Raw genomic sequence first — 144,179 nt, 5'->3', positions numbered from 1 at the left:
AAATCCTACAATGTGATTTTCTGGAATTTTTGTTCTCATTTTGTCTGTCATAGTTGACGTGTACCTATGATGAAAATTACAGGCCTCTCTCATCTTTTTAAGTGGGAGAACTTGCACAATTGGTGGCTGACTAAATACTTTTTTCCCCCACTGTAACCGCGGGGACTGCGGGTTGAGTCAACCCGCACATCATTAGTGTGTGTGTGTGCGCTTGCAAGCATGTATGTACAGTATGTGTGTGGGAGAGAGATATGGACTCAGTGCTTTCCTCTATAGCAGGGGTTCCAAACATTTTCACTCAGGCCCCCTTCCAGCATTGGGGAATATGCCGCCCCCCCCCTTCGCAAGCATGCGTGCCACATCTATTTCTATGGTCACAAGCACTGTTCATGACACAAACTGTTCACACCCCTCTTGTTGGGGGAGAGAACATTTTGCCGGTTTTAAAGCTTATTTCCTGCAATTCTACACATTTTGTCATGGGGTGCAGAGAAAATCTTGCATTTTTAAAGTAAATTTTCTTGCATTTCTATACATTTTGCCATGTCTAATGTTTATTCATGTGATATTTGAGTGACTCAAACATTACAACTAAATCTATGGGCTAAAAAACATAGCTAAAAACCCTTAGCTGACATGGGCTAGTTCATCTGGACATCTCTGACAAGTTATAAAAAGCTCTCTAAGGTATGAAATGACTGACATGACAAGAGGAAAACTGATGATGCACAAACCAATTTTGAAATTGCACCTTGTGCATTTTACTATTACAACTTTCAAGAGTAAGTTGAAAGCCGGACTGAGTTCCACATTTTTTTAACACACATATACAGTTGAAGTCAGAAGTTTACACACACCTTATCCAAATACATTTAAACTCAGTTTTTCACAATTTCTGACATTTAATCCTAGTAAAAAGTCCCTGTCTTAGGTCAGTTAGGATCACCACTTTATTTTAAGCATGTGAAATGTTAGAATAATAGTAGAGATAATTATTTATTTCAGCTTTTATTTCTTTCATCACATTCCCAGTGGGTCAGAAGTTTACATACACTCAATTAGTATTTGGTAGCATTGCCTTTAAATTGTTTAACTTGGGTCAAACGTTTCGGGTAGCCTTCCACAAGCTTCCCACAACAAGTTGGGTGAATTTTGGCCCATTCCTCCTGACAGAGCTGATGTAACTGTGTCAGGTTTGTAGGCCTCCTTGCTCGCACACGCTTTTTCAGTTCTGCCCACAAATGTTCTATAGGATTGAGGTCAGGGCTTTGTGATGGCCACTTCAATACCTTGACTTTGTTGTCCTTAAGCCATTTTGCCACAACTTTGGAAGTATGCTTGGGGTCATTGTCCATTTGGAAGACCCATTTGCGACCAAGCTTTAACTTCCTGACTGATGTCTTGAGATGTTGCTTCAATATATCCACATAATTTTCCTTCCTCATGATGCCATCTATTTTGTGAAGTGCACCAGTCCCTCCTGCAGCAAAGCACCCCCACAGCATGATGCTGCCACACCCGTGCTTCACGGTTGGGAGGTGTTATTCGGCTTGCAAGCTACCCCCTTTTTCCTCCAAACATAACGATGGTCATTATTTTACGTTTACATTTTAGTCATTTAGCAGACGCTCTTATCCAGAGCGACTTACAGTTAGTGAGTGCATACATTTTTTTTTCATACTATTATGTCCAAACAGTTCTATTTTTGTTTCATCAGATCAGAGGACATTTCTCTAAAAAGTACGATCTTTGTCCCCATGTGCAGTTGCAAACCGTAGTCTGGCTTTTTTATGGCAGTTTTGGAGCAGTGGCTTCTTCCTTGCTGAGCGGCCTTTCAGGTTACTGTGGATATAGATACTTTTGTACCTGTTTCCTCCAGCATCTTCACAAGGTCCTTTGCTGTTGTTCTGGGATTGATTTGCACTTTTCGCATCTCTAGGAGACAGAATGCGTCTCCTTCCTGAGCGGTATGACGGCTGCGTGGTCCCATGGTGTTTATACTTGCGTACTATTGTTTGTATAGATGAACGTGGTACCTTCAGGCGTTTGGAAATTGCTCCAAAGGATGAACCAGACTTGTGGAGGTCTACAATTTTTTTTCTGAGGTCTTGGCTGATTTCTTTTGATTTTCCCATGATGTCAAGCAAAGAGGCACTGAGTTTGAAGGTAGGCCTTGAAATACATCCACAGTTACACCTCCAATTGACTCAAATGATGTCAATTAGCCTATCAGAAGCTCCTAAAGCCATGACATAATTTTCTGGAATTTTCAAATTTGTTTAAAGGCACAGTCAACTTAGTGTATGTAAACTTCTGACCCACTGGTATTGTGATACAGTGAATTATAAGTGAAATAATCTGTCTGTAAACAGTTGTTGGAAAAATTACTTGTGTCATGCACAAAGTAGATGTCATAACCGACTTGCCAAAACTATAGTTTGTTAACAAGAAATGTGTGGATTGGTTGAAAAAAATAGTTTTAATGACTCCAACCTAAGTGTATGTAAACTTCTGACTTCAACTGTATATATACAATACCAGTCAAAAGTTTGGACACACCTACTCATTCAAAGGTTTTTCAATTGAGATGGTTTGGTATGAGTCAGACGGCAGAGTGAAGGAAAAGCGGCCAACAAGTGCTTAGCATATGTGGGAACTCCTTCAAGACTGTTGGAAAAGCATTCCAGGTGAAGCTGTCATCAAGCTACACGGTCAGGGTTGTGGGTTCAATTCCCACGGGGGGCCAGTATGAAAAAAAAGAAAAAATGTATGCACTCACTAACTGTAAGTTGCTCTGGATAAGAGCGTCTGCTAAATTACTAAAATGTAAGTGTGTGCAAAGCTGTCATCAAGGCAAAGGGTGGCTATGAATATATTTGGATTTGTTTAACACTTTTTTGGTTACTACATGTTTTTTCATGTGTTATTTAATAGTTTTGATGTCTTCACTATTATTCTACAATGTAAAAAACAACTCTACCCTAAGATTCACTTCCGAGCAGTTTATCAAGTTGCGACAAACAATAACAATAACAAACAGAAAAAGATAAAAAGCTTTCCCCCCAACATGCGAGATAAAGAGAGGGGGGGAGAGAGATTGAAAGGGAGTCCGTTCCGCTGCAGGCCAAGCTGGGTCACCATCATCCCAGGGCCTGTGAAGTGACATCATAGGAGACACAAACCCACGCTAGAGGGGACCTCATGTCACACACACACCAAACAATGTGAGGATGGGAGCTTGCTGTGTGTGTGTGTTTGTGTGTGTGCGTGCTTGAGTGTGTGTGTGTTAGAGTGAGTGAAAGTAGGAGTGCATGTATGTATGTATGTATGTGCATGTGTGTGTGTGCATGTTTGTAAGTATGAGAAAGAGAGAAAGAGTGCAAGCTTGTTAGAGCTTGGTAAACGACAGCTCCCTGCCTCTGTCTGTGTTTAGCAAGGCCTGTGCATCGTCTCCTGCAGAGCAGACGGATAACCTCTGACCTCTACTTCCTGCTAACAGAGAAACACAACCTCCACTGACCTTGACAATGGGACAAGAGGGTGACTGGGGCTGGGGGGGACAGCTGCCTCGGCCCGGGCTGGGGAGAGGGGCACTTGGACAGGGAGAGACAGGGAGAGACACTGGGAGAGAAAAATATGTTTTATTGTCACATATAGGTGCAGTGAAATGTGTTGTTTTACAGGGTCAGCCATAGTAGTACCACGCCCCTGGAGCAAATTAGGGTTAAGTGCCTTGCTCAAGGCCACATCGACAGATTTTTCACCTTGTCGGCTCGGGTATTCGAACCAACAACCTTTCGGTTACTGGCCCAAACACACACACACACACACACACACACACACCAAGAGACACCCCAGGGATGGGAGGACCAGTGGGGAAGCGTTCCCATGCTGCTCTGACTCAAACATCTTGGCTGATCCCAGGCAGGGACACACCACAGTCAGCCTTCATACAGGAAGGAGAGAGCTACTTGCTGACAGTGAAGCAGACATACACCAGCATGTCTGCACAAACACACACCCACACATGGTGTCTATCACACGCTATCCCTTACTACTCCTGTTCTCCTCTCCCACACACACTACACACACATACAGTGTCTACTGACTAATATTTGCAACCGCTTTATGCTTTGTTTATTTTGTTGTATCACGGCTTAGTCTTTGAGATAACACAGCAACTTGGGAGTAGATCAACTTTTGCAGCTAAGTGCCCCCTCCCCACCCAAGTGGAAGCCGAACATAGTGAAGCACCCCGGACCCTGGACTCCCACCCCCTTCCCAGAGTGCACTTCTCTGTCCAGGTCGTTGGGTTTATCCTCCGTTGGTCTCGTCACACTGATGGACAGGGACAGTTGGGTTTCCTGGCTCCGAATCAAGGCCGGCACTCGGCCTGGGAGACAACTCTCTATTCAATAAGGGGGACCATTCCACAAGGGAGAACGCAGCGCTGGGTTATTCAATACACTGCTGTCTCACATGCCCTACCCAAACAACTCTGTCGAAAGAGAGGGAGGAAGGGGGGAGGTGAGAGAGAGACACACGCACATAGACACACACACAGACACACACACATGCAGGTTGACATTCCCCTTAGATAAGCCAGCTGCAAAGTCAAAATTGTCTATATTGTAAAAATGCATGAAAACAAAAATGTGCTTTTTGGTCTTAATTTAAGGTTAGGGTTAGGCATTAGGGTGGGCAGTGTGGTAGGTTTAGGGTTAAGGGTTAGGTATAAAATCAGATTTTATGACTTTGTGGCTGTGCCAGCTAGTTACCTCTCCAGAACAAGATTCATGACGAAAAACGCTAACCTGCCACACACACACACACACACACACACACACACACACACACACACACACACTACACACACAAACTCTGGATTACAGAACTGAGGACTTCATGGACAAAAACATTGTCAATCATCTGTGTTTCTGCAAACTAAAAAGACCATTATGAACAAGAGCTGAAGCTTAGTTTTGATTTATGCGATCAAGATATAGTACCGTGACCCTGATGCTTCAAACAGCAAACATCAGCTTTAGAAGGACTAAAACTGTAATTGGGTTCTCAGAGAGAAAAAGGGGACTCTCAGAATGACAAACTATGCCAGATCCTCCATTTGCTTTTGTAAGCCATAGTTTATCCACATAATGATGTTATCAGATCCTCTGGGGGGAAAGGGGAGAGCTAGCTGGCTATGTTGCCTGAGACACTGTCCTCAGTGTGCTGTGACCTGCAACACAACCTCTGTGACTGTCATCGGCCTGCTAAGCCAGTCAACCAACCAGGATTTGAAAGATAATGAAGACAGACGAAAAGGTCAATGTCCAAACCTATTCAATACGTAATATTTCTATATATTCAGGATAATAAAAATAATATAACTTCTATGCCACAAATCCCCATGAAATAAACTGCCTCTGAGATTCAATGTGCAGCTTGACTACAGCCATTTATTTAGCTTGAGACTAGTAATTTCCTATGCCAGGTTTCACAATATAAACATGTACAATACCGGTCAAAAGTTTTAGAACACCTACTCATTCAAGGGTTTTTCTTTATTTTTACTATTTTCTACATTGTAGAATAATAGTGAAGACATCAAAACTATGAAATAATACATATGGAATCATGTAGTAACCAAAAAAGTCTTAGTGTATATATTTTTATTTAATCCTTTATTGAAGCAGGGAGTCATATGAGCCCTGCACGAACACATCAATAAACAACAATTACAGTATACATACTGTATCTATACAAGGACTTTTGGAGATCATTCCACATGAGAAGCGCAAAAAAACGAAAAGCACATTTACCTATCTCACCTGAGTCCGGGTCTGGTAACTTAAATGTCTGAAGGTTAACAATGAGGTAAGGTATGGCGGAAGTTTATGCAAGAGGGCTTTATAGACCAAAATACCGCAATGCATACTGTTGCTACAGTATGGACCCCACTCTATCAAATGCTGGGTTATGCCCCTAGTCCCAGTTGTAATATATTAGCTTCAGACACACACTGTCACATGAAAGGGTAGTGTCTCCCTGAGAGATGTGGAGCAGACCACTGGGGTGGGGGTGGGGGGATTTCCTCAGACATCAAGCCGCCGTATAGACTCTCACAGATGCGACAGGCCTGACCATGTCTTTGACCCCCCCACCCCCCTTAGTCCATGTCTAGTGGTAGAGGGGTCAGACATTAACCCTCCCTCCCCCCTATAAGCTCCATAGAAAGTTCAGGCCTGACCATGTATTTGACCCTCCCTTATACTCCATAGATAGGACTTACCATGTCTAGTGGGAGAGGGGGCCCCGGGGACATGAGACCGACTGGGAGCCCCGAGGGAACGGCGAGGCGTGAGAAATGATGTAAGGTCCTGCTATTCCTCAAGCAGGGCCAGTGACAGCTCGATTACGGGTGGCATTACAAACCATTAAGTGCTATTAATCTTACAGGCTGGCGACGAGTCATTACGGGCCATTCATCTCGCTGGGCCGGGGTGTGAGTCATTATGTGTCATTACTCTCCTACCCGCTGGGCGCAGGGTAAGGGGGGCAGGCAGGACGGGGGCAGGACGGGTGAGGGCTCCGCCTGTTGGACCCCAAGATGAGCGGGCAGGTCTACCAGATCAGACGGTTGGCACTGGTGCTGAAATATGTATGGAGCTAATCAACAATAGCCAAGCCAAAGAAGCCCTATTTGTGGGTAATTGTTTCCTTACACGGTCAACGTGTCACAGAGGTTAATCGGACCACTGTGGCTCCCCGTTCAGTCTTAGTCTCAGTCTCTCTAGACTCTCTTTCTGCTCTCTCTCTTGCTCTCTGTTTTTATTTCCTTGACTCTCGCTCACTATCTCTTTCTGCTTTCTCTCTCGCTGTCTCTCTCTACCAGTGTGCTATAACTTTCAATCACCCATTTTTTCCCCAATGCGCACTCAGAGAAAGGTTTAGGGCCATGTCAATGTACATAAAGCCAGGACATTAAACTGACTATGTGGCAAAGTGGGGTGGTGACCTCAATGAAACCCTAATGCTTTTTCGTGGTTGTGGGGTGGGAGTTGAAGGAACTCACTCGACCCCACACCTGGAGAAGAACCCTCTATATAAGGCCTTATGGTGGAAATATAGTGGACCTCTCCACCCCTTGCCTCCCACTAAGCGTGTGCCCCCCCAGCCCATAAAAGTATGGGAAAGTCCCAGTCTGTGTAAAACATAATACTGTCTGCAGGACTGTGCCTGAGTCCTGATTGAGTCCTCCGCCACTACAGCGACAGATGTTTTATTTAGAATCCAAAAACACTGGCTAGGTAATTTGCTTAAAGGAGGGGAAACAGAGCAGAGAGTGCTGTTGCGGTGTGATGACCATGCCAGAGCACGTGAGGGAGAGAGAGAGCGAGAGACCAGCCTTGTAGAGTTTCCACTCCTCAGCCCTGTCATGATATTTCCTCTTTCAGCTCTTTCTCACACTCTTGTTTTTCACCGTCTCTCTTTCTCTCTCTCACAAACACTGTTAATCTCTGTCCCAATCTCCTTACTCTAACTAGCCTTCTCTCTGTCAAGCACTCTAATTCTCTCTCTTTCTCCCTTTCTTTCCCTCTTTCATTGTCTGACTGACTGTTGGCTATAGGACCAGGTGGTGTTCCCTTCTCCCTTCTCCTCCCAGCCTCATTCCCCCCTCTCTCTTTTTCTCCCCTCCTCCATCCATCTCAACAGGGGGTGCAGGTTGACCCTGCTCGTTTAGCGCAGGTTGACCCTGCTAGTTTATGTGTGCCTTATGGGGGGGAAGGAGATGGGTCTAGGAAAATGGTAAAGTCACTCACACACAATCAAATCAAATGTTATTTGCCACATGCGCCGAATACAACATTTACATTTTAGTCATTTAGCAGACGCTCTTATCCAGAGCGACTTACAGTTAGTGAATACATTTTCTTTATTTTTTATACTGGCCCCCCATGGGAATCGAACCCACAACCCTGGCGTTGCAAACGCCATGCTCTATCAACTGAGCTACATCCCTGCCGGCCATTCCCTCCCCTACCCTGGGCCAATTGTGCGCCGCCCATGAGTCTCCCGGTCGCGGCCGGCTGCGACAGAGCCTGGATTTGAACCAGGATCTCTAGTGGCACAGTTAGCACTGCGATGCAGTGCCTTAGACCACTGCGCCACTCAGGAGAACATACAACATACAACAGGTGTAGACCTAACAGTGAAATGCTTACTTACATGCCCATTTCCAACTATGCAGTTAAAAAATAAATAAATATGAAAAGTAAAAAAGAGATAAGTATAAAATAGAAAATAGCAAATAATTAAAGAGCAGCAGTAAAATAAAATAACAGTAGGGAGGCTATATACAGGGGGTACCGGTACAGAGTCAATGTGCGGGGACACCGGTTAGTCGAGGCAATTGAGGTAATATGTACATGTGGGTAGAGTTAAAGTGACTATGCGGCAGGTGGCTTAGTGGGTAAGAGCGTTGTGCCAGTAACCGAAAGGTCGCTGGTTCTAATCCCCGAGCCGACTAGGTGAAAAATCTGTCGGTGTGCCCTTAAGCAAGGCACTTAACCCTAATTGCTCTGGATAAGAGCGTCTGCTAAATGACGTAAATGTATGCATTGATAATATACAGAGTTGCAGCAGCGTAAAAGAGGGTGTTGGGGTGGGGTGGTGTGGATTGGAGTGGAGTAGGGTTGGGGGGGCAATGCAAATAGTCTGGGTAGCCATGATTAGCTGTTCAGGAGTCTTATGGCTTGGGGGTAGAAGCTGTTAAGAAGCCTTTTGGTTCTAGACTTGGCGCTCCGGTACCGCTTGCCGTGCGGTAGCAGAGAGAACAGTCTATGACTAGGGTGGCTGGAGTCTTTGATAATATTTAGGGCCTTCCTCTGACACCGCCTGGTATAGAGGTCCTGGATGGCAGGAAGCTTGGCCCCAGTGATGTACTGGGCCGTACGCACTACCCTCTGTAGTGCCCTGTGGTAGGAGGCAGAGCAGTTGCCATACCAGGCGGTGATGCAACCAGTCAGGATGCTCTCGATGGTGCAGCTGTATAACTTTTTGAGGATCTGAGGACCCAAGCCAAATCTTTTCAGTCTCCTGAGGGCTTTGTCGTGCCCTCTTCACGGCAGTCTTGGTGTGTTTGGACCATGATAGTTTGTTGGTGATGTGGACACCAAGGAACTTGAAGCTCTCAACCTGTTCCGCTACAGCCCCGTCGATGAGAATGGGGGCGTGCACAGTCCTTTTTTTTTCCTGTAGTCCACAATCATCTCCTTTGTCTTGATTACGTTGAGGGAGAGGTTGTTATCCTGGCACCACACGGCCAGGTCTCTGACCTCCTCCCTATAGGCTGTCTCTTCGTTGTCGGTGATCAGGCCTACCATTGGTGTGTCGTCTGCAAACTTAATGATGGTGTTGGAGTCGTGCCTGGCCATGCAGTCATGGGTGAACAGGGAGTACAGGAGGGGACTGAGCACGTACCCCTGAGGGGCCCCCGTGTTGAGGATCAGCGTGGCAGATGTGTTGTTACCTACCCTTACCATCTGGGGGCGGCCCGTCGGAAAGTCCAGGATCCAGTTGCAGAGGGAGGTGTTTAGTTCCAGGGTCCTTAGCTTAGTGATGAGCTTTGAGGGCAATATGGTGTTGAACGCTGAGCTGTAGTCAATGAATAGCATTCTCACGTAGGTGTTCCTCTTCTCCAGGTGGGAAAGGGCAGTGTGGAGTGCAATAGAGATTGCATCATCTGTGGATATGTTGGGGCAGTATGCAAATTGGAGTGGGTCTAGGGTTTCTGGGATAATGCTGTTGATGTGAGCCATGACCAGCCTTTCAAAGCACTTCATGGCTAGAGACGTGAGTGCTATGGGTCGGTAGTCATTTAGGCAGGTTATCTTAGTGTTCTTGGGCAAAGGGACTATGGTGGTCTGCTTGAAACATGTTGGTATTACAGACTCAGTCAGGGACATGTTGAAAATGTCAGTGAAAACACTTGCCAGTTGGTCAGCGCATGCTCGGAGTACACGTGCTGGTAATCCGTCTGGCCCTGCGGCCTTGTGAATGTTGACCTGTTTAAAAGTCTTACTCACATCGGCTACGGAGAGCGTGATCACATAGTCATCCGGAACGGCTGATGGTCTCATGCATGCTTCAGTGTTGCTTGCCTCGAAGCGAGCATAGAAGTGATTTAGCTCATCTGGTAGGCTTGTGTCACTGGGCAGCTCGCAGCTGTGCTTCCCTGTGTAGTCTGTAATAGTTTTCAAGCCCTGCCACATCCGACGAGCGTCGGAGCCGGTGTAGTACGATTAAATCTTAGTCCTGTATTGACTCTTTGCCTGTTTGATGGTTCGTAAGAGGCTATAGCTGGATTTCTTATAAGCGTCCGGGTTAGAGTCCCGCTCCTTGAAAGCGGCAGCTCTACCCTTTAGCTCAGTGCTGATGTTGCCTGTAATCCATGGCTTCTGGTTGGGGTATGTACGTAGGTCACTGTGGGGACGACGTCGTCGATGCACTTATTGATGAAGCCAGTGACTGATGTGGTGTACTCCTCAATGCTATCGGAAGAATCCCAGAACATATTCCAGTCTGTGCTAGCAAAACAGTCCTGTAGCTTGGCATCTGCGTCATCTGACCACTTCCTTATTAACCGAGTCACTGGTGCTTCCTGCTTTAGTTTTTGCTTACAAGCAGGAATCAGGAGGATAGAGTTGTGGTCAGATTTGCCAAATGGAGGGCGAGGGAGAGCTTTATACGCGTGTCTGTGTGTGGAGTAAAGGTGGTTTAGAGTTTTTTTCTTCTCTGTTTGCACATTTAACATGCTGGTAGAAATGATGTAGAACGGATTTAAGTTTCCCTGCATTAAAGTCCCCGGCCACTAGGAGCGCTGCCTCTGGATGAGCGTTTTCCTGTTTACTTATGGCCGTATACAGCTCATTGAGTGCAATCTTAGTGCCAGCATCGGTTTGTGGTGGTAAATAGACAGCTACAAAAAATATAGATGAAAACTCTCTTGGTAAATAGTGTGGTCTACAGCTTATCACGAGATACTCTACCTCAGGCGAGCAAAACCTCGAGACTTCCTTAGTATTAGATTTTATGCACCAGCTGTTGAATACAAATATACACAGACCGCCACCCCTTGTCTTACCAGAGTCAGCCATTCTATCCTGCCGATGTAGCGTATATCCTGCCAGCTGTATGTTATCCATGTTGTCGTTCAGCCACAACTCGGTGAAACATAAGATATTACAGTTTTTAATGTCCCGTTGGTAGGATAACCTTAATCTTAGGTTGTCCAATTTATTTTCAAATGATTGAACATTGGCTAATAGGATATATGGAAGAGGCAGTTTACTCGCTCGCCGTCGGATCCTTACAAGGGATTTGGGCCTTGTCGGGTGTCTGTAGAATATCCTTCGCTTCCGACATGTTGAAGAAAAAATCTTCGCCCAATACGAGGTGAGTAATCGCTGTCCTGATATCTAGAAGCTCTTTTTGGTCATAAGAGATGGTGGCAGAAACATTATGTACAGAATAAATTACAAATAACGCGAAAAAACACACATAATAGTACAATTGGATAGAGGGCTGTAAAACGGCAGACATCTTCTCTGGCGCCATTCTTCAATGGGAAAACACATATACTGTAACTCACCAACACACATACCTGCACTATGTGCTATTGAGACGTTTCAAAGGGAAAAACATGGTAATTACTCATTTACTAGTGAGTAATACCACAGTGAGTGTCATATACTGTAACTGTGTGTGTGTGTGTGTGTGTGTGTGTGTGTGTGTGTGTGTGTGTGTGTGTGTGTGTGTGTGTGTGTGTGTGTGTGTGTGTGTGTGTGTGTGTGCGTGTGTGTGTGTGTGTGCGTGTGTGTGTGTGTGTGTGCGTGCGTGCGTGCGTGCGTGCGGCATGCTCGCGTGTGTGTGTCATGTTGTACTAAGCAGAGCTGTGGTCTAGTGCGCTGTGCTAGGGAAGAGTTAAACCCCACACTGGTTGCTGTGGACGTCTTGGCAGCCTCCCCATAATGACAATACCAGATCGCTATTATCAGAGGTAATATGGATGCCCAGTGCAGCCCCCTCCTCTACACCCCACTCCTCCCCGTACACCTCTCCCTTCTCTATTGCCAATGGGAATCCAGCTCACTTTCAACAGCTATCCACTTTTAATTATTATTGGTTATTATGGTAAGTGGGATTTTACACGCACAGCTCTAATATTCCATGGGGGTCACTCAACCAATATGGAATAGCTGTTACTCAATCCGCATGTTCTCATCCCGACCTCCACAAACACAGACGTGCACACAGAGACGTACACACACATATACAAACACACATACGCGCATGCACAAACACCCACACATACACACACATCACACATAGCCCTGGGCTAAGCTTCTCTGCGTGGCCCACCCACGCCACACACCAGGAGTTTCCCTTACACGCTCACCCTGGGAGAGAACGTGGAGCTAAACTCTCCAGCAGACCCAGGTTCACCGGCCAGAGTACACTCAACTCAACCCAACTCAACTCAACAACAGGCTGGAAGCCACAACAGCCATCAGGGTCTACTCTGAGAACATTTGGATGTGGGTGTTATGTAAAAGTGTGTGTGTCCATTTCAAACAGGTATAAATGTAAATGTTCAACAAACTAATGAAGATGGTGAGTGAGTGAGTGAGTGATTGAGTGAGTGATTGAGTGACTGAATGACTGACTGACTGACTGACTGACTAAATGTGTGACTGTGTTTTTTCATACTGTATAATGTGTGTGTGGATGGGGGGGGGGTTCGGTAGCTTGGTTTGGAGCTGTGTCTGGCCTTGTCAGCAGAGAGAAAGGCAGGCAGTGTGTGTGTGTGTTTGTGTGTGCGTGTGTGTGCATGTGTGCGTGTGTGCGTGTGCATGTGTGTGTGTGTGCATGCATGCAGGCAGGCCGGCGCTGGAGGGATTGAATGTCCGGGGCTCCAGGGCTCCCTTCCTGCCTCTCTCTATCGTGATATCTCCAAGACGCTTGTCAAACTCAAGGGGAAGGGAGACGGAGGGGGAAAAAACACTTTGTACTTGGATTCTGTGTGATACTTCAATCTGCCTGCTTTTGTGCCTCCTTTCTGTCCGCTCACAAAGAGAGTTGCTAATCCGGAGCTCAAAGGAGAGCTGGCTTTTCCTGTGTAATTACAGACGCAACACAACACTCTGTCTGCCAGGCAATTACAGCTGCCACACGGGAGAGATGGAGGGAGAGAGGGAGAGAGAGAAAGTAAGGGGTAAAGGGGAAAAAGAGGTTGAAACTGAATGATATTGAGTTCAGTCAAATTGCTATCAAAGGAATGTCTTGGCCACACACACACAAACACACACTCACTCACGCACGCACACACACACACGCACACACACACACACACAAACAGTCTTGCGCAGCTAACCTTGTGGTGACATACAATTCAGTCCCATTCAAAATCCTATTTTCCCTAACCCATAACCCTAAACCTAACCCTAACCTTAACCCTAACAATAACCTTAACCCAAAAACCTAACCTTAACCCTAACCCTAGCTCCTAACCCTAAAACTAATTCTAACCCTAACACTAATTCCAACCTTAAACCCCCTAGAAATAGCATTTGACCTTGTGGGGACCAACAAAATGTCCCCAGATGGTCAAATTTGTCTAGGTTTACTATTCTTGTGTGGACTTCTGGTCCCCAGAAGTATAGTTAAACACATCCACACACACACACACACACACACAGAGCATATGTTTTACTATCCTTGTGGGGACTTAAAATTGATTGCCATTCAAAATCCTATTTTCGGTAACCTCTAAACCTCACCTTAACCCTAACCCCAACCTTAACCATAACCCCAACCTTAAAGGGAAATTTCACCGATGCTCTTTCACTGTATATGACCATTAATATCCTATTAACATATACAGTTGTGGTCATAAGTTTTGAGAATGACACAAATATTGGTCTTCACAAAGTTTGCTGCTTCAGTGTTTTTAGATATTTTTGTCAGATGTTACTATGGAATACTGAAGTATAATTACAAGCATTCCATAAGTGTCAAAGGCTTTTATTGACAATTACATTAAGTAATGCAAAGAGTCAATATTTGCAGTGTTGACCCTTCTTTTTCAAGACCTCTGCAATCCTCCCTGGCATGCTGTCAATTAACTTCTGGGCCTGAGTGATGGCAGCCCATTCTTGCATAATCAATGCTTGGAGTTTGTCAGAATTTGTTGGTTTTTGTTTGTCCATCCGCCTCTTGAGGATTGACCACAAGTTCTCAATGGGATTAAGGTCTGGGAGGTTTCCTGGCCATGGACCCAAAATGTCGATGTTTTGTTCCCCGAGCCACTTAGTTATCACTTTTGCCTTATGGCAAGGAGCTCCATCATGCTGGAAAAGGCATTGTTCGTCACCAAACTGTTCTTGGATGGTTGGGAGAAGTTGCTCTCAGAGGATGTGTTGGTACCATTCTTTATTCATGGCTGTGTTCTTAGGCAAAATTGTGATTGAGCCCACTCCCTTCGCTGAGAAGCAACCCCACACATGAATGGTCTCAGTATGCTTTACTGTTGGCATGACACAGGACTGATGGTGGCGCTCACCTTGTCTTCTCCGGACAAGCTTTTTTCCGGATGCCCCAAACAATCGGAAAGGGGATTCATCAGAGAAAATGACTTTACCCCAGTCCTCAGCAGTCCAATCCCTGTACCTTTTTCAGAATATCAGTCTGTCCCTGATGTTTTTCCTGGAGAGAAGTGGCTTCCTCACTGCCCTTCTTGACACCAGGCCATACTGCCTGCTGCCATTCCTGAGCAAGCTCTGCACTGGTGGTGCCCCGATCCCGCAGCTGAATCAACTTTAGGAGACGGTCCTGGCGCTTGCTGGACTTTCTTGGGCGCCCTGAAGCCTTCACAACAACAATTGAACCTCTCTCCTTGAAGTTCTTGATGATCCGATAAATGGTTGATTTAGGTGCAATCTTACTAACAGCAATATCCTTGCCTGTGAAGCCCTTTTTGTGCAAAGCAATGATGACGGCACATGTTTCCTTGCAGGTAACCATGGTTAACAGAGGAAGAACAATGATTTCAAGCACCACCCTCATTTTAAAGCTTCCAGTCTGTTATTCTAACTCAATCAGCATGACAGAGTGATCTCCAGCCTTGTCCTCGTCAACACTCTCACCTGTGTTAACGAGAGAATCACTGACATGATGTCAGCTGGTCCTTTTGTGGCAAGGCTGAAATGCAGTGGAAATGTTTTTTGGGGATTAAGTTCATTTTCATGGCAAAGAGGGACTTTGCAATTAATTACAATTCATCTGATCACCCTTCATAACATTCTGGAGTATATGTGTATTCTGGAGTATAAGAAAATTAACTTTGTGTCATTCTCAAGACTTTTGACCATGACTGTACACTACCAGTGAAAAGTTTGGGCACACCTACTCATTCAAGGGTTTTTCTATATTTTTACATTGTAGAATAATAGTGAAGACATCAAAACTATGAAATAACACATATGGAATCATGTAGTAACCAAAAAAGTGTTAAACAAATCAAAATATATTTTATATTTGAGATTCTTCAAATAGCCACCCTTTGCCTTGATTACAGCTTTGCACACTCTTGGCATTCTCTCAACCATCTTCATGAGGTAGTCACCTTGAATGCATTTAAATTAACAGGTGTGCCTTCTTAAAAGTTCATTTGTGGAATTTATTTTCTTCTTAATGCGTTTGAGCCAATCAGTTGTGTTGTGACAACGTAGGGGGAGTATACGGAAGATAGCTCTATTTGGTAAAAGACCAAGTCCATATTATGGCAAGAACAGCTTAAATAAGCAAAGAGAAATGACAGTCCATCATTACTTTAAGACATGAAGGTCAGTCAATACGGAACATTTCAAGAACTTTGAAAGTTTCTTTGTGCAGTTGCAAAAACCATCAAGTACTATGATGAAACTGGCTCTCATGAGGACTGACACAGGAATAACCCAGAGTTCCCTCTGCTGCAGAGGATAACTTCATTAGAGTTACCAGCCTCAGAAATTGCAAGGCAAATAAATGCTTCACAGAGTTCAAGTCACAGACACATCTCAACATCAACTGTTCAGAGGGGACTGTGTGAATCAGGCCTTCATGGTCGAATTGCTGCAAAGAAACCACAACTAAAGGACATCAATAAGAAGAAGAGACCTGCTTGGGCCAAGAAACACAAGCAATGGACATTAGACCGGTGAAAATGTGTCCTTTGGTCTGGCGTCCAAATTAGAGAGTTTTGGTTCCAACTGCTGTGTCCTTGCGAGACGCGGTGTGGGTGAACGATGATCTCCACATATGTAGTTCCCACTGTAAAGCATGGAGGAGGAGGTGTTATGATGTGGGGGTGCTTTGATGGTGACACTGTCTGTGATTAATTTAGAATTCAAATCAAATCGAATCAAATGATTAGCTGTTCAGGAGTCTCATGGCTTGGGGGTAGAAGCTGTTAAGAAGCCTTTTGGACCTAGACTTGGCACTCCGGTACCACTTGCCGTACGGTAGCAGAGACAACAGTGATGTCCTGGGCCGTACACACTACCCTCTGTAGTGCCCTGCGGTCGGAGGCAGAGCAGTTGCCATACCAGGCAGTGATGCAACCAGTCAGGATGCTCTTGATGGTGCAGCTGTAGAACATTTTGAGGATCTGAGGACCCATGCCAAATCTTTTCAGTCTCCTAAGGGGGAATAGGCTTTGTCGTGCCCTCTTCACGACTGTCTTGGTGTGTTTGGACCATGATAGTTTGTTGGTGATGTGGACACCAAGGAACATGAAGCTCTCAACCTGTTCTGCTACAGCCTCGTCGATGAGAATGGGGGCGTGCTCAGTCCTCTTTTTTTCCTGTAGTCCACAATCATCACCTTTGTCTTGATCACGTTGAGGGGGAGGTTGTTATCCTGGCACCACACAGCCAGGTCTCTGACCTCCTACCTATAGGCTGTCTCATCGTTGTCGGTGATCAGGCCTACCACTGTTGTGTCGTCGGCAAACTTAATGATGGTGTTGGAGTTGTGTCTGGCAACGCAGTCATGGGTGAACAGGGAGTACAGGAGGGTACTGAGCACGCACCCCTGAGGTGCCCCCGTGTTGAGGATCAGCGTGGCAGATGCGTTGTTGCCTACCCTTACTACCTGGGGGCGGCCCGTCAGGAAGTCCAGGATCCAGTTGCAGAGGGAGGTGTTTAGTCCCAGGGTCATTAGCTTAGTGATGAGCTTTGAGGGCACTATGGTGTTGAACGCTGAGCTGTAGTCAATGAACAGCATTCTCACGTAGGTGTTCCTCTTGTCCAGGTGGGAAAGGGCAGTGTGGAGTGCAATAGAGACTGCATCATCTGTGGTTATGTTGGGGCAGTATGCAAATTGGGGTGGGTCTAGGGTTTCTGGGGTAATTGTGTTGATGTGAGCCATGACCAGCCTTTCAAAGCACTTCATGGCTACAGACGTGAGTGCTACGGGTCAGTAGTCATTTAGGCAGGTTTCTTAGTGTTCTTGGGCACAGGGACTATGGTGGTCTGCTTGAAACATGTTGGTATTACAGACTCAGTCAGGGACATGTTGAAAATGTCAGTGAAGACACTTGCCAGTTGGTCAGCGCATGCTCGGAGTACACGTCCTGGTAATCCATCAGGCCCTGCGGCCTTGTGAATGTTGACCTGCTTAAAAGTCTTACTAACATCGGCTACGGAGAGTGTGATCACATAGTCATCTGGAACAGCTGATGCTCTCATGCATGCTTCAGTGTTGCTTGCCTCGAAGCGAGCATAGAAGTGATTTAGCTTGTCTGGTAGGCTTGTGTCACTGTGCAGCTCGCGGCTTTGCTTCCCTTTTTTATTCTGTAATAGTTTGCAAGCCCTGCCACATCCGACGAGCATCAGAGCCGGTGTAGTACGATTCAATCTTAGTCCTGTATTGACTCCTTGCCTGTTTCATGGTTTGTCGGCGGGCATAGCGGGATTTCTTATAAGCCTCCTTGAAAGCTGCAGCTCTACCCTTTAGCTCTGTGCGGATGTTGCCTGTAATCCATGGCTTCTGGTTGGGGAATGTACGTAGGTCACTGTGGGGACGACGTAATCAATGCACTTGTTGATGAAGCCAGTGACTGATGTGGTGTACTCCTCAATGCTATCGGAAGAATCCCGGAACATATTCCAGTCTGTGCTAGTAAAACAGTCCTGTAGCTTAGCATCTGCGTCAACTAGCCGGTGCCCCCGCACATTGACTCTGCACCGGTACCCCCCTGTATATATAGCCTCCCTACTGTTATTTTATTTTACTTCTGCTCTTTTTTTGTTGTTTTATTTTTACTTTTTTTGTTAAAAATAAATGCACTGTTGGTTAAGGGCTGTAAGTAAGCATTTCACTGTAATGTCTGCACCTGTTTTATTCGGCGCATGTGACCAATAAAATTTGATTTGATTTGATTTGATCTGATCTGACCACTGCCTTATTAACCGAGTCACTGGTGCTTCCTGCTTTAGTTTTTGCTTACAAGCAGGAATCAGGAGGATAGCGTTATGGTCAGATTTGCCAAATGGAGGGCGAGGAAGAGCTGTGTGTGGAGTAAATGTGGTCTAGAGTTTTTTTCCCTCTGGTTGCACATTTAACATGCTGGTAGAAATTAGGTAGAACAGATTTAAGTTTCCCTGCATTAAAGTCCCAGGCCACTAGGAGCGCTGCCTCTGGATGAGCGTTTTCCTGTTTTCCGATGCTGTTTACTTATGGCCTTATACAGCTCATTGAGTGCAATATTAGTGCCAGCATCGGTTTGTGGTGGTAAATAGACAGCTACAAAAAATATTGATGAAAACTCTCTTGGTAAATAGTGTGATCTACAGCTTATCATGAGATACTCTACCTCAGGCGAGCAAAACCTTGAGACCTCCTTAGTATTAGATTTTATGCACCAGCTGTTGTTTACAAATATACACAGACCGCCAACTCTTGTCTTACCAGAGTCAGCCGTTCTATCCTGCCGATGTAGCGTATATCCCGCCAGCTGTATGTTGTCCATTTTGTCGTTCAGCCACGACTCGGTGAAACATAAGATATTACAATTTTAAATGCCCCGTTGTTAGGATAACCTTAATCTTAGGTCGTCCAATTTATTTTCAAATGATTTAACATTGGCTAATAGGATATATGGAAGAGGCAGTTTACTCGCTCGCCGTTGGATCCTTACAAGGCACCCCGACCTACGTCCACAATATCTCTGTCTCTTTCTCATGCGAATGACGGGGATTTGGGCCTTGTCGGGTGTCTGTCGGATATCCTTCGCGTCCGACTCTATGAAGAAAAATCTTTGTCCAATACGAGGTGAGTAATCGCTGTCCTGATATCCAGAAGATCTTTTTGGTCATAAGAGACGGTAGCAGAAACATTGTGTACAGAATAAGATCTCAGAAAATAAGTTGCAGACCTCCACAAGTCTGGTTCATCCTTGGGAGCAATTTCCAAATGCCTGAAGGTACCACGTTCATCTGTACAAACAATAGTACGCAAGTATAAACACCATGGGACCACGCAGCCGTCATACCGCTCAGGAAGGAGACGCGTTCTGTCTCCTAGTGATGAACGTACTTTGGTGCGAAAAGTGCAAATCAATCCCAGAACAACAGCAAAGGACCTTGTGAAGATGCTGGAGGAAACAGGTACAAAAGTATCTATATCCACAGTAAAATGAGTCCTATATCGACATAACCTGAAAGGCCGCTCAGCAAGGAAGAAGCCACTGCTCCAAAACCGCCATAAAACATCCAGACTACGGTTTGCAACTGCACATGGGGACAAAGATCGTACTTTTTAGAGAAATGTCCTCTGGTCTGATGAAACAAAAATAGAACTGTTTGGCCATAATGACCATCGTTATGTTTGGAGGAAAAAGGGGGTTGCTTGCAAGCCGAAGAACACCATCCCAACAGTGAAGCACGGGGGTGTCAGCATCATGCTGTGGGGGTGCTTTGCTGCAGGAGGGACTGGTGCACTTCACATAATAGATGGCATCACGAGGAAGGAAAATGATGTGGATATATTGAAGCAACATCTCAAGACATCAGTCAGGAAGTTAATGCTTGGTCGCAAATGGGTCTTCCAAATGGAAAATGACCCCAAGCATACTTCCAAAGTTGTGGCAAAATGGCTTAAGGACAACAAAGTCAAGGTATTGGAGTAGCCATCACAAAACCCAGACCTCAATCCTATAGAAAATGTGTGGGCAGAACTGAAAAAGTGTGTGTGAGCAAGGAGGCCTACAAACCTGACTCAGTTACATCAGCTCTGTCAGGAGGAATAGGCCAAAATTCACCCAACTTATTGTGGGAAGCTTGTGGAAGGCTACCCGAAACGTTTGACCCAAGTTAAACAATTTAAAGTCAATGCTACCAAATAATAATTGAGTGTATGTAAACGTCTGACCCACTGGGAATGTGATGAAATAAATAAAATCTGAAATAAGTCATTCTCTCTACTATTATTCTGACATTTCACATTTTTAAAATAAAGGGATGATCCTAACTGACCTAAGACAGGGAATTTTTACTATGATTAAATGTTAGGAATTGTGAAAATCTGAGTTTAAATGTATTTGGCTAAGGTGTATGTAAACTTCTGACTTCAACTGTAGGCATAAATATGGTCTGTGTCTTGCTGTCATAGGGGGTGTTTTTTTTTTTTTAGTAGGCTACAACTTCTACTGTAGTTTTTATGTATTATGGAGGCTTAGTTGATTGTTTATGCAAAGCTTGAAGTCTAAATTTGGGAAAATCTGAGCTATTAGTAAGGAATGGATGGTTTGGGTGACTGACTGGTGTCTGTTGGGGGTGGGTTTTATTTGTGAAGGTTAGTCAGCATGATCTATTGACAGGAGGGGTATGGGGGGAAGTACCTTGTTTGAGTGTGTATTAATGGGGACAAAGTAGTAAAATGTTGGCTAATCACTGACTAGTGTATGTCCTACAGACTAATCCTGCTGCTGCTCTTATGAAAAATGATTGTAGTCAGAGTGCAGTATAACTGCAGTACACTGCAGTATAACTGCAGTTAAAGTGCAGTATAATTGCAGTTTAACTGCAGTACACCGCAGTTATTTTGCAATTACTGCGTCCAAAATAGCACAGTGGACTGCAGTTACTACACTTTTACTGCAGGTTCAAAAGTAAAAAAAAGATTTTGTAAGGGTGATGATGACCTTGACACCAGCTTTAGTAGTACAGATCCTGTAGAACCATTGGATGAAAGCTTTCAGCCGTGAACACGTTCAAGCTCAACATCATCTGACTCGGATGAGTAAAAGACTGCACATGGCTGGCATGAGCCAAAGTGTATAGTCTATGTGTCCAAGGTCATGGAACTCATGAAGTTCTGCCAGACCAGCTGCCATTGCCCAACACAAAATGAGGTTCACGCTGCCTGGAACATTCAGCCAACACAACATCCATATTCAGTTAGACTGATGTTGTAGTATAATATAGAATGCCTAGTACGCTCACAACTGCATTGTGGTATAGATATTGCTAGCTATTGCACATATGTATATAATGGAGTTGGATAAAATGTTTTATATAATCTTTTTTTACAAGTGTACTGACAAGTGACTAAATGATTCCAGCTGCATCAAAAAATCTAATCAAATCAAATCACATGCGCCAAATACAACTGGTGTAGACTTTACAGTGAAATGTTTGCTTACGAACCTTTCCCAACGATGCAGAGTTTAAAGAATAATAATAAAAAATGAAATAGTAACTAACACAAGGGGAATAAAATAAAATACACAACAATGGAGCTATATACAGGGAGTACCAGTACCAGATCAATGTGCAGAGTTACTTGAGGTAGATATGTACATGAAGGCAGGGTAAAGTGACTAGGCATCTGGATAGATAATAATAAGAGTAAATAAGAGTAAAATAAAGAACAGAGTAGCTGCAGCAAATGATGAGTGTAAAAGCGTGTGTGTGTGAGTGTGATATTGTGTATGTACAGTGAGGGAAAAAAGTATTTGATCCCCTGCTGATTTTGTACGTTTGCCCACTGACAAAGACATGATCAGTCTATAATGTTAATGGTAGGTTTAGTTGAACAGTGAGAGATAGAATAACAACAAAAAAATCCAGAAAAAAAAAATGCATGTCAAAAATGTTATAAATTGATTTGCATTTTAATGAGGGAAATAAGTATTTGACCCCTCTGCAAAACATGACTTAGTACTTGGTGGCAAAACCCTTGTTGGCAATCACAGAGGTCAGATGTTTCTTGTAGTTGGCCACCAGATTTGCACACATCTCAGGAGGGATTTTGTCCCACTCCTCTTTGCAAATCTTCTCCAAGTCATTAAGGTTTCGAGGCTGACGTTTGGCAACTCGAACCTTCAGCTCCCTCCACAGATGTTCTATTGTATTAAGGTCTGGAGACTGGCTAGGCCACTCCAGGACCTTAATGTGCTTCTTCTTGAGGCACTCCTTTGTTGCCTTGGCCGTGTGTTTTGGGTCATTGTCATGCTGGAATACCCATCCACAACCCATTTTCAATGCCCTGGCTGAGGGAAGGAGGTTCTCACCCAAGATTTTAACGGTACATGGTGCCGTCCATCGTCCCTTTGATGCGGTGAAGTTGTCCTGTCCCCTCAGCAGAAAAACACCCCCAAAGCATAATGTTTCCACCTCCATGTTTGACGGTGGGGATGGTGTTCTTGGGGTCATAGGCAGCATTCCTCCTCCTCCAAACACGGCGAGTTGAGTTGATGCCAAAGAGCTCGATTTTGGTTTCATCTGACCACAACACTTTCACCCAGTTCTCCTCTGAAACATTCAGATGTTCATTGGCAAACTTCAGATGGGCCTGTATATGTGCTTTCTTGAGCAGGGGGACCTTGCGGGTGCTGCAGGATTTCAGTCCTTCACGGCGTAGTGTGTTACCAATTGTTTTCTTGGTGACTATGGTCCCAGCTGCCTTGAGATCATTGACAAGATCCTCCCGTGTAGTTCTGGGCTGATTCCTCACCGTTCTCATGATCATTGCAACTCCACGAGGTGAGATCTTGCATGGAGCCCCAGGCCGAGGGAGATTGACATTTTTTTTGTGTTTCTTCCATTTGCGAATAATCGCACCAACTGTTGTCACCTTCTCACCAAGCTGCTTGGCGATGGTCTTGTAGCCCATTCCAGCCTTGTGTAGGTCTACAATCTTGTCCCTGACATCCTTTTGAGAGCTCTTTGGTCTTGGCCATGGTGGAGAGTTTGGAATCTGATTGATTGATTGCTTCTGTGGACAGATGTCTTTTATACAGGTAACAAACTGAGATTAGGAGCACTCCCTTTAAGAGTGTTCTCCTAATCTCAGATCGTTACCTATATAAAAGACACCTGGGAGCCAGAAATCTTTCTGATTGAGAGGGGGTCAAATACTCATTGCCCTCGTTAAAATGCAAATAAATTTATAACAGTTTTGACATGCGTTTTTCTGAATTTTTTTGTTGTTATTCTGTCTCTCACTGTTCAAATAAACCTACCATTAAAATGATAGACTGATAATTTCTTTGTCAGTGGGAAAACGTACAAAATCAGTGAGTGAGTGAATGTGTATATGGTGTGATTATAAAGTCTAATGAGCGTGCGTAGGGTCAGTGCAAGATAGAGTCAGTGTAGATAGTTTGGGTACCATTAATTGACTATCTAGCAGTCTGGCTATTTAGCAGTCTTATGGCTTGGGGGTAGAAGTTGTCTCTGAGCTGTTGGTCCGAGATAACACTTTGTATTCAGGACAAAAAGTTAATTGCTTTGCCACATTTTTTGCAGTATTACTTTAGTGTGTTGTTGCAAACAGGATGCATGTTTTGGAATATTTTTTATCTGTACAGGCTTCCTTCTTTTCACTGTCAATTAGGTTAGTATTGTGGAGTAACTGCAATGTTGTTGATCCAGCCTCAGTTTTCTCCTATCATAGCCATTAAGCTCTGTAACTGTTTTAAAGTCACCATTGTCCTCATGGTGAAATCCCTGAGCGGTTTCCTTCCTCTCCGGCAACTGAGTTAGGAAGGACGGCTGTATCTTTGTAGTGACTGGGTGTATTGATACACAATCCAAAGTGTAATTCATAACTTCACCATGCTCAAAGGGATATTCAATGTCTGCTTTTTTTTACCCATCTACCAATAGGTGCCCTTTGCGAGGCATTGGAAAACCTCCCTGGTCTTTGTGGTTGAATCTATGTTTGAAATTCACTGCTCGACATAGGTACCGATAATTGTATGTGTGGGGTACAGAGTTGAGGTAGTCATTCAAAAATCATGTTAAACACTATTAGTCCATGCAACTTACTTTGTGACTAAGCAATTTTGCACTCCTGAACTTATTTAGGCTCACCATAACAAAGGGGTTTAATACTTATCGACTCAATATATTTCAGCTTTTCATTTTTTATTAATTTGTAAACATTTCAAAAAACATAATTATACTTTGACGTTATGGGGTATTCTGTGTAGGCCAGTGAAAAAAGATCTACATTTATTCCATTTTAAATTCAGGCTGTAACACAACAAAATGTGGAAAAAGTCAAGGTGTGTGAATACTTTCTGAAGGCACTGTAGCTACCTTCTTACTGCTAAAACAAATTATGCAGGGAGTTGGTGTATCATTTCAACTTTTATTTCTTGGCAAGTAAACATGTTTCAATAAAACAGTAGTTGAGTCTGTCATTGTAGCAAATAAATAGACATGGATTGTATTCAAGATAAAGTTTATTTGCTCAGGAGACCGAGTTGAGTTTACACAGCAGTATGCAGGAACAGTTATGGCAATTTATGACCAAATATACTACTAACGCCTATAATAAATACTACAGTTCTACAAAGGGAATACTTGCATATGGTGTGTTTGGTGGGTGCAGTGAGGTGTTCGGAGTCACTTTGATACAACGGGAGATTTCACATCTCCTCTTGAGTCATCAACTTATTTGTATCCAACATACTGTCCATTGTGTGAGGGATGAATGGCCCCAACAACACAGGCAAGGGGATTCGGTGTCCTGTGCCTAACTTCTCCCCACATAGAACTAACTCCAAAAAGAATCCGTAGGCCACCAAACGGTATTGCCTGTACGAGAATGACAATTAAACGCTATTAGACTTTCATGAGCAATCGTTGTGTACTGTCTGTATTCTTACTATAGCAGCACAATGTATAATATTACACATCTCACAGACACACGTTAGCAATCTAGCTACAACACAAAGGTATAGTTACTCAAAGACTAATATGTGTCATAAAACCAAAGTCATTCCATTACTCTTCGTCATCATCAAAACATTTATCCAGTTTTGCTAATAAGAATTCCTAATAAGATGCACTGAGGCTAGCTAACGTTAGCTAGCTAGCTATCCAGCTATAACATTAGGCTACAGTACATTTTGGGTGTAGCAAACAAAGCTACCTAGCTCAACTTGGCTAGCTTGGCTTGTAGTAGTACTAGCAAGCCCTGTTACGGCCAACTCGATCACGAAATTATACTGCACTGAACAACAATGCCTCGTGTGAAAAGAGAGCGTATATTGCTAGCTACTGACAGCAAAACAACTTACTTGTTTGTCTAGGCTGCCTCCGCCAGTTGATCTGGGAGGTTCTGAAGAACATCTCCAGCACACCTCTATCCATATCTGCATTGAAACTTCGATGGTCTGTCACAGACACACGATCCATGGGGTCTGCTGTGACCCTCTCTAGTAAGAACTGTCCGCGATCGAATTCGTTACAGTGCAAACATTCCTCTTCTGTCGTAATGGCTGGGCAGCAACCGCATAGGCGCCACCAGTCGGAGTCTGACTGCAGCTCCCCACTCGCTCTCTAACCCCCCAAAGTACCCCTGGTCCGGTCTGGCCCTGCTGACCGGAGCTGGACTGCACACTGGTGGAGCGGATTGCTCTAGCTCCGGCGTGAAGCAGCTGACCCGTGCTGAACCAGGCACCAGTGGAACAGGCACGGGCTGTGCCGGACTGACGACGCACACCACTGGCTTGGTGTGGGGAGCAGGAACGGCCCGAGCCGGGCTGACGAAACGCACCCCTGACTTGGTGCGGGGAGCAGGAGCGGGCCGAACCGGGCTGACGAAACGCACCACTGACTTGGTGCGGGGAGCAGAACGGGCCGAGCCGGGCTGACGGCGCACCACTGACTTGGTGCGGGGAGCAGGAACGGGCCGAGCCGGGCTGACGAGCGCACCACTGACTTGGTGCGGGGAGCAGGAACGGGCCGAGCCGGGCTGACGGCGCACCACTGACTTGGTGCGGGGAGCAGGAACGGGCCGAGCCGGGCTGACGAGCGCACCACTGACTTGGTGCGGGGAGCAGGAACGGGCCGAGCCGGGCTGACGAAGCGCACCACTGACTTGGTGCGGGGAGCAGGAACGGGCCGAGCCAGGCTGACGAAGCGCACCACTGACTTGGTGCGGGGAGCAGGAACGGGCCGAGCCGGGCTGACGAAGCGCACCACTGACTTGGTGCGGGGAGCAGGAACAGGCAGGACCGTACTGGGGACACACACCACTGGCTCTACCCCGGGATCTGGAACGGGCCGGACCGGACTGGTAACACATCCCAGTACCTCTCGCCGTGCCTCTACACCTTCCATCCCCTCTTCGACCAGTGGCCCCCGTAACCTGGCGGCCTCCTCTGCCAACCCGCTGGGCCGCTCTGCCGCGGTCTCCTGCTGGCCCGTCGTCCACGGCGTTAGCCCCCCCCTAAAAAATTTCTGGGCGTCTCTCCTACCCGTGGACCAGGTCTCCATGTCCCTCGCCAGCCTTTCGCCCTTCTGCTTCCATGTCAAGCCCTTCTCTTCCTCACCCGGCTTGACCCAGTCGAGGAGGCGAAGGAGATCTGCTAGAGATCTCCCTGGCGATGGCTCCTGGACACGCTGCTTGGTCCAGTCTTGGTGGTTTCTTCTGTCACGCTCGTCGGGAACAGAGGAGGACCAAGGCGCAGCGTTGAATGCGAACATATTTATTTAATTAATGATCACACGATCAAAAACAACAAAACGATGACGTGACAGTCAATGGTTACATACAAACCAACACGAACAAGAAACCACAATGAATGAATGCCTAACGGCTACCTAAGTATGACTCCCAATCAGAGACAACGAGCTACAGCCGTCTCTGATTGGGAGCCACCCTGGCCAACATAGATATACACCAACTAGAACCAACACACATGAAAACTCACACCCTGGCTCAACATACTAGAGTCCCCAGAGCCAGGGCGTGACAGTAACATAGCTCCCGTGAACCTGTAGCAACTAGTACCACCCCGTTTTGAAAAGCCTGCCTTTTTACAGCCGTCAGGCTGCAGTCTGCATGTTGTGGCAGATAGGAACATCATTGAGACAAGTCCAATGGCTCTATTGAACAAGGACAACCATATTTATGCGCTGCTAGTGGGATCGTGCAATCGGCAAAACACAAAGGCCACCATAATTGCTACAAAACATGACTCCATTCATTTTTAGATCAGACAGCAGGCTCAATCAACCAATGACGTCATTGGCTGAACTCTCCCAGCCCAAAATTCTAAAATACCGCTATGGTGCATAATTATGTCTGAAACACCTCTCATCACTCATAATTATGTAGGGAGACTGAAAAAACACCCCAAATAGTAGTGTTTAGCGGTGAAGTTTCCCTTTAACCCCTAACCCACAAGGGAGAATTTTCCTTGTTTTACTATCCTTGTGGGGACTTTCCAGTATCCATTAGGGTAGCAATACAAGCACACACACATGCACGCGTGTCACAGGTGTAGAGAGGAGTAGGCAGGAGGCAGTCGCAGGTTTAGAACTACTGAATTTATTTAAGCACCATAGATCAAAGTGGGACGAAACCGAAATGCTGTTGTGCTCAAAATATATCTTCATAAACAAAAGGCACAGGGCGAACCCAAAATGCAAAATATAAAGTACTCAGGAAATAGTAGGAGAGATTCCTCTCAGGAAAACAAGTAACATATACAATGACGACAAAGACAAATGGCAGAGGGAGTATATATACAGTGATAGAGTGGGGATTGGAACCAGGTGTGTGTAATAATGACGAGACAAGTCCGGGGTTGATGAGTGAAGGGCGTTTGCCAGCAGTAGGTTCGGCAGCAGCTAGAAGACCGGCGACGCCGAACGCCTGAGCTGGACAGGAGGGGGAGCCAAAGCGAAGGCTGGTGTGACAGCGTGCACGAACGCGTGCATGCACACACAAACACACAAACGCACAAACGCACAAACGCACACACACACACACAAAGGCTCATCAGACATGAATTATCTGACAAGTAGCCTTAGATTTTCTCTGTGATAATCGGGGCCTGTGCATTGCTCCGTGCTGATGTCACCTTTCAGAGTGCCTCGCTCTGATTTCATATTATTGTGTGCTGCCAGCTGCGGCTGAATCACCAAATCGCTTTACTCCCTAGGGACGAGGAGCCCTTTCACCCCAAACCCCTCGTTCTCATCTGCTGGATACTCTCAGGCTTTCACTGTGTGTTTGTGCATGAATGCCAATGAGGGAAAGCACTTCTGAGGTATTGTGGACATCTAAAAGTGTGTGGTGTGTGCAGTATGGGTGTGTGCAGTATGGGTGTTTGCAGAATGGGTGTTTGCAGTGTGGGTGTGTGCAGTATGGGTGTGTATGTGTACAAGAGAGAAAAATAATGCATGTGTCCATGCATGTGTGTATACGCGTGTGTTAGAAAGATTGAATGTGTACGTGCATATGTATGTGTGTTAGAGCAGACAAGTGTGCATGTGTGTATACGTTTGTGTATGTGTGTGTCAGCGGGGAGGAAGCTGAGAAGCAAATAAGACATGAATCTGTGTTTCAGAAGTGCATGTGAAATCTTCAGTGTTCCCCCTAGGTTACAGACCCTGAGAGAGAGAGAGAGAGAGAGAGAGACAGGCCACACCTGGACACAGTAAGACGCATGTGAAGAATCACAACAAAGAGGAAACGACAACCCAATTAGACTCTGCTGTTCACTGCTCGTCCTGCCGCCACAGCTGGTCTTTGTCTAAAGCCCAACAGCACTATACTCCCTGAGCTGTATGTTAGTGTTTCTCAGTTGAATCCAATAGCACTGCACCTATCAACCATTGGTAATCTTGTGCCATTGTTTATAATGTTTATGACTGCCTATGACAGATGTTATGTCTAGCTTTTGCAATGATCAAAATGCTATCTAATACTTTCTTAGCATAATAATTATTTCTAATGGTTTAAACGGTTAGTCACTCTGTTGTCCTCCATTTGACAATAATTCCTATGAGTAATTATGATGCCATCTTGATGCTTAGGAATGATTGGGGTGGGCAGGGAGGGACTGCTGGAAGAAACTTGATACTGTTCAGTGATTTTCGCACTGCTGTGAACTGTGATATCATCAGTTAGTGGAGCATTTATCTTTCCAAGCACAAATCTGTCTCAATCACAGGAAGTGCCCGTTTAGCTTCAAAACATGTTATTTTCAACAGCCTATATTCTCCATAAAGGACCAGAATGCTGCTATGGATGGTATCCTATAGACGTGCCTAAGAATTGGTTTGCAAATCTCTGACTATGAGTGAGAAGGTTGTTGCGTACTGCAGTTGGTGATATATTGTTGCATATTGCATATAAATAGTTTCATGTAAATAGTTAATTGCATAACCCATATTGCAATGTATTAGTTTCAAGTTTTAATGTCAAATGCACAAGTGCAGTGAAATGCCTTTCTTGCAATCTCAAAACCCAACAATGCAATAATCAATAACAATGTATTACTAGAAAAAAAGAAATAAGAATAAGAAATTTGAAATACACAATAAAGTAAAAGTAAGTAAGCATACCATATGCAGGAAATATTTAAATAGTCAGTTCCAATACCATATTTACATGCGCAGGGATACTGGAGTGATGGAGGTAGATATGTATAGGGGTAAGGGGACTAGGCAACAGGATATAAGATAAACAGAGTAGAAGCAGCTTGCATGTGAGTGGGTGTGTGGGTGTGTACAGTCAGTATAAATGTATGTGCATATTATGTGTGAGTGAGAAAATGATGGAGTGAATGTTTGTGTGTGTTTTGGAGTGACAGTGTGTGTGAGTGTGTAGGGCCCTGTGAGTGTGCATAGAGACAGTGCAAATATTGAAATAAAAGGTCAATAAAGATACAAGGTAAACTCGGTGATAGAAGGTGTTCAAGAGCCTGTTGGTGTCAGACTTGATGCACCAGTACCTCTTGCCATGCGGCAGCAGAGAAAATAGTCTATAGCTTGGGTGGTTGGGGTCTTTGACGATTTTCCGGGCCTTTTTTTCACACCGCCTGATATGGATGGCAGGGAGCTCGGCCCCAGTGATGTACTGGGCTGTCTGCACAACCCTCTGTAGCGCCATGCAATTGAGGGCGGTGCTATTGCCATACAAAGCAGTGATGCAGCCAGTCAATATGCTCTCAATGGTACAGCTGTAGAACCTTTTCAGGATTTGAGGGCCCATGCCAAACTTTTTCAACCTCCTGAGGGGGAAGAGGCACTATCGTGCCTTCTTCACGACTGTGCATGTGTGTCTGGACTATTTTAAGTCTTTAGTGATTTGGACACCGAGGAACTTGAAGCTGTCTACCTGCTCCACTGCCACCCCGTCGATGTGGATGGGGGCGTGCTCGCCCCCCCATTTCTTGTAGTCCACGATCAGCTCCTTGGTCTTGCTGATGTTGAGGGAGAGGTTGTTGCTCCGGCACCACACTGCCAGATCACTGACCTCCTCCCTGTAGGCTGACTCATTGTTGCCGGTGATCAGGCCTAGCACGTCTTGTCGTCAGCGAACTTGATAATGGGGTTGGATTCGTGCGTGGCCATACAGTCGTGGGTGAACAGGGAGTACAGGAGGGGACTAAGCACACACCCCTGTGGGGCCCCTGTGTTAAGGGTCATGTGGTGGAGGTGATGTTGCCTACCCTCACCACCTGGGGTCAGCCCATCAGGAAGTCCAGGATCCAGTTGCAGAGGGAGGTGTTCAGACCCAGAGTCCTAAGCTTGGTGACGAGCTTGGAGGGGATAATGGTGTTGAAAGCTGAGCTGTAGTCAATGAACAGCATTCTTACATAGGTATTCCTCTTATCTAGGTGGGTGAAGGCAGTGTGGAGAGCAATTGAGATTGTGTCACCTATGGATCTGTTGGGGCGGTATGCAAATTGGAGTGGGTCTAGGGTGGCTGGGATGGTGGTGTTAATGTGTGCCATAACCAGCCTCTTAAAGCACTTCATGATTACAGAAGTGAGTGCTACAGGGCGGTAATCACTGTGGCATGAAGCCTTAGAGTTCTTAGGAACAGGGATGACTGTGGTCATCTTAAAACATGTGGGGATTACAGACTGGGACAAGGAGAGGTTGAAAATTACTGTGAATATATATGCCTCCCAGCTGTTCTGCGCATGCACTGAGAACACACCCTGGAATACCGTCGGGGCCCGCGGCCTTGCGGGTGTTGACCTGATTAAAGACCTTTCCCACGTCGTCCTCGGAGAGCGAGATCACCCAGTCCTCTGGGTCGGTGATGGCCCTCACACCCGCCTCGATGCTGTTGTTTTGAAAGCGTGCATAAAATGCATTGAGAACGATGTGTTGTACATTGCAGTCGTATCCAACGTGATCATTTGAGAATAGAACTGACCCCCCATTGGTTCAGGCTCAGATGATGCCAGAGTCTCGTTGGGTCCAGCAGAGATGTTGAGACATGTTTTATGAGGGGCCAGATGTCTTTAGAGTGGAGCCAGGCACTAGGTTGGCCTAGAGGGTGTGTGCGTGTGTCTTCCTTAGTTACCACACAGAAAGCCCAGCTCTGCCTGGGACCACACTGTCTTTATTTATCTCAGCGGTTACTTAGATGTCTGCCATGTCATATTTCTCCCTGGGCAGCCTGCCTGTCTCCCTCTCACTCTCAAGGTGAGAAGCATCATACCAGAACAAACTGACTCAAACCTCCCACATCCTTTTAATACTGTTCATACTCCTTCCATCTCTCTTTCCTTTCCAGCACCCTATCTGTGCACACACTCCCTCTTTTTTCTTCCTCATCCGCAGACTCCTTTTCGTTCCCTTCTCAGTCAATCTCTAGCAGTTACTCTTCTGGACAGTTATTAAAAATGTATATTCATGGAGTACTAACAACGTGCCATTCTAGCTTATCTCCATAGCTTTTCACAGTAAGAAATAGAGAGAAATGCATTCAGTGCTTTTGTTGGAGAATAAAATGACAGCACACTCATGCAGCATAAGAAAATCATTCTGTTATTGTTTTTCTCAATGGGAGTGGCAAATAAATCTGTTTTGGAAACTTCTCTCTCAACATCTCTCTCAAGGTTTGATAACTTTTACGTAATATCACGCTTCGATTAACACAGATTAACAGCAAAAAGAAAAGGCGAATTGCGTTATTCCCTTGTAATTTAAATAATTTATTTACCACTAGAGTACCACAACAATAATGTGTTACAATACATCATAGTGGGTCAACAACAACAAAAACATGATCATCATAAACAACAACAACGAAAAATAAAAGCTCTATCATGACAATATTGGTGCCTCGCTCCTCTTCCTGGTTTTCCAGGAAGTCCACTGCCGCGGGTGCCCAAAGTGGGGTGGGGTTAGGGGCGGGGTACTGTCACCTACACTTCCTGATCTAAGTCACATCATCAACACTCCTCATTTAATAAGGGGGAAGTAACGACTAATAAAAAAGGTTAAAAAAAGGTAGAATCAAAATAGCGTCAGTGCAATTCTTTGTATCCAACAATTTTTATTCCTACAAATGACATAAACCTATGACTGAATAATGGCTTTACACTTTGAGGGAGGCGGACGAGACAAAGCTTTTCGAATGCGAATGAGCAGATACAACGCTGGTGTCCATAGAAACTACTGCACACCTGTAAATATGACCTTTTGACCTAAAGTAACCTCAGACCTAATGGAATGGTCTCATAGGTCCATGGAGAATCTCTGAACCAGGTCACATCTACTGTCCATTCTCACCAATTGTATCCCTTCTCTCTAATAATCACTACAACACCACTACAGCTCCCTAACTACTATACCTCCCCATTCCCATACAACTGCATCATATAGACAACGACAACTCTACCTTTAATTCTACTCAGAACAATCCAAAATATCCACAGAAATCTCTGTTAAATGTGTGTTCATGATGACATCACTTCCCTTGTGTAGTTGATGGAATCACATATTTTCCTGTACCTTTTATCACTGTTGAGCTTCCGAAAGCATTCAAGATTCAGTGCACAAGGTAAACAGAACTCAACACTACTTTGGGACACTTTTGTAGTTTAGTTTTTTTGTTATCGAAATGTCAGGACTGTTCGTTCCAACAGTCTGAATATGTTGCCTGCTGCAAGGTTTGGGATGTGTGTGTGTGTTTTTATGAGTATGCCTGTGTGAGGATGAGTCTCTGTTGAAAAGGTAGACATACTAGGTGTGCCTATTTTCTTTCTTTCTTTCTCTCTCTCTCTCTCTCTTAAAGTCTCCTAGCCTCTTTCTGCCTTACGTGGCTGTTACAGCACATATAAACAGCATATGGGATGTGATTATAACGTTACTATGTTATAACATATTAGTAAACTGACATTGGGAAGTGGATTCATCCACCACTTCTCGAGAGAGTTGAAAACGAGTTGGGTGCTAACCATAAAACACTGGATTTTAAATAGGCAATACAATTATCAGAAATCAAAACAAAATAGAAAATTACAATCGTTTCAAAAGGATGCAAAACGAGACAAACAAAAACAAGGAGATGGCTTTGAATGTTGAAAACGGGGGGTCATCTTTGTTTCTCAGACGTATTATTTCACATATAGACACTTATACTTTTTTCCAGTGTTTGCCATACTCTTGCGTCTTTGTGTGACAAGTGTGTGAGGTGAGGCATGTTGACAGGGCCTTTCTAAACACAAAAACACAGGCACGCCTGTACAAAAGCCACAGCTGTGTGTGTGTGTGTGTGTGTGTGTGTGTGTGTATGGTTGTTTCGGGAGACATGTTTTCTGTACCTAGACCTGCTCAGCACCTTTTCAACTTGCTTGTAGGAGATCAAATATGTCTGTACAATAGTGCAGGTGAGTGATAGTGTGACTGACTGTGTGAATGTACAGTATGTGTTTGTCGAAGAATGTGTGTATGTGTGTGTGTGTGTGTGTGTGTGTACGTGTGGGTGGCTAGGTGCACACACATGTGCATATGTGTATGCATGTGTGTGTGACTGAATGTGTGTGTATGCAAGTGGGTATGTGTGTGACTGAATATGCACGTGTGTATGAATGTGTATGACTGAATGTGTGTTGCCTTGTAACAGTTCCTAGCTGCACTTGCAGGACTTGACGATCATGTTGGAGAGCTGCTCTATCTTGGGGGTCTTGCCGATGTAGTAGAGGATGGTGAGAGGCTCCAGATCCTGAGACACACAGCAGGGCGATGCTGACGCCTCCGGGTTGATGGTGTTGTACAGGCCTAGCACCTGAAGTGAAGAATCACACACAGAGGTAAAGTATGAGGCTTGATGTTGACAAAGGCAATGGTCTTTGACCAGTGCTGCTTGAAACTATTAAATAAAATAAAAATGATCTCTTTATCGCAATGAAACACAGAGCCAATGAAACCAGGGCTAGAGGTGACCCTGAATGAAACAGTACAGGGCCAATACTTTTCTTATTTCAGACTCTACAGAGGAATGAGACGATCTACAGAAGAACTCTACTCCACACTGCTACTCTCACCACTGCTCTACACCACCACTCAGACCTCTGCTGGCTCTAAACCAATCCCTTTGGATTATTTAACCTTTGACCCTTGAATTCTCACCTTGGAATGCTGTGTGTCAGCGCTCCATAGATAGGGACAGGCCCCGGCGCAGAAGTTAGCATTGTAGCCCTTGGGCTCGTGGATCCACCTCCAGCCCAGATCCTTCTTGAAGTCGATGTAGAGCGACCGCAAGCAGCAGTTATCCTGGACATTTCTGTGTGTAGGAAGACAGAGAGAGTTAGGAGTGAGGGATGGATACGGTTCTGTGGGAGCCACACGTGTGTGTGTGTGTTTGTATGTGTGTGTGAGGGTGTGTTTGTAAGAGAGAGTGAATACATGCATAGCTGTGAGCGGAGAGAGTTCTGCAATAAGAACAATTGCCAAGTGTGTATGTGTGTCACTGAGAGGATGAGCTGCTGACAGAGAAGGTAACTATTTACTAGGTACAGTGAGGGAAAAAAGTATTTGATCCCCTGCTGATTTTGTACGTTTGCCCACTGACAAAGACATGATCAGTCTATAATTTTAATGGTAGGTTTATTTGAACAGTGAGAGACAGAATAACAACAAAAAAATCCAGAAAAACGCATGTCAAAAATGTTATAAATTGATATGCAATTTAATGAGGGAAATAAGTATTTGACCCCTCTGCAAAACATGACTTAGTACTTGGTGGCAAAACCCTTGTTGGCAATCACAGAGGTCAGACGTTTCTTGTAGTTGGCCACCAGGTTTGCACACATATCAGGAGGGATTTTGTTCCACTCCTCTTTGCAGATCTTCTCCAAGTCATTAAGGTTTCGAGGCTGACGTTTGGCAACTCGAACCTTCAGCTCCCTCCACAGATTTTCTATGGGATTAAGGTCTGGAGACTGGCTAGGCCACTCCAGGACCTTAATGTGCTTTTTCTTGAGCCACTCCTTTGTTGCCTTGGCCGTGTGTTTTGAGTCATTGTCATGCTGGAATACCCATCCACGACCCATTTTCAATGCCCTGGCTGAGGGAAGGAGGTTCTCACCCAAGATTTGACGGTACATGGCCCCGTCCATCGTCCCTTTGATGCGGTGAAGTTGTCCTGTCCCCTTAGCAGAAAAACACCCCCAAAGCATAATGTTTCCACCTCCATGTTTGACGGTGGGGATGGTGTTCTCGGGGTCATAGGTAGCATTCCTCCTCCTCCAAACACGGCGAGTTGAGTTGATGCCAAAGAGCTCGATTTTGGTCTCATCTGACCACAACACTTTCACCCAGTTCTCCTCTGAATCATTCAGATGTTCATTGGCAAACTTCAGGCGGCCCTGTATATGTGCTTTCTTGAGCAGGGGGACCTTGCGGGCACTGCAGGATTTCAGTCCTTCACGGCGTAGTGTGTTACCAATTGTTTTCTTGGTGACTATGGTCCCAGCTGCCTTGAGATCATTGACAAGATCCTCCCGTGTAGTTCTGGGCTGATTCCTCACCGTTCTCATGATCATTGCAACTCCACGAGGTGAGATCTTGCATGGAGCCCCAGGCCGAGGGAGATTGACAGTTATTTTGTGTTTCTTCCATTTGCGAATAATCGCACCAACTGTTGTCACCATCTCACCAAGCTGCTTGGCGATGGTCTTGTAGCCCATTCCAGCCTTGTGTAGGTCTACAATCTTGTCCCTGACATCCTTGGAGAGCTCTTTGGTCTTGGCCATGGTGGAGAGTTTGGAATCTGATTGATTGATTGCTTCTGTGGACAGGTGTCTTTTATGCAGGTAACAAACTGAGATTAGGAGCACTCCCTTTAAGAGTGTGCTCCTAATCTCAGCTCGTTACCTGTGTAAAAGACACCTGGGAGCCAGAAATCTTTCTGATTGAGAGGGTGTCAAATACTTATTTCCCTCATTAAAATGCAAATCAATTTATAACATTTTTGACATGTGTTTTTCTGGATTATTTTGTTGTTATTCTGTCTCTCACTGTTCAAATAAATCTACCATAAAAATTATAGACTGATCATTTCTTTGTCAGTGGGCAAACGTACAAAATCAGCAGGGGATCAAATACTTTTTTCCCTCACTGTATGTATAGTATCTATTAGGTGTGTGTGTGTGTGCATGTGCACATGCTTGTGTGTGTGTTGAGTTCCCGCCAGCAGAGTGGTGTCGGGGTCATGTGAGGATCAGTGGAGTCAGTAGGGGTCAGTACCTGGAGCAGAAGGCAGCGTCCAGGGCTCGTTTGGAGCGGTGGCTCTTGTGCTGGGACTCCAGGCGGTAGGAGGGCAGCAGCATCATGAGCAGGTGGGGAGCCTGGGCGCTGTGGCGCCGCTTCCTATACACCTTCAGGTCTCCGCTGTGGTGGAAGCTGTCATCTATACCTGTCAATCATACACATACATATCATCAATATCCATCATGTTCATACAATGTCAAATCAAGTGTGACATTTTAAAGTGGAAATTACATATTTTTGAAGCCTTTTAAAACCTTGAATACACTAAAATTTGCATTTACTGCTGCACAGGACAATTCTCTGCGACAACAGAGTGATCAAATTAAGATAGAACATTTGTGTAGGACCCATAGGGCTCTGGTCAAAAGTAGTGCACAATATAGTAACTAGTGTGCCATTTGGGACACAACCAATATCATCTGTACCAGTGAATCACACAAACTGCATATCTGCTACTTACTGCACTTCTTGCCAAACACATTGTTGCATAACTATTAATGTCAGTTAGCTACATATGAATACAAGTAAAATACAATGTACTGCCTTTACCTCTCAATTTACAGATATTCTACCTTAATTTGACCACTCTGTTGTCGCAGAGAATTTTCCTGCGCACCAGGAAATGCAAACTGTAGTGTTCAAGGTTTAAAAAGGCTTCTAAAGTTTGTAATTTTCACGTTAAAATTTCAGACTTGATTTGCCCGAACAAAAAATGTATCAACCCCTTCAAAAATGTCCATAATAATTCAAATGTCCTGTTGCTGCAGGATTATTTTCCTGCTGTGAGAAACTGGTCAAATTAAGATAGCATCTGTATACCTGTAGAGTAACACACATATCCTGTCCAATACATACCTGCAAAGCGGGTTTCCAGCTCCTCACTCTTATTGGGGATGATGTAGTTGTTTGAGGGCACAAATGTGCAGCACGGACAGTGCAAGCTGATCTTGAATCCACTGTTTCTGTCTGGGGGGAAAAATAGACAGGATTGTTCATCCACAACAGGCCAATGAGATTTCAGCATCACATATGATCAGTGATTCAGCTGTAGTATAGGAGGTCAAAACCTCCACGTCCTACCTCTGTGAAGCAACCATTCACTGACTGCCTCTGTCACGTCAAAAGACAGCCACTCCCCCTCCGTGCGCGTGCGCACCACCTTGCTGTCGATGTAGCGCTGCGTCGGGGACGCCAAGTCCTTGTGACTCAAAATCTGTGGAAACACATCAAGCGCACGTGTGAGTCCACATGCACAACACAAGTCCTATGTACGAGAACAACCTGGAGGGAAACTCTGGTAAGTGTCCCAGAAGTCGCTCCTGGTTCAGTTACTTGGGTCTGGTAGTGGTCCCCCCTGTCCCCCCAGTCTCCCCTCTCCCTGATTGATTGAGCAGGTCTAGGAGGAGCCAAGCTGGGCCGGAAACAGATGCCGGACAGAGCGATGTTATTCTGCTGTCCTTCATAACCATGTATTTATGTTGGCCATGCTCTCCTTAATGTGAAAAACACTGCTCCTCTACTCCACCACTGTCTGCTACACCACTGAGATCTACTGCTACTACAGGGAAGCCTAACGAGAGAAGCGAGAGAGGGAGGGAGAAGAGGTAGGGGAAAGGCGAGAGAGAGGCAGAGAGAGAGAGAGAGAGAGAGAGAGAGAGAGAGAGAGAGAGAGAGAGAGAGAGGAGAGGAGAGAGAGAGAGAGAGAGAGAGAGAGAGAGAGAGAGAGAGAGAGAGAGAGAGAGAGAGAGAGAGAGAGAGAGAGAGAGAGAGAGAGAGAGAGAGAGAGAGAGAGGAAAGAGAGGTTGAGACCAGTCAAAACCTCTGAAAAGTAAGCCTACAGAGACTGGGGCCAATTGCTTATAAACTCTTGAGATGAGAGACAGAGATGGGGGCCGATCTACCTGGATGGCTACTTACTTCAACATATCTAGGCCCTAGCTATCTTTCCTCTAGGCCCTGGCTAGTCTTCACTAGGCCCTGGTGAGTGAACCATCTCAGGGCCCGATCACTCCTCAACAGTCATGGCAAAGAGAAAACCTTTCCACTCGATAATGTATAGTATCACTGTATCTCTGAAAAATACATAATTATGATAGGCTAAATTCCACTCTGTATCTGCATGTGTGTGGAACTACACAAGTCAGCGTAAGGTTTTGGGTGTCCAGTTCATGTACAACACGACTTGAATGTATTACTGAAGGTTATCAGTTGATCTCCTTGGAGAAACTCTCTCTGGTTGCACCGGCTCTATTCATCCTCCCTCACACGCTTTCAATCGCCTGTGTTTGCGTGAGAAAATCCTCCATGTTGAGCTGTGTTTAGGCCACCTGTCATTCCCCTGGCTGGACATAAACACTACCACGCCCTGGGAATGGGCTGGTGCCGAAGGCCCTACACTGTGTGGAGGCAGTAGACGCTGGGCTGGCTGGGCTGGAGCGCAGCCCCCGGAGACTCAGCACCGGGTCTAAATCACCGCTCTGCATTCCACACTCCTCTCTCCACTCACAAATAACGCTGGACTGATCCATGAGCCGCCCGGCTCCCGACACTACCGACTCACACATTACTAACAGGCCCATGCTGAGCTTCATAATGTGTGTGTGTGTGTGTGTGTGTGTGCACGCATGTACGCTCAAGTATGGCATATAGTAATTTAGTGGTAAGCATTTAGTCATCTATTTCACACTGGTCTGAAGTGGTAAAATATAGGGGATTAAAACAAAAAGTGGTATCTTTGTGGAATACCACCATAGTATTATTCATGCTGTGTCAGGTGTGCCAATGGAGACACAGTATGTATATAGTATGGAGTGGTTGAGTAAAGACTAAAGGAAAATACACACCATAATGTACATCAGCCGTGCATAGTAAATCACCTGCTGGGTGTCGATGAACGGTGGCGATTGCACATGTAGAATCGTCGGGAAATTAACAGAAAATGACAGCAGTTGTTCTGTGGTTAGAGGTGATACGATGGCCACTCACTGCTTTTAACCAATCGCTGGCATGGTCTGTTTTGACCTTAAGTGGAAATGACACTAGATCCAGCTCAGAGTGGTTAATCAACTAGGTTTTCCTCCAACTGGCTACAGATTTTCATGCGAATATTCTAAAATCCACATAAAAACAATATGCACATTTTCCCACCAGAGATGTGTATCCATCAAATTGACTTGTTGTAGATAAAAAGCTGTGCGTGATGACATAGTGCACATAAAAATACCTTTTGCGGTTAAATTCCCATGTACCAAATAAAAAATACAAGTTCAATGGGTTTCCATTGCATTTTCAACTCTACTGATGGTTTTCTCACAAACAATGTTGCTTTATATAGCGAGTGTGCCAACTCTGGTATTGGCATGTGCGCTCTAGCCAACAGCTCACAGATACAGTGCGGTTAGGCCTATAGCCTACATGATGAGATTATTATTTATTTGTCAAATGGCAGCCAAGCATCGATGATCATGTCACCAAAATAAGACCCTCGATATTTATTGGAAAGGAGCATCAAGCTCATCACCTTGCACTTTCTCCAACCTGTGAAGTTCATCATAATTTATTTAATCTGTAGCCTAATAAACTGCATGCTTTCCGTACAAGTCGTAGTGGGAGTACCACACAACATGTCATCGCGTGACTCCAAGTTTACTTCGATATGATGGTTATTATATCAATATTTGTGAATAATAGCATTTCCACCAACATTTCTCGCATAATTAATTATACTGACACAAAAAGATGCCACCTTGTCTAGCGTACTTTGTTTAGTCTACATTTGGAAAGTTTACCGACAAATGTTCTGTTTCCATCAGGCTGGTCGTAAAATGTTTTATCCAACATGTACTTTACTCACATAAAAAGGTTGAATTGGCCTCCCGAGTGGCACAGCGGTCTAAGGCACTGCATCGCAGTGCTAGAGGCGTTACTACAGACCTGGTTCGATCCCAGGCTGTATCACAACCGGCCGTGATCGGGAGTCCCATAGGGCGGTGCACAATTGGCCCAGCGTCGTCCGGGTTAGGGGAGGGTTTGGCCGGGGGGGGCTTTACTTGGCTCATCGCGCTCTAGCGACTCCTTGTGGCGGCCGGACGCCTGCAGGCTGACTCGGTCGTCAGTTGAACAATGTTTCCTCCGACACATTGGTGCGGCTGGCTTCCGGGTTAAGTGGGTGGGTGTTAAGAAGCATGGTTTGGCGGGTCATGTTTCGGAGGACGCATGACTGGACCTTCGCCTCCCGAGCCCATTGTGGAGTTGCAGTGATGACACATGATCAATATTGGGGAGAAAAAGGGGGTAAAATACCAATAATAATACCAAATAAAAATAAAATATTGGATGGAAACCTGGTTAGAGATGAGGACAGAAGGGAGGTTTACCTGGTACAGCTCGATCCTCTGTTCAGACACGCGGGCCTTGGGGTTCTGGAGGCGAAAGACGCGTAGCTCAGCCTTGACCAGGTTAGAGGCATTCTTCTCCATGGAGGTCACGTCGAAGGTGAGCCGTCTGTAGTACGGGTTGTAGTGCGTGGGAGAGATGACATCTGAAACACAGGAAGGAGGACGGAGTTTAGCAACACGACTGACGATTGTGTTTGTGTGTGTATGTAAAGACAAGCCCAATCCAAATGTAATGGCTGACAGGGTGAAAATACTTTTACTCTTCCCCAGTTTATTTACTCACTGTATTCAGTTGAGAGGTCATAAAAGGCTAAATGACGTTCAGGCTCATCTTCTCAAATTCTCATAGGTTCTCTATCAGAAACCACAGCAGTTTTCAAATAGCTCACACCCCAGATTAGAATTGATGCCATTCGCTCTCTTGCAATGTTCAGACACACACGTCTCCCTGTCTCTCGTGAGGGTCACTTGGGGTAATGCTGCAGTACATATGGTTCCTATAGGAACCCGGTACTATGGTAACGCTCACTGAATACTCCCGAACATGTGTGTAGCTCTGTGTAAGTATCTGATACGGGACCTGCACAGTAGTACTGTAACACTCACACACTACTCAAAACCATGTGTGGTGGAAGCGTGTGTTTGACAGAAGCTTACACAGTAGAACCGGGTGACGCACTTAGCACTGACAACCCTGTGTGTAGTGGTGCGCCTGACAGCCAGGCTCGGGCGCAGAAAGTAATGCAACAACCGTAATGCTGGGATCCATGTGTGCGGCGGTGTGTGTTTGACAGTTCCCTACACCACTGTGTATTAGGAGACCCAGAGCCTTAAATTGATGGCTGCAACTTTAGGCAGAAGCCCAGGATTAGCCAGCCACCGTGGTTTGTTTAAAGAGAGTATACAACCGCAACGACCATCAAGACAGGAGGGAGGGGGAGGAGAGAAGGGGGAGAGAAACTGCTAAGCAGTTGTACTTGGACCAGACCTAAAAGGACAACTACAGCCAAAATACCATTTACTTTACTAAACACTGAAATAAATTAGTTATCTCAAATATTACTTGATATATATTACTGCACTGTCGGAGCTAGAAGCACAAGCATTTCACTACACCCGCAATAACGTCTGCTAAACACGTGTATGTGACCAATAAAATTGGATTTGATTTGAATTATAATAGCTTGTGTGTGTGTGTGTGCGGTTTGTGTGTGTGTTAAACAAAAAGCTGTGACAATGCTCTTGTGCCAGAGGGAGCATGTGTGAGGTGACTGTGTCTAATGTGACCTGATCTTCTTAGTGAGATTCACACTCAGGTCTCTCACAGGCACCTACCAAATACCCGTCCCAGCATCATGTTTCAGAGCAGTTGCAGTCTATCAATCTTTTTTCTCTCTCTCATTTTCTCTCTCTCTGTATTTCTCTCTCTCTGTGTGTTGCGCCAGTGACCAATGGTCTGGGCGCGCCAACACTAACCCTTCTCTGTGTGACCAGAGAGTCAGATGAGCCAAGACTAACTACGCTCTTGCTCGCTTCCTTCCCATCCGTCAACAGAGAAAGTCACACTTCCAAGTCCCAATGGGCCAGCTTAAGGCTGTGTGTAACTTCTACACAGCGGTGCTGCCTCATGAATGAGGCCGCTGTGCTTAACACAACACTGGCTGCATTGACCGAGGGCACAGGGAATAGTGCAGCTGGACTAACCACAATGAACACACACTCACCTACTGTACAGGTCTGGATAGCCATTCGCACACATACAATCTATTTGGATACACTTCAAACAGACATACAGTGAGGGAAAAAATAATTTGATCCCCTGCTGATTTTATACGTTTGCCCACTGACAAAGACATGATCAGTCTATAATTTTAATGGTAGGTTTATTTGAACAGTGAGAGACAGAATAACAACAAAAAAATCCAGAGAAACGCATGTAAAAAATTGTATATATTGATTTGCATTTTAATGAGGGAAATAAGTATTTGACCCCTCCGCAAAACATGACTTAGTACTTGGTGGCAAAATCCTTGTTGGCAATCACAGAGGTCAGACGTTTCTTGTAGTTGGCCACCAGGTTTGCAGTTGGCCACCAGGTTTGCACACATCTCAGGAGGGATGTTGTCCCACTCCTCTTTGTAGATCTTCTCCAACTCATTAAGGTTTCGAGGCTGACGTTTGGCAACTCGAACCTTCAGCTCCCTCCACAGATTTTCTATGGGATTAAGATCTGGAGACTGGCTAGGCCACTCCAGGACCTTAATGTGCTTCTTCTTGAGCCACTCCTTTGTTGCCTTGGCCGTGTGTTTTAGGTCATTGTCATGCTGGAATACCCATCCATGACCCATTTTCAATGCCCTGGCTGAGGGAAGGAGGTTCTCACCCAAGATTTGATGGTACATGGCCCTGTCCATCGTCCCTTTGATGCGGTGAAGTTGTCCTGTCCCCTTAGCAGAAAAACACCCCCAAAGCATAATGTTTCCACCTCCATGTTTGACGGTGGGGATGGTGTTCTTGGGGTCATAGGCAACATTCCTCCTCCTCCAAACACGGCGAGTTGAGTTGATGCCAAAGAGCTCCATTTTGGTCTCATCTGACCACAACACTTTCACCCAGTTCTCCTCTGAATCATTCAGATGTTCATTGGCAAAATTCAGACGGGCCTTTATATGTGCTTTCTTGAGCAGGGGGACCTTGCGGGCGCTGCAGGATTTCAGTCCTTCACGGCATAGTGTGTTACCAATTGTTTTCTTGTTGACTATGGTCCCAGCTGCCTTGAGATCATTGACAAGATCCTCCCGTGTAGTTCTGGGCTGATTCCTCACCGTTCTCATGATCATTGCAACTCCACGAGGTGAGATCTTGCATGGAGCCCCAGGCCGAGTGAGATTGACAGGTCTTTTGTGTTTCTTCCATTTGCGAATAATCGCACCAACTGTTGTCACCTTTTCATCAAGCTGCTTGGCGATGGTCTTGTAGCCCATTCCAGCCTTGTGTAGGTCTACAATCTTGTCCCTGACATCCTTGGAGAGCTCTTTGGTCTTGGCCATGGTGGAGAGTTTGGAATCTGATTGATTGATTGCTTCTGTGGACAGGTGTCTTTTATACAGGTAACAAACTGAGATTAGGAGCACTCCCTTTAAGAGTGTGCTCCTAATCTCAGCTCGTTACCTGTATAAAAGACACCTGGGAGCCAGAAATCTTTCTGATTGAGAGGGGGTCAAATACTTATTTCCCTCATTAAAATGCTAATCAATTTATAACATTTTTGACATGCGTTTTTCTGTATTTTTTTGTTGTTATTCTGTCTCTCACTGTTCAAATAAACCTACCATTAAAATTATAGACTGATCATTTCTTTGTCAGTGGGCAAACGTACAAAATCAGCAGGGGATCAAATACTTTTTTCCCCTCACTGTACATACCCCACCAGACACGCCACAACGGGTTTCTTCACGGTACTCTGCCACCAGAGATTACTCAAGCAAAGTTTAGCTTTAAAAAACAGATAAAAAATACATTGTGTATCACAGTGCCTCTTCTTTCTAAAGACCTAATCTAACTGTACTGTATATAAGAATATGAATATATGAAGTGTGTAAATAGTATTTTTTGTTGTCTCCTTGTGTCTTTCCTAACTCTTTTTTAATTTAAAAATATTTATTTTCAATTTAATGTGATATCTTATGTTGTTCTTGTCTATAACTGTTCTTTATTTCATTATGTACAGTGGGGAAAAAAAGTATTTAGTCAGCCACCAATTGTGCAAGTTCTCCCACTTAAAAAGATGAGAGGCCTGTAATTTTCATCATAGGTACACGTCAACTATGACAGATAAAATCAGATTTTTTTTCTCCAGAAAATCACATTGTAGGATTTTTTATGAATTTATTTGCAAATTATGGTGGAAAATAAGTATTTGGTCAATAACAAACAAGCAAGATTTCTGGCTCTCACAGACCTGTAACTTCTTCTTTAAGAGGCTCCTCTGTCCTCCACTCGTTACCTGTATTAATGGCACCTGTTTGAACTTGTTATCAGTATAAAAGACACCTGTCCACAACCTCAAACAGTCACACTCCAAACTCCACTATGGCCAAGACCAAAGAGCTGTCAAAGGACACCAGAAACAAAATTGTAGACCTGCACCAGGTTGGGAAGACTGAATCTGCAATAGGTAAGCAGCTTGGTTTGAAGAAATCAACTGTGGGAGCAATTATTAGGAAATGGAAGACATACAAGACCACTGATAATCTCCCTCGATCTGGGGCTCCACGCAAGATCTCACCCCGTGGGGTCAAAATGATCACAAGAACGGTGAGCAAAAATCCCAGAACCACACGGGAGGACCTAGTGAATGACCTGCAGAGAGCTGGGACCAAAGTAACAAAGCCTACCATCAGTAACACACTACGCCGCCAGGGACTCAAATCCTGCAGTGCCAGACGTGTCCCCCTGCTTAAGCCAGTACATGTCCAGGCCCGTCTGAAGTTTGCTAGAGTGCATTTGGATGATCCAGAAGAGGATTGGGAGAATGTCATATGGTCAGATGAAACCAAAATAGAACTTTTTGGTAAAAACTCAACTCGTCGTGTTTGGAGGACAAAGAATGCTGAGTTGCATCCAAAGAACACCATACCTACTGTGAAGCATGGGGGTGGAAACATCATGCTTTGGGGCTGTTTTTCTGCAAAGGGACCTGGACGACTGATCCGTGTAAAGGAAAGAATGAATGGGGCCATGTATCGTGAGATTTTGAGTGAAAACCTCCTTCCATCAGCAAGGGCATTGAAGATGAAACGTGGCTGGGTCTTTCAGCATGACAATGATCCCAAACACACCGCCCGGGCAACGAAGGAGTGGCTTCGTAAGAAGCATTTCAAGGTCCTGGAGTGGCCTAGCCAGTCTCCAGATCTCAACCCCATAGAAAATATTTTTAGGGAGTGGGCCAAAATACCAGCAACAGTGTGTGAAAACCTTGTGAAGACTTACAGAAAACGTTTGACCTGTGTCATTGCCAACAAAGGGTATATAACAAAGTATTGAGAAACTTTTGTTATTGACCAAATACTTATTTTCCACCATAATTTGCAAATAAATTCATAAAAAATTCTACAATGTGATTTTCTGGAATTTTTTTTCTCATTTTGTCTGTCATAGTTGACGTGTACCTATGATGAAAATTACAGGCCTCTCTCATCTTTTTAAGTGGGAGAACTTGCACAATTGGTGGCTGACTAAATACTTTTTTCCCCCACTGTATTTGTATGTTTTATGTGGACCCCAGTAAGAGTAGCTGCTGCATGTACAGTAGCTAATGGGGATCGTAATAAACTAAACTAAACAAACAAATGCAAGCACGCAAACACACACACACAAAGCTACTGTATATCCGTTAAATACATATGGAATGCTCTCTCACACACAACTACTACACAATAGGTCATTTTACTCAACAAAACATAAACAGTCAAGCAGACACACACACACACACACACACACAATACAGTAATACATCCTCCCTCAGATGGTAATAAATCCTGATCTATTCATGTCATGGTCAAGTCAACTGGGGAATTCTGGGTGACTCAATAAGCCAACCACTGGTTGACATGAGGTTCAGTGGCAGAGAGAGAGAGAGAGAGAGAGAGAGAGAGAGAGAGAGAGAGAGAGAGAGAGAGAGAGAGAGAGAGAGAGAGAGAGAGAGAGAGAGAGAGAGAGAGAGAGAGAGAGAGAGAGTGTGTCAGTCAGACCACGTTAACACTAATTTATATGAACGTGACACCAAAATGATCCACCACAACTGGCGCCGCTGTGGTCTTTCTGTGGCACTGTCCCCAGGCTCATTCAGGGAATTGAGAAGCGAGGAGGCAGTGGTGATGTCACACACAGAAAGGGGTTGCACTATACTTTCATTAACCAGACCAAGGCCTCCCTTCTTCTCTCTTTCCTCACAGAGGGGAGCCTGATGTCACATGAGAGCTGTCTCACACAGCGAATAGACAGACCCCTGATCCCTCTAATCATTCCCTTCATTACTCATCACTTCCATGACATCATAGGCCAATGGCAAAATAGTCAGGCATGTGCAGCTGGGTGAAAAATACTATAATGCCCCCATGTACAGTACCAGTCAAAAGTTTGGACACAAGTAACTCTGGTGGTCCTCTGTAGCTCCATTGGTAGATCATGGCGCTTGTAACGCCAGGGTAGTGGGTTCGATCCCCGGGACCACCCATACGTAAAAATGTATGCGCAATTGACTGTAAGTCGCTTTGGATAAAAGCGTCTGCTAAATTGCATATTATTATTATTATATTAACTACTCATTCCAGGGTTTTTCTTTATGTTTACTATTTTCTACATTGCAGAATAATAGCGAAAACATCAGAACTATGAAATAACATATATGGAATCATGTCAAAAAAGTATTTAGTCAGCCACCAATTGTGCAAGTTCTCCCACTTAAAAAGATGAGAGAGGCCTGTAATTTTCATCATAGGTACACGTCAACTATGACAGACAAAATGAGATTTTTTTTCTCCAGAAAATCACATTGTAGGATTTTTTATGAATTTATTTGCAAATTATGGTGGAAAATAAGTATTTGGTCAATATCAAAAGTTTCTCAATACTTTGTTATATACCCTTTGTTGGCAATGACACAGGTCAAACGTTTTCTGTAAGTCTTCACAAGGTTTTTACACACTGTTGCTGGTATTTTGGCCCATTCCTCCATGCAGATCTTCTCTAGAGCAGTGATGTTTTGGGGCTGTCGCTGGGCAACACGGACTTTCAACTCCCTCCAAAGATTTTCTATGGGGTTGAGATCTGGAGACTGGCTAGGCCACTCCAGGACCTTGAAATGCTTCTTACGAAGCCACTCCTTCATTGCCCGGGCGGTGTGTTTGGGATCATTGTCATGCTGAAAGACCCAGCCATGTTTAATCTTCAATGCCCTTGCTGATGGAAGGAGGTTTTCACTCAAAATCTCACGATACATGGCCCCATTCATTCTTTCCTGTACACGGATCAGTCGTCCTGGTCCCTTTGCAGAAAAACAGCCCCAAAGCATGATGTTTTCACCCCCATGCTTCACAGTAGGTATGGTGTTCTTTGGATGCAACTCAGCATTCTTTGTCCTCCAAACACGACGAGTTGAGTTTTTACTATTTTTGTTTTGTTTCATCTGACCATAAAACATTCTCCCAATCCTCTTCTGGATCATCCAAATGCACTCTAGCAAACTTCAGACGGGCCTGGACATGTACTGGCTTAAGCAGGGGAACACGTCTGGCACTGCAGGATTTGAGTCCCTGGCGGCGTAGTGTGTTACTGATGGTAGGCCTTGTTACTTTGGTCCCAGCTCTCTGCAGGTCATTCACTAGGTCCTCCCGTGTGGTTCTGGGATTTTTGCTCACCGTTCTTGTGATCATTTTGACCCCACGGGGTGAGATCTTGCGTGGAGCCCCAGATCGAGGGAGATTATCAGTGGTCTTGTATGTCTTCCATTTCCTAATAATTGCTCCCACAGTTGATTTCTTCAAACCAAGCTGCTTACCTATTGCAGATTCAGTCTTCCCAGCCTGGTGCAGGTCTACAATTTTGTTTCTGGTGTCCTTTGACAGCTCTTTGGTCTTGGCCATAGTGGAGTTTGGAGTGTGACTGTTTGAGGTTGTGGACAGGTGTCTTTTGTACTGATAAGTTCAAACAGGTGCCATTAATACAGGTAACGAGTGGAGGACAGAGGAGCCTCTTAAAGAAGAAGTTACAGGTCTGTGAGAGCCAGAAATCTTGCTTGTTTGTAGGTGACCAAATACTTATTTTCCACCATAATTTGCAAATAAATTCATTAAAAATCCTACAATGTGATTTTCTGGAGAGAAAAAAATCTCAATTTGTCTGTCATAGTTGACGTGTACCTATGATGAAAATTACAGGCCTCTCTCATCTTTTTAAGTGGGAGAACTTGCACAATTGGTGGCTGACTAAATACTTTTTTTCCCCACTGTAAGCCAGTTGAGAACAAGTTCTCATTTACAACTGCGACCTGGCCAAGATAAAGCAAAGCAGTGCGATAAAAACAACAACACAGAGTTACATATGGTTACATATGGGGTAAACAAAACATAAAGTCAAAAATACAACAGAAAATATATATACAGTGTGTGCGAATGTAGTAAGTTATGGAGGTAAGGCAATAAATAGGCCATAGTGCAAAATAGTTACAATTTCGTATTAACACTGGAATGATAGATGTGCAAAAGATTATGTGCAAATAGAGATACTGGGGTGCAAAATTAGCAAAATAACTAACAATATGGGGATGAGGTAGGTGGGTGGGCTAATTTCAGAATGGCTGTGTACAGGTGCAGTGATCGGTAAGCTGCTCTGACAATTGACGCTTAAAGTTAGTGAGGGAGATAAGAGTCTCCAGCTTCAGAGATTTTTGCAGTTCGTTCCAGTCATTGGCAGCAGAGAACTGGAAGGAATGGCGGCCAAAGGTGGTGTTGGCTTTGGGGATGACCAGTGAGATATACCTGCTGGAGCGCAGACTACAGGTGGGTGTTGCTCTGGTGACCAGTGAGCTAAGATAAGACAGGGATTTGCCTAGCAGTGATTTATAGATGACCTGGAGCCAGTGGGTTTGGCGACTAATATGTAGTGAGGGCCAGCCAACAAGAGCGTACAGGTCACAATGGTGGGTAGTATATGGGATTTTGGTGACAAAACGGATGGCACTGTGATAGACTTCATCCAATTTGCTGAGTAGAGTGTTGGAGGCTATTTTGTAAATGACATCGCCGAAGTCAAGGATCGGTAGGATAGTCAATTTTACGAGGGCATGTTTGGCAGCATGAGTGAAGGAGGCTTTGTTGCGAAATAGGAAGCCGATTCTAGATCTAACTTTTGTTGGAGATGCTTAATGTGAGTCTGGAAGGAGAGTTTACAGTCTAACCAGACACCTAGGTATTTGTAGTTGTCCACATACTCTAGGTCAGACCCGCCGAGAGTAGTGATTCTAGTCGGGTGGGCGGGTACAAGCAGCGTTCGGTTGAAGAGCATGCATTTAGTTTTAATAGTGTTTAAGAGCAGTTGGAGGCTATGGAAGGAGTGTTGTATGGCATTGAAGCTCGTTTGGAGGTTTGTTTACACAGAGTCCAATGAAGGCCCAGATGTATACAAAATGGTGTCCGCATAGAGGTAGATCGAGGTAGATCCGAGCGTCACCAGTAGCAAGAGCGACATCATTGATATACACAGAGAATATAGTCGGCTCGAGAATTGAACCCTGTGGCACCCCCATAGAGACGGCCAGAGGTCTAGTCAACAGGCCCTCGGATTTGACACATTGAACTCTATCTGAGAAGTAGTTGGTGAACCAGGCGAGGCAGTCATTAGAGAAACCAAGGCTATTTAGTCTGCCAATAAGAATACGGTGGTTGACAGAGTCGAAAGCCTTGGCCAGGTCGATGAAGACGGCTGCGCAGTACTGTATTTTATCGATCGCGGTTATAATATCGTTTAGGACCTTGAGTGTGGCTGATGTGCACCCATGACCAGCTCGGAAACCGGATTGCATAGCGGAAAAGGTACGGTGGGATTCGAATTGGTCGGTGATCTGACCCTTTGGGGGGATGACCGCGGCAGCTTTCCAATCTCTGGGGATCTCAGACGTTACGAAAGAGAGGTTGAACAGGCTAGTAATAGGGGTTGCGACAATTTTGGTGGCTAATTTTAGAAAGAAAGGGTCCAGATTGTCTAGCCCAGTTGATTTGTAGGGGTCCAGATTTTTCAGCTCTTTCAGAACATCAGTTGTCTGAATTTGTGTGAAGGAGAAGCGGGGGGCGGGGCATGGGCAAGTTGCAGCGGAGGGTGCAGAGCTGGTGGCCGGGGTAGTGGTAGCCAGGTGGAAAGCATGGCCAGCCGTAGCAAAATGCTTGTTGAAATTCTCTGAGGTGTGTTTTGGGTCAATGTCCTGTTGAAAAACAAATTACAGTCCCACTAAGCGCAAACCAGATGGGATGGCGTATCGCTGCAGAATGCTGTGGTAGCCATGCTGGTTAAGTGTGCCTTGAATTCTAAATAAATCACAGACAGTGTCACCAGCAAAGCCCCCCCACACCATGCTTCACAGTGGGAACCACACATCCGGAGATTATCCGTTTCCCTACTCTGTGTCTCACAAAGATACAGCGGTTGGAACCAAAAATCTCAAATTTGGACTCATCAGACTAAAGGACAGATTTCCACCGGTCTAATGTCCATTGCTTGTGTTTCTTGGCCCAAGCAACTCCCTTCTTCTTATTGGTGTCCTTTAGTAGTGGTTTCTTCACAGTCTCCTCTGAACAGTTGATGTTGAGATGTGTCTGTTACTTGAACTCTGTGAAGCATTTATTTGTGCTGCAATCTGAGGTGCAGTTAACTCTAGTGAACTTATCCTCTGCAGCAGAGGTAACTCTGGGTCTTCCTTTCCTGTGGCGGTCCTCATGAGAGCCAGTTTCATCATAGCGCTTGATGGTTTTTGCGACTGCACATGAAGAAACTTTCAAAGTTTTTGAAATTTTCCGGATTGACTGACCTTCATGTCTTAAAGTAATGATGGAATGTTGTTTATCTTTGCTTATTTGAGCTGTTCTTGCCATAATATGAACTCGGTATTTTAACAAACAGGGCTATCTTCTGTATACCACCCCTACCTTGTCACAACACAACTGATTGGCTCAAACGCATTAAGGAAAGATTGAAATTCCACAAATGTACTTTTAACAAGGCACACCTGTTAATTGAAATGCATTCCAGGTGACTACCTCATGAAGATGGTTGAGAGAATGTCAAGAGTGTGCAAAGCTGTCATCAAGGCAAAGGGTGGCTACTTTGAAGAATCTCAAATATAAAATATATTTTGATTTGTTTAACACCTTTGTGGTTACTACATGATTCCATATGTGTAGAATATAGAATACAATGTAGAAAATAGTAAAAATAAAGAAAAACCCTGGAATGAGTAGGTGTGTCCAAACTTTTGACTGGTACTGTATATTCAGAAGCCAAGTAAGTATGATTGTCATGGACTTTCAATAATAAAAAACAAGAACATACTTTTTATATATTTATTTATTATCACATTTTTCAACCAGGCAAGTCAGTTATGACGGCCTGGCAAGGGGCAAGTCACATACAAGCAAGGGAGAGAGGAAAAAAACTGGGCCCATCTTTTGGGGATCACACTGTTTCATAAGAATACACCATGAATTTCTTCCTGCGCGGGGAGATGAAAACCTGTCCTGGGATACTTCAAACATCAACTTCCTTCCTGAGAGGAAAGAGAGGGCAATGTGCTAGGCTTGGCTGGACTCTCTCTCCACCCTGTGCTGCTGACACAGAGTACTGCCATGGCAGGTTAAAGCAACACTAGCGGCTGGTGTGGTTACAATGGCTGAGTTTGCTGGAAGAGGGTGCCTGTGACACCAGGGATGTGGGGTTGGTTCTTGTATATTAGGCCACATTCAAAATGTATACAATCTAATGTGCCCTATTATGAGTATTCAGACCCCTTGACTTTTTCACATTTTGTTACGTTACAGCCTCATTCTAAAATGGATTAAATAAATCCAAAATCTTCAGCAATCTACACACAATACCCCATAATGACAAAGCAAAAACAGGTTTTAGAAATGTTTGTAAATGTATTACATAAGTATTCAGATCCTTTGCTATGAGACTCAAATCAAATCAAATTTTATTTGAAATGTTCTCGAAATTGAGCTCAGGTGCATCCTGTTTCCATTGATCATCCTTGAGATGTTTCTACAACTTGATTGGAGTCCACCTGTGGTAAATGAAATTGATTGGACATGATTTGGAAAGGCACACAGCTGTCTATATAAGCCATGAGGTCGAAGGAATTGTCCGTAGAGTTCCGAGACTTGTGTCGAGGCACAGATCAGGGGAAGGGTACAAAAAATTCTGCAGCATTGAAGGTCCCCAAGAACACAGTGGCCTCCATCATTCTGAAATGGAAGAAGTTGGGAACCACCAAGACTCTTCCTAGAGCTGGCTGCCCGGCCAAAATGAGCAATCGGGGGAGAAGGGCCTTGCTCAGGGAGGTGACCAAGAACCCAATGGTCACTCTAACAGAGCTCTAGAGTTCCTCTGTGGAGATGGGAGAACCTTCCAGAAGAGTGGCCAGATGGAAGCCACTCCTCAGTAAAAGGCACAACAGCTCGATTGGAGTTTGCCAAAAGGCACCAAAAGACTCTCAGACCATTAAAAACAAGATTATCTGGTCTGATGAAACCCAGATTGAACTCTTTGGCCTGAATGCCAAGCGTCACGTCTGGTCACTACGGTGAAGCAAGGTGGTGGCAGCATCATGCTGTGGGGGTGTTTTTTAGCGGACATCAGGGATACAATTGTGGACCTGCAGAAGGCTGGGATGGGCTACAGGACAATAGGCAAGCAGCTTGGTGAGAAGGCAACAACTGTTGGCACAATTATTAGAAAATGGAAGAAGTTCAAGATGACGGTCAATCACCCTCGGTCTGGGGCTCCATGCAAGATCTCACCTCGTGGGGCATCAATGATCATTAGTTAGGTGAGGGATCAGCCCAGAACTACACGGCAGGACCTGGTCAATGACCTGAAGAGAGCTGGGACCACAGTCTCAAAGAAAACCATTAGTAACACACTACGCCATCATGGATTAAAATCCTGCAGCGCACGCAAGGTCCCCCTGCTCAAGCCAGCGCATTTCCAGGCCCGTCTGAAGTTTGGAAATGACCATCTGGATGATCCAGAGGAGGAATGGGAGAAGGTCATGTGGTCTGATGAGACTAAAATAGAGCTTTTTGGTCTAAACTCCACTCGCCGTGTTTGGAGGAAGAAGAAGGATGAGTACAACCCCAAGAACACCATCCCAACCGTGAAGCATGGAGGTGGAAACATCATTCTTTGGGGATGCTTTTCTGCAAAGGGGACAGGATGACTGCACCGTATTGAGGGGAGGATGGATGGGGCCATGTATCGTGAGATCTTGGCCAACAACATCCTTCCCTCAGTTAGAGCATTGAAGATGGGTCGTGGCTGGGTCTTCCACCATGACAACGACCCAAAACACACAGCCAGGGCAACTAAGGAGAGGCTCCGTACGAAGCATCTCAAGGTCCTGGAGTGGCCTAGCCAGTCTCCAGACCTGAACCCAATAGAACATCTTTGGAGGGAGCTGAAAGTCCGTATTGCCCAGCGACAGCCCCGAAACCTGAAGGATCTGGAGAAGGTCTGTATGGAGGAGTGGGCCAAAATCCCTGCTGCAGTGTGTGCAAACCTGGTCAAGACCTACAGGAAACGTATGATCTCTGTAATTGCAAACAAAGGTTTCTGTACCAAATATTAAGTTCTTCTTTTCTGATGTATCAAATACTTATGTCATGCAATAAAATGGAAATTAATTACTTAAATATCATACAATGTGATTTTCTGGATTTTTGTTTTAGATGCTGTCTCTCACAGTTGAAGTGTACCTATGATAAAAATTACAGACCTCTACATGCTTTGTAAGTAGGAAAACCTGCAAAATCGGCAGTGTATCAAATACTTGTTCTCCCCACTGTATATTCACAGTAAAACGAGTCCTATTTCGACATAACCTGAAAGGCCGCTCAGCAAGGAAGAAGCCCCTGCTCCAAAACAGCCATAAAAAAGCAAGACTACGGTATGCAACTGCAAATGGGGACAAAGATCGCACTTTTTGGAGAAATGTCCTCTGGTCTGATGAAACAAAAATAGAACTGTTTGGCCATAATGACCATTGTTATGTTTGGAGGAAAAAGGGGGTTCTTGCAAGCCGAAGAACATCATCCCACCCGTGAAGCACGGGGTGTTAGCATCATGCTGTGGGGGTGCTTTGCTGCAGGAGGGACTGGTGCACTTCACAAAATAGATGGCATCATGAGGAAGGAAAATTATGTGGATATATTGAAGCAACATCTCAAGACATCAGTAAGGAAGTTAAAGCTTGGTCGCAATTAATCTTCCAAATTGACAATAACCCCAAGCATACTTCCAAAGTTGTGGCAAAATGGCTTAAGGACAATAAAGTCAAGGTATTGGAGTGGCCATCACAAAGCCCTGACCTCAATCCTATAGAAAATGTGTGGACAGAACTGAAAAAGCGTGTGCGAGCAAGGAGGCCTACAAACCTGACTCAGTCACAGCAGCTCTGTCAGGAGGAATGGGCCAAAATTCACCCAACTTATTGTGGGAAGCTTGTGGAAGGCTACCTGAAACATTTGACCCAAGTTAAACAATTTAAAGGCAATGCTACCAAATACTAATTGAGTGTATGTAAACTTCTGACCCACTGGGAATGTGACAAAATAAATAAAAGACATCAGTCAGGAAGGTGTACCTGTGGATGCATTTATATATATATATATACAGTTGAAGTCGGAAGTTTACATACACCTTAGCCAAATACATTTAAACTCAGTTTTCACAATTCCTGACATTTAACCCTAGTAAAAATTCCCTGTTTTAGGTCAGTTAGGATCACAACTTTATTTTAAGAATGTGAAATGTCAGAATAATAGTAGAGAGAATTATTTATTTCAGCTTTTATTTATTTCATCACATTCCCAGTGGGTCAGAAGTTTACATACACTCAATTAGTATTTGGTAGCATTGCCTTTAAATTGTTTAACTTGGGTCAAACGTTTCGGGTAGCCTTCCACAAGCTTCCCACAATAAGTTGGGTGAATTTTGGCCCATTCCTCCTGACAGAGCTGGTGTGACTGAGTCAGGTTTGTAGGCCTCCTTGCTCGCACACACTTTTTCAGTTCTGCCCACAAATGTTCTATAGGATTGAGGTCAGGGCTTGTGATGGCCACTCCAATACCTTGACTTTGTTGTCCTTAAGCCATTTTGCCACAACTTTGGAAGTATGCTTGGGGTCATTGTCCATTTGGAAGACCCATTTGCGACCAAGCTTTAACTTCCTGACTGATGTCTTGAGATGTTGTTTCAATATATCCACATAGTTTTCCTTCCTCGTGATGCCATCTATTTTGTGAAGTGCACCAGTCCCTCCTGCAGCAAAGCACCCCCACAGCATGATGCTGCCACCCCCGTGCTTCACCGTTGGGATGGTGTTCTTCGGCTTGCAAGCTTTCCCCTTTTTCCTCCAAACATAACGATGGTCATTATAGCCAAACAGTTCTATTTTTGTTTCATCAGACCAGAGGACCTTTCTCCAAAAAGTACGATCTTTGTCCCCATGTGCAGTTGCAAACCGTAGTCTGGCTTTTTCATGGCGGTTTTGGAGCAGTGGCTTCTTCCTTGCTGAGCAGCCTTTCAAGTTATGTTGATATAGGACTCGTTTTACTGTGGATATACAGTGGGGAAAAAAAGTATTTAGTCAGCCACCAATTGTGCAAGTTCTCCCACTTAAAAAGATGAGAGAGGCCTGTAATTTTCATCATAGGTACACGTCAACTATGACAGACAAAATGAGGAAAAAAAATCCAGAAAATCACATTGTAGGATTTTTAATGAATTTATTTGCAAATTATGGTGGAAAATAAGTATTTGGTCACCTACAAACAAGCAAGATTTCTGGCTCTCACAGACCTGTAACTTCTTCTTTAAGAGGCTCCTCTGTCCTCCACTCGTTACCTGTATTAATGGCACCTGTTTGAACTTGTTATCAGTATAAAAGACACCTGTCCACAACCTCAAACAGTCACACTCCAAACTCCACTATGGCCAAGACCAAAGAGCTGTCAAAGGACACCAGAAACAAAATTGTAGACCTGCACCAGGCTGGGAAGACTGAATCTGCAATAGGTAAGCAGCTTGGTTTGAAGAAATCAACTGTGGGAGCAATTATTAGGAAATGGAAGACATACAAGACCACTGATAATCTCCCTCGATCTGGGGCTCCACGGAAGATCTCACCCTGTGGGGTCAAAATGATCACAAGAACGGTGAGCAAAAATCCCAGAACCACACGGGGGGGACCTAGTGAATGACCTGCAGAGAGCTGGGACCAAAGTAACAAAGCCTACCATCAGTAACACACTACGCTGCCAGGGACTCAAATCCTGCAGTACAGACGTGTCCCCCTGCTTAAGCCAGTACATGTCCAGGCCCGTCTGAAGTTTGCTAGAGTGCATTTGGATGATCCAGAAGAGGATTGGGAGAATGTCAGATGAAACCAAAATATAACTTTTTGGTAAAAACTCAACTCGTCGTGTTTGGAGGACAAAGAATGCTGAATTGCATCCAAAGAACACCATACCTACTGTGAAGCATGGGGGTGGAAACATCATGCTTTGGGGCTGTTTTTCTGCAAAGGGACCAGGACGACTGATCCGTGTAAAGGAAAGAATGAATGGGGCCATGTATCATGAGATTTTGAGTGAAAACCTCCTTCCATCAGCAAGGGCATTGAAGATGAAACGTGGCTGGGTCTTTCAGCATGACAATGATCCCAAACACACCGCCCGGGCAACGAAGGAGTGGCTTCGTAAGAAGCATTTCAAGGTCCTGGAGTGGCCTAGCCAGTCTCCAGATCTCAACCCCATAGAAAATCTTTGGCGGGAGTTGAAAGTCCGTATTGCCCAGCGACAGCCCCAAAACATCACTGCTCTAGAGGAGATCTGCATGGAGGAATGGGCCAAAATACCAGCAACAGTGTGTGAAAACCTTGTGAAGACTTACAGAAAACGTTTGACCTGTGCCATTGCCAACAAAGGGTATATAACAAAGTATTAAGAAACTTTTGTTATTGACCAAATACTTATTTTCCACCATAATTTGCAAATAAATTCATTAAAAATCCTACAATGTGATTTTCTGGATTTTTTTTCCTCATTTTCTCTGTCATAGTTGACGTGTACCTATGATGAAAATTACAGGCCTCTCTCATATTTTTAAGTGGGAGAACTTGCACAATTGGTGGCTGACTAAATACTTTTTTTCCCCACTGTAGATACTTTTGTACCTGTTTCCTCCAGCATATTTACAAGGTATTTTGCTGTTGTTCTGGGATTGATTTGCACTTTTCGCCAAAGTACGTTCATCTCTAGGAGACAGAACGCGTCTCATTCCTGAGCGGTATGACGGCTGCGTGGTCCCATGGTGTTTATACTTGGGTACTATTGTTTGTACAGATGAATGTGGTACATTCAGGCGTTTGGAAATTGCTCCCAAGGATGAACCAGACTTGTGGAGGTCTACAATTATTTTTCTGAGGTCTTGGCTGATTTCTTTTGATTTTCCCATGATGTCAAGAAAAGAGGCACAGAGTTTGAAGGTAGGCCTTGAAATACATCCACAGGTACACCTCTAATTGACTCAAATGATGTCAATTAGCCTATCAGAAGCTTCGAAAGCCATGACTTCATTTTCTGGAATTTTCCAAGCTGTTTAAAGGCACAGTCAACTTAGTGTATGTAAACTTCTGATCCACTGGAATTGTGAGACAGTGAATTATAAGTGAAATAATCTGTCTGTAAACAATTGTTGAAAAAATGACTTGTGTCATGCACAAAGTAGATGTCCTAACCGACTTGCCAAAACTATAGTTTGTTAACAAGAAATGTGTGGAGTGGTGGAAAAACTAGTTTTAATGACTACAACCTAAGTGTATGTAAACTTCCGACTTCAACTGTGTGTATATATATATATATATATATATATATATATATATATATATATATATATATATATATATATATATATACACACACACACACACACACATATATACATACATATACATTTATATACATACATATACATATACAATTAAACGGCTCAGACACGAGACATATGTGGCAGGGTCTACAGACAATTAAGGACTACAAAAGGAAAACCAGCCACGTCGCCGACACCGACGTCTCGCTTCCAGACAAGCTAAACACCTTCTTCGCCCGCTTTGAGGATATCACAGTGCCACTGATGAGGCCCACTCCCAAGGATTGTGGCCTCTCCTTCTCCATGGCTGACGTGATTAAGACATTTAAGCATGTTAACCCCTGCAAGGCTGCCGGCCCAGGCATGCGCAGACCAGCTGGCTGGAGTGTTTATGGACATATTCAATACTCCCTTTCTCAGTCTGCTGTTCCCACATGCTTCAAGATGGCCACCACTGTTCCTGTACCCAAGAAAGCAAAGGTAAATGAACTAAATGACTATCACCCTGTAGCACTCACCTCTGTCATCATGAAGTGCTTTGAGAGACTAGTCAAGGATCATATCACCTCTACCTTACCTGTCACCCTAGACCCACTTCAATTTGCCTACTGCCCCAATAGATCTACAGACGACGCAATCGCCATCACACTGCACACTGCCCTATCCCATCTGGACAAGAGGAATACCTATGTAAGAATGCTGTTCATTGACTATAGCTCAGCATTCAACACCATAGTACCCTCCAAGCTCATCATTGAGCTCGAGGCCCTGGGTCTGAACCCCGCCCTGTGCAACTGGGTCCTGGACTTCCTGACGGGCCGCCCCCAGGTGGTGAAGGTAGGAAACAACATCTCCACTTCGCTGATCCTCAACACTGGGGCCCCACAAGGGTGGGTGCTCAGCCCCCTCCTGTACTCCCTGTTCACCCATGACTGCGTGGCCAAGCACGCCTCCAACTCAATCATCAAGTTCACAGACGACACAACAGTAGTAGGCTTGATTACCAAAAACGACGAGACCGCCTACAGGGAGGAGGTGAGGGCTCTGGGAGTGTGGTGCCAGGAAAATAACCTCTCACTCAACATCAACTAAACAAAGGAGATGATCGTGGACTTCAGGAAACAGCAGAGGGTGCAACCCCCTATCCACATCGACGGGACCGCAGTCGAGAAGGTGGAAAGCTTCAAGTTCCTTGGCGTACACATCACCGACAAACTGAAATGGTCCACACACGCAGACAGTGTGGTGAAGAAGGCGAGGTCAGTACAGGAATCAAAGCTGGGACCGAGAGAATGAAAAACAGCTTCTATCTCAAGGCCATCAGACTGTTAAAAAGCCATCACTAGCACATTAGAGTCTGCTGCTGCCTATTGAAATCACTGGCCACTTTAAGAAATGGAACACTAGCCACTTTAATAATGTTTAAATATCTTGCACTACTCATCTCACATGTATATACTACATTATATTCTATAATATTCTACTGTATCTTAGTGCATGCTGCTCTGTCAATGCTTGTCCATATGTATATATTTTTATTAAATCCCATTCCTTACTAGTTTTGTGTGTATTGGGTATATGTTGTGAAATTGTTAGATATTAATTGTTAGATATTACTGCACTGTCAGAGCTAGAAGCACAAGCATTTCGCTACACCTGCTATAACATCTGCTAAACACGTGTATGTAACAAATACATTTCGATTTGATATACATATATACATACTTATATATACATATACAGTGAGGGAAAAAAGTATTTGATCCCCTGCTGATTTTGTACGTTTGCCCACTGACAAAGAAATGATCAGTCTATAATTTTAATGGTAGGTTTATTTGAACAGTGAGAGACATTGTGCTTTGGGGGTGCTTTGGGGGTGTTTTTCTGCTAAGGGGACAGGACAACTTCACCGCATCAAAGGGACGATGGACGGGGCCATGTACCGTCAAATCTTGGGTGATTTGGGTGATCCTTCCCTCAGCCAGGGCATTGAAAATGGGTCGTGGATGGGTACTCCAGCATGACAATGACCCAAAACACACGGCCAAGGCAACAAAGGAGTGGCTCAAGAAGAAGCACATTAAGGTCCTGGAGTGGCCTAGCCAGTCTCCAGACCTTAATCCCATAGAAAATCTGTGGAGCGAGCTGAAGGTTCGAGTTGCCAAACGTCAGCCTCGAAACCTTAATGACTTCGAGAAGATCTGCAAAGAGGAGTGGGACAAAATCCTTCCTGAGATGTGTGCAAACCTGGTGGCCAACTACAAGAAACGTCTGACCTCTGTGATTGCCAACAAGGGTTTTGCCACCAAGTACTCAGTCATGTTTTGCAGAGGGGTTAAATACTTATTTCCCTCATTAAAATGCAAATCAATTTATAACATTTTTGACATGCGTTTTTCAGGATTTTTTTGTTGTTATTCTGTCTCTCACTGTTCAAATAAACCTACCATTAAAATAATAGACTGATCATCTCTTTGTCAGTGGGCAAACGTACAAAATCAGCAGGGGATCAAATACTTTTTTCCCTCACTGTATATATATATATATATATATATATATATATATATATACACATACTTATATACACATATATATATATACATACTTATATACACATATATATACACATATACATATATATATATATACATACACAGTGCCTTGCAAAAGTATTCATCCCCCTTGGTGTTTTTCCTATTTTGTTGCATTACAACCTGTAATTTAAATTGATTTTTATTTGGATTTCATGTAATGGACATACACAAAATAGTCCAAATTGGTGAAGTGAACTGAAAAGAAAAAAATAACTTATTTCAAAAAATTCAAAAAAATAAATTACGGAAAAGTGGTGTGTGCATTTGTATTCACCCCCTTTGCTATGAAGCCCCTAAATAAGATATTGTGCAACCAATTACCTTCAGAAGTCACATAATTAGTAAAATAAAGTCCACCTATGTGCAATTTAAGTGTCACATGATCTGTCACATGATCTCAGTATATATACACCTGTTCTGAAAGGCCCCAGAGTCTGCAACACAACTAAGCAATTGGGTACCACCAAGCAAGCGGAACCATGAAGACCAAGGAGCTCTCCAAACAGGTCAGGGACAAAGTTGTGGAGAAGTACAGATCAGGGTTGGGTTATAAAACAATATTTGAAACTTTGAACATCCCATGGAGCACTATTAAATCCATTATTAAAAAATTTAAAGAATATAGCACCACAACAAACCTGCCAAGAGAGGGCCGCCCACCAAAACTCATGGACCAGGCAAGGAGGGCATTAATCACTTTTATTTATTTTATTTTATTTTTCACCTTTATTTAACCAGGTAAGCCAGTTGAGAACAAGTTCTCATTTACAACTGCGACCTGGCCAAGATAAAGCAAAGCAGTGTGATAAAAACACAGAGTTACATATGGGGTAAACAAAACATAAAGTCAAAAATAACCCTGAAGGAGCTGCAAAGCTCCACAGCGGAGATTGGAGTATCTGTCCATAGGACCACATTAAGCCGTACACTCCACAGATCTGGGCTTTATGGAAGAGTGGCCAGAAAAAAGCTATTACTTAAAGAAAAAAATAAGCTACCACGTTTGGTGTTCGCCAAACGCCATGTGGGAGACTCCCCAAACATATGGAAGAAGGTACCCTGGTCAGATGAGACTAAAGTTGAACTTTTTGGCCATCAAGGAAAACGCTATGTCTGGTGCAAACACAACACCTCTCATTACCCCGAGAACACCATTCGCACAGTGTCCCCAAGGCAAAGGGTGGCTATTTGAAGAATCTCAAATATAAAATATATTTTTTTGGTTACTACATGATTCCATATGTGTTATTTCATAGTTTTGATGTCTACACTATTATTCTACAATGTAAAAAATAGTAAAAATAAAGAAAAACTCTTGAATGAGTAGGTGAGTCCAAACTTTTGACTGGTAGTGTATATACACTGCTCAAAAAATAAAGGGAACACTTAAACAACACAATGTAACCCCAAGTCAATCACACTTCTGTGAAATCAAACTGTCCACTTAGGAAGCAACACTGATTAACAATACATTTCACATGCTGTTGTGCAAATGGAATAGACAACAGGTGGAAATTATAGGCAATTAGCAAGACACCCCCAATAAAGAAGTGGTTCTGCAGGTGGAGACCACAGACCACTTGTCAGTTCCTATGCTTCCTGGCTGATGTTTTGGTCACTTTTGAATGCTGGCGGTGCTTTCACTCTAGTGGTAGCATGAGACGGAGTCTACAACCCACACAAGTGGCTCAGGTAGTGCAGCTCATCCAGGATGGCACATCAATGCGAGCTGTGGCAAGAAGGTTTGCTGTGTCTGTCAGCGTAGTGTCCAGAGCATGGAGGCGCTACCAGGAGACAGGCCAGTACATCAGGAGACGTGGAGGAGGCCGTAGGAGGGCAACAACCCAGCAGCAGGACCGCTACCTCCGCCTTTGTACAAGGAGGAGCAGGAGGAGCACTGCCAGAGCCCTGCAAAATGACCTCCAGCAGGCCACAAATGTGCATGTGTCTGCTCAAACGGTCAGAAACAGACTCCATGAGGGTGGTATGAGGGCCCGACGTCCACAGGTGGGGGTTGTGCTTACAGCCCAACACCGTGCATGACGTTTGGCATTTGCCAGAGAACACCAAGATTGGCAAATTCGCCACTGGCGCCCTGTGCTCTTCACAGATGAAAGCAGGTTCACACTGAGCACATGTGACAGACGTGACAGAGTCTGGAGACGCCGTGGAGAACGTTCTGCTTCCTGCAACATCCTCCAGCATGAGCGGTTTGGCGGTGGGTCAGTCATGGTGTGGGGTGGCATTTCTTTGGGGGGCCGCACAGCCCTCCATGTGCTCGCCAGAGGTAGCCTGACTGCCATTAGGTACCGAGATGAGATCCTCAGACCCCTTGTGAGACCATATGCTGGTGCGGTTGGCCCTGGGTTCCTCCTAATGCAAGACAATGCTAGACCTCATGTGGCTGGAGTGTGTCAGCAGTTCCTGCAAGAGGAAGGCATTGATGCTATGGACTGGCCCGCCCGTTCCCCAGACCTGAATCCAATTGAGCACATCTGGGACATCATGTCTCGCTCCATCCACCAACGCCACGTTGCACCACAGACTGTCCAGGAGTTGGCGGATGCTTTAGTCCAGGTCTGGGAGGAGATCCCTCAGGAGACCATCCGCCACCTCATCAGGAGCATGCCCAGGCGTTGTAGGGAGGTCATACAGGCACGTGGAGGCCACACACACTACTGAGCCTCATTTTGACTTGTTTTAAGGACATTACATCAAAGTTGGATCAGCCTGTAGTGTGGTTTTCCACTTTAATTTTGAGGGTGACTCCAAATCCAGACCTCCATGGGTTGATACATTTGATTTCCATTGATAATTTTTGTGTGATTTTGTTGTCAGCACATTCAACTATGTAAAGAAAAAAGTATTTAATAAGATTATTATCCAAAAGTATGTGGACACCTGCTCGTCGAACATCTCATTCCAAAATCATGGGCATTAATATGGAGTTGGTCCCCCCTTTGCTGCTATAACAGCCTCCACTCTTCTGGGAAGGCTTTCCACTAGATGTTGGAACATTGCTGTGGGGACTTGCTTCCATTTAGCCACAAGAGCATTAGTGAGGTCGGGCACTGATGTTGGGCAATTAGGCCTGGTTCGCAGTCGGCGTTGAGGTCAGGTCTCTGTGCAGGCCAGTCAAGTTCTTCCACACTGATCTTGACAAACCATTTCTGTATGGACCTCGCTTTGTGAAACAGGAAAGGGCCTTCCCAAACTGTTGCCACAAAGTTGGAAGCACAGAATCATCTAGAACGTCATTGTATGCTGTAGCGTTAAGATTTCCCTTCACTCGAACTAAGGGGTCTAGCCGAACCATGAAAAACAGCCCCAGACCATTATTCCTCCTCCACCAAACTTTACAGTTGGCACTATGCATTCGGGCAGGTAACGTTCTCCTGGCATCTGCCAAACCCAGATTCGTCCGTCGGACTGCCAGATAGTGAAGCGTGATTCATCACTCCAGAGAACGTGTTTCCACTGCTCCAGAGTCCAATGGCGGCAAGCATTACACCACTCCAGCCGACACTTGGCTTTGCACATGGTGATCTTAGGCTTGTGTGCGGCTGCTCGGCCATGGAAACCATTTCATGAACCTCCCGATGAACAGTTATTGTGCTGACGTTGCTTCCAGAGGCAGTTTGGAATTCGGTAGTGAGTGTCCAGCTACACCATGGTGCTACCCTAGAAGGCTCCTGTTGACCTTAATTGCAAAACAGTGTGTTTTAATCAGTTATTTGGTGACGTGAGTATATCTAATAATTATAACTTTTTTAATGTTTCACTATTAAAATTTTTATGAAATTCACTTAGTATGATGGTCCTCCCCTTCCTTCTCTGAAGAGCCTCCACTGATAGACTAGCCTTCATCTTGGGGGCATTACATTAAATATGCATCTTTCCCACGTGTGAACTGCTCAATGTCTGCTGTGCAGTTATCTAAACAGGAGAGTCACAGGGACCTGTGCCAACCAATGCAACCCCTCCCAGCATCCTTCACTCCTCACACTGTCACTGATCTCCACTGACCCTACACACACTTCCTGCGCCCTGGCTCCACCCCTTTGCTTCCTTTCCCCAGAGCGGTTCCAGAACTGCAGCCAGCATCATCTTTGTCCTTTAATGCACTCCAGACATGCAGGTTTTATACAGTACACCGTGGTGTGTGTGTGTATGTGTGTGGAGAAGTTAGACTAGCCTCCAGCTGCCCAAACTCTCTCAGTTTATACGGTAATGACACTAAAACTGCCCTTAATTGCAGACTGTTTGTCAAAGAGCGATGTTTCAAGCTGTGTCTGGTTTCTACTTTACAGAGCGACATTAAGGATAGTTTTTTTTTACATGAAAGGGACATTATGGTGCTTGGCACAGGTCAGTGAAACACCTGCAGTGGGCAAACATTTGACCTTCGAGAAAGGAAGAAACAATTTAAGGCCAAACTGTTTAATTTGGAGTTGGTCTGCTGGTTTCGGCTGAGCCCACTGCTCCAGCAGCACTTGACTTTGACTCCTTTTGCTAATGGTCAGCCAATAAAAATGTCTGCACAGTTTTTACTTAGGATCTACACACTGTATTGACATCTCATTCAACAAGCTCCTTCATCTCCTTAACTGAAGACAACTGCCCTCACTCCCTGATAATAAACAGTGCAAATCATTGAAAAACAGCTGAAGAGTGCCTACAAAAGCTAAAATACCTAACTCACAAGGTTCTGCTCTGGAGAAAACTTGCCTGTGTGTGCGGTCTTCTCAATTCCTATGATCATTGTCATGCCAAACATTTAGCATGACAACAACCAGAAGTTAGCTATAGAGCACAAGCTGCAGTTTCAATAAAAACCTGTGGTACTAGCACTGGCTATTAGGATTTCATAACAACACCTGCAAGTGTTTTTGCAGATAAATTGGCATGGCGCATGCAAACACAGTCACATACACACAGACAGACAAACTGGGGGATATTACAGGGTGTTTTGTGTAATATTAAAACATTTGCGTTGCCTGGAGACCTTTATGGCATAACATGTGGCTTTAATAAAATATGACATTAAGTGGTATATATTTTATGAGGAGACATTCATTTTCTTCATTGTTGGAATGGTCCTACAAGCCATGAATTACGAGGAAAATATCAAAATGTTTGTTCAAATTCCCAAAAAGTCTGATTTATGACATTGTAAAATTACCGGATGCAACTGTTTGCTACCTCAGAGTCATTTTTACCATTTGAAAATGGAAATTGAGACCAAATATTGGTTTGCAGTGCTGAGATGCCGGGACAGACCGAAGGGAAAATTACTTGACCTATTTTGGAGCATTTCTCACTTCTGTAAGACATGCTCTCAGATTCCCCAGGCTCCCTCTATGGAGGGACAGTCTGTTCTCTCTCTCACACTCTGGACCAGCAAGTGTTACCGATGCACCAAGTCTGGAACCAAAAGGACCCTGAACAGCTTCTACCAGGAGTAGCTATAAGACTACTAAATAGTTAACCAAATAGCTGCCCGGACTATCTCAGAACTCTACAGTGCGACCATTTGACTCACATATGTGCCTAAATATTTTTCTGCGCGACCTGGAATTTTTATTTAGGAGCACCAGTATGAATATTACCTTAAATATGTATCATTGTGCTTCAACATTTCTTTACGTCTGCCTACATTCTTCCACATAGGCGCACACGTGTTCCTTGTAAGAAAAGTACCTGCATTTGACCCTCTTTGCACTAACTCTTTTGACTCATCACATACGCTGCTGCTGTTACTGTTTATTATCTATGCTGTTGCCTAGTCACTTTATCCCTACCTATATGTACATACAGTGCATTCAGAAAGTATTCAGACCCCTTGATTTTTCCACATTTTGTTACATTACAGCCTTATTCTAAAACGGATTAAATTGTTTTTTTCCTCATCAATCTACACACAATACCCCAAAATGACAAAAGCAATATTTTTTTGACATTGTTGCTAATTTATAAAAAATAAAAAACAGAAATATCATATTTACATAAGTATTCAGACCCTATACTCTGTACTTTCTTGAAGCACCTTTGACAGCGATTACAGCCTCGAGTCTTCTTCGATATTACGCTACAAGCTTTGCACACCTGTATTTGGGGAGTTTCTCCCATTCTTCTCTGCAGATCCTCTCAAGCTTTGTCAGGTTGGATGGGGAGCGTCTCTGCACAGCTATTTTCATGTAGAGACTTGTCCCGAAGCCACTCCTGCGTTGTCTTGGCTGTGTGCTTAGGGTCGTTGACCAGTTGGAAGGTGAACCTTCGCCCCAGTCTGAGGCCCTGAGCGCTCTGGAGCAGGTTTTCATCAAGGATCTCTCTGTACTTTGCTCCGTCCATCTTTCCCTCGATCCTGACTAGTCTCCCAGTCCCTGCCACTGAAAAACATCCCCAAAGCATGATAATGCCACAACCATGCTTCACCTTAGGGATGGTGCCAGGTTTCCTCCAGAAGTGACGTTTGGCATTCAGGCCAAAGAGTTCAATCTTGGTTTCATCAGACCAGATCATTTTGTTTCTCATGGTCTGATAGTCATTAAGGTGCATTTTGGCAAATTCCAAGCGGGCTGTCATGTGCCTTTTACTGAGGAGTGGATTCCATCTGGCCACTCTACCACAAAGGCCTGATTGGTGGAGTGCTGCAGAGATGGTTGTCCTTCTGGAAGGTTCTCCCAACTCCACAGAGGAACTCTGGAGCTCTGTCAGAGTGACCATCGGGTTCTTGGTCACCTCCCTGAGCAAGGCCCTTCTCTCTGATTGCTCAGTTTGGCCAGGCGGACAGCTTTAGGAAAAGTCTTGGTGGTTCCAAACTTCTTCCATTTAAGAATGATGGAGGCCACTTTGTTCTTAGGGACCTTCAATGCTGCATAACTTTTCTGGTACCCTTTCCCAGATCTGTGCCTCGACACAATCCTGTCTTGGAGCTCTACAGACAATTCCTTCAACCTCATAGCTTGGTTTTGCTCTGACATGCACTGTCAACTGTGGGACCTTATATAGACAGGTGTGTGCCTTTTCAAATCATGTCCAATCAATTGAATTTACCACAGGTAGACTCCAATCAAGTTGTAGAAACATCTCAAGGATGATCAATGGAAACAGGATGCACCTGAGCTCAATTTCGAGTCTCATAGCAAAGGGTGTGAATTCCTATGTAAATAAAGTATTTCCGTTTTTTATTTGTAATACATTTCCCCCCCAAAAAAATTTAAAATATGTTTTCGCTTTGTCATTATGGGCTATTGTGTATAGATTGATGAGGGAAAAAATGTATTTAATCAATTTTAGAATAAGGCTGTAACAAAATGTGGAAAAAAGTCTGAATACTTTCCGAATGCACTGTGTCTACCTCAATTACCTCGTACCCCTGCACATCAACTCGGTACTGGTACCCCGTGTATATAGCCAAGTTGTTGTTACTCATTATGTATTTATTCCTCGTGTTATTTATTCTATATTTTTCTCTCTGCATTGTTGGGAAGGGCCCGTAAGTTAGAATTTCACTGTTAGTCTACACCTGTTGTTTATGAAGCATGTGACAAATAACATTTTATTTGAGATTAGGAAACGTGGAGAGGAGAGAAAAGATAGAAGGGAGGAATGCAAAGGTGAGCGGGAGAGACAGATCCTGTGTGGAATCAAGATGAACATCTGAGGATTAAAAAAAAGGCATGAGCAATAAGAAAGGAGAGAAATATTAGTCAAGAAAAGGTAATGAAGAGGTGGTGGAAAAGGTGCTGGAAAAGAGAGGAGGGGCAAGGAGAGGAGAGAGAAGGAGAGGAAAAGGCGACCGGCTGAGAAAGACAAACTCGACAGATGGAATAGGAGAACAACGAGACAGAGATCGAGAAGGAAACAGGGACAGACAGACAGGAGGAAATAAAGGAAAGAGTGGGGGGAGAGTGAGAGTAAAGGGGGAAAAAGACGACAGAAAGTGAGAGAAAGAGCGAGAGGGAATGTGAGACGGAAGAGAGCTCCCGCCTGTCTCGTTCCCTGCAGACGCCTCCGCCCAGCCCCTCACCTGCCAATAGCAAATTGAAAACAACTCTGCACATAATCCCTGGGAACTAAAAATACCCGGTGCTTTGAAGCTCCATCCACGAAGGCCTCTCAGTCTCCACAGGCCTCTTTCCCAGCAACAGACCAACACATACACACAGAAACATATATACACACAAACACACAGTGTGTGTGTGAGAGAGAGAGAGAGCGAGAGAGAGAGAGAGAGAGAGAGAGAGAGAGAGAGAGAGAGAGAGAGAGAGACAGACAGACGAGAGGGAAGGTAGAGGGGCTTTTGAGCTTCAGCCACATGGTCCCTCTCCACTGTTGCTGTATGGCAACCAGAAAACAAGCAAGCTAGGCAGCAGCATAACAAAGCAGTGAGGGAGAAAGATGAGGAGAGATAGTGTAAGAGAGATACATAGAGAAAGAGGGAAGGAGAGAGAGACCTCATGGCGGTGTGTTTGTGTTTAAATGTGTGTGTGTGTGTGTGTGTGTATGAGAGAGAGTCGAGAGAAAGCAAAAGAGAGCGAGAGGGAGCGAGCAAGAGCGAGAGAGAGTGTGCATGCATGCTGGGTAGCAGTGGCCTGGTCCAAACTCAGTGGGAGAATACCTCACCTCATTAATCGCTGAATACATAAACCTTCGGAACACTATGACACACACTTCAATACACTATCCTCTGCTCGACGATTGCATAACATTACAAACCGCAATCACACATTCAACAGTCCCATAAAACGTGCCTCTCTGCAGGACACATTCACTAAACTGCCCTCCACTAACAACAGCACTAGCTCTCATTCCCTTCTATCACTCATGTTAGAGTATCATCTTACATGGGAACCTGTCCCATTGTTGTAAACAATACGAAAAGTTGTCGGAGGAACATTTGTTATTCTTTTGCTTACTCTTTCTCTCTCTTTCCCCGTTTATTTTTCTATCTTTCCCTCGGTTACGCAATGCTGCTTGGCCACGGTTGTCCTCCAGTTCAAATGGCAGCAGCGTCCAGGTCTTGCGTAAGTTTAATGGAGGATCGAGCCCCATTCTCAACAACAACCCCACAGTGCTGCTGCTGCTGATACCTCCTGGCTCTGTCTCTCTCTCTCCTTCTCCCTCTCTAAGAGCACCGATGAGACATCAACAGGATGTACAACAGCAGAGAAACTGACACTGACAAAGACCTACTATAGATCCCTCAGTCAAAGAACTACACAACACCTAGGCTACATGGCATTATGATTACACATCAAACAGAGTTTCATTATGATAGAACTCAACTCCATGACACAGCAACAATATAGCCACCAGTATAAGAAAGACATAGGATTTCCCGAGGGAGATTGTAGAAAGGCGCAAAGTTCTGTATCCAATCTTCAAGGAAAACAGATTAAAAGGGAAGCGTGTTGCATTAGTGGTGGATAAATTATATATTGACAACCAAATGTTCAGAGACACAAAGACTACTCCATGGCTATTCTAAGTGGTAATAGAGGAGTCAAATATTGGAGCACCTGATAGGGATTGTAATATTAAATGACATTTATAGTAAGTATAGTATTGTATAAAACGATATAACAAGCAGAATAATACATATTTAAATACAAATAATTAGAACATGGCTTTTTTTTGGCGGGAGGTTGTTGTTTTGGCGGATGGTTGTTGTGGTTGGTCCTGTGTTCTCTCTGGCGTCCTTTCCCCTTGCGGCAGATGTGGATGCGGGTGCGTTTGCACGCTCGGCCCATTTCTTCCCCAGTCAACCATGTGGTATGCATTTTTGTGTTTGAAAAGGTGCGGCGTTAAATGAGTGAGAGGGGAAATGGTTGCATATCCCGGAGCCGACCGGGGGTCTGGGAGCAGTGGTATATCCCGGAGCCGACCGGGGGTCTGGGAGCAGGGGTACAGAGAGAGAGCTGTCAATTTTGTGTGGATGAGGGATATACATTTTTAAATATAGTATACAACTAATCTAATTTTCCATTGTCCTATCATGATGGAAAGATCCCTAACCCTATAACCTTGACACCCACCTGAGCGACCTATACACCAAAGAGAAGTTCCCATCTCTTTTTTGGACCTGCTGTGAATATGCAGCCTAAACAGAGAAAAAATACGGTCAGAGACCTACTTGAGCAGCACCGCCCCCTCAAGATTCTGAGCCTGCCTGGCAGGGTTGGTCATACAAAGCCAGAGCCCCCTGATGGGAGAGCATAATAAACAAGGAAATTCTCAAAGCTGCTAATGAGAACCTTGACGACCTTTTACCTAGCCGGTGGGGATTCCGGTGGGGTACGCCCACCCAGGTAGTGGCAGTGCTGGCAACACTGGCTGCAGTAACCCATGGGGAGGGGGTCACACTCGGACAATCAGAGAGGGGGGTTTATCATTGTAGCCCAGGTGGCACAAAATAATCAAAGGTCTGATCGCATGGAGATGCTTGGGAAAATGGTTAAAACAGGGGATCAGAGTGTTTGTGTCTCAGGTGAAGAGGGTGATCTGATCTCCATCACCTAGGACTGGACATAGATTAAGTAGATTAATCAAATCTCACATTGTTATCAATTTCTACTCAATCTGCATGCTTTCTCAGTCAGCTTTAACTGTATCTGCACTCGTAGATCAAGTTATTTCTCGAGTTGGGCTCTGGGATATAACAGCTGTTGAGTATCTGTTTTTATGGTGGACTGTGGAGGGAGGGTTGAGTGTGTTGGAGTATGTGAGTATGTGCGTGTGTGCTTGTCTGACGTCTGTTGTGGGGGGTGGGGATGTTGGGGGGAGGGTATGGGATGGACCGCGGGAATTATTTGCTGGGATAATGATTACTTGTCAAGGAATTAAATGTAATACAATGGCAATCCGGGTTATATGTTAGAATCCTACGCGTGAACTGCCGACATTATTACGCATATTAATTGATAATGATGAAAAATAGGATATGCATAATTAAAAAATAAATAAATAGATATATATATATAGAGGTGAAAGCATTGGAAATGCTTTTGGCGGTTGACCTGCTTTTGTTTTGTGGGTGGCACTATGTGCTGTTTTCGATGGATGGGTCCTGGCCTCTCGGGGCCTTAGGGATACGGAGGGACGTGGGTGGGATGCTGATCACGGCGATGACGGCTCAACTTGGGATGGGAAGGGGCTTTAGCGGGGGAATTAGTGGAGAACAATTGAAGGGCTACTCCGTAGCAATGCAAATATCACGGTACAGCTATATGGACACTCAATCATTACGCTATTTTTTTATTGGTAAATTTACAAACATATATAATGATAAATAGACTTGAAACTTGTATCTCATTATGGTGTATGGTGAAATAAGTATAGCCAGTTATAATTGTAATGGCTTAGCTGATAATAACAAAAGAAGAACAATATTTACATGGCTCAAAGAGAAGGAATATAATATCTATTGTATACAGGAAACTCATTCAACAATTCGAGATGAAGTAGCGTGGAAAAAAGAATGGGGGGGGGAAATATACTTCTCCCATGGGCAAAGAAATTCAAAAGGGGTGATGATATTAATTAATAGTAATTTCGATCCAAATGTGCAAATTGTACAAATAGATACACAAGGTAGATGGATTATTTTAAATATGTTATTGGACCATAAACAGATATGGCTCATTAACCTTTATGGACCAAATAATGATGATCCACAATTCTTTGACAATATATATAATAAATTATCAAGCCTGCAAGCAACTCAAGACAATATTATTATGGTGGGGGATTATAATACTGTTTTAAATAGCTCAATGGACCGTAAAGGAAATCACACCACAAACAATCACCCACATGCTCTTAAGGAAATTGTGAATGTCATGGATACATTAGAACTAGTAGATATATGGAGGCTTAAATATACTGATCTAGTGAGATATACATGGCGGAGACTGAATCAAGCTAGTCGTCTTGACTTCTTTCTTATCTCATTCTCGTTGGCACCAAAAGTAAAAAAAGTGTTGATAGGGGACAGAATGCGGTCAGACCATCATGTAATAGGCATATATATTACTCTTACTGAATTTCCACGTGGGCGAGGATATTGGAAATTTAATCAAAGCCTATTGGATGATAATTTATTTATAATTAGAACAAAGGAATTTATAACTGATTTTTTTCCAACATAACATAGGTACAGCGAATCCCCTTATTGTATGGGACACCTTTAAATGTGCCTTTAGAGGCCATGCAATTCAGTACTCATCTCGAAAACAAAAGCAATTTAGGTCAAAAGAGTTTATACTAAGAAAGGAAATAGAAAGTCTAACAGAACAGATAGATGGCAATAAAAACTGTAACATAGAGGCTCAGAATAAATTAGAGGAAAAACAAAAAGAAATGGAGAAATTTATTCAAGAAAGATCAAGTGTAACATATTATAAAAATAAAGCAAACTGGATGGAATATGGGGAAAAATGCACAAAATTCTTTTAATCTTCAACATAGGAATGCTACCAAAAAGAACTTAATGAAACTGGTTACAATTGACGGAGTCACCCATGATTCACCAAATGACATTTTGAAGGAAGAAACAAAGTACTTTAAGCATATGTTTTCTTTTCAGTCGCCTCCATCTCCTCTAACTGAAGCTAATTGTAGAGATTTTTTTCTATTGATAATGTCAAATTAACAGCCACACAGAAAGACTCATGTGAAGGTGAAATTACAGAGGAGGAACTTCTGGATGCAATTAAAGACTTTAAGTCTGGGGAAAATCCAGGGTTGGATGGCATACCAGTCGAGGTATACCAAACCTTTTTTGATATACTAAGAGGACCGTTATTAGCATGTTTTAACCACTCCTATGTAAATGGTAGATTATCTGACACTCAAGAAGAAGGACTGATCTCATTATTACTGAAACAGGATACAAGTGGAAAATATAAAGATCCAGTCCATTTACAAAATTGGAGGCCCCTTACACTTCAGTGTTGTGATGCAAAAATCCTAGCAAAATGTATAGCGCATAGAATTAAAAAGGTATTGCCGGATATTATTCATTCTAATCAGACAGGTTTTTTACATGGAAGATACATTGGAGATAATATAAGGCAAGTATTGGAAACATTAGAACACTATGGAAAATATGGGAAACCAGGCCTGCTATTCATAGCAGACTTCGAAAAAGGCATTTGATAAAGTTCGACTGGGGTTTATATATAAATGCCTGGAGCATTTCAATTTTGGAGAATCTCTTATAAAATGGGTCAAAATCATGTATAGTAACCCTAGGTGTAAAATAGTAAATAATGGCTATTTCTCAGAAAGTTTTAAACTGTCAAGAGGAGTGAAACAAGGTTGTCCACTATCGGCATATCTATTTATTGTGGCCATCGAGATGTTAGCGATTAAAATCAGATCTAATAATAATATCAGAGGATTAGAAATAAAGACCTTAAAAACAAAGGTGGCATTGTACGCTGATGATTCATGTTTTTTTTTAATCCACAACTAGAATCCCTCCACAGCCTCATAGAGGATCTAGATACATTTTCTAACCTCTCTGGATTACAACCAAATTATGACAAATGTACTATATTACGTATTGGATCACTAAAAAATACAATTTTTACATTACCATGTAGTTTACCAATAAAATGGTCTGATGGTGATGTGTATATACTAGGAATACATATCCCAAAGGAAATAAATGATCTCACTTCAATAAATTTTAATAGAAAATTAGCAAAAATAGATAAGATCTTACTACCATGGAAAGGAAAATACCTGTCAATTTGTGGAAAAATCACCCTGATTAACTCATTAGTATTATCACAGTTTACCTATTTGCTTATGGTCTTGCCTACGCCTAGCGAACAGTTTTTTAAATTATATGAGAAAAAAAATATTCAATTTTATTTGGAACGGCAAGCCAGACAAAATTAAAAGAGCATATTTATATAATGAATATGAATTCGGAGAACAGAAATTATTAAATATTAAAGCATTAGACCTATCACTAAAAGCTTCAGTCTTACAAAAGTTATACTTAAATCCGAACTGGTTCTCAAGCAAATTAGTAAGATTGTCTCACCCAATGTTCAAGAAAGGCCTTTTTCCCTTTATTCAGATTACAACCTCACACTTTCAGTTATTTGAAAAGGAAATAATCTCCCAAATGTCACTATTTCTAAAACAAGCCATAGAAAGTTGGTTGCAATTTCAATTTAATCCTCCAGAAACGACAGAACAAATAATGCAACAAATATTGTGGTTAAATTCAAATATACTAATTGACAAAAAACCTTTATTTTTGACAGAATGTTTAAAAAAGGTATAATCTTTGTAAATGATATCATCGGTAGGACTGGTGGAGTTATGACGCACATGCAGCTAACAAAAACATATGGAAATGTCTGCTCTACCCAAAATTACAACCAAATAATGGCAGCATTACCGCAAAAATGGAAGAGGAAAGTGGAGGGGGGAGAAAGTAAGGAACTTGTCTGTCGGCCTTGCATTAAAGAACATAATTGGTTAAGGAAAACTGTGATAAATAAAAAAATATATCAGTTTCACTTAAGGACCAAAGGATTGACAGCCGTCCCATATAGATTGCAAAATAGTTGGGAAGAGATCTTTGATGTACCGATCCCATGGCATAGTGTTTATGAACTGACACGCAAAACGACACGGATTCAAAAATTAGAATCTTTCAATTTAAATTATTATATAAAATCCTTGCTACCAATAGAATGTTATTTATATGGGGGATACAATCTTCCCAGCTCTGCAGATTTTGCTGTGAAGAGACGGAATCATTGGACCATTTGTTTTGGTTCTGTCCATTTGTAGCTTGTTTTTGGACACTGGTCCAGGAATGGCTAAAGGATTGCAATATTTACCTGGAACTAACCTTGCAGATAGCATTACTGGGTGATCTGAAAAGTCATAGTCAATCAATCAATAATATAATAATACTTTTAGCAAAGCTGTTTATTTTTAACTCTCAATCTGTAGAAGCAATGAGAATAGAAAGGTTCAGAATTATTGTAAAACATCACAGTACGGTTGAAATATATATGGCAAATAGAAATCCGATATGGATGGTGTTAAGAGATAGATGGGAGGTATTGAATAGAGCTGAAGGATGGGACTAATAACAAATAACAACAAATAATAACAAAGATAGCTAATAATGTAAAGCATACTGTGTCCATAATAAGTATATAGGCTGTATGTTGGGAGCTTTTGGGAAAGAGCACAGTTAGAAAGATATGGCATATAGAAGCAAACCGGATGGACATCATGAAAACGATCGGAGAGGTTGAGAGTAGAAGTAGTTCAGGAGCAAAAAATAAATAAATAATAATAATAATAATAATGATATATATGTATGTATGTATATGTATATATATATGTATATATATAATAGAATTATTGTAAAATTAACTGTGTCCATAAGGTGTAGATAGTAAGTATAGACCGGAAGTAGAGACCTGGGCATTGTTGTTCACTAATTTACTCCAAGTAGGGAAAGGATGGTGGGGTTGAAAAGTAATAAAGGGGAGTATATATAAAAAAAAAAAAAAAAAAAAAAAAAATGGGGGATTGGAAGTGATGCAGACAATTACATTGATAGAAGATACAATCTATCTGCAATATTAAGCTGATCCATTCCCAAAAAAAAAAAAAAAAAAAAAAGAAAAAAAAAAAAGAAAGACATAGGATTATGTATCACAGCCATATACCTGAAGCAGGGATAAAGGCGCAACACATTGACTATAGGAGTTGCTTTCGGACAATATCCCTTCAAGACTGATGTGCAATTGCTTGAGGTACTGTGGCACCAACCCCAGGAAAATCCCTCTCCTTTGAAACTGCTTGGTGAAAGTCAGATGCAGTTAATGATTGTGGCAAACGCAGCGTGAGCGTGAGGCTTTGACTCGCCACCAAACAGTTCAAATGGGCCCGCTCTCCACAAAGTGTTTATGTTAATCTGTTTGGCTGTTGTTTGTACAGCCCTCTCCTCACAAAGCAGCAACACATACACGAACACACATACAGACGCACGCACACACACGCCACATGACCATGTTTATTTACAAAAGTGCAGGGGAAATAGGCAAGAGTGTTCACTTAAACTAACTAAACATAATCCATCACACACATCGAGCCACACCAGGCTCAACACATACAAGGCTTCAACATACTGAGCTAACACATCCAAACACACATACACCAGCAGTCAAACACAAACTAACAAAGACGCTGATATTATATTAAAGGCCCAGTGAAGTCAAAAACATGATTTTCCTGTACTATGAGGTTGGAATAATACTGTGAAATTGTGCAAATGATGATAATGCTATTTTAGTGTAAGAGCTGTTTCAAAAGACCGCCTAAAATTTCTGCCTGTTTTGGTGGGATGGAGTTTTGGCCTGCCTGGTGACATCACCAGGCGGTAAATTAGTTAATAGACCAATAAGAAAGAGAGTTCCAAACCTCTCTGCCAATAACAGCTCGTTTTCCCCTCACCACACCCAGACAGTCCTAGCGAAAATCTTGCTTGAGAAATAGTTTTTCGCTAAGAAGCTATTTTTGTTTGTTTTTGACCATTTTAATTTAAAACAATCTCAGTAAGGTACTTAATTGTTACCCAGAAATTATTTGATATTGAGATAAAAAACGGCTGCATTGGACACATGCACATACATGCTTGAATGCACACAAGCACACAAGTAAACAAACAAACACGGGGACACACACATGCACACAATACACACCATTCAATCTCAATACAAGCAGTGCTAATCATAAATGTCCATTTGTCTTTTAAGATCTATGTAAGTCTGACACTCTCTGCTTCCCATAATAAAAGTGACATCCTTCCTGCAGACAGTTTAAAAAGCTGATTAGAAGTCATTCTGTAACTCAAACACTTGGCACACACACACTGGGCCTTTCTTATTATATGGCCCCTCTGCAAACTCTCACCAGAAGAATGTCTCTACACAGCACTAGGATAGCTAGCTCACCTTAGGAGAGTGATATTATGAAGAACAAAAAACTGCACAAAAGCAAAATAACAAATCAAAATGAAATTGTATTTGTCACAAGCTTCGTAAACAACAGGTGTAGACTAACAGTGAAATGCTTACTTACGGGCCCTTCCCAACAATGCAGAGAGAAAAAAATAAATACACATTGAGTAGTGATAACTTGGCTATATACACGGGCTACCAGTACAGAGTCGATGTGAAGGGGCACGTGGTAATTGAGGTACATATGTACATTGCATTCGGAAAGTATTCAGACCCCTTGACTTCTTCCACATTTTGTTATGTTACAGCCTTATTTTAAAATGGATCAAATTGTTTTTTTTCTCTCTCTCATCAATCTACACACAATATCCCATAATGACAATGCAAAAACTGTTTTTTAGAATTTTTTGCTAATTTATTAAAAATAAAATACTGAAATATCACATTTACAAGTATTCAGACCCTTTACTCAGTACTTTGTTGAAGCACCTTTGGCAGCGATTACAGCCTCGAGTCTTCTTGGGTATGATGCTACAAGCTTGGCACACCTGTATTTGGGGAGTTTCTCCCATTCTTCTCTGCAGATCCTCTCAAGCTCTGTCAGGTTGGATGGGGAGCATCGCAGCAGTTATTTTAAGGTCTCTCTAGAGATGTTCGATAGGGTTCAAATCCGGGCCACTCAAGGACATTCAGAGACTTGTCCTGAAGCCACTCCTGCGTTGTCTTGGCTGTGTGCTTAGGGTTGGTGAACCTTCGCCCCAGTCTGAGTTCCTGAGTGCTCTGGAGCAGGTTTTCATCAAGGATCTCTCTGTACTTTGCTCCGTTCAGCTGTACTTTACACCTGACTAGTCTCCCAGTCCCTGCAGCTGAAAAACATCCCCACAGCATGATGCTGCCACCACCATGCTTCACCGTAGGGATGGTGCCAGGTTTCCTCCAGACATTTCCTTTGGCATTCAGGCCAAAGAGTGACCATCTGGTTCTTGGTCACCTCCCTGACCAAGCCCCTTCTCCCCCGATTGCTCAGTTTGGCAGGAAGGCCAGCTTTAGGAAGAGTCTTGGTGGTTCCAAACTTCTTCCATTTAAGAATGATGGAGGCCACTGTGTTCTTGGGGACCTTCAATGCTGCAGACATATTTTGGTACACTTCCCCAGATCTGTGCCTCGACACAATCCTGTCTCGGAGCTCTACGGACAATTCCTTTGACCTCATAGCTTGGTTTCTGCTCTGACATGCACTGTCAGCTGTGGGACCTTGTATAGACAGGTGTGTGCCTTTCCAAATCATGTCCAATCAATTGAATTTAGCACAGGTGGACTCCAATCAAGTTGTAGAAACATCTCAAGGATAAGCAATGGAAACAGGATGCACCTGAGCTCAATTTCGAGTCTCATAGCAAAGGGTCTGAATACTTATGTAAATAAGGTATTTCTGTTTTTAAAAAACTGTTTTAGCTTTGTCAATATGGGGTATTGTGTGTAGATTGATGAGAAGAAAAATGTATTTAATCAATTTTAGAATAAGGCTGTAACGTAACAAAATATGGAAAAAGGGAAGGGGTCTGAATACTTTCCGAATGCACTGTACATATAGAGTAGGTAGCGATAAAGACAACAGGATAGATAATAAACAGCAGCAGCATTGTATGTCATGAGTCAAAAGTTAGTGCAAAAAGGGTCAATGCAGATAGTCCAAGTAGCTATTGGTTAACTAACTTACTGTTTAGCAGTCTTATGGCTTGGGGGTAGAAGCTGTTCAGGGTCCTGTTGGTTCCAGACTTATTCATCAGCATCATAGCTTGTCACAGATCAGTAACATGGACATTGTTCTATCACGTTCATGTTACATTAATTTACCTCAGTAGAGTTGTGTTACTGCACTTAAAAAGCGTTTAACTATACCAAACTACAGTGTATATCTAACTGTAAGTCGCTCTGGATAAGAGCATCTGCTAAAAGACTAAAATGTAAATGTATATCAATGAGGCTTTATGAGTGAATAACACTGAAGCACTCCAAATCTAAAGTGATTCAAACCTGCCATAATGCATTTTATTTTAACCATGTAAAGTTTGAGGTTCAGAACCTGTTCGAAGTGTAATGTACTGACGTGTTACCGAAAGGCTAGCTAATAAGTGATCCTTTGAACCTACATTACCAAATAAAGGCAGAATCAACATGTAGTCTCTATTTACGCTGGTACAACAGGTACAGTGGGGGGAAAAAGTATTTAGTCAGCCACCAATTGTGCAAGTTCTCCCACTTAAAAAGATGAGAGGCCTGTAATTTTCATCATAGGTACACATCAACTATGACAGACAAAATAAGAAGAAAAAATCCAGAAAATCACATTGTAGGATTTTTTATGAATTTATTTGCAAATTATGGTGGAAAATAAGTATTTGGTCAATAACAAAAGTTTCTCAATACTTTGTTATATACCCTTTGTTGGCAATGACACAGGTCAAACGTTTTCTGTAAGTCTTCACAAGGTTTTCACACACTGTTGCTGGTATTTTGGCCCATTCCTCCATGCAGATCTCCTCTAGAGCAGTGATGTTTTGGGGCTGTCGCTGGGCAACACAGACTTTCAACTCCCTCCAAAGATTTTCTATGGGGTTGAGATCTGGAGACTGGCTGGGCCACTCCAGGACCTTGAAATGCTTCTTACGAAGCCACTACTTCGTTGCCCGGGCGGTGTGTTTGGGATCATTGTCATGCTGAAAGACCCAGCCACGTTTCATCTTCAATGCCCTTGCTGATGGAAGGAGGTTTTCACTCAAAATCTCACGATACATGGCCCCATTCATTCTTTCCTTTACACTGATCAGTCGTCCTGGTCCCTTTGCAGAAAAACAGCCCCAAAGCATGATGTTTCCACCCCCATGCTTCACAGTAGGTATGGTGTTCTTTGGATGCAACTCAGCATTCTTTGTCCTCCAAACACGACCGAGTTGAGTTTTTACCAAAAAGTTCTATTTTGGTTTCATCTGACCATATGACATTCTCCCAATCCTCTTCTGGATCATCCAAATGCACTCTTCAGACGGGCCTGGACATGTACTGGCTTAAGCAGGGGGACACGTCTGGCACTGCAGGATTTGAGTCCCTGGCGGCGTAGTGTGTTACTGATGGTAGGCTTTGTTACTTTGGTCCCAGCTCTCTGCAGGTCATTCACTAGGTCCCCCCTGTGGTTCTGGGATTTTTGCTCACCGTTCTTGTGATCATTTTGACCCCACGGGGTGAGATCTTGCGTGGAGCCCCAGATCGAGGGAGATTATCAGTGGTCTTGTATATCTTCCATTTCCTAATAATTGCTCCCACAGTTGATTTCTTCAAACCAAGCTGCTTACCTATTGCAGATTCAGTCTTCCCAGCCTGGTGCAGGTCTACAATTTTGTTTCTGGTGTCCTTTGACAGCTCTTTGGTCTTGGCCATAGTGGAGTTTGGAGTGTGACTGTTTGAGGTTGTGGACAGGTGTCTTTTATACTGATAACAAGTTCAAACAGGTGCCATTAATACAGGTAATGAGTGGAGGACAGAGGAGCCTCTTAAAGAAGAAGTTACAGGTCTGTGAGAGCCAGAAACCTTGCTTGTTTGTAGGTGACCAAATACTTATTTTCCACCATAATTTGCAAATAAATTCATTACAAATCCTACAAATGTGATTTTCTGGATTTTTTTCTCTCAATTTGTCTGTCATAGTTGACGTGTACCTATGATGAAAATTACAGGCCTCTCATCTTTTTAAGTGGGAGAACTTGCACAATTGGTGGCTGACTAAATACTTTTTTTCCCCACTGTAGATGTTTTCCACTCACTGTGCTAGCTCCTTAACGGCTGACCTCTCTTAAATCACTTTGAAATGTTTGCCCAACAACGTCTCATAAATTGGAAATATAGTGATTTTCTGTGAGTACAAAATATCAATGTCTAATGCGTTGAGTGTAATTTAGATAGTGTAGTAAATTGTACTACACAATGTACACTGTACTGTTCTATTCGACAATGTACATTTCAAAAGTTAACAATGTAAATCAAATGCCACATATAATTTAATACAAACTCTCCCAGTGATATGACTAAAATTATGGGAGGAATAGGCTGCTCTGAATGAGGATTGCACTTCTATACTGAACAAAAATATAAACACAACATGTAAAATGTTGGTCCCATGTTTCATGAGCTGAAATAAAAGATCCCAGAAATGTTCCATACACACAAAAAGCATATTTCGCTCAAACTTTTAGCACAAATTTGTTTACATCCCTGTTAGTGAGCATTTCTCCTTTGCCAAGATAATCCCTCCACCTGACAGGTGTGGCATATCAAGAAGCTGATTAAACAGCATGATCCTTACACAGGTGCACCTTGTGCTGGGGACAATAAAAGGACACTCTAAAATGTGCAGTTTTGTCACACAACACAATACCACAGGTGTCTCATGTTTTGAGGGAGCGTGCAATTGGCATACTGACCGCAGGAATGTCCACCAGAGCTTTTGCCAGAGAATGTAATGTTAATTTCTCTACCATAAGCTGCCTCCAATGTCATTTTAGAGAGTTTGGCAGAACGTCCAACCGGCCTCACAACCGTAGACCATGTGTAACCACGCCAGCCCAGGACCTCTACATCCGGCTTCTTCACCTGCAGGATCGTCTGAAGGGGTGCTGAGGAGTATTTCTGTCTGTAATAAAGCCCTTTTGTGGGGAAAAACTCATTCTGATTGGCTGGGCCTGGCTCCTCAGTAGGTGGGCCTGGCTCCCAAGTGGGTGGGCCTATGCCCTCCCAGGCCCACCCATGGCTGCGCCCTTGCCCAAGTCATGTGAAATCCATAGATAAGGGCCTAACAATTTTATTTCAGTTGACTGATTTCCTCATATGAACTGTAACTCAGTAACATCTTTGAAATTGTTGCATGTTGCGTTTATATTTTTGTTCAGTATATAAATGAGCAGAATGTTCTATATTCAAGTACAGCTATAACACTTTGCATTGTAAAGTTGTTACTTGTTTCAGTGGTGTAAAGTACTATTTATATTTTTGACTACTTTTACTTTTACTTCACTACATTCCTAAAGAAAAGTATGTACTTTTTACTCCTTACATTTTCCCTGAAACCCAAAAGTACTCGTTACATTTTGAATGTTTAGCAGGACTGGAAAATGGTCCAATGCACGCACTTATCAAGAGAACCTCCTTGGTCATCCCTACTGCCTCTGATCTGGCGGACTCACTAAGCACAAATGCTTTGTTTGTAAATTATGTCTGAGTGTTGGAGTGTGCCCCTGCCTATCCGTAAATTTAAAAAAGAAAAAAGAAAATGATGCCATCTGGTTTGCTTAAAATAAGGGATTTGAAATGATTTATACTTTTATATTTTGATGCTTAAGTATATTTTTGCAATTACATTTACTTTTGATACTTAAGTATCTTTAAAACCAAATACTTTTAGACTTTTACTCAAGTAGTATTTTACTGGGTGACTTTCACTTTTACTTGAGTCATTTTCTATTAAGTTATCTTTACTTTTACTCAAGTATGACAATTGGTACTTTTTCCACCACTGCTAAATATTAACCAACCAGCATTCCTGTCATATCACAAGGACAAGACAGCATAGGTGATGCTACTCTCACGATGCCATCCTTCTAAGTCTAGGCTATAATGTTTTCTCCTCTCCAACCGTTACCATACTTGATAAAGGTTTGCACATGTTTTTTTATTTATTTAAGCTTTATTTAACTAGGCAAGTCATTTAAGAACGAATTCTTATTTACAATGACGGCCTACACCGGCCAATCCCTATGGGACTCCCAATCACGGTCGGTTGTGATACAGCCTGGAATCGAACCAGGGGGTCTGTAGTGACGCCTCAAGCACTAAGATGCAGTGCCTTAGACCGCTGCGCCACTCGGGAGCCCATGAAGGACAAGTCAGAATTCATGTGCTGCTAAATTATGAGGCTATTAGTTTAACCCCTGCCTTTGAACGATGCTGTGTACATGACATCATCTAAATCCCATTTTATAAAAGCAAGCAACACATATAGTTTAAACATACATACACCAATCATAAAGACAGCTTAGTATAATACACAAACCATGTGCCACGGTAAAGGGAATGGCAAAACTATCCCCCAACAGACACACACACTAGGGTCACTGTGTTCCTGGAAGGCTCTAGTCCACAGGAGAGCTATAGCACACTGGAGACATACAATAACTTAAGAGAGTAGACAGGGCTATGCTAAACAAGCATTTCTGTATAGGGCAATGAGGGCTTGCTAACAGGAAAATGCTGTATCAGCTTGTTCAGTTTGTACAGTCCATCATGGATGAGACTAGTCCATCATGGATGAGACTAATGCAGCATCATGAGAGACTGTCCCATGACATAGCCTAGGTGACAAGGTTGAAAAAGATGCAAGCACACACGCAGGCAATGCATGCAGCACGCACACACACATGAGATTGGGAAGAGGGGGGTGAGAGAAGGCAAACATTTGGAAGAGTTTAAATGGGGGCCAATGAGTATCAATGAGGGGCAAAAAGGAGTGGGGAGATGAGAAAGAGATGGGGATGGGGGAAGGATATGTTATCTTTCTACCAACCACTCCACAGCCCAGCAACAGTGGGTCTCCTGCAGGAATTTTCCATGGAGCAAGTGGCAGAGCAGAGCCCAGGGCAGCATACAGTAGTATATGTACAATGCCTGCTCGCTGGTTTAAATAGTGCACTGTGGGCCCTGCCAGGCCTCTGTCTCTCCCCCCACCACCCCCTCCCTCAACCCCACCCATCTCCCCCTTGCTCCGGCTCACTCCACTCCACAGCCCATCCTCTCCCCCTTGCACATTTTAGTGCGGGTTCCAGTGCCGTTGTGCCCCGCAGTGCTGCCTCTGAGGACTTCCTGGCGCCCTACCAAATAAGGTTGATACCCTTGTGTGTTTGTGTGTCTGTGTGCATTTTTCGCTGGCAAAGACATTCTCACGTCGACACTGGATTACACACACAGTCGACTGTTTAAAAAATGTATAGTCTTTGGCTGTGCACTATGGGACTAACAACTGGTGGTTTGACTCCCTCTCCCTCTCGCTCTCTTTCTCTCTCACTTTCTCTCTCCCGTCTCTCTCTTTGTCATCTTTCCTCCCAGGAGCTAAAGAGTGGAGCAATTTATGAAGTGAAGATTAAATAGGATAAATAAATAAAATAATCTGGCCTTTTTCTCTGGATGTTGACTCAGGATTATTTATACCCTGTAAATGCCTTCCTGACTGCACTTGGCACATTGCCTGATCTATTCATATTTAGGGTATTTATACAACGGGCAGGGCCAAGCATAATATTTAAAGCAAAATATACCTTGGGGCATATAAAATATCTCCTAATTAATTTTTCCTCCATGCCGTGTACTCACATTTGATCTGGAGGATAAAAAATTATTACAGAATAAATGGCACAATATCAGTGTTTAATATTATTATTGTGTTTAGACAACCATGACTTTGAAAATATGAATGTGTATGTAAAAATGTAGATAATTGTAGTGACTCTGGGAGCCCAGTCTCAGACTCCTATTAATCCAATCCAATTTGGGAGTGGTCACACAAAACACACACCACTTTCTCAATATCACCCCCTGCCTCCTGAGATGAAAGGAACAAAACTATTCTGACAATATTTTAGATTTTCCTGCTTTTGGTGCTTTTGACATGTAAACAATTAAGTACTTGAAGTGTAAGTGTATTATACATTTTTATAGGGTTTATAGCAGTCAGGGAAAACAGGAATTCAGAGGCCGCCCACTGAGAATTTTAGGTTATCACTGGTATAATCCACTCTTTCAATGTGATATAAATACTCATAGGTCTCTCTACGTGTTAATAAGTCCTTTGCCATCGGGGTAAGTATTGGATCAGTGTTTCATTGTAGTTGCTTCTACTACCTCATAACTATGCAATAATACATTCTGAAGGCGGCGCCGGGAGACAGCCTAGGAGGAAATATATCCCCCTATCTCACGAGAAGTTAATGTCAGGCAACTTATTTTATTTTTTTCGATGACCGCTCTAGCAGCACAGGCCGACCTGCAGGGTTCGCATTATCGTTGTTTTACCTGCCTGGATGCAACAGTGCCAGGAATAGTTTCTATAGTTTCCCCAAAATAATCATAAACACACATGATGACTTACATAAAGGGAATGGCGATCTCTGAATACTTTGCAGATAATACTACCCTCTGGGCAAAAACTGGTTGAATCAACGTTGTTTCCACGTCATTTCAACCCCAAAACTCAAAGTGGAAAACTGATTCGATTCGCAAAAAGTCACCCAACTTTTAACCTAAATCCAATGACATGGTGACATGTTTTGCTGATTTCACTTTAGTAAGACAACTCAACCAAATGTAGATCAAAACTATACGTTGAACTGACTTCTGTGTCCAGTGGGTAATTACTGGTTATTGGACTTTTTCAATTATGCGTTTAACCGTTATACGCGTGCGCTCTTGCACGCATTCAGGCGCGCGCGCACACACACAAACACACACACACACTTACTCTCAGAGGGGTAGGGGGGTTGCATGTCGATTTTGTGAACCTCCTTTGCATAGTACTCCTCCTCGCTTCGTTGGCGCTCACACGTCGCCGCCCGTTCGTTGGCTTTCTCCTGCAACAGGTCCCTCGTGCTGTTATAGATGGCGATGATATCCCGGGACACCTCCTCGGGCTCTGGGTATGTCTCCGGGGGGCTCGTGAGCTTCAGCTTGCTCAGTATCTGTCCCCGGATGGCTTCTATGCGCTTTTTCATAAACTGATCCATGTCCAGCGTACTGCATGTAGACAAACTGACGGCCACAGTGGCTAAATCCAAGGTCAGGAGAAGACTTAAAACGCAGTAGTTCATTGTGAACTCTAAAAGTAGACTACAGCAGCGTCTTGAAATCTTGACAAAAAAAATATAAACCGGCCTTGGAAAGGGAATTTAAATAACGGAAACGGAATATATAAAAAAAAAGTTTAAAAACGCCAAAATATAGGATTTTTTTTGGGACAACTATATATAGGCCTATACACGTAACTACTTGTAGCCTAAATATTGGGAAACGTGGTAGTTTTGTGATCCCAGTTTCAGCACAGTATTTCAAATTGTACCTGGAAATCCATTCAACAACCATGAGGGTGAAATAATCTGTAAAATCCGTTATATGGGCAGCGGAGAGCAGACAGCAGCAGTAGGCTATGTATGATATTACCAATCACTTCCCAATAAACGCATAATAAAAGCGCGTAAAGTTACAATTGTCCAAACGAAAAAGACCGAATTGTGGCCATTAAATAACAATCAAAGTTTAATACAAAAATCTTGAAGCAAAACAAACTACAACCAGCTAGCTCGCTATCTCCAGTTGTACAGAACAGACGTAGCCTGTGGGTTAGCGCACACCTCCACCGCATCAGAGCGCTGCGAGCTCTCCAACTGTGGCCAGTACCACGCTCAGCACAAGTCCGTCTTTGATTTCTCTATCTCAAAATCAACGTGGGCTTCGCTGAGCAGTTGCATCGCCGTTCTTGACAGAAGAACATACCACAGTAAAAACAACTACCCGTCCTGGTACTCGCAAGGTGTCGTCTCGAGGATATATAACCTATTAAAGTTGTAATAACGCATGTGTTGGGTCAATATAAATGGAGAAAATACGGCATTTAAAAAATCAAAAGTATGGCAAGTACGTTGAAGTATAAAGATAATCGGTATTTCCTTTTAATACAATGGTAGACCGTTGACGCGTTCCTCCATCCCTTCTTGCTGAAAATTGGTCCACAGAACTGGTGTTGCCAGTGGCACAACAGCATGCGGCTGGTTGAAGAGGGAGATTTATAAGACTTACTTAACCACGTGCTCCCCCTCCTTCAAATTGATGTTGTCGGTGTCACTTTCAGACTGGGGGACTCCTTCAACTTCAGGTTACGAGACGATTTATTGTAATGAGTGTTTAGTGTGCCCATCCGGACAGTGCAGCGGGTAATGTCCCTGCGCTCAACCACGGGGTCCTAACGCCAGATGTATAATTTGACGTCCACTAGCTCAATAACCATATCCACAAGTCCGGTGTAAAATGTACGCTTCTTTTGGTACCGCATTACGCAATGGATATAGTAGACCAGAAATATTTAAGATTCGAGTTGGGATGGTTCTAAAGAAACATCTTGCAGACGAAAACTCCGAAATTACAAGAACATAAAATTGAGCTTCCTGAGAAATTATATGAACTGGATAAATAAGTTATATAGGATGATTTGATTTGTGGGCTCTGAGTAAGCCTTTTCTTTTCTCAATCCCCCTCAATAACATGACAGAAGTTGGCAAGAATACTGCTTCCCAGAGGTTTGAATAACTTAAATAGAACCAACATCACTACTACAAGTGAAGGTGTTCTTTTATATGCCCATTATTTTTTAAACCCTTTATCCAGCTCTTAAATGGGGTGTGTTTAGAATGGTTCACCCCTGGGTCTTTGTTAGGGAGTGGTACACTACAGCTCTCTTGTCATCCCTGCACCTGTCTTAGGGGGACTGTACCATGTCAGCCATGAGAGTCTATGGACATTACCGCATCCACTCTATTTTTCTATTTTCCTGTATTCTCATAATGTGCCAGGTTGGTTGATTTACATTTACACTCCCAAGAAAATCCCACTGTTTTCATCCTTTGCCAAGGCTTTTTTCCTCTGCTAAAACCTCCCTCTCTCACCCTGCCCCCCACACCTCCACCCAAACCAAAGCCTGCAATTCATCAGCTGTGACAGGCTCTCAGAAACTCTCTCAAGAGCCCGGCCTTACTGGTGTAAACCAGATGTTGTCACTAAATCAGTACCCACACAGACATCTGAGGCCAACAAGAGGTGTGAGTGTGTGTGTGTGAGGTGCATGGGGAGTAGAGGTAGATATCTCACACAGGGAGGGCAGTTCCTGCATGTCCTCTCCAACACCTGCTCACTGTGTTGAACACACCATGACCTCAGTCAGTGTATACAATACAGTAACACAGACAGAACAACATTATTACTTTAAGGCCTCTAAACATATGTAGTGAGTGACCCTGTCATATTTAATCCCCTTCTGCACCTGAAGATACCCCTATATCATTCATTTACACCCAGTGAACCTGTATTAGTAACCCCATCTCTACAATCCCTGTACACCGGCTCAGGAAAACCCTTGACCTCTCCAGGGTTGTGTTCATTTGGGCACACTGACAAAACAGCTGAAAACAAGTCTTATTGGGCAAATTCAGGTAGTACCTCCCTGATTACCTAAATTGTCTTCTATTCTGTGCCTAATGAACATGGCTCAAGTTAGAGCCGCAAAAGGACAGCTGGACCTAATAGAGAGGGACAGAGGACAGAGGGGGAAATACCGTATAGACTGACGAGGATGAGATGACATTGCAGGCTGGTTCTCTAGCAGTGTGTCAACAGGGCCGGGAGAGGCCTGGCATTCCACAGTGGCAGGTCCCAGTGTTGCCATGATGAATGAGCGTTCTATGCGGTGGAGACAGGTCAGCTGAGACGTAGCGGCATTCTCCTTGCGGCGATAAGGGCGCTCTGCAAATATTTCCACTACTTGTGTGTGGCAAGGGTCAGACAGGAAGAGAGGGAGTAAAAAAAAGAAGAGAAAGGTAGAGAAAGAGAAAAGAGGAGTCAGCAGAACTGTCACTGGGCAGTCGCCACATTAACTTGGCGCTCAGGGTCACTCCGAGGCGAGAGCCATCACCTTGGCAACCGTCCAGTAGACACACGCAGGCAAGCAGTGTGTAAAACTGGGTGGGCGTCACAAAATGAGAGGTTTATGTAGTGGGACAGCATCTCAATGTCACCAGCTGTTCTGTGCTCTCTGGCACACACACATTTCCTCTCCGAGGGGTCATCAGCAGCGCATCTCACATTCTCTGACAGACAGGGAGCATGTCTACTATGTATTTTCTGTGTTCATATGATCACTACAACCATACCACATAAAATATATATACAGTATATATAATTGATTAAATAAACTAGACAATGAGCGTACAAAACATTTAGAACACCTTCCTAATATTGAGTTGCAACCCCCCCCCCCTTGACCTCAAAACAGCTCAAAACAGCATCCTCATGGTCCCGAAAGCATTCCACAAGGATGCGGGCCCATGTTGACTCCAATACTTCCCACAGTTGTGTCAAATTGGCTGGATGTCCTTTGAGTGGTGGACCAATTCTTGATACACACAGGAAACTGTTGAGTGTGAAAAACACAGCAGCGTTGCAGTTCTAAAAAAAATTGTGTCTTGCCCATTCACCCCCTGAATGGCACACACACAATCCATGTCTCAATTGTCTCAAGGCTTTAAAATCCTTCTTTAACCTGTCTCCTCCCCTTCATCTACACTGATTGAAGTGCAATTAACAAGTGACATCAATAAGGGATCATAGCTTTTACCTGGTCAGCCTGTCACGGAAATAGCAGGTGTTCATAATGTTTTGTACACAGTGTATACACACATTGATAGTCTTTAGTTAAACTAGTGCTATAACTAGTACTACAACTAAACTAGTATTCAGTGATAGGCTACATTAGCCCTCAGTTCACCTAAAAACAAGTAAACAAAACTGAAAAGGGAAAACGTTTATCAACTGGCTTTTTATTGAGGGCCATGCTGCAACTGTTAGGAAAAAAAGGTCTATATACAACAGAGTTCAGATGGAAAAATGTTCATGGACAAATGGACATTGACAAGCCAGAGAGCACCAGCATTACACAAACTAGGTATCCTGACCCAAAGCATTGTGGAACAGGACTTTGACCCCAGTCTTTCTTCAGCTCCTGGTTCCATATAGAAAAGTCAAAGAGGGGTCTTTGGGCCTGGTAGGACTGCCTCTGGGGGAAGAGGAGAGGGAGGCTGGGTTGAGCTGATCTCAGCGATGCAGGACCCTTCAGCTCCATTCCTCAGCTCCATTCCTCACAGTGGACACAAAGGCACGGTCTTGTGCACACACACACTCCTGGGTGTGCTCAGTCATACACACACTTACAGAGATGGGCCTGTCTGTTCAGTCCGACTCGCTGTTGTAGTCCTCCGCACCCCCTGGTGCCTCCTGCTCACCCCCCTCCTCGTCGCTCTCCTTGTCCCAGTCCTTCATGGAGGCTCCCATCATAAAGTCGTCTCTCAGCACGCTCCAGGCTGGCTTCTCTTCTACCTCCCTGCCGGTCTATACACAAATAAAATATATCAGCTTTTTACAAAGATGGTACTTATTACCCATACATGAGCCATTTCTTATATCAAATCTATTTCTGCTTCAGGTGTATGATCAAACACAGGAATAGACCACCACTATAACTCCCAACTTCTCAGTCTCATCATAACAAGTCTCCTAGAATGTTTCACAACATCCCAAAGTCAACGGTGCCACCATGTGGACATCAAGGGAAACTACACTTATGACAACAGGACACTCCAGATAATATTTATTCAATTATTTTCAATTAAATAAGCTGTTTTAATGGCAATTATTACAGACCTGCCCTATACATTATGCAGTTTATTAATGTTCAAATCCCATGTCTGTCACCAGAAAAAGATCCTGAGTTTGGGCTTGGGAAAAATGTCCTAGACGCATCAGATGGTAGTTTGGGGATTGGCATCAATCCCTTAAATCCCCAGTGCCAGCCCAGCTATAACCCTGACCCTCTAACCCTGAAGCTCCGAGGCCCTGTTAGTATTTGAACATGTATGTCAACAGACTGTCCCTATGGTGCTGCTGTTAGTATGAGAGCAGCAATTTTCTCATATATATTCATACAGACATTGTGAGAAGGCCGAAACGGGGAACATAGGCCAAAGCGGCGCCATCTTCACATTCCCAATCAACACAGTGGATCTCTGCACCATAACTACCACCATATCACAAACTACTTCAGTCCAGTACCCTCTTGCTTGAGAATCAGTCTCTTAGATAAAAAAAAAACACTACTTATCACATGCTATATCCAAGCTAACATACTTTTCTTTTAATTTATTCCTTATTTTACCAGGTGAGTTGGGTTGCAAAGAGGGCTGACCCCATTTAGTCAACTAGTCGATTGTTTGGTCGACCGAGATTTCTTTAGTTGTCTTGTACACCAATCATGGTGTACAAGACACCTTTGGACTGATCCATTGTGGAGGCCATGGGGATGGCACAGTCCATGGAGCAACACAAATAAAACATATTATTATTTAATAACAAATGTGCTTTCTCCCGCTGTCCGCAGTTCTAAAACACATCAGTGTGCTGTTGAATTGGCACCTTTTCCTAGACCATGTTGCTATGTGAATAACAGCAAAGTTAACCAGTATATTGGTGTTGAGAACAATGCGGCGGAGGCAGCAGCGGACTTAAGAGACGAGAAAACAGCCCTTGCCTTAATTGTCTAAGAAAAGTGAGGAGAGCGGAAATCCCAACTTAATTAGGTCTATAATCAATAGCCTAACTGTTCAAATGTGCCTAGCTTTATAAATCATCCATATCTACAGAAATAAGACAGATCCTGCTTCTGTTGCCTGTTTGAGTGTTTGTTTAATAGCCTACTGATTCCTCACGCAACCACATGTCAGATAAACAATTTTGAAGAAAATTCTAAAAACATGTTTTCGCTTCTTCATTATGGGGTATTGCATGTAGATTGATGAGGGGAAAAAATTATTTAATCAATTTTAGAAGACTGTAACCTAACAAAATGTAGGAAAAGGGAAGGGGTCTGAATACTTTCCGAATGCAATAGGCTACTGTATTAATCAATCATTTATTCGTTAATGTCATCACATAGCATACGAGTCATTCATGATTTGAAATGCAATCAAGCATTTTAGTTTTAAAATAAAATAGCAAAGCGACCATTGAATAATTAGCATAAATAATAAATAGGCCTAAACCATTCAATTTCGGAAATTGCATTAACAAATTAATGAGACTTTAGTCTTTGCTGTAATAATGCATTTACAAAAAAAGAAAACGTTACAACACTCTCTGGTACACTTATAATTTCTTTAGTGTTGTTTACATTGTTCCAAACGGCCAGAAAAATTATATTGTAATCTAACAGCACCTGTTTGGCACACATAATATGCACGCAGCGCTTGCTCCTTACCTTCTTTAGCTTGATCTCCAGTATTTTCCACAACTAGTAAAAAATAAAATGCACATCGGACTTCCCCTTTACCTCCTGAGCAATCAGTATACATTCCCCCATTTCGAGTTTGTCACGTCCTCTGCATCTATTTTGCTGTCACGTGTTACGGTGTTCAGAGTTTGTTATAACCAAGTTATTGATGTGACTATGATATGCTATAGGTCAGGCCCTATTGGTCAAGTGCATGCGATGCATACAAGTGTCACGTAAAGAGAGCAAGGGTTGAGGGAATAGGGAATATTTTTCCTAAACAAATTAGGGATTTCAGTAAGATAACTTTTCAGTCAGAAATGGCTGTAATTAGGTTGCAGCTTCAGCAACACGGACAGCGCGATACACACTGTTGATGTTCTGTGGTGGTCGCTGCAGCAGGGAGGAGAGAGAGACAACGGGTGCTAGTCACACAGTTACTCGCTGTATATATATTTTTTTAACACAGTCCAGCAAGTCTGACCCAGGGCCAGCAATCAAATCAATTGCGGACGGACTCACTAGTCATGTGTGTCTTAATTATTTCATAAAACTTGTTCGTTTAAAGCATCAGACAAGCTCAGTGCATATTGTTGATTTGATTGAAACAAATAGGATGTGTCTATACTGTATACGGAAAAATACAAGCTTAAACATTTTGACCAAGTGATTGTTCGAAAGAACAGACGACTCTTCGTCGGCCTAGATTTTGTTGTTGTTGGGGACAGCCCTAGTTGCAATACAATGAATGGCAACAGAAAGGTCACTTTAATGCTTATCTAGCATGGACCCCTGACCAATAGTTGATTAAGAACAAAACACAGTCCCGAAGACAGGTGTTTAAGCAAAAAATATTCCCATGACTGAAACTTAAGTCGATCTCAGCTAGATTGTCTGCGGGGCCAAGTTAACTTCCCCTTTCATGTAAAAACAAGTCATGACCATCATGCTTTTAGGGAAAGAGGATCATTTTGTATATGTACTAAACTACGAGTTTTATCAATTCCAGTCACCTTGCTTAGGGGGTCCAGGGTCCTCCCTGGGATAATTTTTATGCAGGACTGAGAAGTCTGGTGACTTTTTAAAAGGACATTCCACCCAAAACAAATTAAAATAAAATGATGCTGACCACATCTAAAATACAATTTCCACCTCCATAAATGAGCCCAATAACATACTAGTAAAAATGATTTTAACATATTGGACCATGCATATAACCTATGCATGGTTATATATCGGGGTATTCAACTCTTACCCTATGAGGTCCAGAGACTGCTGTTTTTCTGTTCTACCTGATAATTAATTGCACACACCTGGTGTCCCAGGTCTAAAGCAGTCCTTGACTAGAGAAGAACAATGAAAAAAAGCAGTGGAACTGGCTTCGAGGTCCCGAGTTGAATATGAGAGGTCTATATTATCAGATGTGCTATTAGCAATAAGCATTATCACCTGTAGCCCAACTGATGCAGCATAGTGGCTATAAATGGGCTGAAGCATAGGGTTTGTCCATCTGCATTTACCCCATTGGACACAACATCCTGATTGTTATTATTATCAATAAGAATTATGTAAAATTATAAAATCACTTGAAAAAAAACATTTCTGGCTTACAAGTGTTTTTCACACAATTGCATTAAGAATTGTTGTGCATTGACTGTTTCAGTCAATTAGCATTTTGAAACTATTTAACCATCAAAGTAATTGTTTAAAACCTGGATGTTTTTTGTCATTTTATGAGGCATGTCTTAACTAGCCAAAATCCGACCCCAAAAAATGAGGTAATTATATAAACACCTCCTCATATGCCACTGGAAAAAGCATTTATCTCATGTTCTATTGGTTTTCAAATCAACTTTCTTTCATTGTCAAGTAGCCAAAGGCACAATTATAGTCATATTAGCAACCCATGCTAGTTATTGCATGTTTTGATCTCCCCGCTTTCTAAATCACTAACAGATATTTTCATCTCATTTTAGGGGGTACATCGGCATCACATGAAACCGCTCTCATGTGCGTTATGTTTTGAGAACGTTTTTTCCTGCTAATTTCATATTGGAACATTCGCGCGTGGCCTACTGCCGTATGCGCATTGCTTTTAAACAATTATGTGCAGTGGTTGTATGAATTTGGGATCTATCGTCCCACAACTGTCCCAGAGTCTGTTTCAAATGTTTATTTCTCGCACAGAACGACAAGCTAACCAATAGATTTATTACTATGGGGGATAGAAAATTGACATAGGCTAGTGATTTTGCTGTTCGTTTACTTGTCTTGTTGGCTGAGGAAAAGTAAATGTGGACAGTTCTTCTAACATCTTCAAAGTGCGCATCAGAATTCGATAAGAAGGACGCACGCCGTTGCATCCCCAATGTGTCTGTCTTCACTTCTAGGCTACTTCGGACCTGCTAGGCCTGTGAGAAGGATCCGATCACATGACTGGCATTATCTAATAAGAATTGAGATATCTGAGAGAGTCATATGAGTGAGTGGTGCTTTGGTGCACAGCGATTGGCATCTGGGAGAATGGAATTATAATTATTATATTCAGCCCAAGGGCACAACTGCCACTTTGGCCGCAATAAATATATTTTCTTTCTTTGGGGGGGTTTAACCCCTGCCCGAAGAACAACTCTGGGAAAACAACACATCAACAGTGGTAGAGAGAGGTTTCGTGGATGAAACTCACCGTCTGTCTCTCTGTCTTGGTTATGATCTCGCTACCCCCCTCTGTGCCCCGCAGCACATTGATGAAGTCTTTCTTGGAGACAGAGGAGAGGAGCTTGGCTTTCTTCCTCTCCGAGCCACCCGCCTCCTTCACCTTCTCATCCACCGTTTTCTGGTGCTTCCTCACGGCGTTGAACAGCTGTACTACCCCCCTGTGGAGTGGAGAGGTACACACAATACACTGTTATTCTGGTAGAATTTAAAGTCAATTCACTTTAAGATTAATTGTGATATTTTGTGAAGCTTATATTTAGCATAAATCATATACGCATGGGATTTTTTCCTGATGTAATCATTTTGTTATCCCGATCCTCATCTGGCAGGCACTGTATCATTAAGAGATATACAGTGCCTTCAGAAAGTATTCATACCCCTTGAATTCCACATTTTGTTGTGTTACAGCCTGAACTAAAAATTGATTAAATAGTTTCCCTCTCACCCATCTACCCACAAAACCCCATAATAACAACGTGAAAACATGTTCAGAAATATTTGCTAATGTATTGAAAATGAAATAACTAATTTACATAAATAGTGACATCGCTAAATCAATATATGTTAGAATCACCATTGGCAGCGATTACAGCTGTGAGTCTTTCTGGGTAAGTCTCTAAGAGCTTTGCATACCTCAACTGTACAATATTTGCACATTATTTTTTTCAAAATTCTTCAAGCTCTGTCAAATTGGTTGTTGATCACTGCTAGACAACCATTTTTAGGTCTTGCCATAGTTTTGACTTAAATCTGCTTGAAAATCTAACTCGGCCACTCAGGAACATTCACTGTCTTCTTGGTAAGCAGCTACAGTGTATATTTGGCCTTGTGTTTTAGTTTATTGTGCTGCTGAAAGGTGAATTCATCTCCCAGTGTCTGGCGGAAAGCAGACTGAACCAGGTTTTTCTCTAGGACTTTGCCTGTGCTTAGCGCCATTCATGTTTAGTTTTTCATCCTGAAAAACTCCCCAGTCCTTAACGATTACAAGCATACCCATAACAGCCACCACTATGGTTGACAATATGGCGTGTGGTACTCACTTTGTATTCAGGACAAAAAGTTAATTGCTTTGCCACATTTTCTGAAGTATTACTTTAGTGTGTTGTTGCAAACAGGATGCATGTTTAGGAATATTTGTATTATGTACAGGCTTCCTTCTTTTCACTCTGTCAATTAGGTTAGTATTGTGGAGTAGCTACAACGTTGTTGATCCAGCCTCAGTTTTCTCCAATCACAGCCATTAAACTCTGTTTTAAAGTCACCATTGGTCTCATGGTGAAATCCCTGAGCGGTTTCCTTCCTCTCCTGCAACTGAGTTAGGAAGGGCACCTGTATCTTTGTAGTGACTTGGTGTATTGATACACCATCCAAAGGTATATTCAATGTCTGCTTAAAAAATATATATGTTTTATCTACCAATAGGTGCCCTTCTTTGCGAGGCATTGGAAAACCTCCCTGGTCTTTGTGGTTGAATCGGTGTTTGAAATTCACTGCTCGACTGAGGGACCTTATAGATAATTGTATATGTGTGGTACAGAGATGAGGTAGTCATTCAAAAATCATGTTAAACACTATTATTGCACACACAGTGAGTCCATGCAACTTATCATGCGACTCGTTACGCACATTTTCCCTCCTAAATGTATTTTGGCTTACCATAAAAGGGGTTGAATACAGTGCATTCGGAAAGTATTCAGACCCCTTGACTTTTTCCACATTTTGTTATGTTACAGCCATATTCTAAAATGGATTAAATAAATAAAAATTCCTCATCAATCTAAACACAATAACCCATAATGACAAAGTGAAAACAGAAATACCTTATTTACATAAGTATTCAGACCCATTGCTATTAGACTCGAAATTGAGCTCAGTTGCACCCTGTTTCCATTGATCATCCTTGAGATGTTTCTACAAATTGATTGGAGTCCACCTGTGCTAAATTCAATTGATTGGACATGATTTGGAAAGGCACATACCTGTCTATATGAGGTCCCACAGTTGACAGTGCACGTCAGAGCAAAAACCAAGCCATGAGGTCAAAGGAATTGTCCGTAGAGCTCCGAGACAGGATTATGTAGAGGCACAGATCTGGGGAAGGGTACCAAAACATTTCTGTAGCATTGAAGGTCCCCAAGAACACAGTGGCCGCCATCATTCTTAAATGGAAGAAGTTTGGAACCACCAAGTCTCTTCCTAGAGCTGACCGCCTGGCCAAACTGAGCAATCGGGGGAGAAGGGCCTTGGTCACTCTGACAGAGCTCAAGAGTTCCTCTGTGGAGATGGGAGAGCCTTCCAGAAGGACAATCATCAGGCCTTTATGGTAGAGTGGCTAGACGGATGTGATTCCTCAGTAAAACGCACGACAGCCCGCTTGGAGTTTGCCAAAAGGCGCCTAAAGAACTCTGACTATAAGAAACAAGATTCTCTGTTCTGATGAAACCAAGATCGAACTCTTTGGCCTGAATGCCAAGCATCACGTCTGGAGAAAACCTGGCACCATCCCTACGGTGAAGCATGGTGGTGGCAGCATAATGCTGTGAGAATGTTTTTCAGCGGCAGGGACTTGAGACTAGTCAGGATCGAGGGAAAGATGAGCGGAGCAAAGTACAGAGAGATCCTTGATGAAAACCTGCTCCAGAGTGCTCAGGACCTCAGACTGGGGGCGAAGGTTCATCGACCCTAAGCACACAGCCAAGACAACGCAGGAGTGGCTTCGGGACAAGTCTCTGAATGTCCTTGAGTGGCCCAGCCAGAGCTTGGACTTGAACCTGATCTAACATATCTGGAGAGACCAGAAAATAGCTGTGCAGCGACGCTCCCCATCCAACTTGACAGAGCTCGAGAGGATCTGCAGAAAATAATGGGAGAAACTCCACAAATACAGGTGTGCCAAGCTTGTAGCGTCATAACCAATTAGACTCGAGGCTGTAATCGCTGCCAAAGGTGCTTCAACAAAGTACTGAATAAAGGGTCTGAATACTTATGTAAATAAGGTATTTATGTATTTTATTTTGTCAAAAAAGTCAAGGGGTCTGAATACTTTCAAACGCACTGTACTTATTGATTCAAGACATTTCAGCTTTTCATTTTTTATTAATTTGTAACAATTTCTAAAAACATAATTCCACTGACATTATGGGGTATTGTGTGTAGGGGTATTGTGTGTAGGCCAGTGACCAAAAATCTCAATTTAAACCATTTTAAATTCAGGCTTTAACACAACAAAATGTGGAAAAAGTCAAGGGGTGTGAATACTTTCTGAACGCACTGTAGGTTTGTAAGCTGCACACAAGTGTGTATGTACCTGGTAGCAACTCTCTGCAGGTTCTTCTCATTCTCTCGGTCTTTTACAACGTCTGGTTTCTCTCGACACATCATCTCCCAAGCTCGCTTTTTATCAGTCTGTCGGTTTAAGGCAATTTCTGTTATCAGGCTATGATCTATCCGATTTCAATAATTAGTATCAGTTTAATGGCTGTTTTGATTAAAGCGAGAAATTGACATACAGGTACATGCACAAACAAACAAGTAGGACTATGCATGCACACACACATTTACAGTCATGAAAAAATACACAGTACCTGTTTCTTCCTCTCCAGATACTCCTTCTTCTCCTTCTCCTTCATCTTGTCCAGCTGTTTGTTCTTCAGCAGGATGCTGTGTTTGCTCTCTGGTGTTTTCTTCTGCAGAATCTTGGCCATGGCCTCCGCCCATCCAGCATTGGGGTTGGTGTCTACATCATCTACTTCCTTGTTGCCTTCACCCTCCTCTTTCTCTCCTTCGCTTCCTCCATCCTCAGCCTGTTCCCCATCACTCTCTCCATCCTCCTCTTCTCCATCATCGCTCCCTCCATCCTCTGACCCATCTCCATCACTCCCTCTGTCAGAATCATCACTCTCAGCGTTGTGGTCCTCCTGGGGCTCAGAATCTTCTTCTGATGTGTGAAAATAAGGCATTATACAAATGCAAATACTAGGTAGGCCTAATCGGTTGCAAATTCAAAACAATTTAGCTCTGCCACTTCAGATCTAGCTTAACCTAACCGACAGTTTACACCCTTTAATGTTATCATTATTCAGGCGTCTCTATAAACACTAGCTACAATCTAAGGCTGGGCATTAACTATTGATTCGATCAAATGCGTGGCTTACACAGACAGCTTGCTAGCCAGCTATCTAAGTTAGCTCCCTATGCTAGCCAAGTTACGTCACATAGGCTAGCGAATGTTAATGCCATTTGACATTTCAAATGCAGACTACAGACGACTAAAAGCAAGTATTGTAGCTAGCTAGTTGATCTGGCTACTTTAAACCACGTATGGTTTAATGTAAATGTAACTTTTCAGATACCTACGTTAGCTATCTAGCCAACTATACCTAACGTACAGCCATAGACTATATGATCATGCTAGAGTGGCAATGCTATTGCTAGCCTAGCTACCAGCTTGAGTCCAGTCTGTTGAGTCTAGGAGAGACCAGCGATATAAGGTTAATCATCTAGCTAGCTGGCTACTTCTTTTGAACAATTCTAAGAAAAACAATTAAAGATGACACAGTAAATGTTTACGCTTACCTAATATCTCTGCTGAGTTCTCCACATGTGCCTTTTCCACAGCTGCCATTATTGTGCAGCACTGAAACCGTTCCGTGATGTTTAGTTCCGTGTAAAATGTTCCCACTTGACTGTAGTCCAAAGGCCGGCAGATGGCGATATTGAATCGTTTCATCTTACCGTCCAAAGGGAACCCATGTAGACAGATTACACTTGTATCCCCTGTGGACTGGTTCATACATAAAATATTCTCCATTCAGGCTACAAAGGCGTCGATTTCCTCCTTAATTCGATTAAATGGCGAGAAGGTGGGGAAAAAATGGGAAAATATACGTACTTTCTTTATGAAACACAATTTTCCACCACCATGCTAGTGGCTAATGCCTAGGAATGCTAGATACGGATGTTGCGTAATGCGCTCAGCGATTTAGTCTGGTCCGGACCGACAAAATTTGGTCTTGTTTGGGGCTGGAGCTCATTAGAAAAATACCCAGAGTGTTTTGCAAGTGTTAATTTTTACATATACATTTTGGTCATTTAACAGACGCTTTTATTCAGAGCGATTTACAGTCAGTGCATTAAACTAAAGTGCTATAGCTAGCCTACCTACCAGCTTGAGTCCAGTCTGTTGAGTCTGGGAGAGACCAGCGATACAAGGTTAATCATCTAGCTAGCTAGCTGGCTACTTCTTTTGAACAATTCTAAGAAAAGCAATTAAAGTTTACACAGTAAAAGTTAGGCTTACCTAATATCTCTGCTGAATTCTCCACATGTGCCTTTTCAGCTGCCATTATTGTACAGCGCTGAAACCATTCCGTGAATAAAGTTCCCTTCCGTGATGTTTAGTTCTGTGTAAAAAGTTCCCACTTGACTGTAACCCAAAGGCTGGCAGATGGCGACATTGAGTCGTTTCATCTTACCTTCCAAAGGGAATTCATGCAGCCAGCTATACACATAAAACATTCTCCATTCAGGCTACAAAGTCGTCAATTTCCCCCTTAACTCGATTTAATTGCGAGAAGACAGAAAAAATGTGGGAAAATATACGTACATTCTTTATGAAACACCATTTTCCACCACTATGCTAGTAGCTAATGCCTAGGAATGCCTAGGATGTTGCGTATTGCGTTCAGCCATTCAGGTTGCAGCAGTCTGTTGTTTACCCATGGCTGAACGAGGGGTGCAACATCAGGAAGTAGCATTAGCCACTCTAGCATGTTGGTGAAAATGGTGTTTCATAAAGAAAGTATGCAGCCTGAATGGAGAATGTTTTATGTACGAACCGGTCCACGGGGGATACGGGTGTACACCAGGCTGCATGCATACCTCAATATCGCCATCTGCCGACCTTTGGGCTAACTTGACTGAAGATTATTATGAGCTAACTTGACTGAGGTTCTGCCTTCCGACTCCGTGACATTTGTACTACACAAAAAACACTGCCTGCATGCCAACCTGAGGGTCCTTTACTGTTCCAAACACACACACACACACGCACACACAATTCTGTCAAGTATATTGCGCAAATATTGCACAATCCAGATGTGCACAGCTCTTTGGGATTTACTCAAAAAGACTCACAGTTATAATCGCTGCTAAAGGTGTTTCTAACATGTATTGACTCATGGGGTGAATATTGATCTAATCCAGATGTAGTATTGTTTTATCTTTTTATGAATTTTAATATTAGAAAAACATTTCCAGTTTGAAATGTTTCCACTTGGAGTATTTTGTGTAGATCATGATAAAAATCTAAATTAAATACATTTGAATCCACTTTGTAACACAATGAAATGTGAAAAAGTCCAAGGGGGTTAATACCTATAGGCACTGTAGGCTAGTAACGTAAACATATATTATGTTTGTACTTTCTTAAACCGGTGGACTCTGTGAATATGTGAGAATATATATATAGATAACTATAACCATCGACGTTGTTTGGTTCAGATTTGGTCCGGTTCGGACCAAATCAAGCCCGGTCCGGACCAGACCAAATCTGAATCAAACAACGTCTGTGGTTCTAGTTATCTATAAATATTCTCACATAGCCCGACAAAATGTGGTCTTGTTTAGGGCCGGAGCTACTGTACCATTGACTAACAACCCAATCATGGCCTGTACCTTGACGTGGTGAGAGGGCTTTAAACCAAGACAGGCCATTCACTTATCATTACCTTAGAAGGCTCAGATAACCATCTGTGTGTGCGCGCCCTTTCTCTCTCCCTTCTGCAGGACTTTTATGGATCCAGGTGCGACTTTCGTGACTGTCACACCGACTGTGAATTGAACTATGAACATTAAACTATTAATGCTGTTCCAGTGTTCCTGTGTGCCACTGGGTGTGCTGTTAGACGCACTTCTTTATTGGCGTGAGTGTAATTTACAGTTTGTGTTCACATGCCACTTACCTGAGGTCCTCCTGTGTGTTTCAGTCTCTAAGCAACGATGCCGCCGCTGTTGATTCCTTGCCTCTCTACCAGAGAACTACCTGGCTGACTACAGTGGAGCTGCAGGCCAATGACGTCACCAGGCGATGTTCCCACACCTCAGCTGAGCAGAGGATCCAATATGACAAACCATGCAGCAGATCCTCAATGGTACAGTAGTACAGCATCTTGGTTAAATACAAATATTCAATTTTATATTCTACTCTCTACATTTGGATCGACAATGGTGCTTGTGTGCATCTAAAACATTTTATGAGCTTTGATGAGAGGCATAACCATATGGATTTAGAAGTATAACACAGAAACTATTGATAATGCTATCCATAAATCGTACATACTATTTTCTGAAAGTAATATGCCATTTAGCTGACGCTTTTATCCAAAGCGACTTACAGTCATGCGTGCATACATTTTTGTGTGTGTATGGGTGGTCCCGGGGATCGAACCCACTACCTTGGCGTTACAAGCGCCGTGCTCTACCAGCTGAGCTACAGAGGACCACAAGTTATTTTAAAACTGTTGATGGTCCCTTTCCTACATAATAATCCAACTCGTAACTCTGAATTGGACTACCGGTTTCTTTCAAAACACCCAAGGTAAAAGTGACCTTGAGAAAAGCCTAGATATGGAACAGCTTGGATGTCATCAGTCTTTGGGCAAGTCATGATGTGGTTAAATCTCTTGCTCCTTTCCTCTCTGTCACTCCTTCCCTCTGTCTCTCCTGCCCTCTCCTCTATCACTTCTCGCCTCCTCGTATCTCCTCTACAGCACGTGGACATTGCGACCTTCCTGATCAAGTTCTAATGAAGTGGTCAGTATTCTCTGATGATTCTCAACATAAGCAAGAGAGCTCTCATATGTTTTTTGCTCATAATGGTAGATGTGGATGTATGCATGTGTTATACAGTATCTTTCTAGTTGCACAACTAAGTGTCTTACTTACAATGACGTAGTCTGCTCACTATAATCCCCATCCAGTATATTTTTACATGCATGCCCTTATCACCCAGTAACTCCTCTTCCTCCTTCAGGCTGATGATATCCGCGCCCTGTTGATGGACACTATGCCCCAAGACGCAGAGACCGGAGGGGACAACAGCCATTCTTTAATATCTGCTCATAATTACTGAACAAAAATATAAATGCAACATGTAAAGTGTTGGTCCCATATTTCATGAGCTGAATTAAAAGATCCCAGAAATGTTCCATACGCACAAAAACCTTCTTTCTCTCAAATGTTGTGCAGAAATGTGTTTACATCCCTGTTAGTGAGCATTTCTGATAATCCATCCACCTGACAGGTGTGGCATATCAAGAAGCTGATTAAACAGCATGATCATTACACAGGTGCACCTTGTGCTGGGGACAATAAAAGGCCACTCTAAAATGTGCCGTTTTGTCACACAACACGATGCCACAGATGTCTCAAGTTTTGAGGGAGCATGCAATTGGCATGCTGACTGCAGGAATGTCCACCAGAGTTGTTGCCAGAGAATTTAATGTTAATTTCTCTACCATAAGCCGTCTCCAACATTGTTTTAGAGAATTTGGCAGTACGTCCAACCGGGCTCACAACCGCAGAGCACGTGTAACCACGCCAGCCCAGGACCTCCACATCCGGCTTCTTCACCTGCGGGATCGTCTGAGACCAGCCACCCGGACAGCTGATGAAACTGAGGAGTATTTCTGTCTGTAATAAAGCCCTTTTGTGGGATTGGTTGGGCCTGGCTCCGCAGAGGGTGGGCCTGGCTCCCAAGTTGGTTGGCCTATGCCCTCCCAGGCCCACCCATGGCTATTCCCCTGCCCAGTCATTAGGGCCTAATGAATTTATTTAAATTGACTGATATCATTATATGAACTGTTTCTCAGTAAAATCGTTGAAATTGTTGCATGTTGCATTTATATTTTTGGTCATATTTATAGTTATCAGTTATTACCAGGGACGCAACTTTGGTTTAAGAAGTGGGGGGGACAACCCTTGTCTTTTTCCACATTTCGTTGTGTTACAGCCTGAATTTAAAATGAATTAAATTACGATTGTTTGTCACTGGCTTACACACAATATCCCATAATGTCAAAGTTGAATTATGTATTTATAAATGTTTACAAATAAATAAAAAATGTCTTGAGTCTATAAGTATTCAAATCCTTTGTTATGACAAGTCTAACGTTCAGGAGTAAACATTTGCTTAACAAGTCACATAATAAGTTGCATGGACTCACTCTATGTGCAATAATAGTGTTTAACATGATTTGTTAATGATTACTTCATCTCTGTACCCCACACATACAATTATCTGTAAGTTCCTTCAGTCGAGCAGTGAATTTCAAACACAGATTCAACCACAAAGACCAAAGACCTCACAAAGAAGGGCACCTATTCGTAGATAGGTAAAAAATAAAAATAAAAATAAAAGCAGACATTGAATATCCCTTTGAGCATGGTGAAGTTATTAATTACACATTGGATGGTGTATCAATACACCCAGTCACTACAAAGATACAGGTGTCCTTCCTAACTCAGTTGACAGAGAGGAAGGAGGCCTGCTCTCTCCTTTCCCTGATGTTCAGTTCATTTCATCCCGATTTCCTCTGCATTATTGTAGCCATCTGTTGCAGCCTGTCAACTATGCCTCTGCCTATCCCTGTTCTCTCCTCTCCGCACAGGCTACACAAACGCCTCACACCGCGTGGCTGCTGCCTCTCTAACCTGGTGGTCCCTGCACGCACCCCACACCTGGAGTTCCAGGTCTCAGGCAGCCTCTGGAACTGCCGTTCTGCTGCCAACAAAGCTGACTTCATCCCAGCCTATGCTAATCTCCAGTCCCTCGACTTCCTGGCGCTGACGGAAACATGGATTACCACTGAAAACACTGCTACTCCTACTGCTCTCTCCTCATCTGACCATGTGTTCTCGCATACCCCGAGAGCATCTGGTCAGAGGGGTGGTGGCACAGGAATCCTCATCTCTCCCAAGTGGACATTCTCAATTTTTCCCCCTAACCCATCTGTCTATCTCCTCATTTGAATTCCATGCTGTCACAGTCACTAGCCCATTTAAGCTTAATATCCTTGTCATCTATCGCCCTCCAGGTTCCCTTGGAGAGTTCATCAATGAGCTTGACGCCTTGATAAGTTCCTTTCCTGAGGATGGCTCACCCCTCACAGTTTTGGGGGATTTCAACCTCCCTATGTCCACATTTGACTCATTTCTCTCTGCCTCCTTCTTTCCACTTCTCTCCTCTTTTGACCTCACCCTCTCACCGTCCCCCTACTCACAAGGCAGGCAATACGCTTGACCTCATCTTTACTAGATGCTGCTCTTCTACTAATCTCACTGCAACTCCCTCCATGTCTCCGACCACTACTTTGTTTCCTTTTCTCTCTCGCTCTCCTCCCACACTACTCACTCTGCCCCTACACAGATGGTAATGCGCCGCCGCAACCTTCGCTCTCTCTCTCCCACTACTCTCTCCTCTTCCATCCTATCATCTCTTCCCTCTGCTCAATCCTTCTCCCTCCAATCTCCTGATTCTGCCTCCTCAACCCTCCTCTCCTCCCTTTCTGCATCCTTTGACTCTCTGTGTCCCCTATCCTCCCGGCCGGCTCGGTCCTCCCCTCCAGCTCCGTGGCTTGATGACTCATTGCGAGCTCACAGAACAGAGCTCCGGGCAGCGGAGCGGAAATGGAAGAAAACTAAACTCCCTGCCGACCTGGCATCTTTTCACTCCCTCCTCTCTACATTTTCTTCATCTGTTTCTGCTGCTAAGGCCACTTTCTACCACTCTAAATTCCAAGCATCTGCCTCTTACCCTAGGAAGCTCTTTGCCACATTTTCCTCCCTCCTGAATCCTCCCCCCGCCCCCCTCCTCTCTCTCTGTGGATGACTTCGTCAACCACTTTGAAAAGAAGGTTGACGACATTCGATCCTCGTTTGTTAAGTCTAATGACACTGCTGGTCCTACTCACACTGCCCTACCCTATGCTTTGACTTCTTTCTCCCCTCTCTCTCCAGATAAAATCCTGCGACTTGTGACTGCAGGCCGCCCAACAACCTGCCCGCTTGACCCCATCCCCTCCTCTCTTCTCCAGACCATCTCCGGTGACCTTCTCCCCTACCTCACCTCGCTGATCAACTCATCCTTGACCGCTGGCCATGTCCCTTCCGTCTTCAAGAGAGCGAGAGTTGCTCCCCTTCTCAAGAAACCAACACTCGATCCCACTGATGTCAACAACTACAGACCAGTATCCCTTCTTTCTTTTCTTTCCAAAACTATTGAGCGTGCCGTCTTTAGCCAACTCTCTTGCTATCTCGCTCAGAATGACCTTCTTGATCCAAACCAGTCAGGTTTCAGGACTGGTCATTCAACTGAGACTGCTCTTCTCTGTGTCACGGAGGCTCTCCGCACTGCTAAAGCTAACTCTCTCTCCTCTGCTCTTGTCCTTCTAGACCTGTCTGCTGCCTTTGATACTGTGAACCATCAGATCCTCCTCTCCACCCTCTCCGAGCTGGGCATCTCCGGCGCGGCTCACTCCTGGATTGCGTCCTACCTGACCGGTCGCTCCCTACCAAGTGGCGTGGCGAGAAGCTGTCTCCGCACCACGTGCTCTCACCACTGGTGTCCCCCAGGGCTCAGTCCTAGGCCCTCTCCTTTTCTCCCTATACACCAAGTCACTTGGCTCTGTCATATCCTCACATGGCCTCTCCTATCATTGCTACGCTGACGATACACAACTAATCTTCTCCTTTCCCCCTTTCTGATAACCAGGTGGCGAATCGCATCTCTGCATGTCTGGCAGACATATCAGTATGGATGACGGATCACCACCTCAAGCTGAACCCTGGCAAGACGGAGCTGCTCTTCCTCCCGGGAAGGACTGCCCGTTCCATGATCTCGCCATCACGGTTGACAACTCCGCTGTGTCCTCCTCCCAGAGTGCGAAGAGCCTAGGCGTGACCCTGGACAACACCCTGTCGTTCTCCGCCAACATCAAGGCGGTGACCCGCTCCTGCAGGTTCATGCTCTACAACATTCGGAGAGTACGACCCTGCCTTACACAGGAAGCGGCACAGGTCCTAATCCAGGCACTTGTCATCTCCCGTCTGGACTACTGCAACTCGCTGTTGGCTGGCCTCCCTGCCTGTGCCATTAAACCCCTACAACTCATCCAGAATGCCGCAGCCTGTCTGGTGTTCAACCTTCCCAAGTTCTCTCACGTCACCCACCTCCTCCGCACACTCCACTGGCTTCCAGTTGAAGCTCGCATCCGCTACAAGACCATGGTGCTTGCCTATGGAGCAGTGAGGGGAACGGCACCTCTGTACCTTCGGGCTCTGATCAGTCCCTACACCCAAACGAGGGATTGCATTCATCCACCCTCTGGCCTGCTGGCTCCCTTCCTCTGCGGAAGCATAGTTCCCGCTCAGCCCAGTCAAAACTGTTCGCTGCTCTGGCACCCCAATGGTGGAACAAGCTCCCTCACGACGCCAGGACAGCGGAGTCACTCACCACCTTCCGGAGGCATTTGAAACCCCACCTCTTTAAGGAATACCTGGGATAGGATAAAGTAATCCTTCTACCCCCCCCCCCCCCTATATAGGGTGAACGCACCAATTGGTGAGTCGCTCTGGATAAGAGCGTCTGCTAAATGACGTAAATGTGCCCTTGAGCAAGGCACTTAACCCTAATTGCTCCTGTAAGTCGCTCTGGATAAGAGCGTCTGCTAAATGACTAAAATGTAAATGTAAATGTAATGCTCAGGGGCCAATGGTGACTTCATAACACTTATATTGTTTAATAGCTGTGATATTAGAAAACGAAGGATTACATTGGAACATTGTAATTACTCCACAATACTAACCTAATTGACAGAGTGAAAAGAAGAAAGCCTGTACAAAATTTAAATATTCCTAAACATGCATCCTGTTTGCAACAACACACTAAAGTAATACTTAAAAAAATGTGGCAAAGCAATTCACTTTTTGTCCTGAATACAAAGTGAGTACCACACGCCATATTGTCAACCATAGTGGTGGCTGTTATGGGTATGCTTGTAATCGTTAAGGACTGGGGAGTTTTTCAGGATAAAAAAATAACGTAATGGAGCTAAGCACAGTCAAAATCCTAGAGGAAAACCTGGTTCAGTCTGCTTTCCACCAACACTAGGAGATTAATTCGCCTTTCAGTAGGACAGTAACCTAAAACACAAGGCCAAATCTACACTGGAGTTGCTTACCAAGAAGACAGTGAATGTTCCTGAGTGGCCGAGATACAGTTTTGACTTAAATTTGCTTGAAAATCTATGGCAAGACTTGAAAATGGTTGTCTATCAACGATCAAATAACAATTTGACAGAGATTGAAGAAATGTAAAAAGAATAATGGGAAAGTATTGTACAATCCAGGTGTGCAAACCTCTTAGAGACTTACCCAGAAAGTGTAACAGCTGTAATAGCTGCCAAAAGTGATTCTAACATGTATTGACTCAGGGGTGTGAATACTTATGTAAATTAGATATGTATGTATTTCATTTTCAATATATTTCTAACAATTTCTCAAAATGTGTTTTCACTTTGTCATTATGGGGTATTATGTATATATCTATTTAATCAATTTTGAATTCAGGCTGTAACACAACAAAATGTGAAATGAGTCAAGGGGTATGAATACTTTCTGAAGGCACTGTAGTTTACATCAGGATGCACAACCATTTTGAATTTGTGTACATTTTGTTATACAAGGCAACTTTACTGATTATTTGACTGATGGTGAAACTCGAATAATTATAACTGCATACATTTTTCATAAACTTTTCATTTTGTCACAAGTCATATGTATTTGTATATATTATGGATCCCCATTAGGCAGCAGCTACTCTTCCTAAGGCAGTTATACGCTCGGAGGCGTCCGCATGGTCCTAAAGCACACCTAGCCTCGTTTTGTATCACATTCCAATGATAAAACTGTGTGTGTGGGGGGCAAAAATGGGGGGCAAAAATGTGTGGGGGGCAAAAATGTGTGGGGGGCAAAAATGCAATTTCAGAATGTGGGGGGGGACATGTCCCCCCAGTCCCCAGTGAATGTTGCCATGTTCTCAGAACATAAGATATTAATGTTCTAGCCATGTTAAATGAGAACTTCGCAAGAACATTAATGTGTCCAGTTTTCTGTGGGTTAGGAGAATATTCCATCAATGTCCAGCCAGGTCACCCGTGATACAAGTCAGTATTCGACGTCCATCCATATGGATGGTCTGAGGACGTCAGGCGATGACATAGAAACCAGCCACTAGGGGCAACAGTGAGCACTGTTACCTTCACGTAGGTTTTGGTTTTCCCAGGGCATTGTGGTTAGGGGATAGCGGATTATTGTAAACATCTGCCTCTGGTGCCGAAGGTTGCATATTTGAATCCAGCGATAGAAAGTTGTTTTTGAGATTTTTGTTTTAAGCCTATCCCAAACCTTACCCTTACCTTAACCATTCAGTGTTAATGCCTAACCTTAAGATTTCAGAATTAATGCCTAGACTTAACCCTAACCTTAAACATTTGGAGTTAATGCCTAAACTGACCCTTTAACACTTAGAAATTTGACATTTGGAACAACTTCGAAATTTGACGTTTAAGAAACATGGATGAATGTCTAATTCTGACGTGAGACTGTGAGAGCTTGTTGCAACGTCCCAACAAACATACACAGAACATGGTTGCCAGGTTCTCTGAATATAAGATATGTTCTAGACACGTTTCAGGGGAAAGTTGCAAGAACATTCATTTGTCCAGTTTTCTGAAGGTTAGGAGAATATTCCATCAATGTCCCACCAAACATACACAGAACATGGTTGCCATGTTCTCAGAACATAATATATTAATATTCTAGACACTTTTCATGGGAACATTGCAAGAAAGTTTGCGTCTCCAAAGAAAAATGTATTACATATCGTCTTGTTACCGAGCCAATCAAGGCCCTGATTGGTGAGCCACTGATCCATTCATAGCTCTTTGTCTGTTGGTAAGGTTAGGGATACTCACACACACACAGTGCTTTTAACATACATTGTTTTCAACTTGCATATTTGACACACTTTGACATATATGATTACATTGTGCATGTTAATTTATACAGCAATTATTATTCAATATGTCCTCATCTGGGATTTGAACTCTTGGTTCAAGGTACCTCGATCTTCCTGCTATGCCACCATGTCTGTGTCAGGTATCAGTTAATCAAACTATTCTCTCATCATTGATTTTAGCTAAAGGGCTTTCTGTATAGTTGTCTAATGTTGGTGGGGCATATAAACCTGTTTAACTAATACTCCTGAATCACTATGATCAATTAAATATTTTCTTGAGTACTTTTAACAGAGCTGAGATTATCGTCAAAGTGCATTTCACCTATCAAGTTGTTTCAGATCTACACAAGTGCCTATAGGGAGGAGGGTTTTATGGTTTCTTCTGGCTAGGGTCTAACTATAGTGGCTCAATAAGCACATGCCCTATTCCTAGAGATATCCTTTATTGGAACAGTGTTTAGGGTCTTCGTCATTGGTGCTGGTGGACTGTGTTCGAGACCCGCTAGTGGAGTCACCCTACTCTCACATTCTTAGCAATGTATGTTAAAGTCAATATTGCCGCTTTGAATTGCATTTGTCAGACATTTCAATTGTTCGTGTGGACATTTCTTTAGAACTGTAACAATGTACGCTGGAAGTCGGGAAGCAAGTATAGGGAGTGCATTTAATGCTAAATAAACATGGAACAAAACAAGAGTAGCGTACAGACAGGAACAGAGTAACATAATCAATGACGCCTAGGGAAGGAACCAAAGGGAGTGACATATATAGGGGAGGTAATCAGGAAGGTGATGGAGTCCAGGTGAGTCTGATGAGGTGCGTAACGATGGTGACAGGTGTGCGTAATAAAGAGCAGCCTGGTGACCTAGAGGCCAGAGTATACGTGACAGTACCCCCTCCCTGACATGCAGCTTCAGCCGCAGGACGCCGACCAAAGGGACGATCCCGGGGATCAGGAGCGGACCGGTTCCCTCTGCTGAGAGGGAACCGGGAGCCTGTCCAGCCGGCTGAGGCGCGGGAGCCTGTCCAGCCGGCTGAGGCGCGGGAGCCTGTCCAGCCGGCTGAGGCGCGGGAGCCTGTCCAGTCGGCTTAGGCGCGGGAGCCTGACGAGCGTACCGAGTCTTGTAAACCTGTCGAGCCAGCTGAGGCATGAAGCCTGACGAGTTAACGGAGGCATTCTCGGTAGACTCGGCAACGGACGCTTGACGGGCCAACCGGGTCTTGTAAACCTGAAGAGCTGGCTGAGGCATCCCCCAACGTCACCTACACCAAAAAAATTAAATAAATAAACACTCCCTGATGCTTCCCTTTGGTGAGGCGTTATTCTGGAACAATGTACGCTGGGAGTCGTACAGGGAGTGCATTTAATGATAAATAAACATGGAACAAAACAAGAGTTGCTTACAGCCAGGAACTGAGTAACAAAACCAATAACGCCTAGGGAAGGAACCAAAGGGAGTGACATATGTAGGGGAGGTAATCAGGAAGGTGATGGAGTCCAGGTGAGTCTGATGAGGCGCTGGTGCACATAACGATGGTGACAGGTGTGCGTAATAAAGAGCTGCCTGGTGACCTAGAGGCCAGAGGGGGAGTATACGTGACAAGAACACATATATAGTATTTATGCATCTTTGTTTATTATCATAACGTGTATAGATTTATCCTCTTTCACGGATTTCTGGACATTTGGCTACCAGCTTTGTGCCATTGTGCACGACCTCCAGATGCTTTTCAGGTTTGATGTGGTGTTTCTAGAGGAAGAGATCAATGCTGCCTTTGCACAGTTTGCATTTGACTAAAATGTTGTTCTCTTTCTCCTCGATTAACTCAAAACAATGGGAGGATTTCCACAAGGAAAATGTTAAGCAGGGTACAGATGTTTTACATTTTAGTCATTTAGCAGACGCTCTCATCCAGAGCGACTTACAGTAGTGAGTGCATACGTTTTCATACTAGTCCCCCGTGGGAATCGAACCCACAACCCTGGCGTTGCAACCGCCATGCTCTACCAACTGAGCTACACAGGACTGTATCTTAATATGACCCATTTCGTCAAAGGAGGAAAATAATCCTGCAGCAGGAGGCTTTCAATAAATATTTCAAATGTTTAATTACCGCAAGGGGGCAGCTGGAAGCGTTTTTTAGTAGGTTATCCAATGTAGTACTGTACCTAGGGGGCTATGGTTTGTGGAAGACTCTGCAGTATAAACCAACAGACCTCATACCATCATCAAGTATTGTCACCAGTGGCGGTCAGTGCCGTTTAAGATGAGGGAGGATGTTTTTTTTTTCATGAGCATGGCCTTATTTCTATTACAGCATATTGGATGACTGCCATTCCAATTCCATTCACCCAGTTCAATGTAACAGTGACAGGTTTAGGCTACTACATGATACTCAAATTGTCCCTATACCCATCATGAGGTTGCTACAACCTAGCCTATGAATGAAAGTTTACAACGTAGGTGCACACAGGTCGAGAGACATTTGAGCTGACAGACAGTGACACATGGACAGACAGTGACATTCAGTACAGCCTTGCACACTCTTGCCTGCATCTAGCTGGTATAGGGTGTAATCATCAGTCCAACAGTTGCAAACGAGAGTTTTTATTGGACAAATTCAGGTATGTTTATCCCCGTTTTTTTCCTTTTGATTCCGCTTAAAAAACGTTTTTTCAACTGAATCGGCGGAATGAATACACCCGATCAAGCGTAAACACAGTTCACTTTCATAGCAGCCAAGTTGTATTAATTCTCGCATCTATGAGCTCTCCTCTCACCTCTTCCCTTCACTTGTGGACTTCAGTGCACAACACATCAACTGTATATGACCAGGCAAAAAACCTTTCCAAGCCAAACCGCTATACACAGCCTACATCGTTGTCACCATATTAGCTAAAGTAATGTCATTGTCAGCATAGCTAATAGAACTAACGCATTAGTAAACCCGCTACAATCATACAGTAACGTTACAGTGTATAGTCAGTAAGCAGTTACACCGGTGGGCCCCAGTGGCAATAAAATAAAATAGTAAAACCAAAAGCTTACCTTGACTTGGAAGAGTTCCAGTGTTGTGTTGGAAAGTCATAGCCAGCTAGCTAACATAGCATCCCTCTGTTTGAGCAGGGTGTTCCAGTAGGCCAAACTAGCTAGCTGCATTTGCTAACTAAGTAGCTAACGTTAAGTGAAACTGAAAGTGAAAAGAAAATGATGAAATCTCTCTCTCTCTCTATTTCTCTCTTGCTTGTCTTTCATTTTGGAAGAAAATAATTTGTTCAAAACTGTTCAACTACTGTCTTTCTCTCTCTTTGAGTCAACTACTCACCACATTTTATGCACTGCAGTACTAGATAGCTATAGCTTATGCTTTCAGTACTAGATTAATTATCTGATCCTTTGATTGGGTGGTCAACATGTCAGTTCATGCTGCAAGAGCTTTGATTGGTTGGAGGACGTCCTCCGGAAGTTGTCACAATTACTGTGAAAGTCTATGGAAGGGGGTGAGAACCATGAGCCTCCTAGGTTTTGTATTGAAGTCAATGTACCCAGAGGAGGATGGAAGCTAGCTATCCTCAGGCTACTGCATGGTGCTACCCTACAGAGTGCTGTTGAAGCTACTGTAGACATTTGCAAAATAGTGTGTTTTAATCAATTATTTGGTGACATGTGATTATAATTAGTATAGTTTTATCTAAAAAGGATAACTTTTAAAATGTTTTTAAAATGTTATCTTTATGAAATTCACTGAGGAGGATGGTCCTCCCCTTCCTCCTCTGAGGAGCCTCCACTGATTCTCACGGCTTGCTAGAGCATTGTGAACTGCCATAGTGCAGTGGTCTAAGCACCCAGTGCTGATAAATCATTTTGACAGTTTGTATGAATGGGAACTAATGTTGGTGTAGCATACTGTTGTTATTTAACCAATCCAAAGGCTACTGCCTACCTGCCTCCAAAGTAGGTTGAACTTTTCCAGTAGGTTATTGCCATTTGGGACAGGATTCGAAGGCAGCATCCCATGATAACGCATTCACGTTCCACCGAACACAAGACATTTGTAGCCACACTGTAGCCACTGTAGCAGTGTGAGTAACCAGTGCTAGCAATTCAGTGAACAGAACAACTATCTCAAATTGGAAATATCTGACACGAATAACAAGTAACAAGTAAACAATTAACAGAATCGATCTGAACTGCAATGCTGCTGGGTTTTTCACGCTCAACAGTTTCCCATGTGTATCAAGAATGTTTCACGACCCAAAGGACATCCAGCCAACTTGACACAACTGTGGGAAGCATTGGAGTCAACATGGGCCAACATCCCTGTAGAATGCTTTAGACACCTTGTAAAGTCCATGCCTGGATAAATTGAGGACCATCCTACTCAGTGAATTTCAATAACATAAAAATAGTGAAACATTAAAAAAGTTTTTATTTTTTAGATAAAACTATACTATATTCACATCTCCAAATAACGGAATAAAACACACTGTTTTGCAATGAAGTATGTGAACACCTGCTCGTCGAACATCTAATTCCAAAATCATGGGCATTAAGATGGAGTTGGTCCCCCCCTTTGCTGCTATAACAGCCTCCACTCTTCTGGGAAGGCTTTCCACTAGATGTTGGAACATTGCTGCGGGGACTTGCTTCCATTCAGCCACAAGAGCATTAGTGAGGTTGGGCACTGATGTTGGGCGATTAGGCCTGGCTCACGGTCGGCAAGCATCCCAAAGGTGTTCGATGGAGTTGAGGTCAGGGCTCTGTGCAGGCCAGTCAAGTTCTTCCACACCGATCTCGACAAACCATTTCTATATGGACCTCGCTTTGTGCATGGGGGTATTGTCATGCTGAAACAGCAAAGGGCCTTCCCCAAACTGTTGCCACAAAGTTGGAAGCACAGAATCGTCTATAATGTCATTAAGATTTCCCTTCACTGGAACTAAGGGGCCTAGTCCGAACCATGAAAAACAGCCCCAGACCATTATTCCTCCTCCACCAAACCTTGCAGTTCTCCTGGCATCCGCCAAACCCAGATTTGTCCCTTGGACTGCCAGATGGGGAAGCGTGAATAATAATTCCAGAGAACACATTTCCACTGCTCCAGAGTCCAATGGCGGCGAGCTTTACACCACTCCAGCCGACACTTGGCATTGCGCATGGTGATCTTAGGCTTGTGTGCGGCTGCTTGGCCATGGAAACCCATTTCATGAAGCTCCCGACGAACAGTTATTGTACTGACATTGCTTCCAGAGTCAGTTTGGAACTTGTTAGTAAAAGTTGCAACCGAGGACAGACGATTTTTACGCGCTACACGCTTCAGCACTCGGCGATCCCTTTCTGTGAGCTTGTGTGTCCTACCACTTAACGGCAGTGCCGTTATTGCTCCTAGACATTTCCACTTTACAATAACAGCACTTACAGTTGACCGGGGCAGCTCTAGCAGGGCAGATTTTACGAACAGACTTAAAAGTTGGCATCCTATGACGGTGCCACGTTGAAAGTCACTGAGCACTTCAGTAAGGTCATTCTACTGGCAATGTTTGTCTATAGAGATTGCATGGCTATGTGCTCAATTGTATACACCTGTCAGCAACCAGTGTGGCTGAAATAGCCGAATCCACTAATTTGAAGGGGTGTCCATGTACTTTTATATAGTGTATGTTCGCCCTCTGGTTGTTATTGTCTTCACAACAACTTACTCCTTTTTGAACAGACTAAGGGCGATTTATCTATTTGACAAGAATCCATACAATAGAAATAAAGTATTTCCTCGTTTACCAGCGAGAGAGAATATAATTTTGATTGTAAGCACTTGTCCCAATTACTCGACTGCTCCCACATGGAGAGAAAGAGAACTGCTCATTGTCAGCCACTCACGAGGCTCATTTGAATTTCCTGATGCATCAGGAAAATTCTCTGTGACAAAAGAATGATCAAGTTAAAATCTGACATCTGTAACAACACAGCTGCCATCTTTTGTCCCGCCCTGGCTCTGGGGACTCTTAAAGGTTGAGCCAGGGTGTGTATTTTTCTATGTTTAGTTTTTCTATGTTTTCGTTCTAGATCGTTTAGATCTATGTTGGCCAGGGTGGTTCCCAATCAGAGGCAGCTGTAGCTTGTTGTCTCTGATTGGGGACCATACTTAGGCAGCCTGTGTTGCACTAGTATTTGTGGGATCTTGTTCCGTAAGGTTTGTTTTGGTGTTAACCTAGGACTTCACGTATCGTTTGGTTTGTTGTTTTGATCGTGTGTTGAGTACAAATAAAATGTACGCTTATCACGCTGCGCCTTGGTCCGTGTCTTCAGTCGACGATCGTGACAGAAGATCCCACCATAAGAGGACCAAGCAGCGTGCCCAGGAGGAGAAGATGGCGATGTCCCAGGTGGGCAAATGGTGGTCTTGGGAGGAGATCTTTGCGGGCAAAGGGCCATGGGCAAAGGTGAATGCCCAGGCAGGAGAGGAGACTGTGGAGGCGCGCTACAGAGAGGAGCAGTGGCAACGCAGAGGGTACTGGCCGAGGAGGAAGCCCGAGAGACAGCCCCAATAATTTTTTTTGGGGGGGCTAAAAGGGTGGTTGGCGGAGCCTAGAGGTAGAGCAGAGCCAACTCCCCGTACTCAGGCTAGGAAGCGTGAGACTGGGCAGGCTCCGTGTTATGCGGAGCCACGTACTGTGCCGCGAGTGTTCTGGCACAGTCCTGTACGTCCTGTGCTAGCACCACGCACGTGCTGTGCTAAGGTGGGCATGCAGCCAGGACAGGGTGTGCCGGCTCAACGCTCGTGGCCTCCAGTACCCCTCCTCGGTCCTGGATATCCTGCGCCAGTGCCACCTGCTGTAGCGCCAGTACGAGTGCACAGCCCTGTACGTCCTGTGCTGATGCCTCACACATATTGTGCGGAAATAGGCATTCAGCCAGGACGGGTTGTGTCAGCTCTCTGCTCCAGACCTCCAGTCCGCCTCCATAGTCCGGCCCGGCCCGTTTCAGCTCCCCGCACCAAGCCAATGGTGCGTGTTCCCAGTCCAGCCCGGCCTGTTCCTGCTCCCTGCACCAAGCCTGTGGTGCGCGTCGCCAGCCCGGTCCGGCCTGTTCCTGTCCCACGCACCAAACCAGTGGTGCACGTCGCCAGCTCGGTCCGGCCTGTTCCTGTCCCTCGCACCAAGCCTGTGGTGCGCGTCGCCAGCCCGGTCCGGCCTGTTCCTGTCCCACGCACCAAGCCAGTGGTGCGCGTCGCCAGCCCAGTCCGGCCTGTTCCTGCCCCTCGCACCAAACCAGTGGTGCGCATCGCCAGCCCGGTCCGGCCTGTTCCTGTCCCTCGCACCAAGCCTGTGGTGCGCGTCGCCAGCCCGGTCTGGCCTGTTCCTGCCCCTCGCACCAAACCAGTGGTGCGCGTCGCCAGCCCGGGTCCGGCCTGTTCCTGTCCCTCGCACCAAGCCTGTGGTGCGCGTCGCCAGCCCGGTCCGGCCTGTTCCTGCTCCCCGCACCAAGCCAGTGGTGCGCGTCGTCAGCCCGGTCCGGCCCGTTCCTGCTCCCCGCACCAAGCCAGTGGTGTGCATCGCCAGCCCGGTCCGGCCTGTTCCTGTTCCTCGCACCAAGCCTGTGGTGCGCGTCGCCAGCCCGGTCCAGCCTGTTCCTGCTCCCTGCACCAAGCCAGTGGTGCGCGTCGTCAGCCCGGTCCGGCCCGTTCCTGCTCCCCGCACCAAGCCAGTGGTGCGTGTGTCCAGTCCGGCACGGCCCGTGCCTGTTCCACCGGTGCCTGGTCTGGCACCGGTCAGCTGCTCCACTCCGGAGCCAGAGCAATCCGCTCCACCGGTGTCCAGTCCAGCTCCGGCCAGCGGGGCCAGACCAGATCAGGGGCGCAACAGGGGGGTGGAGAGAGAGTGGTGGTCACGCCCGGAGCCGGATCCGCCTCCGAGGCGGAATGCCCACCCGGCCCCTACCCTCTTGTGTTTGTGTGGCGCGGTCGCAGTCCGCGCCTTTGGGGGGTACTGTCACGCCCTGGCTCTGGGGACTCTTAAAGGTTGAGCCAGGGTGTGGATTTTTCTATGTTTAGTTTTTCTATGTTTTCGTTCTAGATCGTTTAGATCTATGTTGGTCAGGGTGGTTCCCAATCAGAGGCAGCTGTAGCTCGTTGTCTCTGATTGGGGACCATACTTAGGCAGCCTGTGTTGCACTAGTATTTGTGGGATCTTGTTCCGTAAGGTTTGTTTTGGTGTTAACCTAGGACTTCACGTATCGTTTGGTTTGTTGTTTTGATCGTGTGTTGAGTACAAATAAAATGTACGCTTATCACGCTGCGCCTTGGTTCCACGAGTCTTCCTGTAACGATCATGACATCTTTCTTAGATTTTTGGCATTACGATAGCCTATTGGATATAGGTTAGCCTACAGCATGACTTCCATTAGCATGAGACAAGGCTTTAAAATATATTTATAAACTGGGTGGTTCAAGCACTGAATGCTGATTGGCTGTAATATACGGGTTACTTGAAAAAGTAACTGTAATAATATTACAATATTTGAATACAGTAAATCGTTATATTACTCCGTTACTCACTGTAAGTAATATATTATCCCCAACCCTGGTCCCAAGGGATTCTGTTGCAATTTATATATTTTTCCACATTAAAACTTGGAGATGGAACTCTGTGTTGTGTATTGTTTTGGTATAACTGGCATCATCATTGCTTAAATGGCAAATGTGAGAAAGTACAGACAGGCTTCTGTAAATATACACATTTCGGATATTCTGAGAATAGGGCAACCATGTTCAGGGTATGTTTCTGTTAGAAGCTAAATTACCACCTGGGCCATGTTTTTCCAACAAATTAGGAATGTTACAGATAGAAATGCAATGACGACATCTGATGTGATTCTTATGTTCTGAGAACATGGCAACCATGCTCTTTGTATGTTTGGTGGGACGTTGATGGAATAACCCAAAGAAAACGGGACACCTGAATGTTCTTGCAACATTCCCATGAAACGTGTCTACAACATTAATATTTTAAGTTCTGAGAACATGATAACGTTCTGGGTAAGTTCTATTTGACATTAAGGGTGTTATGTGGGCAGCTTGTCTCTCCCTTTTCTGTTTCCCTTCCTCCTTGTTTTGTCCCCTCTTTTTCTGTTGTATCTGTATGTGTGTTTGTCCCCTTTATGTGGGTGTGTCTGGAGTGGATCAGGGGGCGTGCTCAGGATCTGCCTCTCCTGTGCAGCTGCGGGTTGTTTCCAGTGATTCCTGCCTACGCAGCTGCATCCTATTCTCTCATCAACCTGCACTACTTATTCCTGGGCATGGCTCTCCACCGGCGCCAGATCGTTGTTCTTACCAGAGCGTTTCGGACATATCTCCCAACCTGCCTGCCTTCCTGCCTGTCGGTCTGCCTGCCTGACTGCCTGCCTGCCTGCCTGCCTCAGCCTCTCCTTCCTCCGGAGCCGACTAGCCCACTCTGTTCCTTTACTTCAGTTGTTTTTGGACTAAGACAATTTTAACTTTGATTAAATATTTTTGTTTCTTCCACTCCCTTTGTCGTGTTGTTTCTCTGAGTGCTGGGTTGAACCATAGCCTAACAGAACGATCTGGCCATGGACCCAACAGAGAAACAGCACGGGGCAAACAAAGACAGCTTCCAACAAGCTATCCAGGCTCAAGGAACGTTGCTAGGACAGCATGACCAGTTGATTCGGACTCTTGTGGAAGATAATCATCAACTGCTGAACCAGGTGACTCAGTTAACTACACACGTCTCTAAATTGTCTGTTATCAGTTCTCCATCTCTCTCTGACCCCCAGTTTGATGCACCCCAAGTTGTTTCCTCGGACACTAGGCAGGCTTCGTTCCGTCGGGAACCCCTGTCACGTCGCCTGAACCGTTCAATGGAGAATTGGACAAGTGCCGGGATTTTTGCTTCAGTGTGACTTGATTTTTTCGGCAGAGACCACTGTCGTTTTCTACTGATTCATCTAAGGTACATTATGTTCTGGGGCTGTTAAGAGGGAAAGCTCTGGTTTGGGCTGAGGCTGTGTGCTCAGATCAAACTTTAACTGGATTGACTTTTTGCTGATTTCTCTGCTAAATTGAAGACTGTTTTTGACCATCCTGACCATGTGGGTAATTCCTCCAAGATACTTTTTAATTTGAGGCAGGGTTCTAACAGTGTGGCAGAGTACTCTATTGAGTTCTGGACGTTGGCAGCGGACTCCAAGTGGAACAATGTGGCACTTCAAGGAGCATTTCTAAACGGTTTGAATGAAGCCATTAAGGATGAACTGGCTGCTCGTGATGAGCCACATGATTTACATTCTCTCGTTTCCTGTCCATCAAGCTAGACAATCGGGTTGCGGGAGAGGCGTCGGGAGAGAGGCGATCGGCCACATCTAGGAGGACGAGTTCCCAGCCTTCAACCACTCGAGTCTCGCCTCTCCGGAGTCGGCAGCTTCTTGTTCCTGATTCCATCCCGAGCACAGAGGAGGAACCTATGCAAGTGGGTCGAGCTCGACTACCTCCAGCAGAGCGGCAACGGCGCCTCCAGGCGGGTGAGTGCCTGTACTGTGGAGACGCCACACACATTCTGGCTACATGCCCTAAGCGGCCAAAAGACAAGGCTCGCTCGTAACGGTGGGTCTACTTGCCGAGCCCAGAGTTAGATCCTGAACCCATCATTCCCCGATTACAAGTACCTGTAACCTTACGTTTCCAGAGTCATTCCCTGCCACTCTCAGCTCTCATAGACTCAGGTGCAGAAGATAACTTTATTAGCCACCAGTTCGTTACACAAGCTCGTATCCCCATGGAGCCACTACCTACCCCCATTCGGGTCACAGCCCTTGATGGGCGCCTCCTCATGTGGAGATAACTCATCAAACCACCCCCGTTTCCCCTAGTGATTTCTGGCAATCATTGTGAAAGCATTCAGCTAAGAGTTATGTCTGGCTCAGCTACCTCCCTAATCCTTGGCTTCCCCTGGTTGGCTCTTCACAACCCACAAATTGATTGGACACGTCACACCATTCTCAGTTGGAGCACTAACTGCCATTCCGAGTGCCTGAGGTCAGCGGTTCCCCCACTAAGTGTAACCCAACTCCTCCCTCAGCTCCTCTTGATCTGTCATCTGTCCCCAAAGAATACCATGACTTAGCGGAGGTTTTCAGTAAGGACAAGGCTCTGTCTCTACCACCACATAGGCCTTATGATTGCCCTATTGAACTGGCTTCCTGGTGCCCCTTGCCCTCTAGTCGGTTATACAATCTGTCCCGACCGGAAAGAGAGGCAATGGAGCAGTACATTGGTGATTCTCTGGTCTCGGGCATAATCCGTCCCTCGTCGTCTCCTTTGGGTGCAGGTTTCTTTTTTCGTGGAAAAGAAGGACAAGTCGTTACGCCCCTGTATCGATTTCAGGGGTTTAAACAACATAACTGTTAAAAAACAAGTATCCCCTTCCACTCATCAACTCAGCTTTTGAACCTCTGCATGGCGCCACAGTGTTTTCCAAGCTCGACCTCAGGAATGCTTATCACCTTGTCCGAATCCGAAAGGGAGATGAGTGGAAAACCGCTTTCAACACTCCACTGGGACATTTTGAGTATTTGGTCATGCCCTTTGGGCTTTCAAATGCCCCTGCGGTTTTCCAAGCCATGGTGAACGATGTTCTTAGGGATTTTTTGAACCGTTTTGTCTTTGTATACCTGGATGATATTCTTGTTTTTTCCAAGTCACCCGAGGAGCATGAGTCACACGTCCGTCAAGTCCTTCAACGGCTCTTGGAGAACAAGCTGTACGTCAAAGCAGAGAAGTGTGAGTTCCACAAACAGTCTACATCGTTCCTTGGATTCATAATTGAGAGCGGGCAGGTGAAGGCGGACCCCGAGAAGATCCGGGCAGTGACGGAATGGCCCACACCCACCACCCGTAAGCAACTTCAACGATTTTGGGCTTTGCTAACTTCTACCGTAGATTCATTAAGGGTTTTAGTAGAGTGGTGGCACCCCTTACAAGACTCACATCTCCTAAAGTCCCTTTTCGGTGGTCCCCTGAGGCGGAGCAGGCGGTAGGGGTTTTGAAGGAACTGTTTTCCACCTCCCCCGTGTTGATACACCCCAATACCTCTCTGCAGTTTGTTGTGGAGGTGGACGCGGCGGACTCAGGTGTGGGAGCAGTCCTCTCCCAGCGCTCCCCACTGACCAAAAGCTTCACCCCTGTGCTTTTTCTCCAAGAAATTGTCACCCACAGAACGGAATTACGACGTTGGAAACCGGGAACTGCTGGCGGTCAAGCTTGCACTGGAAGAATGGCGGCACTGGCTGGATGGAGCTGAACTGCCGTTTGTGGTCTGGACTGACCACAAAAACTTGGCTTACATCCAAGCCACTAAGAGACTCAACTCACGCCAAGCCAGATGGGCCCTGTTTTTTAGTAGGTTTAACTTTATTCTTACATACAGACCGGGGTCAAGAAATGTTAAACCAGATGCTTTGTCCCGCCAGTTTGCTGACCCTTCGGAGACCAGCGAGCCTGAGGCAGTCCTGCCTTCCTCATGCGTCGTGGCGGCTGTTCAGTGGGAGATCGAGTCTCTTGTGAAGACTGCACTTGCCACGGACCCGGGACCGGGTGATGGACCTCCCAACCTACTCTTTGTTCCCGAGACGGTCCGGTCTCAGGTGTTGCAGTGGATTCACACCTCCCGTTTTGCTGGTCACCCTGGGATGAGACGCACGTTGACGCTGCTTAGGAGACATTTTTGGTGGCCTTCAATGGAAACTGACGTTCGGGCTTTTGTGGCAGCCTGTTCAACCTGTGCTCGGGCAAAGCCTCCCATCAGTCCCCCTTCGGGGCTGCTGCTACCCCTCCCAGTTCCCAGCCGTCCCTGGTCCCACATTGCCATGGATTTTGTCACCGGCTACCCAAGTCTGAAGGTAATGATACTATACTTACCATTGTGGACAGATTCTCTAAATCTGTCCACTATATAGCATTACCAAAATTACCGTCTGCCAGTGAGACAGCGGACCTCCTAGTCCAACATGTATTCCGTCCCATGGAATACCTGTGGACATCGTATCTGATAGAGGCCCACAGTTTACTTCCCGTGTTTGGAAGGTTTTCTGTTCTGCTTTGGGTGCTTCCGTTAGTCTGTCCTCAGGGTTTCATCCCCAGACCAACGGTCAAACAGAAAGAGCCAATCAAAACCCTCGAAGCAACCCTTCGTTGTGTGGCTGCTCAACATCCATCATCCTGGGCCAAACATCTGCCCTGGATAGAGTACGCCCACAACTCCCTCACCGCCTCTGCCACCGGTCTTTCACCCTTCGAGGTTACCATGGGTTATCAACCCCTCTGTTTCCTGCTCAGGAGAAGGAATTGGCTGTTCCTTCGGTTCAGGAGAACCTCCGCCGCTGCCAGAGAGTGTGGAGCGACGCTCGGGAAGCATTGCTCGGACCACCGACAGGAACAAGACAACAGCGGATAGGAGCAGGACTCCCCGCACCTGTGTTTCATCCTGGTCAAGAGGTTTGGCTGTCATCTAAGAACGCACCTCTTCGTACCAAATCACGCAAGCTGTCTCCTCGGTACCTGGGTCCGTTTGTGGTGGAGTCCATCATTAACCCCGCTGCGTGTTCGTTTGAAGTTGCCTTCAGCCATGAAGATACACCCTACTTTCCACGTCTCCCAACTGAAACCTGTGTCCTCCAGCCTTTTGTGTCCGCCGGCTGATCCACCTCCACCTGTTCGCCTCATTGACGACCATCCGGCCTACACCGTCAGTAGGCTCCTGGACTCTCGGAGGCGGGGTAGGGGTCTCCAATACCTAGTCGATTGGGAAGGTTATGGACCAGAGGAGAGGTCTTGGGTCCCTAAGCGTTTTTGTGTTGGATCCTCAGCTGATCACGGACTTCCATCACGACAACCCTGACAGGCCTGGTGGGTCGCCAGGTGGCGACCATTGAGGGGGTACTGTTATGTGGGCAGCTTGTCTCTCCCTTTTCTGTTTCCCTTCCTCCTTGTTTTGTCCCCTCTTTTTCTGTTGTATCTGTATGTGTGTTTGTCCCCTTTATGTGGGTGTGTCTGGAGTGGATCAGGGGGCGTGCTCAGGATCTGCCTCTCCTGTGCAGCTGCGGGTTGTTTCCAGTGATTCCTGCCTACGCAGCTGCATCCTATTCTCTCATCAACCTGCACTACTTATTCCTGGGCATGGCTCTCCACCGGCGCCAGATCGTTGTTCTTACCAGAGCGTTTCGGACATATCTCCCAACCTGCCTGCCTTCCTGCCTGTCGGTCTGCCTGCCTGACTGCCTGCCTGCCTGCCTGCCTCAGCCTCTCCTTCCTCCGGAGCCGACTAGCCCACTCTGTTCCTTTACTTCAGTTGTTTTTGGACTAAGACAATTTTAACTTTGATTAAATATTTTTGTTTCTTCCACTCCCTTTGTCGTGTTGTTTCTCTGAGTGCTGGGTTGAACCATAGCCTAACAAAGGGAATGGTCTCTTGTAAACATTCCTTGCACATCACTGGAACATTCCTATGAAAATGTTAGTTAATGACCTAATGAGACTCCTAAGGGAACATTCTCTAAAGTTGTGGAAACTTTTGTTGTTAGCTGGGATCAGTGCTTAATTTGTAAATCAGGAGGTGCCGGAACAGAAAGTGAGCGCGAGAGGGGGGTGACCTGGGTGATCTCACATGGGGGAAATGTTTTGTGGCCTAGGGTCCAGGAAAATGTTTGCCTGGGGTGGCTGGTAGCTTAGTGGTTAAGAGCGTTGTGCCAGTAACCGAAAGGTCTCTGGTTCTAATTCCTGAGCCGACTAGGTAAAAAATCTGTCAATGTGCCCTTGAGCAAGGCACTTAACCCTAATTGCTCTGGATAAGAGTGTCTGCTAAAAATGTAAAATAAACACTTTCCACAAAATTCTACTTCCTTTACATGACTGAAGACTTTGGCATAATATTTTTTAATGCTGGGTTCAAAACAACTGGGAACTCGGAATTCAGAACTGGGAAATCTACTTCCGTTTTTAGTGCATTTAAGACAACTGGGAATTCAGAAAAAAACTAGCACCGACTGGGCAAATTCATTTTGAACAGTCATCCAACTCGGAATTCCAAGTGTGGAACTCGGCCTCTTTCTAGACCTCCGACTTTCCCACATGAAGATCACTGAGGTAATGATTTGACCTCGTTTTGTTCCCTGAGTTCCCAGTTGTCTTGAAAGCACCATAATCCCACACAAATTATCGAAATGACAGGCTACTTTGACACTGACAAACTGAGAATCTGAGATAAATAAAAACGACCTTGTCTTGAATCCATCAATAGCCTAGGCCTAGATGTGTGGAGACAAATATTGTAGGCTACAATATGAGGAAATTATAGTCGTCACCAGCCTTCTAGCCACTGCCGCTCCTCATCTCATCATTCCATTTGTTTTGTATTGTTTATTACACACACCTGGTTCATATCCCCTCATCAGTACCTGTATAAGTATTCCCTCTGCCCCCCTTGTCTTTGTGTGTGATTGTTTATTGTGGAGGTTACTATAGCTCGGTGGAGCTATATTGTATTGTGTATCGCCGGGATATTCACCCGTGTGTCTTGTTTTCCCCAGTGTGCCGTTTTACCGCAATGAAGTGTTTTACGCATTGCTGCATACCGCTGTATTGCCGAATAAACCATTTATTCTGTGATTTACCCTCCTGCGCCTGACTCTGTCCAAAATCACCCGCTACAGAATCACACACTTGACAGCATGGAGTCAGCAGGAAACGGGAATATGCCTGGAGTCGTGGAGCAGGTCCAGGAGCATTCCAACATGCTAGCCAGCTTGGGCGAAGCAACGGATCGGGTTCTCCAGGTCGTCCAACGCCTGGAGAGGAGAGGACCCGACCCTTCTGGACCAGCTGAGTGACCGGATCCAGCCACCCACACCCCAGCACCCAGAGGGATTCACCTATCCCGACCGAGGGAGTACGACGGGACAGTGGCCCGCTGCCAGGGATTCCTCCTGCAGCTGGACCTCTATTTTGCCACCATCAGCCCGGCTCCCTCGGAGCGGTAGAAGGTGTCCGCCCTCATCTCCTGCCTCTCGGGGAAAACCCTGGAGTGGGCCAATGTGGTCTGGAATGAAGGAGGAGACGCATTGGACAACTACGGGGCACCTGGTCCATCTGAGGCAGGGGACGAGGACTCTAGCGGCAGGGTCCGGGTGGAACGAGCGGGCCCTCATCAACCACTTCCGGTGCAGCCTGCGGGAGGACGTCCGAAGGGAGCTAGCCTGCCGGGAACCACGTTGACGTTCAACCAGCTGGTGGACATGGCCATCTGGTTGGACAACCTGCTGGCTTCCAGAGGACGTCCTGGAAGAGGCCTACCCATTTCACCCCCCTGCAACCCGGATTATGTTCCGATGGAGCTGAGCGGTGCAGCGATCCGGGAGAACGGAGGATGACAGATCCAGTGTCACTCTTGTGGCAAGAGAGGACATACTGATGCACGCTATCGTCAGAGTTCTTCTGGGTCTGGAGGCGGCAGGCAGGGCACTCTCGCGTCACTCCAGGTCGCGCAAACCCACACTCGTTCAGAGCCCTCTGCTGCACACTTCACCATAAACATCAACTTCCCTGAGCACACGGTAGTTACCCAGTGTAAGGCGCTAGTCAATTCAGTCCCCTGATTTCCTTGTTGTGTTGGGTCTTCCCTGGCTCGCACTACACAACCCCACCGTTTCATGGCTGCAGAGGGTTCTCACGGGGTGGTCGCGAGAGTGTCAGGGTAGGTGTCTAGCTGTTTCCGTTGGTGCAACCACGGTGGAAAGTCCAGACACTACCTCCACTGTGCGCATTCCCCCCGAATACCTCGACTTGGCGCACACATTTTCCAAAACGCAGGCGACCAAATAACCACCTCATCGGGCGGGGGATTGCGTGATAAACCTCTGGGTAGACGCTGTGCCTCCCAGGAGTCATGTCTATCCCCTGTCGCAGGCTGAAATGGAGGCTGTGGAGACATACGTCTCCGAGTCCCTGCACCAGGGGTTCATACGTCCCTCCACTTCGCCTGCCTCCTCGAGTTTATTTTTGTGAAGAAGAAAGACGGAGGTCTGCGCCCTTGCATTCATTACCGGGCACTTAATCAAACTACCATTCGCTATAGTTACCCTCTACCCCTCATCTCCTCTGTTATCGAATCAATGCATGGGGCGCGCTTCTTCACGAAATTAGATCTCCGATGTGCGTACAACCTGGTGCGTGTCCGGGAATGGGACGAATGGAAGACAGCATTCAGCACAACCACGGGGCATTATGAATACCTGGTGATGCCGTATGGGTTGATGAATGCTCCATCAGTCTTTCAGTCCTTTGTGAACGAGGTGTTTCGGGACATGCTTGGTCGCGGTGTGGTGGTCTACATCGATGACATTTTGGTGTATTCCGCTACGCGTGCCGAGCATGTTTCCCTGGTTCGCAGATTTCTGGGCTGACTTTTGGAACATTACCTTTATGGCAAGGCAGAAAGGTATCTGTTCTTTCAACAGTCCGTCTCCTTCCTCGGATACCATATCTTATGTTCTTACCATGGGCCGAATATGCCCAGAACTCTCTCCGCCACTCCTCCACTAACCTATCTCCATGTCAATGTGTTTTAGGTTATCAGCCGGTCCTGGCACCGTGGGCATCAGAGCCAGACCGAAGCTCCTGCGGTGGATGACTGGTTTCGGCGCGCGGAGGAGACATGGAACGCTGCCCACGTCCACCTCCAGTGCGCCGTGCGTCGCCAGAAGGCTAACGCTGACCGCCACCGCAGTCAGGCCCCGGTCTTTGTACCGGGTGATCAGGTCTGGCTCTCGACCCGGAATCTGCCCCTCCGCCTTCCCTGCTGGAAGATGAGCCCACGGTTTGTGTGGCTGTTCAAAGTCCTGAGGAGAGTAAACAAGCTTACGTATAGGTTACTACTCCCTCCTGATTACCATATTAACTCCTCATTTCATGTGTCTCTTCTCAGGCTGGTGGTGGCTGGTCCGCTCCAGTGTGGGAGGTCCCTCCGCCCCATCTGGAGATTGAGAGGGCCCCGGCGTACTCCATTCATTCCATCCTGGATTCGAGGCGTCGGGTGGGGGGCCTTCAGTACCTTGTGGAGTGGGATGGGTACAGTCCGGAGGAGCGGTGCTGGGTCCCGGTGAGGGATGTCCTCGATCCCTCCCTGTTGCGGGATTTCCACCATCGCCCTCCGGCTCACCCTGCTCCTCGTCCTCCTGGCCGTCCCAGAGGCCGGTGTCGGCACGCTGCTGGAGCTGCGCGTCAAGGGGGTGGTGTACTGTCACGACTTCCTCCGAAGCTGCCTCCTCTCCTTGTTCGGGCAGGCTTCGGCGTTCATCGTCACCGGCCTTCTAGCCGCTGCCTCATCTCATCATTCCATTTGTTTTGTCTTGTTTATTACACACACCTGGTTCATATCCCCTCATCAGTGCCTGTATAAGCATTCCCTCTGCCCCCCTTGTCTTTGTGTGTGATTGTTTATTGTGGAGGTTACTATAGCTCGGTGGAGCTATATTGTATTGTGTATCTCCGGGATATTCACCCTTGTTTTCCACAGTTCACCGTTTTACGGCACTGGAGTGTTTTACGCATTTTTGCGTACTGTCGAGCATGACGGGCTGGCTGAGGCGTGGAAGCCTGAGGAGCCGGCCGAGGCGTGGAAGCCTGACGTATCGGCTGAGGTGTGGAAGCCTGACGAGCCAGCTGAGGCATGGGAGCCTCACGAGCCAGCCGAGGAGCGGGAACCTATCGAGCCTGACGGGCCGGCCGAGGAGTGGGAGCCTGACGAGCCGGCTGAGACGTGGAAGCCTGATGAGCCGCCTGAGGCATGACATGGGAGGGGAGCCTGCCGAGCCAACCGAGGCAAGGGAATCTCTCGAGCCAGCTAAGGCGTGGAAGCCTGTCGAGCCAGCTGAGGCACCCCCGGTTCCTTCGGCCGCGGCACCCGGACCCGACGTCACCAACCCCTCCTAAAAAAATTATAATACAGAACAAAAAACTCTTCCTGATGCTTCCAATATTGGTGTCTGCATTCTGTGACGATCTCGGTTCGACAGACGCTGGGAGACAGGAAGCAAGTGTTCATGAAACATAGCTCCGCCTGTCATTAGTTCCGAGCAAGCACAACCAAAGAAATTGAGGAAAGCCAATCATAGCTGTGTCTGGTTTTCCAATTCTATATGATTTTGCTTTGCTAGAATACAGAGACAAAATCATAAGGTCAATGACATGGAGGAGGATTGCGTAGATTGTTGCTGTTAATGGTGAGTGAAGAGAGATTTGCGCGACAATGTTTGTTTGTGCTGCTAGCTAGCTATGAACATCAAGCAACCTAAACTTCAAAACTGTGATGAAAGCCACCATTGTGAATGTGTTGAGTAAATTAAATTGTGAAATTTGCCCACCAAAGGATAGAAATCACCAGTAGCATGTATTATAACATTGTAAATGATACACTAAGCATACATTTCCAATGTAATATGCTACTAATTGGATTTTGGTATCTTAACATTATGATTCTCAGATAGTATAGCTTATTGCTCTTTCATTATACTTGTGTCATGACTGATGATTATAGCTCACTTCCTGTAAAATACATAGGCCTACATGCACATGAATGGGTACTTTGGGTAAAGGAAATTGTGGCTTTGACTTGCAAACATTGTTGTGCAAATCTCTCTTTACCCACCATCAACACCAACATCTCTGCAATCCTCCATGCCATTGACCTTCTGATTTTGTCTCTGTATTCTAGTCATTCTCAGCAAATAAACGAGGTAGAATTACGCTCCCTACACCACGTTATTTTCATTTTTGACATGTTTAATTAGCCTACAAATTGCCAGCTCCTTATTTTCATGTACAGTACTGTACCTAGAATACAAGGGTTGGATTTGCACTAAACAATTTAATGTCAGAAAAATCATGTAGAAAATCTGTCTTATGGTTAGCCTCCTATGCATTATCTACTGGTATCATTTAAAATTGAGAACATATAGCTAGCTCATCAATATGCAAATGATGTGTGAGTTTAGCTATTCTCAGCTTCAGATGTACAATGACAAGGGGCACATTGATTGCACATGCCCATTAGGCCAGTAATGCCATCATACTGTAGGCCTAAGGCTGCATTGGTGATGCATGCCATTATGATAAGCTGCGAAATGGATTCACATTGCTGATATCCTGAGACAGAGTGACAATCAAATAAAACCGATTGGTGAGCTCACAACTGGACAAAAAGGTAATGCTTATTTGAGAAAGTAACACAGAAACACAGACACATTAGAGACTGATACCCTTTACACCTTTTTATTGCAGAATTGTGATCTATGATGAATGAACATTGACACTAGCTCATCTTGAATAATGTTTTTAAGTTAACAATTAAAACAAGTTTAAACACTTCACTGAATTAACATTGAATTCATGAAAATATATATTTTGTCGCTGGTTGGGGAGGTTGGCTCTGTTCTGGGGGCAGTTTCAGTTAGCTCCCTGGAGGCAGACAGAGCTGGCTGGGTGTCTATGAGTATATCTCTTATGACGGTTGTGGTGCTCAACAACATACAGGTGAATATGTCACTGGTTGGCCATGAAGGAGACTCATACCTTGGTACTGGAGGAGCGATAGGTTTGCTAATGGGCATGGCTGGGGCATCGGGGGTGTCTCTAGAAGCAGTTGTTATGATCGTAGGGAAACAACATTCAAAGATGGGACTTGGGCTGGCAGTTTTTGGGTCAGTGACTGGCACCATTTTGGGAGACCTAACAGTGACATTGAGCAAAGTAGATACAGCTCTGGTGGCAATGCTAGCCTTACCAATACTAGTGTTTGCTTGGATGAGGGGAACAGAACCTCCAGTCAGATGCAATAAAGGACATGACATTCTTCCAGTAGCAGAGGATGCTCTGAGTTTAGCTGCCTTGGCTTTAGTGGCACTGGTGCTGGTGCTGGGAGCAGCTGAACTACTAACAACTGAACTGGGGTCAGCTGGATGGACTGGAAATCTACTGTTAACATTTACAACCATCTATATTGGATGTCACTGGATGTCACTCTGATCATGGGCCCTGAAAAACTATTTCTGAGTCTAATTCGTCAAAATGTACTTATACAATGACAATGCCTTTTTTTATTCAAACCCATTTAGACAACAGCACAGGCACTTGAACTCTATTACACTTAGCTAATTTTCCCCTAACATCGGACTTCGGACACTCTCTAGAGGTTGGAGGACTAAATCACCTCGAGCTCAACATTTAAATGGACTGGAAAAGAACGGTAAGTTTTGCGACTAACGACACCCTTCTAGCTAGCTGACCACTGATTTTCAGTGCAATTTGAGCGTTTTCAAAAAAGTTATATATGTACACATTTTGTGGAACACGCTGCATATTGTAAAATTCGACTGCGCGACAGACCACACATCATTTAATATCCAACTTTTTACCTCTGAAATATAGCTAACGGATTTTCTAATGTTACTAGCTTAGTTGCTAAATGTTGATAGAACTGCTAAGACAGCAAAAAGAAAATCAATTGTAAGCGTTAGATAATACATATCACGATAACAGCGGAATGTTGTCAAGCTTTATCGTATCAAAATTGGAGTCCTCTGACGGAGGCGTTTTGCACAATCTGCAAAAATTTATTTGGAACTTTGAACCATGAACTTTTTGACACCTATCACTGTTGGTTATGTTAAATCTTACAACAGCTACATAGAGGCAGTATTTAGTCAAATTGTACAATGTATGCATCAATATTAAACTAATTGTGACACTAATTTTCATTACAGATAACATCAAACAAAAAACGTGGGTACACTTTCAGTTATTGTGAAAACTTTCATCACCTTTCAATGCCTTAGCTCTGAAATGTAAATGTTTATACATATTCAGATTGAGTTATCTTTCTAAAATGTGTATAGTATGCCAAGTTATTTAGCTACATATATTAACACCACAGCATGGAGAAAGTCAAGAGGAAGCAGTGGAGTGAGGTGGACATGTTCCATGCCATGGAGGACTGCGGGGCAGGGATGGCTATCCGCCAGGCTGCCAAGGTTAGGCATCTTTTGTTTTTAGGAGATTACCATGTGTATGTGAATTTTATCTGCTAGTAACAGTTTTATTTTCTTATCTACCAAGGTGCATGGTGTACCTCGGCAGACCCTGGCGGACAGGCTGAGCGGCCGGGTGACCCATGGTTGTCGCAGTGGACCACCCACATTGCTTGCACCAGAGGATGAACATTCTCTGGTGCAGTACTGTATCTACTGCGCCAGCCATGGGTTCCCCTTCACCAGACAGAGGCTGATGAAATACGTCGACAAAATACGCAGGTATTTGGTGTTCTATGTATTTATGTAGGTAGATTGGTGGACTGACTGTTCTCAATGTGTGTGATGTAAATGTGGATGTGTATGGTGATGCCAAAACAAACATTTTCATCCTGGATGGACAATTATCACATTGGAGAAGGAGGGAGAGAGGACAGAGGGCCTGGAGCACAGAGGAACCTGGGAGGCACAGCGCAGAGAGAGAGAGGAGATGGAGAGAAAGAGGAGAGAATGGATGGAGGAGGTAAATGAGCAAAGGACCATTCAAGAGCAGATCAACAAAATGGTGGTGAAATACATGGATTTCCTGGCGTTTTCAGGGATACCCATTACTATGACCGCCATGATCACAGCAGGATTTGAGGTGTTTGGATTCGGGGACTACCGGTTTGTGTTTGTGGTCCTTTTAGCTTTGGTCCTATTCATGTCCTTCATGTTCATGAAATCGTCAAATTTTAACTTCTGGATGTTCGCAGGGTGCATGGGAATGTTTGCCACATTTGCCATAGCGGTGCTCACTGTGCACGCAGGGCAGGAAGTGGTGTCGGAATCGATCAGAATGGGCAGGGTTGGTCAGTATATATCAAGAGGGAACATTAGCACCCGGATGAACCACAGATCTTCTCTAGAGGCCTTGGGCGCAGGATTTTTTGTGTCAAAGCTATGTCAGCTAGGCTTAGGGGCCACCGTAGGAGGCCCTTTGGGCAGGGGGGAAGATAAAGGGAGGGTTATAGCAGGATCAGCTGGGTTGGCAGTGGTCATTCTGATAGTAGTGAGGGTCTCTTCCCCTGTGGTGCTGGGAGCGGGAGGGACCTCAGGGGCACTGTTAGGGGTGGTAGGGGCAGCAGGGGTGTCTGTTGGGGCAACAGCAGCAGTGGCAGTGGGGTGGTCCACATGGGCAGGTACGATAGGTGGAAAGTGGCAGAGCTACAGCGCTGTTTGTCAGACCAGGAGACCTCCCGAAAATCAGTCTTCTCACGAAAACGTTTGTAGCATCCGAACGGTTTAACCACTCTTTGGAAAGGGGAGACTCCCACGAAGATGATGGTGTTCTCCGTTTTGACTAGTGTCACGGGACTCATCTGAAGGTAACCCGGTACCAGATATTTTTAAAAATAGAAGTATTCAAGTAGTTTTGTGCCAACAAAAAAAAGGGGTTAAACATGTGTCCAAAAATATTTACAATGGAGAGAACAAGTATTTGATACACTGCCGATTTTGCAGGTTTTCCTACTTACAAAGCATGTAGAGGTCTGTCATTTTTATCATAGGTACACTTCAACTATGAGAGACGGAATCTAAAACAAAAATCCAGAAAATCACATTGTATGATTTTTAAGTAATTAATTTGCATTTTATTGCATGACATAAGTATTTGATCGCCTACCAACCAGTAAGAATTCCGGCTCTCACAGACCTGTTAGTTTTTATTTAAGAAGCCCTCCTGTTCTCCACTCATTACCTGTATTAACTGCACCTGTTTGAACTCGTTACCTGTATAAAAGACACCTGTCCACACACTCAATCAAACAGACTCCAACCTCTCCACAATGGCCAAGAACAGAGAGCTGTGTAAGGACATCAGGGATAAAATTGTAGACCTGCACAAGGCTGGGATGGGCTACAGGACAATAGGCAAGCAGCTTGGTGAGAAGGCAACAACTGTTGGCGCAATTATTAGAAAATGGAAGAAGTTCAAGATGACGGTCAATCACCCTCGGTCTGGGGCTCCATGCAAAATCTCGTGGGGCATCAATGATCATGAGGAAGGTGAGGGATCAGCCCAGAACTACACGGCAGGACCTGGTCAATGACCTGAAGAGAGCTGGGACCACAGTCTCAAAGAAAACCATTAGTAACACACTACGCCGTCATGGATTAAAATCCTGCAGCGCACGCAAGGTCCCCCTGCTCAAGCCAGCGCATGTCCAGGCCCGTCTGAAGTTTGCCAATGACCATCTGGATGATCCAGAGGAGGAATGGGAGAAGGTCATGTGGTCTGATGAGACAAAAATATAGCTTTTTGGTCTAAACTCCACTCGCTGTGTTTGGAGGAAGAAGAAGGATGAGTACAACCCCAAGAACACCATCCCAACCGTGAAGCATGGAGGTGGAAACATCATTCTTTGGGGATGCTTTTCTGCAAAGGGGGACAGGACGGCTTGCACCGTATTGAGGGGAGGATGGATGGGGCCATGTATCGCGAGATCTTGGCCAACAACCTCCTTCCCTCAGTAAGAGCATTGAAGATGGGCCGTGGCTGGGTCTTCCAGCATGACAACGACCCGAAACACACAGCCAGGGCAACTAAGGAGTGGCTCCGTAAGAAGCATCTCAAGGTCCTGGAGTAGCCTAGCCAGTCTCCAGACCTGAACCCAATAGAAAATCTTTTTTCGGGGCTGCCCAGCGACAGGAAACGTATGATCTCTGTAATTGCAAACAAAGGTTTCTGTACCAAATATTAAGTTCTGCTTTTCTGATGTATCAAATACTTATGTCATGCAATAAAATGCAAATGAATTACTTAAAAATCATACAATGTGATTTTTTGGATTTTTGTTTTAGATTCTGTCTCTCACAGTTGAAGTGTACCTATGATAAAAATTACAGACCTCTACATGCTTTGTAAGTAGGAAAACCTGCAAAATCGGCAGTGTATCAAATACTTGTTCTCCCCACTGTATATATTTCCTGAGCTTTCTTATCTTCTAGATATAGGACAGACACTTCAAAACCTTATTCCTTATTATTTATTTTTTGTTTTGCCATTTATGAATGTGTTATTCAATGCATTTTTATGGGCTATAGTAGTAAAGGCCAAATTTTATATTTTATCAAATAATAAAACATTTAAAATGTTGATACCTACAGGGGTCCTAAAATTAAATATCAAATAGCTAAATGATCCATGGTATGACCATCTTAAAACAATTCCATATGTTAGCTTAGTAGAACCCCCCCCCCCCTTAGTATTTTCGTAGCCTCCAGCATAAACAGAATGAAATATGTATACATGCAGTTAAAGACAATATGAATATATCTATTCTTGATTTACATAATAATAAAATATATTTTGTAAATTTTTCAAATAAAACATAATTATTAACAGAAATATTGGTAAGACTTTATTATAATAACTATCATGAATAAATGTGTAAACATTTATAAGCATTATAAGCCTTCCATTCCATAATAATTTAGAACATTTATAATATTTTTATTTTTTTTGTGGTCCTCTGTAGCTCATCTGGTAGAGCACGGCGCTTGTAACGCCAAGGTAGTGGGTTCGATCCCCGGGACCACCCATACACAAAAATGTATGCACGCATGACTGTAAGTCGCTTTGGATAAAAGCGTCTGCTAAATGGCATATTAAATATTAAAATTAAAAATAATTTATAAAGCATTTATAAGCATTTATGAAGACTTCATAAAAGTTATTATATGATTGTATTTCATCCTAAGTGTTACCAAAACATTCGATTAAAAATAGAAAATCATTAAGCAACTGCAGTGTTTTGATGGACCCATTCAAATTCAGCAGCATAGAGAGGGCAATATCAAAATAAAAATGTCTCTGAAAGACTAATAAACTCTTGTATTTAATTAAATTAGTTGTTGTTTGTTACAGTAAAATATCTGTTCATAATTACACCATGATGGTTCCACTTACAATAATCCCAGGGTTTTACTAGTCATTTCAAAAAGTCAGTTGAACTTTAAATTATTTAAAAAAAATAGTAATAACAGAAATGTCTATAAACAGTATAGTCTATTGATTAGAAACATTGTAGAAATTCTTTGCAACTTACTCTTAACGATCAGTTTGGTCCTTTGCTCAAACATTTACCACATTGATTTAAACAGATGAGGAGGTTGTACAAAAACCTCTCCTCCACTAAGCTCACTGGTCCATGAATGGCACTAGTTGACAGAATTAAAAAATAAAAATCAAATAATTTAATGTAACTATTCCATTGTTTATCATAATTTTTTGTAACTCTTTTTAGTGAGATAGATTATATTTATATTGATTTGTTATAAACTATGAACAATCTTACAGTGGGAGTTTAAGATTTGTTTTCAAATAGTTTTACCAAGCTCAATAACATTACAATTTCAAACATGAATCATTACCTTAATGATCAATCCAGTGGATGTCTCTTCGTGTACACAAAAAGCTGAATACAGATGAAAGATTTAGCACCAGGAAACATCCCATACTGATCATGTCATCACAGTGATTCCTAGCCTGGTCCCATTTCTCAATTCAATATCCCTCAATGTAAATAAAAAATCATAACAGCCTTTATTCCAGGATCAGCTGTATCATGTCCCAGGTAACTTGGGACTTTATAGCTCCTGCATAAGGAGTCTGAGAGGTTGTCCATGCACAGTTGATATGTAATTATTGATGGAAGCAAAATATCCAGAAACATCATCATGTTTTCATTAAGGAAGTGTAGATCCCAAATGTCCATATCGGCTTGAAGATCTATGATGATCAAAATTCATAAGAGCTCTAGCACATACGGGAGAGGCTGTTTTGACCAAATATAGAGTCTAGTGTAGACCGAGGTTACAAGCATGGAACAGTTTTTCACTGAAGCTATACTGTGAACTGGAGCTTGACAACATTCTCATATGAGAATGGATATGCATCAACAGCAACCTTGGGAAAATTCTCTGCATTATCATTAACAGCAGACTCATACATTTCTTCAGTGAAAACAATGTACTGAGCAAATGTCCAATTGGCTTTTTACCAAATTACTGTACGACAGACCACGTATTCACCCTGCACACCCTAAGTGACAAACAAACAAACCAAAACATGTCTTCTCATGCTTTGTTGATTTCAAAAAAGCTTTTGACTCAATTTGGCATGAGGGTCTGCTATACAAATTGATGGAAAGTGGTGTTTGGGGAAAAACATATGACATTATAAAATCCATGTACACAAACAATAAGTGTGCAGTTAAACTTGACAAAAAACACACACTTTTCTTTCCACAGGGCCGTGGGGTGAGACAGGGATGCAGCTTGAGCCCCACCCTCTTCAACATATATATCAATGAATTGGTGAGGGCACTAGAACAGTCTGCAGCACCCGGCCTCACCCTACTAAAATCTGAAGTCAAATGTCTACTGTTTGCTGATTATCTTGTGCTTCTGTCCCCAACCAAGGAGGGCCTAGAGCAGCACCTAGATCTTCTCCACAGATACTGTCAGACCTGGGCCCTGACAGTAAATCTCAGTAAGACAAAAATAATGGTGTTAAAAAAAAAGGTCCAGTTGCCAGGACCACAAATACAAATTCCATCTAGACACCGTTGCCCTAGGGCACACAAAAAACTATACATACCTCGGCCTAAACATCAGCATCACAGATAACTTCCACAAAGCTGTGAACGATCTGAGAGACAAGGCAAGAAGGACCTTCTACGCCATCAAAAGGAACATGAAATTCGACATCCCAATTAGGATCTGGCTAAAAATACTTGAAACAGTTATAAAACACATTGCCCTTTATGGTTGTGAGGTCTAGGGTCTGCTCACCAACCAAGAATTCACAAAATGGGACAAAAAACAAATTGAGACTCTGCATGCAGAATTCTGCAAAAACATCCTCCGTGTACAACGTAAAACACAAAAAAATGCATGCTGAGCAGAATTATGCCGATACCCGCTAATTATCAAAATCCAGAAAAGAGCCGTTAAATTCTACAACCACCTAAAAGGAAGCGATTCCCAAACCTTCCATAACAAAGCCATGACCTACAGAGAGATTAACCTAGAGAAGAGTCCCCTAAACAAGCTGGTCCTGGGGCTCACAAACACAAACAGACCCCACAGAGCCCAGGAAAGCAACAGCAACAAATTTAGACCCAACCAAATCATGAGAAAACAAAAAGATAATTACTTGACACATTGGAAGGAATTTACCAAAAAACGGAGCAAACTGGAATGCTATTTGGCCCTAAATAGAGAGTACACAGTGGCAGAATACCTGACCACTGTGACTGACCCAAAATTAAGGAAAGCTTTGATTATGTACAGTTGAAGTCGGAAGTTTACATACACCTTAGCCAAATACATTTAAACTCTGTTTTTCACAATTCCTGACATTTAATCCTAGAAAAATGTCCCTGTTTTAGGTCAGTTAGGATCACCACTTTATTTTAAGAATGTGAAATGTCAGAATAATAGTAGAGAGAACAATTTATTTCAGCTTTTATTTATTTCATCACATTCCCAGTGGGTCGGTAGCATTGCCTTTAAATTGCTTAACAAATGTTTCGGGTAGCCTTCCACAAGCTTCCCACAATAAGTTGGGTGAATTTTGGCCCATTCCTCCTGACAGAGCTGGTGTAACTGAGTCAGGTTTGTAGGCCTCCTTGCTTGCACACGCTTTTTCAGTTCTGCCCACAAATGTTCTATAGGATTGAGGTCAGGGCTTTGTGATGGCCACTCCAATACCTTGACTTTGTTGTCCTTAAGCTATTTTGCCACAAGTTTGGAAGTATGCTTGGGGTCATTGTCTATTTGGAAGACACATTTGCGACCAAGCTTTAGCTTCCTGACTGATGTCTTGAGATGTTGCATCAATATATCCACATAATTTTCCTTCCTCATGATGCCATCTATTTTGTGAAGTGCACCAGTCCCTCCTGCAGCAAAGCACCCCCACAGCATGATGCTGCCACTCCTGTGCTTCACGGTTGGGATGGTGTTCTTCGGCTTGCAAGCCCCCCCTTTTTCCTCCAAACATAACGATGGTCATTATGGCCAAACAGTTCTATTTTTGTTTCATCAGACCAGAGGACATTTCTCCAAAAAGTACGATATTTGTCCCCATGTGCAGTTGCAAACCGTAGTCTGGCTTTTTTATGGTGATTTTGGAGCAGTGACTTCTTCCTTGCTGAGCGGCCTTTCAGGTTATGTTGATGTAGGACTCGTTTTACTGTGGATACAGATACTTTTGTACCTGTTTCCCTCCAGCATCTTCACAAGGTCCTTTGCTGTTGTTCTGGGATTGATTTACACTTTTCGCACCAAAGTACGTTAATCTCTAGGAAACAGAACGCGTCTGAGCGGTATGACGGCTGCGTGGTCCCATGGTGTTTATACTTGCGTACTATTGTTTGTACAGATGAACGTGGTACCTTCAGGCATTTGGAAATTGGTCTATAATTTTTTTTCTGAGGTCTTGGCTGATTTCTTTAGATTTTCCCATGATGTCAAGCAAAGTGGCACTGAGTTTGAAGGTAAGCCTTGAAACACATCCACAGGTACACCTCCAATTGACTCAAATGATGTCAATTAGCCTATCAGAAGCTTCCAAAACCATGACATCTTCTGGAATTTTCCAAGCTGTTTAATGGCACAGTCAACTTAGTGTATGTAAACTTCTGACCCACTGGAATTGTGATACATTGAATTATAAGTGAAATAATCTGTCTGTAAACAATTGTTGGAAAAATGACTTGTGTCATGCACAAAGTAGATGTCCTAACCGACTTGCCAAAACTATAGTTTGTTAGCAAGAAATTTGTGGAGTGGTTGAAAAACAAGTTTTAATGACTCCAACCTAAGTGTATGTAAACTTCCGACTTCAACTGAACATACTCAGTGAGCATAGCCTTGCTATTTAGAGAGACCTGGCTCTCAAGAGAAGACAGATTATGTGCACACTCCTCACAAAATGAGGTGGAAACTGAGCTGCACTTCCTAACCTCCTTGTATGACCATATTAGAGACACATATTTCCCTCAGATTACACAGACCCACAAAGAATTCGAAAACAAATCAAATTTTGATGAACTCCCATATCTATTGGGTGAAATACCACAGTGTGCCATCACCAGTAGTGTAAAGTAATTAAGTAAAAATACTTTAAAGTACTAATTAAGTAGTTTTTTGGGTATCTATACTTTTACTTTTTCTTCACTACATTCCTAAAGAAAATAGTGTACTTTTTACTCCATACATTTTCACTGACACCCAAAAGTACCCGTTACATTTTGACAGGAAAATGGTCCAATTCACACACTTATCAAGAGAACATCCCTGGTCATCCCTACTGCCTCTAATCTGGCGGATTTACTAAACACAAATGCTTCATTTGTGAATTATGTCTGAGTGTTGGAGTGTGCCCCTGGCTATCCGTCAATTTAAAAAAACAAGAAAATTGTGCTGTCTGTTTGCTTCATATAAGGAATTTTAAATGGTTTATACTGTAATGACCCAGCTGGGTCATAAAGTAAAAGAGAGACGGGCACCAGGTGTACAGGCAGAACACAGGTTTATTCCTGAATGGGCTATTGTTCAGGCCACAGCCCACGCCGCTAAACCTCGAACATACACAAATATAACATGTCAAGTCAAGGGTCCCAAAACAGAAGAGAGAGAGATGAGACCGTAACCCCTATTTAAGCATTCCAAAACCCCGCGGGATTACCCATCATACCCCCCCAACCTTTCCATCTGTCCTGGCATATTTAACCCCTGCTAGCACCCATGAGAACGATAACACACCCACGAACACAGAACACAATACCGGGTCGTTACAATACTTTTACTTTTACTTTTGATACTTAAGCACATTTTAGCAATTACATTTACTTTTGATACTTAAGTATATTTAAAACTAAATACTTTTAGACTTCTGTTCAAGTAGTATTTTACTGGGTGACTTTCACTTTTACCTGACTCATTTTCTATTAAGATATCTTTACTTTTGCTCAAGTATGACAATTGAGTACTTTTTCCACCACTGGCCATCACAGCAGCAAGATTTGTGACCTGTTGCCACAAGAAAAGGGCAACCAGTGAAGAAAACACCATTGTAAATACAACCCATATTTACAGTATGTACATTTATTTTCCCTTTTGTACTATAACTATTTGCACATCGTTATAACACGGTACATAGCCATAATATGACATTTGAAATGTCTCTATTCCTCTGAAAGTTTTGTGAGTGTAATGTTTACTGTTCATTTTTGATTGTTTATTTCACTTTGTTTTATCTATTTCACTTGCTTTGGCAATGTAAACATATCCATGCCAATAAAGCCTTTTGAATTGAATTGAATTTAATTTAATTTAATTATATGGTGTTATTAAAATCACTCATGTTTCATTAATGGTCATTTGATATATGAGACGTTAGAAGCTGTGCACAAAATATGTGTGAAGCAGCATTAGTAGTTCAATTGCTATGTGCTGCTAAACTTGTAGCCAGCAATCCCTCCCCCTCTGGTTGCCATGTGACAGAGAGAAGTCACATGACCCAGGCTCTGTGTATAGGAAATAGAGACTAGCAATAGAAAAGAGAAAGAAAGTAGCTACAGTGAGGAATTTGCACCAATAAAGTGGGTTTACTGACTGCAAAAGTGAAACATTGAGCAGGTATTGTACCCCAATTTATCTTTGTAATATCATTTGTAATACAACATTATTGAATAAGGACTTATTTCCTTTTACTGCTTCAATGTTGTTGGTGATCTGGTCCTTGATTGACCAGAATCATGCAGGCTTCATAATTCCATTATTAGGAACTATGCATAAATATGTTATTATGGTATGTAATTAACAACCCATGTGCAGACTCAGGGCAAAGTATCCTGCTTTCTGGCTAAACATTTTTTTCACTTTCCCAGTAAACCAAGATCAGTATTGTAGACACCACAAATATGATTTATGCATCAAATCTGGGTGGTGTTTCAGTTTCTCTTTGCTGGGCAATACAATTTGTTGTTTGTTTTGCAGAGTTTGCAGAGTTTGTTCTGTGACCTAAATATAAACATCTAGGACAAACCTTACAGTTGCTTTGCATATCACTATTTCTCCTCAGAGATGAAGCTGTTGCCAGTGATTTTCCTGCTGGCATTAACCTCAGCTACCTCTGCTCTGGACAATGGTTTGATGAGGACCCCACCCATGGGATGGATGTCTTGGGAGCGCTTTCGCTGTAATATCGACTGTGAGAATGACCCCAAGAACTGCATCAGGTACATAATGGTAGATTATGCTAAGTTTTACAG

The 144,179-nt window shown here is 44.0% G+C and overlaps 3 protein-coding genes and 1 long non-coding RNA gene across 4 annotated transcripts in view; 2 read left to right on the top strand and 2 right to left on the bottom strand.

Annotated features, from left to right (window-relative positions):
- Positions 1-32,511: 32,511 nt before the first annotated feature.
- On the bottom strand, positions 32,512-88,761 carry LOC121543497 (transforming growth factor beta-2 proprotein). The gene is made up of 7 exons (XM_041853387.2): positions 87,346-88,761; positions 41,465-41,628; positions 38,169-38,301; positions 37,944-38,054; positions 37,065-37,233; positions 34,947-35,100; positions 32,512-34,602 (listed from the first exon to the last, which is right to left on the bottom strand). The coding sequence occupies exons 1-7, from the start codon at positions 87,689-87,691 to the stop codon at positions 34,444-34,446; spliced, it is 1,236 nt and encodes a 411-aa protein (XP_041709321.2). The 5' UTR covers positions 87,692-88,761; the 3' UTR covers positions 32,512-34,443.
- Positions 88,762-91,445: 2,684 nt separating this feature from the next.
- LOC121543498 (RRP15-like protein) lies at positions 91,446-101,330 on the bottom strand. The gene is made up of 5 exons (XM_041853388.1): positions 101,260-101,330; positions 100,269-100,621; positions 99,992-100,089; positions 96,653-96,842; positions 91,446-92,033 (listed from the first exon to the last, which is right to left on the bottom strand). The coding sequence occupies exons 1-5, from the start codon at positions 101,306-101,308 to the stop codon at positions 91,875-91,877; spliced, it is 849 nt and encodes a 282-aa protein (XP_041709322.1). The 5' UTR covers positions 101,309-101,330; the 3' UTR covers positions 91,446-91,874.
- Positions 101,331-103,676: 2,346 nt separating this feature from the next.
- On the top strand, positions 103,677-104,805 carry LOC121543577. The gene is made up of 3 exons (XR_005996026.1): positions 103,677-103,835; positions 104,454-104,496; positions 104,717-104,805. It is a non-coding gene; the product is annotated as an uncharacterized LOC121543577 (long non-coding RNA).
- A 38,621-nt stretch (positions 104,806-143,426) lies between these two features.
- The window catches only part of LOC121542471 (alpha-N-acetylgalactosaminidase-like), a 4,603-nt gene continuing 3,850 nt past the window's right edge, over positions 143,427-144,179 (top strand). The window contains exons 1-2 of the mRNA XM_041851866.1: positions 143,427-143,544; positions 143,990-144,146. Coding sequence (XP_041707800.1) covers positions 143,992-144,146 — 155 coding nt within the window. The 5' untranslated portion in view covers positions 143,427-143,544; positions 143,990-143,991. The remainder of the gene's footprint in view (positions 143,545-143,989; positions 144,147-144,179) is intronic.

Source organism: Coregonus clupeaformis, unplaced genomic scaffold (assembly GCF_020615455.1).
Source record: "Coregonus clupeaformis isolate EN_2021a unplaced genomic scaffold, ASM2061545v1 scaf0434, whole genome shotgun sequence".
Taxonomy (NCBI): domain Eukaryota; kingdom Metazoa; phylum Chordata; class Actinopteri; order Salmoniformes; family Salmonidae; genus Coregonus; species Coregonus clupeaformis.
Note: the sequence above shows the minus strand (reverse complement) of the source record. Positions and strands in the feature narration are given on the sequence as shown.

What these genes read in the sequence shown, in the direction of transcription:
- LOC121543497 (XM_041853387.2), bottom strand. Translation starts at nt 87,691, where the DNA reads ATGAACTACTGCGTTTTAAGTCTTCTCCTGACCTTGGATTTAGCCACT. An exon ending in ACCCCCCTACCCCTCTGAGA is followed by an intron (nt 41,629 to 87,345) that starts GTAAGTGTGTGT and finishes CCTGTGTTTCAG; the next exon opens with ATGTCATCTCTCCCACGCAC. An exon ending in GCTGGAAACCCGCTTTGCAG is followed by an intron (nt 37,234 to 37,943) that starts GTATGTATTGGA and finishes TATGATTGACAG; the next exon opens with GTATAGATGACAGCTTCCAC.
- LOC121543498 (XM_041853388.1), bottom strand. Translation starts at nt 101,308, where the DNA reads ATGGCAGCTGTGGAAAAGGCACATGTGGAGAACTCAGCAGAGATATTA. An exon ending in ATCTGGAGAGGAAGAAACAG is followed by an intron (nt 100,090 to 100,268) that starts GTACTGTGTATT and finishes TTAAACCGACAG; the next exon opens with ACTGATAAAAAGCGAGCTTG. An exon ending in CTGCAGAGAGTTGCTACCAG is followed by an intron (nt 96,843 to 99,991) that starts GTACATACACAC and finishes TCCACTCCACAG; the next exon opens with GGGGGTAGTACAGCTGTTCA.